Source organism: Lycium ferocissimum, chromosome 7, assembly GCF_029784015.1.
Source record: "Lycium ferocissimum isolate CSIRO_LF1 chromosome 7, AGI_CSIRO_Lferr_CH_V1, whole genome shotgun sequence".
In the NCBI taxonomy this organism is placed as follows: Eukaryota; Viridiplantae; Streptophyta; class Magnoliopsida; order Solanales; family Solanaceae; genus Lycium; species Lycium ferocissimum.
This window is the reverse complement of record NC_081348.1, coordinates 41737524-41866888: the sequence shown is the minus strand read 5'-3', so window position 1 is coordinate 41866888 and position 129365 is coordinate 41737524. Positions and strand designations below refer to the sequence as shown.

The following is a 129365-nucleotide window of genomic DNA, read 5'->3' as shown; positions in this document are numbered from 1 at the left end:
ATTACCAATCAACTTCTTTCAATTCATAAACAATATTTAACAACTAATAAATTTATAATCAATATTTAACAAAATAATAATTCATTAACAATTCATAAATAATTAACAAATTAACAATCGATAAACATATAACAAATTAACAATTCATAAACATTTAACAAATAACAATTCATAAACCAAAAAAAAAAATATTTAACAAATAAACTAAAACCAAAAAAAAAAGCCTCGAACAAAGGGCAAAGAACAAACAAAAAAAAAAATTTTTTTTTTTTTTTTTTTTTTTGGAAAATAGCAAGGATTAAATGTTAAGCATGCTTAGAATATAATGTATATAACAAAATAATAACAAAAGTTTATAGTAGAAAACCTTAATGAAGATTTTTTTGTAGAGTTTTTTTAATCGAGTTATACGCCGCTTTTTCCCAAAATTCGAACTTAATCTGCCTCGAAACTTAATATCCCCCCCCCCCCCCCCCCCCCCCCCCGAGAATCTAAAGCTTTGACGAAATTTAATAGAAAATGACGTTTTGGATGTGGGGACCACCTCATTTTTTCCTTGATAGGCGTTTTTATTTTTTTTAAACAACGAAGGGACCAGCGTGGTGGGAACTTGGGGTGGGTTTTATGTGGAAGGATATAACGTAGTATTTTCTTTGCATGCTATATAGGAAGTAGAGAATAAGTGATATAGCGTAGTAAAATACATCGCGCTTATAGGTGAGAGAATAGAATCGCTATAGCGCAAAAAACATCGTCTAGCTAAAATTTAACGAAGGAGTTACGGTTAAGTGCTTTAGCGCAGTATTTTACTGCGCTAAAGGTACTTTTGTAACATATTTTTTTGTTGGGGTATTTTGGTTCAAAATAATTTTTTTGGGGGCATTTTTGTTCCGGACTCAATCACAGAAACGTATAGACTCAACAAATTTCATTCCTCTAAGCTTATTAGATCAAAATGCTTAATAGCATGAAGTTAATAATGAAGTACTATAAGATTATACTCAACAATAACAAGTATATCATTAGAGAAATAAGTCTTAGCAGTGGCTATACCCTGAGCAAGCCTAAAAATTCCAGATCCACCAATAATTGGCAACTCTCTATATTCCTGTGATTCAGCGACCCGGCCCAATACACTTAGAGTACTACCATTATAAGGCCCATCATTAACACAAAATTGAAGTCGAAAAACAGGGCCATTTCAGTCATTGATGGAGCCCCATGGATTCCTTGGGCCCGCCCCACTTGTTTGGAATTGGGCTCCGGCCCAATAGTCAATGGGTTGTCGAACATTCTTACCATACCAAAGAATGTGGGTGATTGAGATGTAATGTTGGCTTGTGCAATTACAGGAGCTGTTTGGTTATCTCCTCCAAAAATTTCATGAAAGTAGAAGTGAAATTTGGTGGTTTTTTGCTTTGCACTGGGGAGTTTTTGAACCAATTTTCTACTGCTTTTGGGCTTTTATCTATTGATGCTGTAACCATTGTTAATAGTATTAACAAGCTTATTAATCGAATGGCTATTTGCTTCTTCATTTTTTTCTTCTTTCTGTTTGAATTGTTAGGAATTGATTGGGAAGAAAGAAAGAAAGAAATATATAGAGTGGTTGAACCGAACGTCGTTATATTTTATTTTATTTGTATTGTATAAGCAAGTTGTCAGCCTCGTGGCCTAAAATACTAATACATTTTGTACCCTAATGCGTGACTTAGTATTTTGGGTCCAATTAATAAGTACATTATATGCAAATTTTTTTTATAATTTAAAAATTCAAGTTTTCATCCCAGCGAGAAATCGTACAATATAATCGAAAACAATAAAAACATGTACCTACTGCTGACTTTTATAATGATTTTAACTTCCAATATGGGGGCAAAATAGGAATATAAATAATATATCTATAATAAATTTTTGGTTACTTAAATTTATTTATTTATTTTATTAGGTTATAGATTAAAAATTACTTTTACGACATATGTCAAACATCGAGAACAATTAGATTAAGTTCTCAATCACTTTCCGGGTCTTCTTTAAATATTTTACTAAAAACAAATTTCAACTCCCAATCTTATTTACCGCAAATAAATAATGGTCATCGTATGATGGAGAAAAACATTTTAAAGCTTCATTTGAAGAACAAATAATTAAATCTAAAGAACTTAACATTAAAATTTCTATATTATAGAAATGAGAGTTTGAGGGACGAACACTGCACTAACTGAAGGTACAAAAAGCAATTTAAATAGTACTGTATAGCTGAATCCATTTAATTGGTAATTGAAGATGGAGCGACAAACACGTGTATTGTAGCTCAATATTTCTTGTTGACTTTTGTTGACATTACTTTTTTTTTATGTGGAGAAACAACTGATTTCCTTTTCCATTCTCACTTAGATTTTTCCCATTCACTTTTGACTTATATTCCTTCCAATAATCTCTTTTTTTCCAAAAAAAAAAATGATCACATACAATCTAATGAACTTTAAAATTTTTTTTTATTGCTGAATATAGGTATCTAATATTTATTCTTTAAAAAACTCATTTATTTTGCTACGATTACATTTATTTCCTTCAAGCACTTTTACTGCACTTCATTTTAAAATATTTGAAGATCAAATATTTATTATCTTCTCATGTATAGACATAAGCACTTCAATTTTAATTCTCCTACACAAATTTATTTTTTGAACATTTTTATGTGGGTCTTCACAGAAGAACTCATTTTAGAAAGAACTAATGATATAAATGTCATAAGAGCAATATTTATTCTTTTCTCTTTGTATACACGAGAGAAAAATGTCAATTTTAATTGAGCACATATTTATTTCATATATTTTTACTTGTTCAATTTTGACTTTTCACATTTGCCGAATATTTATTTTGTTCCCCATACATGTATGGCTTAATTTTATAAAATATTTGTTTTTACTGTTTTGCAAGTTCACTTAAAGAGATTCACGTTCTTTAAAAATTAATAAATGAATACTCCCTCCGTCACATATTAAAAAAAAAAAGCTTGACACATTTCAAAGGGTGCGATAAAATCGCAAGACTCTATCATATTGCTTGGTCACATTACTATATTTGACTTTTCACGTTCTTTAAAAATTAATAAATGAAGTACTCCCTTCGTCCATATTAATAAGTACTAAAAATATATGTCTATTTTTCTATTCTATATTTTGCTTATTATATATAAAGACGTGGTATAATAAACAATTCAAGTTTTCATACAAGTAAGAAATCGTACAGTGACTAACATGAAAACTTATGAGCTTGTTATCCTTTCATTATCTTCATGCATATACTCCTCTATAATATATTAATGTTAATATAATTAGTATCTATAATAAATTGCATAGCCATGTGGTGTGAAGTTTGAAAATAAAACGTGTATAATATAATAAAATATATATTGATTATAAAGTTAAATGGGTGATATTTGAATCATTAACTTACTAAATATAAAAAGAGAACATAAGCAAAATAATACAATTTTTTTGATTTAACAACAAACGCCCAAAGTAGACGAACACAGAATAATCATAAAGAATAGGAAGAAGTTTCAGACTAACAGTACATATCAAGTGACACTACCTTTCAAATGTGTTTAATTTTAAGTCCCCACACGACCTACTGGTCCATAATTGCCCTTTCATTATCTTTTTCTTGCTGGAATACAATTGGTTAGGTAATTAAGTGTTCACGCTTTTGTCACCAGACACTAGTTTTTAAGAAATAAAGATAGAATTTTTAATATTGGTTCTAAATTAAAAATGTGTATAATCTAATAAAATATCATTTGAATTGTGATTATAGGATGCAAAATGCATTTAATAATGGTAACTTACTAAATATAAAAAATCCAGTTTAATATAACCAAAATAAGACAAATTTTGTTCTTGAGAAATTATGGGAAAAAATAAAGAAAAATAATCTAAATATAAATCGAACACATTGAAATATACAAACCATAAAAAGATAACTTATAAAGACAAAGTTGAGGCTACAGTTGTATACTGTTGGTGAACACAATGTTGAGACCAGTACTCCCTTGATCAGCTGAGACATAAATTACTTGGGCTCGGCCCAGTATTGGTGAGTTGGGCTCTGGTCCTACAGTTAGCGGTCGTCCGTTATTGCTACATATCCGAATTTAGTCGGAATGTAGCTGCAGTGTTAGTCTGGGCTATTGGCATGGCAGTTGGACTTTTCCTGCTAACTACTATATCGTGAAAATAGAAATGAAGCTTAATCAAACTATAATCCCAATCTTCTTTAAGCGATTTGATATTGTAAAAATTCGTAGATTAATCTGTATAAACGATAAATGGATGATGCTCTTATTTTGCTTTTGTCTAGGATAAATTATTGGGAAAAGGGTCAAAAATACCCCTATGTAATTAAAAAAAATAAAAAAAAAAAAATTCGGAGGATATTCTTAGCTCTTTTTTCAAAGTAGAGGTGTATTTTTTACCCTTTTCCCTAAATTGTTCTATCCCGAATTATTCTGTCTTCTTCTTCGCCCAAATGTACCCCAACTAATCATTTAAATTGGAACATTTTTTTAAAATAATAACCCATATTTTTCTATTCCCCAATTTTCAAAAAAAGTGAGGTGTTAGGGAGAACAAGAATTTTGTTATTATTTAATTTTTGGGGTTTAAATGATTTCAGAAAGCTTTTGTTTAAAAAATAGCTTTTTCCGAAAGCGATTTTTTGAAAAGTATTTTGAAAAAATACATAAAAGATTTTTAACCCAAAATAATTATGATATTTCAAAAAAATCTTTTAAATTAATTTTAAACACCTCTTTGCCTAAATTATTCAATCCCGAACTATTTTATTCTTTACAAGAAATCGTCTTTTTCTTCTTAGCTGACCAGCCCCAACTAAGACGGTGAAGCTGTGCATTATTCAACATAAGATATTAATGGCTCTATCATATTCATCTCTGGAGACAAAATCGACATTAATTTAGTAGGTGCACTTGCTATTCCTCCGTTGAATTGAAGAAATAAGAGAAATACAAAGGTGAGTATCAAAAACTTTGGTTTATAAAATAGAGCAGCTAATATAATATAAGATAATTCAACAAAATATGCTTGGAAATTAAATTTTTAGACTAATTGTAACACACTCTACACACAGACAGTGTAAAAAAAACATTAAATAAATCAAACATATGTGACAAGGGTAACATTGTAGCCAACAATAGCATCACCACTAGCATTGGCCGAATAAGTCTGAGCAATAGCGTACCCACGAGCCAACCGGAAAAGACCGGTCCCACCCACGATAGCCATTTCACGAACCGGATTCATTGCCGGGTTCAAGCTTAATAGGCTAAATGAACTCCCTTGGTAGATACCATCTGTGAACCCATAGCTCACCACCATGATAAGGCCCATATCAGTTTGACCAGCTGACCCGTATAGTCCACGGGCTCGACCAATTAGCTTTGAAGTTGGTTCTGGTCCAATAGTTAGTGCATCATCAATCATCAACAGAGCCCCAAATAAGGTATTTGAATTGTTGGTCCCATCAGCTTGTGCGATCCGAACTGCACTTGGATTGGATCCACTAAGCTTGTCATGGAAGTAGAATTGAAGAGTTGTTACTACTTCCTTGCCTGTGTCGACCCTCTTGGCCCATGATTCTTGGTCTTGTCCTTCAGCCACCCATGTTAGTATTGTCACGAACAATAATATGACAAGCACAGCAACTCTTCCCATGACGTATCTCACACGTCACGTTGTCGTCAGGAAGAAAAAAAGGATCACTTATAAGAGGAAGGCAAAAGGAAAAAAGAGGAGAGCAAGATTCAGAACTGAGCTATTGGCTTATTGCAACATTAAAATCATATATGATATGTTGAGGGATAGTGCTTTTTATAATCAGAGTTGCCGATACTAGTAGTTATAAATAACTCTTTGACATGTAGACAAATCAAGCGAACTGCACTCCCAACAACTCTGGCCCCATGTAAAAGTTAAAGATTTTGTGGAATTCTGACAGAGAAAAGAAAACCAACAGACATTGAAAGAGTTAATCCCATTTTACTAAACATTTTCCTTTATTCAATATTTTTTTGTGAGAATCTTTATTTTTAAATAAAGATTATTTTTTCTTTTCTTTCTAGAATTAAAATACAAAAATATATACGTAACTTTTATTATTGCCCCATTCACCAATTTCATTGAAAATAGTGCATAACAGCTACTTGAAAAAATCAGTTAATAAATTTCAAGATATGTGAGTATTTTTTTTTTTTTTTTTTGGACAAGAGGGACAAGATGTTGTATCCTTGCAATTATTCATTTTGATATTTGTTGTGCCTCGGAAGAAATTGTTAATCTGATGCTTTTCATTTCTTTGGTAGCCAAGAACAGCCTTCAAGATGGTGCATCCTTGCAACTAGGGACACATATGGACCGAATTGGTTCGTGTTTTTTAAATATCAAACTAAATTAATTGTGTCGGGTTTTTAGATCTACAAACCAAACCAAATCAACAAAAGTCGAGTTTTTCAATTTCGGATTTCTCGATTTTCTTGGGTTTTCCCCTAGAAACTATTCATACAAAATATATAACTTTTACTTCAAATATTTTTTTAGTCCTGATGAGATACAACTATATAATTAAGGTGTTTCTTAGGAAAATAAAACAAAATGTGAGATGAATGATGACATTATAATAAAATATTCAACAAAAAAGATAATGCGCATAAAATAAATATTGCTAATTAATAGTAAGCCATAATGAAAATGGTCATAATTTAAAAATACCAAGTCATGCTAAAATTAGTACGGCTAATAAGTATTAATTACATGATGATGAAAGAAATTATTAAGTTTTGTATTTTCACTATCTAAACCAATGCAACACTAAAAAATAGATATCAAACGTTATTATCATTCCTCGTGTTAGAATTGAATTTCTTTTGTTAGCATTACTATTGATTTGCAATTTATTTGAGTTACTAACATTTATGTGCTATAAAACATATTAGATCATTCAAAATTCTAAGTTCAGGCTTGACATAATATGTCTAAAGATAAAACCTATGAAAAAACTTAAGAAATATTTATAAATTACATAACAAATATATTTTTAAGTATAATTATTTTTAAAAAAATTGTATATATGTAATGACGGGTTAGTTTGGTTCGGTTTGACTTTTTTAAGTTAAAACCAAACCAAACCAATTATGGTCAAGTTTTTTTTCTCAATACCAAACTACCAGTCGAATTTTTTTCTCGATTTGATTCAAATTACCGGTTTGATTCGATTTGTCGGTTTTCTTTGTACACCCTTACTTGCAACTTTCTAGTTTCTCCATCATGCTTGAAAAATAAAATAAAATAAGCTGAGGTTTTAACTTGTAGTGTGAATTCATATAGAAGCACCCTCCTTTTTTTCTTACTTATTTAGACTGTATAATAGTTAAGATCTTGACCCTCTTGTCCGTCCCCACCCCACCCCGCCCACCCCAACCCAAAAAAAAAAAAAAAAATTAACCCACATAGCTTGAAATTTATTAACTTATTTTTTCAAGAAGTTGTTATGCATTATTTTCAACGGAATAGGTGAATGAGACAATAATAAGAGTTATATATTTTTGTATTTTAATTCTAGAAAGAAAAAAAAAGATATTTATTTAAAAACAAATGATTCTCACCGAAAAATATTGAATAAGGGGTTTATCGTTCTCATTCAATATGTGAGGGGTATCCTTTCCCAACCCTTAAATGTTAAGGGGGTAAAGTGGGATTAACTCAAATATTTCATAAGACCTATATATAATATAAAGTTAGGCACAGATAAGGTGATTTAACACCTCTCTATAGCCTAAAAACACAATTTTTTTTTTTTTGGCATGTTTTCTATTTTTTGCTACATTAAAACAAAAAAAACTCTCACTCATTTAACTCTCTTAATAATTGTTTTAAATGGCTATGTTAATTAGATTACTCTTTCAGTTACATAACTCTTTGTATTCCAAGCATTGATAGAAAAGCACAAAAAAAAGAACGGCCGAAGGGACATGAATGGGCAGGCTAAATCCAACTACTATATATTTTATATGTTGATTTTCCTACCTGTAGTGCAGGTAACCAAATTCACCAGTGTGCAACGATTTTGTATGTAATAGTTTGCTAATTATATCTACCATTTTCTTATTTGCATAGTGTTATATTAATTTTTTTTTTTTTGATCAACTCTTTTCCCAAGGTCTAAAGTTTTCTTTCTTTAATTCTTTGTTACCACATAAGGGCAAAGAAACCCAATGGAAAAAGGTAATTCATACCATTTTTCTTTGAAAAAAAGAAGGGGGTCGATTTGGGCTCCTTCCCTTCCACTGCGTAGCCGCGTTAGCAGGTACTATGAGCCCTCTGTCTCACTCATCTAATCACCTCGCGTGGTTCACCAGTTCCACCGAAAACTCTCCTAATTTGAAGCGGAGCATAGTGCGCTTTAGGCGCTGAGTGAGAAAGGTCTCTTCTTTCCTTTCGGTTTATTCACTGATTTGAAACTTAGCACTTGTTTTCTTATTGATTCCCGAGGCGGTGGCATTCTTAAATGAAGTCTATTCGAACCGAATTAGCACTTCTCAGATCAGGCTAGGCCTCTCCAATTGAGCAGCGCGCCCGTAGTTCTGCTAAATATATCTGCCATTTTCTTATTTGCATATTGTTATAATAAGTTATATTAAAGTTTTTGTTGATCTACTCTTTCCCGGGGCTTAAAGTTGTTTTTCATTAATTCTTTATTACGACACAAAGGCAAAGAAACCTAATGGACAAAGGTAATTCGTATCATTCACGTCAAAAGGTAGGCTTTCAAGATTTGTGATTCATTTTCATGATGATTCCAATTACTATAGATTTTTGCAACATAATATGTAAGGATTTTAACAAACTTTACACTAGCATGCACGGAGTATTTAAAGAGAGGTTGCACCACAAAGTAATAGGCTTTTGGAAGTGCTAAGAATTTTCAGGAACGAAGGAAAAAGTATGATGAATTCAAAGAACAAGGGTCAAAACACTTGATACGGCACCTCTCAATAGCCAAGAAATGTACTTATCTTTTTTCTCCTTTGTTTTAGCCTTTCCTCTAATTTTTCTATTAAAAAATGATTGTGCCTATAAATTAAATGCAATCAAACCAACGAAGTAGCAGTAACTAAAGACCGATCTTTAAGACTTAACCTTTGCAATAAAGTCATCAAGCCACGGAGCAGCTGCCTTAATAAGCCATGTAGTAGCAACCTTAATGATAAGGCCAAACCCATCGACAAACACCTGTGGTCATCCACTTCTTTCACTTGAGCACCTAAAGTGGCCCTTGTTCCATTTAGACACTTCAAGTGGGCCATTTCTATTCCACTTAGACACTTTTTGCACCGTTATCGGAAGAAACCAACACGATCGTCTCCTATGTGGATTAAGTGGCCAATTAAATTATGCCGACTTATTTAAATTGTGCCAACTCAATTAAATTATACAACTCATTTTAATTGTAAATTCACTAATTTGTAAATTGCAGTTTTGACCATTAAAATTGGAGTTTTTGGGTTGGTTGGATGTGCAATGAGGTGGCGCCCCCCGTTGGTGTTAGTTTTGCTCCGATAATGGTGCAAAAAGTGTCTAAGTGGAATAGGAATGACTCACCTAAAGTGTCTAAATGGAACAGCGGTCGCTTGCAATGAAAAGTAACGACGATCACAAGTCTGTCGATGGGTTTGGCCTAATGATAATTACCTTGATGTGCATTACACTTGCATCTTTTAGAATATGCATGAAAATTATAAATTACATTATTAATAGCTAAAAAATTTAAGGAATACCTTCAAATATTTATGATTGTAAAATAGTTCGGTTAACTTCTCAAATAATAATAAAATAATACTAATAAGTAACAACTACTCTCTCTGTTTCGATTTATGTGAATCCATTTGACTGGGCACGACATTTAAGAAAGAGTGAAATTTTTTGAAACTTGTGGTTCAAAATAAGTCTTGAATATTTGTGTGGCTGTAAATCATTTCATAAAGTGAATTTGTTTTCAAATTAGGAAAGAGGTCATTCATTTTAGCACGGATTAAAAAAAAATAGGTTCACATAAATTGAAATAAGGGAGTATTATTTTGTAAATTTACTAATGATTGCAATTCCAGCGGGAAAGTACACTAATTGAGCATAAAGTCAAGTCAAGATTCTGCTGTTCTAGAACCTTAAGTCGTCGTGCATTGATTACCATCACAAAAAATAAGGCAAAAATATCTTTCTATTCTACTTTTCAAAGTTTTAACTATATATGAGTCAAGTCTCCATCCAGTGTACTAGTTAGGAGTAGGTGGGGAAAAAATAGTACGAGCAGGTGGGAGAAAAAATGCCGAGGAAATAGGTGAACAAAGGCTATTTCCGCAGACTCACGCAAGAGATATTTTTATGATTTTTTTCTTCTACTATCTAAATTGTAACCACTAAGATTTGATTCGTTATGTTCCGTCGAATTTTTATCTTATTCCTTGTTTTCTTTTTTGTAGTATTTCCTCGTCATTTTTCATTCTGTATTGATGATGGTGCTGAGCCTGATGTCTGGACTGAAAATATGACGAAGAAGAGTTGGTGAGTGTCGGTATTTAGTTCATCAATGTTACTTGCCCCATGAGGCCATATGACTCTATATGCTAAGCGTGTGTGGATGTCAACAAAGCATCCAAAATCAGCAGCCATTGAAATGACACAGCAAACCACGAGAATCACACGTAGTTGTGAAATTGACAAAATTTTCAGAGTTCCAAAAGTTAGGACGCAAGTACATAATTTAGTTGACCAATGTGCTTAGAAAATCTAAGCCCTTTTTGTCATTAGTTGAATTGGTCAAATGCTTCTATATTCTTCCAATCCGATTTTGAACCCTACACAAGTAAATGTAACATCGAGTTGGTAAAATTAAGCTACAACTTAACCTCAAATAAAATTGTATTTTCTTTCCTTGAAAGGTCCAAATTTACCTCTATATCATAAGAAATTACTTAATTTTATCCTTTGTTATCCTTTTGATTCAATTATACCATTTTCGTTGCATGTCATCTCATATTTTTTCTTTTCATTAATAAAGCTCCAGTGTGAAATGCGTGGACTCCACATGTCTAAATATTTATAGTGAAGGAAATTCATATTTACCCCTCAACTTTTAATTCTAATCTAACTAGTCACATTTAATAGTCCATACATTTATGCAAACCTCAGTTAGTCGGGACGGTTAATATCAAATTAGAAATACATAAAGCAAAAGAAAAGAAACATACGCACATATTTTTCTACTACTACCTTTTTAGGGCAAAAAAGTTGGAGGCTTTCTAACTAGGGTTGCTTGCTCAAAGCCATAGGCGATTTCAATTAATTTAGGCTCTGAGCCTTTCAACCCGCTAAAACATATGCCAATTGGCACCCCTTTGTCATATGCAGCAGGCATACTAATTGCTGGAAATCCACCAATTGCAAGAACAGCAGCAACACCAGGGCCACCAGTCACCAATGCATCCAACTTATACTTTTGCATCAACTTTTGAAATCCATCTCTTGTTAATCTTGATAAATCCCTCAAAGCTTTCAATTCTGTTTCCCCAATTCCATTTGTTGCTTCAGCAGCCAAAAATATATCTTGACCAAATTCCTCTAGCATCTCCTGAAATAGATCAAGATAAATTAGTTGCCAAGTTGATATCATTGAATCTTGTTGATTACTTGATCATGGATAACGTACCACTTCAGGATTTTTTTGATTGAACATTATTATATCTGCTAAAGATCGAACAGGGGAACCAATTAGCTCATTTAGATAATTATTTAAGGCTATCTTGAACTCAGCCAACACTGCTGATGCTTCACCACTCAGATTAAAGTCTAAAATTGTCTCAATGTTGGCTATGTTCGCATTATCTACCAACAGTGCACCTTGTCGCCTGCAAAAAAAGGAAAATGAATGATTTTTTTGTAAGTCGTGTAGCCTGGGCATGGAGTTCGTTTCACATATGATCACCAAACTCTATCCACTATAACAGTATAGTTACAAAAGTTATGTTTGGACACTTTAAAGTAGTTGAACTACGTGTATTTTATGAAAAAATTTCGCGTAGTTCAGTTACTTTGATACAACAAAATATAATCTTGTAACGTTGCTATTTTACTGAAAGTGATCATAAGTGAAATTACCAGCCTTTAAAGACAGGCTTCCTAGTTATGAGAGTAATGAAGTCTTCAGCAACAATTATGTTACCTGAGTTTTTGGATGTGTTTCTCAAAAACTTGAGCCAGGGCAGGATTATTAGTGAAATTGAAGAAGGGGTGCCTCACTATTCCAATTCTCTTGCCCTTAATTCCATCTACTTTCAAAAATCGAGTATAACCACCTGGAGGAATGAATTTAGCTGCTGCACCAGTTGCAGCTGCATCATTGTGGTCAAAGCCTACGATGGCATCAAGAACATGAACAGCATCCGCTACTGTTCTGCCAATTGGTCTATTCAACCAAAGCATAAGACAAGTTAGTATTATTGTATTGGTATGATTCAGAAGAAGTATCAAATCAGTGGATATAGATGTAGAATGTGTTCTACCCAATAGTGTCTTGTCTAGGAGAGATTGGGATGACCCCGGCTCGACTAGTGAGTCCAACGGTTGGTTTGATGCCTACAACTGCATTGGAGCTGGCCGGGCATAAGATGGAACCACGGGTCTCTGTCCCTATTGACACAGATACCATGTTTGCTGCCACTGATATTGCTGATCCACTACTCGAGCCACAAGGGTCCGCGGACAGAACATAAGGATTCTGTCATATTGACCAAACACAAACTCTTAGTATTATAATGCTAACAAAAAAAAAAAAGTTTGGTCAAATACAAATTGTTACTATTCGAAATTATTTTTTTAAACTACATTTGACATATATAACTCACTTTTCCTTGTCCACCTCTAGGGCTCCAGCCATTGGGCGCCTTTAGCGCCCGAGACTGAGCCCACTCACTGAGGCTAGCTTTCCCGAGTACAATTGCCCCTGCTTTTCTCAGCTTTGTCACTATACCTGCGTCACGGGGCACCACTGATCCCAGTAATGAAAAGGATCCAGCAGTAGTGTTAAGCTTATCTTTTGTTGCAATATTATCCTTAAGAAGTATTGGTACACCATGCAGCACGGATAAAGAACGATTTTTTCTGTTTGCCTCGTTCCTCTCTAGGTCAGCCTTGTCAGCTTCCAAGAGTGCATCGGGATTTATCTGTTAAAGACACAATTAAGTAAATAAAAGTATACTTTGATATGAGATGATCATACAATTCAACATAATTACCTCAATGACACTTTTAAGAACTGGATTAAGCCATGAAATTTCTCCAAAATAAAACTCCACGAGGTGTCTCGACGTGAGCTGGTTTTGGCTAAAAGCAAACTGAAGATCACTAATGCTAGCTTCCCTAATCGAGAATGCATGGCAAGTATCAATATGCGACCATCCAACAAGTGATAAGGCCGCAAGAGCAAGTATCACGAACAAGGAATAAACGTTCATGGTGCTAATGATGATGTGAATCCCCTAAAAAATGGATCTAATTGCACTTCACCCTCCAAATTATTTGATGATTCAATTTATCTTTCTTAAGTGAAAATAAGGGAATTGTCTTTTTTATTGATTCCTACGAAATGGTTAAAAAAGAATTGAGGTCAGGGATGAACCAAAAGAGAATCTTAATAGACGCTAATTGTTGGACAATTAGAGCATTGTCTATGCTAAAATTGAGAAACTGGCAGGGTAGAAATGGCAAATGATCACTAAAATCAGAAGATTCTTTGCATATTTGAGTCCATATGCTCTTTAAAATCATTATTTAGTGCCAAAAATTTACTTTTGGTCAAGGTATGTGTGTGTCTGCCGGCGGCATACGGCAACTGTCTGCTTCCTATATGGAGTTTTATGGAATTTTTCAATGTAAGGTATCTTCTAGATAGACTAATTGTATCTTGTGCCTTAATCTTTCTTGGATTATTCAACAAAAGGAAAATTCAGTTGTTGGCCATACAACCTGATTAAGCTAATTAATGAGACAACTTTATAAGCGCCGGCAACATCATATAGCTAGGCTGCTACTATTCTGAAACAGGCAATGGAATCTAGTCATAATAAAGAACGGGTAAAGAAGAAAGTAAAAGAAAAAAATCCTCAATTAGGTAAGTAGAGAGTAAACAATTTAGTTCGGGTTACAGTAAGTGAGAAACAATGTCTCTGAAATTGAAAAAACAATAAGGAAACAATGTGAGCTCAAATGGTCAAAGTTGAAGAAACTACTTTGACTACAACTTAGACATTGGGCAGTAAAACAAAAAAGCACTCTTTTATGTTAGTTCAACATTGCCAATGGCCTGGTAGTCATGGTACAATGAACCATTAGCTGCACACGCAAATTCGTTACTTTCCTCATTTCCAACTGTACTCTTATTTCTCAGGGCAAACCAATATTAAACTACAGAAGGAGGTCGTCGCACTTTGCTAGATTGTTCAAAGGCATAGGCAATTTCAATCAGCTTTGGTTCAGTACCCTTTAACCCTCCAAAACAGATCCCAAAGGGCATGCCATCACTTTCATAGCCGGCTGGAACAGTTACTGCTGGATAGCCACCAATAGCAAAAACAGGGGAGGCACGTGAACCAGGCGCGACCATTGCATCAAGTTCATGGTCCTTCATCATTTTCTCAAATCCATTTTGTGACAAGTTTTTCAACTTCTCTACTACCTCCTTTTCATGCTCCCCGTATCCATTTGTCTTCTCAGCTTCTATAAAAGTATGTTGGTCATACTCTGCAAGTTTCTCCTGTAGTAAAAAGTTCATTGGATTCTCGTGTTACTTCAAAGTATGTAAAGCACAAAAACAAATGACATAATTTATATTCCACTTCCATGTGACAGGGCAGGAGAAAAGCTATTGCCTTTTTATTTTTTGATAACCGTGGTGTCCGGGCCAGCTAGCTATTGCCTTGTTTTCCCAAAAAGCTCTCAAAGGAATCACTCGGGTTAGGGTCTGTACACAGAAACTTCACGACACATTTAGCCATTTCATTTATTAAATTGTCTTCACCGTGTTTGAAATTTGCTTCAGGTGGAGGGGCTAAATCACCCACTACTATGAACTGGAGTATATCTTAACACACTGCCACAAATTTGCCAACTTATAGGCCTTCCTCATATGGACAAAGAGTTTCCTAATAGTCAAAGAACCTAGGGTTGTAATGAGACAAGGTTAGAGACCGATACGAAGAGCTTCATTCAACTGTTCTTGTTTCTTGCTATAACTTCAAGTTAGTTTTACTTCACGCCTAAAGACCTTGTATAGCAAGGTGAAATTACGTACCAGCTCAGAGTTGCGCTCATTAAAAGAAATAATGTCGGCCAATGACCTGACAGGAGAAGTGATCAGCTCTTTCAGATAAGCATTGATCGAGCTCTTGAATTCAACCATCATCACCAACAGTTCACCGCTGTGACTTGAATCCATTATCTCTTCAATATGTGGTATGCTCAGGTTGTCCACCAGAGTTGCTCCTTGTTGTCTATAATTCCAACATAAGGTCCACCAAATAATTACAAACGAACTAAAAAGGTTTTCTGAAACCAGTTAAGAAATTTTTCAAAATTACTCGAGTTTACAAAGCTTTACACCTTAACAAATCCAGGTGATGCTCAAAAGATGATTTTTCAATTGCTTCATGGATCATCTCCACAAATGGATGTCTGACAATGCCTATTCGCTTTCCTTCCAGATTATCATCCTTGAGAAACTGTTTGTAGCCACCCTCAGGAATATATTTAGCTGCTTCCATGGTAACTTCATCTCTTGGATCCGATCCAACAATCACATCAAGCATGTAAACTGCATCGCTAACATTCCTGCATATAGGCCTGAATAGCAAGGAAATGTTCATGTTTTATGAAGGTGTTATTCCCATTGCCAAAATGTTTCCAGTCTGAGGGGTTTTGTTTCGAAGTATGGAGCATATTAGAGAACCAGTAGTGCCTGCTGGCAACTTTCAGGTCCAGTTTAGTGTGAGCAAATTAGTTATTGTAATTTTAGTTTGGAAAGAGAAGACACTTGAAAGCATCATTCTGCCAAACACACTTTAACTTATGTGATGATACTGTAACAGAACACTGATCAGAATTGGATAGTCAGTCTTCTACTTCTTGTGTTTATAGTAATAGACTTCATTCAAAACAAGAAAAGAAAATACACTTACCCAACAGTGTCCCAAAGGGGCGTCATTGGTATGATTCCTGCCCGACTTGTGAGCCCAATAGTAGGTTTCAGCCCAACAACTGAATTATGATCTGCTGGACAGATGATGGAGCAGTGAGTCTCAGTCCCTAGAGAAACAGCCGCCATATTTGCAGCCACAGAAATTGCACAGCCACTACTCGACCCACATGGGGATCCAGACGGACAATAAGGATTCTACACATTTTGGAAAGGTAAATGTAATACATTCTTTGGAGGAGCTAGTAGATGATTCTACTGTTAAAAATTGGACGTCTCAGTAAGCTCGTACATGATATATACTAGTCTTCCTAGCTCTAGAAGTATGATCTATTCAATTCAATACAAGATAAAAGTATTTGAAGCATTAAAGATAATCCAAACAAAGCTTTATCACATCAACTTTATGCTACACCATCATCCATATGCTGGTAATTTGCACAATCTACCACAAAATAGTCATCTGCTTTCAGATCTATAGCTTCTCTCTGTTCCCCTTTTTCAAATTATTTTTCATTTTTTGCTTTCTTGTTTGGTTATTTGCGAGGACTATGTGACACACACGACCTAAGAGTTTAAGTTTCATGCGTTGAATGCGAAAAAGATATTTACATAGTGAATCTCTATGATAAGCATTAATTGGTAACCAGCAGGTGAATCCTGGTTGCAAACATCAACATGTAGAATGGTGTTTAGAACTTGTTTGGCATCTATTTCATACTAGGGAAATTTGATTAATTAAGCTAATCCAGGGGCAAAAATCAAGTGATGGAACTAGAACTAGGCATGATCTCTCAGCTCACTTGGTAACCTGATAAAAATTGGTAACTAACCAGAAATAATAGGTCAAACCATACAACAACAACATACTCAGTGTAACCTAAATTGATATTTTTTACACAGTCAGTGTATATACTTAAATCCGTGACAAAAACCCTGCTTGCAAACACCAACATGCAAGGTAAAATGTAGAGCAGAATGGTGTTTAGAACACCATGCGGCATCTATTTCATACTAGGGAAAGCTGATAAATCAAGCTAATCCGGGACCAAAGATCAATTGAGGGAAGTAGAACTAGGCATGATCTCTCATAACCTGATAAAAGTTGGTAACTAACCAGATATAATAGGTCAAACTATACAACAACAACATACTCAGTGTAATCCCACAAGTGGAGTCTGGGGAGATTAGAGTGTACGCAGACCTTACCCCTACCTCGTAGAGGTAGAGAGGATGTACCGACAAGACCTCAGCTCAAGTGTAGCAAAGCAAAGTAGTTATGAAAGAGAAAAATGTCAGTAAAGAGAACATGACAACTGATAAGGAAAGTAGTACAGAGCATTAAGAAGAAGAATAGTAACCGATATCAAAAAGCAAGAAACTACGTGAAAAAGGCTACTATTACGACAAGACTACCACCAAGCCTAATCGCGTCAAATTATGCTGCTCGTGTAAATAATCTTTATACAAGTAGCCTATATAACTTAAATCCATATATCAATAGCCAATAGGTCAAAGAAGTTTCTCTTTGGACCTTATAGTCAAAAGAAAGATAACGCATAACAGTAACATACCACTCCTTGTCCAGATCGAGCACACCAGCCATTAGGAACTCCACTTAGCGAACGAAACTTATACCATTCACTCATACTTGCTTTCCCCAAAACAATAGCACCTGCTTTTCTCAACTTCTCCACAACTCCAGCATCTCGTGGCACTTCAGATCCCAACAAAGCATAAGAACCAGCAGTAGTATTCAACTTATCTTTTGTCCCAAACGTGTCCTTAACAAGTACAGGTATTCCATGTAAGTCCCCTAAAAAAATTCCATCTTTATTACTATTAGCTCTCTTTCGATCAGCCTCATCAGCTAACTCCTGAGCGTCAGGGTTAACTTCAATGATGCCGCGAAGCAGAGGATTAAGGGTTTCAATTTGGTGAAGGTAAAAGTCAACGAGATTTCTTGATGTGAGTTTGTTTGTAGCAAATGCTTGGTGGATTTCTTTAATGGTGGCTTCTTCAATCTTGAAAGCATTGGAGCCTAACTCCATCTTTTTCTGATTTTGAAAAATAAAAATTGGGAGTTTTGAGATGTATGATTTACTGAAGGATCATATGAAGTATGATGGACTGTTTTGTTTTCTACTTTTTTGTTTTCTTTTTTTTCCTGGGCAAAGGTTGACATGTGCATAATTTCGTGATTCGTATGAAACTGTTGCTTGAAGCCTCAGCATAGAGCGATAGACTTGGAGATGATTATTTTAAACTTAAATCCTTTTGAACTTACACGTGACGAGGTTTTGCAGATTCACCAATTTTCATGAACACTATCTTAGGGAAAAACTTAGCACTGGTGTATTGTTAACCAGATAATAAACTAAGGCTTAAAGTCCTATTTTTAATAAAGTAAAAATTTAAAACAAGTGGCAAAATTAACAACGTCACATCGCTTAAGCTGTTGCATCATTGGATCAATTTTCTTTGCTCATTCCTTTCTAGCATTCTGCCTATTCAAGCTTTGCAACATTCTTGGAACGGGTGGGGATTTCAAATTAAGCTTATTAGGAATGAAATTGGCTTCAAATAGGTGATTCCTTATTAACTTCATGCGTAAGTCTAAGAGCACCAGGCGTTCGCAAAGAGCGTATTCAAAATCATTGGGAGAAATCCAAAAAGAAAAAAACTACTCAACCGACTCATGGGAGAACTAGTAAGTATTATGTGTCTTCATTTGATAATATACTTTTGTAATAATCTAATTAGTTTTGTTTGATTATAGTGAAATCTCAAAAGTTGATGCACCGCCAATAAAAAGTTTGTTTGAGAACAATGTATACACTTCATCAAGCAACACTGCCTATATCAAAAGATTTACAAGTTAGTTTTCTTTTATTCTTTTTTATATAAATTTCTTATCTTAAACAATTGTTCTATATTATTAATTTGTCTTGGATTTGTCTTTTTTTAATTGCTTTTGACCTGGATTTGGATGACTCAAATGTCTCATTTTTAACCTTGTTACAAGGTGTTGAGAATAAACTCTCACAACGTTAGGGGTAATATAATTATGATTAATATATTTGAATATTTTTTTATTCGAATTATTTTTATTTGTGTAGCAATCATCTGCAAGTACATGGAAATCGGACGAAACTACAATTGAACTGTCATATCTTCACGGAGAATGATGTGATACTATGATTTTGTGGTATTTGGGCTGGAGAAGCTAGTCCTTTAATTTTTAGATAGTAGTATACTTACACACATTCGTAAAAGATCCTTAATTTCTTTTGTTGGATGGTAAATTTTTTTTAGAAAACTTTTGATTGGTTCGTTGGTTAAAGCAACCAATAACATAATCAAAATTGTATTCTTGATTTCTTTTTATTGCTTGTTGAATTTGTGATGAAGATGTACCTTAAGCTTTTTATTTGAAAAAATTCTCGACTAAAATAAATTATCCTTATATCTACTAGTTGAACACAAATTTTTCATTACCGAAATCTTCTTTGTTATTGCAAATTTCTGATTATTATATTTACGTAGAGTATTTGTCATCTATCACATCCATACTCTTAACTAAGCTATTTTGTGAGGAAACTAGTTGACACGCCTTGATTATTGTAGCTAAGGTTCTAATATGTGTAAATATTTAGATATTGTTTTGTATAAGATTCAAGGAAAGATGTTATCTCCTCAATTTAAGAATCATGTATGAAGAACAACAATATTTGTTTATGTATTGTGGGTGTACCATTGAAAATACATATAGTTATGACCTTTGAGATGTAGTTAATTGCTGGCACAAAAGTGTTTGATAAGTAAAAAAAAAGTACAGTCAATTACTTATTGTTAAGAAGATAAAAGAAATAGTGTGAGAATATTTTTATATTATTAATTAAGTTTATGTGCAAAAATTTTGTTAACTAGGGTTAAGTACTAATATTTATAGTTAAATAATGTGACAAGTGTCATTTATTTATTAGTTGGGTGTATACATCCGGTGCGGGTAAGTTTTTTCCCTATACTAAGGTTACTAGGTTAGCCGGTTTGTTCTTTTCTACCTAGTACTTGACGTAATGGAGGAGTTGTACAGATAGGAAAGCAATTCAAAGTTTCGAAAAAGACAAAAAAGGTCCCTTATTTTTGGGGATAGTTTCAAATTAGTCCTTAAAGTATGCTGTGAACAGTTTTGATTCTTTAAATTTGTCAAGTATGAGCATTTTTTATTTCCGTCAAATATTTTTTATTCAGTTTAAATACCCGCTTACAGGATATTGTAGAAGGATGTGTAATTTTAGATGGATTCTTTATTTTATTGACTGAACAAACAAACATCGATTTTGAAGTCAATTGTGAGTTTACGAGCTTGATGAATATAAAAAGCATCCCGAAGAAAAAAAATGACATCAATAATATTCAATATCAATATACTAAGACGTACAGAGCAAATTTAGAAAATAGTATACGCCGAGCGTCGTATTCTTATCCATACAATTGGGAGAGCAATAACGGGCAGTATTACAAAACAGAGTATTATTATAACATTATTAGCTCAACTATTATAACATTATTAGGGAAATTAATTAAACCAGCTGAAATAATAATCATTTGCAAGGATTGAACTTGCAAGTGAATCTGCCATTTCCAGAATTAGCCCTCAAGAAACTCAAAGCTGTGTGCATAACTTGTTGAGTGGATCCCATTAATGCCCAATTCATATGTTGAATGACACCCAATGGATGATATGGGAACTGTACACTGTTATAAGAATTCAAAAGTGCAGTTGTTCCTTCTCTGAGTAAAGTTGTATAAGGCTCTCCTCTGCCTTTCATTCCTTCCCATAATGTTATATCAGTGCCATATTTTCTAGCAGCAATTAGACCAAATACAACACCTACTTTTGAATCTGGATTTATTACTTTCCAATAGCATCTGTATTCTGGCATCATCCAGTTCCTGCAGCAAAAAAATAAAAAACATTTCTATATTTAAAAATAATCTAGTTTTAACATTGTCCTCAATCAAACGGTACTACATAAATTGGAACCACAGAAATGTCTAAGACTTATTGTGATATCATCCAAGTTCCTGGAAAACAAATGTTGTCATTAGGTTACAAATTTGTATCAACTACTTTCTCTGATCTCAACACGTAAACAATGTTCCTAGCTCTGTTTGACTAGGATCCACCGACATTGGGAATATTTATTTATTGTAACAGAAGTAGTTAAAGATGTGGACAAAATAATGGTTCATATGTACAAGATCAATGAAAACAGAGGTGTATGTAGCATTATAGTTATGGGTTCAATTGAACCCATAACTTTCGATGCAGAGCATAAATTAATGTGTAAAAATTTGGTAAAATTGCATTAATTAGCAGATATGACCCCATAACTTTAAAAATATAATGGGTTCAATGCTAATAATCTTAAAATTGAACCCCAAAAGATTTAAATCCTGGATCCGCCTCTGAATGAAAACAATTCCTTTTAAAGAAATCCAGCAAGTTGAGCCGAAAGGGTAGTTAAAGACAGTAGAATGAAGCAGATTAGTTGTGTATTTACTGGTAGAGTTTAACTTCTGTAAGCTCACGCCATAAATTTTTTTAGATATCAGTGTATTTAACATGTTGTAACATGTAATCATTTTTTCATGTTATTAGTTGAACTTTTTACACTATTATCATTTAGGTTACCTAAAGTTTAACCATAGCACATTGACTGCAGTTATCAACAAAAAAGGAAATTATTAGAGTAACAAAAATACATTGACGGTGAAAAGAATTTTGCCACTGTCATTCCATGTTAACATGTTGTAGAAGGTACTTTGTCTTTTTCTTTTTACGTTACAAATTCCACTCTCTATAGATGATTACCTGGAATTATCTTGTAGGTGACTTGATAGTTCAAAAATTTTGTGCACTGTCCATATATATAAATTAAACTCTAACTTAAATTTGATGACCTTATAGTGTAAAGTTTTTGGTATACTGTCGATACATAGAAGTCAGACACATATACTGCAAGGGTACTAACTGAATAAAGATTTTGTTATGCAAGTGCCAGTTTGACGATAAGAGACTTACTGGTGTGGGCAAGCTGAAGCTTCCAAATAGGGCACAGGTGGCATTGGTGGTAAAGGAGGCAATGGGGGTAAATGAGGCAATGGTGGTAAAGTAGGCATTGGGGGTAAATGAGGCAATGGTGGTAAAGTAGGCATTGGGGGTAAATGAGGCAATGGAGGAGTAGGTGGCAATGTTGGAACTGGAAGTGTTGATGGTGGTGTAGGTGGAGAAACAGGGTTGGGATGTGGTTGTGGATATGAAAATCTTGGACAAAAAGACATAGGATCTTCAGGCTGAGAAATCAAAGGATCAACAGTGTACATTTCCATATCAAACATCCTAAACATTAATCTTGGTGACCTCCCTTGTCCTCCACCTGTCCCACACCCTCTTGTCCCTTCTTCACTACTGTTTGTAACCTGTCCAAGAATAACAATAACAACAACAACGCGTCAATCTCAAACAATCTGAGGTCAATCATGTAAATCTTTAGTAATAGTGTCGCTTCATTGAAGCTGATCATCTCATGCTAACATAATACGGTACAAGAGAGAAGTTATTTATATTAACCTGTGCAACACAACCACCCAAATCTGGCGTTCCGTCGAACCTCATTGCAAAACTTCCTAGCCAATTTGTTGTTTCTTCTCCCCATGTTGTCATTTGCCCATTGTTGTCTGGGCATGCCATTGCCACTTTTGTTCCTGCACAAAATTTGGCACTCAGAAGCTTAATTAACAATGCTAATAAGAAGCATTGATTAGAGATTCTTTTCAAGTATAATCAAGGTTCAACACTAAAAAGGAACTTTGACACAATGGAAAAAGTCTTGGTCACAGATTCAAGTCATGGAAAGAACAATGTAAGGTAAAGCTATATACAATAAACCAATGTGGTTCAACCCTTCCTCGGACCCTATGTAAAGTGTAAGCTTTGTGCACCGTACTGCCCTTATAATATAGATTCAAGGCTAATTTTTTCTGCTATAATCCAAGAATATGAATAACCAGGACAAAGCATCGGATAAGAAATACCAAAAACTAAGTGGATTACTATGTCATATGGGAACTTAATCAAAGAAACTAAAAGAAAATAGGTTTAGTTACCATTTAGAGGATAATCAAAAAGAGATACTTGGCCATCTTTGCATTGGTCACAGAAGACAGTGCCAGAGACCATAGCATAACCATGAATTCCACGAATGGATGCAGCTGTTGCAACAACTACAAAAGCTGTAAAGTAAAGCTTTTGGGACCAATCCATGATGTTTCTTTGTAAATGATCAGGATGAGGGAAGAGAAAGAGACTTAAGTAGTAGTAAAGCCAGTGATGGGTTGGTTTTGAGTTCAATCTTGAATGGTGGTAGAAGAATTTATGAAGCTTTTTTTAACACTCAACTGTCTCCATTAATGAGCTTTTGAAAAAATTGGTTCTTGAAAAAAATTACTAGTATATTGGTACGGAGATTCATTTAAGACATGGTAAATATCATTATGATCTAGCTTTCTATTAGACAAACGAGAGCAATTTATTGCAATCACCAACCTCTCATTTGCCATACTGCTATACGCCTGTATCTTGGATTTATTACAAATGGTACATATAGAGCCATCGACATACTACTTGCAAAACTACTACTAATATTCTTTTAGAAACTTGGCTCATGATCCCTTAAATGTCCTTCAAATTCATGTACGCAAGTGTTTTAGGAACCATGAATATTATTGCTTCAATTAAGGTGTCAATTTTAAGGATTTTTAATAACCCGTCAAAATATTGTACAACAACTTTTCGATCATAGACCCACAATTTAACTTTCGATAATATACCCCAAATTATCATTTGAACGAATTTGTGAACATCTATTTTACAATTATTTCAGAAGAATAATTTTAGTTTTGGTGAAATATGGCGAGACGTGTTATGTTTCATTCCGTTAGATCACACATTTCCTATATTTGTCTGTTTATTGCCCCAAAGCACGTTCTCATGTTGCTTCATAAATGACTATTATCTCTGTATAACTTTGATTAAACAACAATAATTGATTGTCTGGTAGAACAAAGATGATATCAGACCTTACATGTAAATGAATAACTTGTCTGAGATCAAACATTTTGTAGATCTTTGCATTTTTATAAGCAACAAAATCTAGACATTATTTGTTAGAATAAATAAATTCATATTAATGTTTGAGTCCATTCCGATATCTCCGTGTGGAAGTGAATTATTTTCATCAATTACTGCTCGAGTTTAACTCTCTTGGCTGAGAGACTTACCAATTTTTAATGTGCCGACTTTTCTAGTGTTCTTAATTTCTATCTCTCTTTTCCCTTGCATACAATCCTGATGACATGTTTTAGGTGCGTTAATTAAGCTTATGGAAATTAATGTTGTAAACTGTAATCATCGATTGATTCATGGTATGCATCTGCAGTTATAATTTTCTGGTCATGCACATGGCAGTGAAGAAAGTAGTTGCGATGCAAAGAGAACGTGGCAAACCTGGAAACCAAGTTTGCAGGGGACTTATTACTTAGAATATAATCCAGCATTCAGATTTGAGTTAAATTTCTATACAGTGACGCTGTATTTTTTCTTTTTTACATAATCAGATAATTTATAAGGTAATTTCGGCTAGTAACCGGATGAAAACAGTAATATTAGCCTGCTATACGGGTTAGACTATATTGAGAATGACAAAAAAAAAAAAACCTGATTTATATAAAGTTATCTACAACAACATACCCAGTGAAATCACGATGTGTAATGCAGGGGAGGAGTAAAGTGTCTGTGACTTCTCTATCTCGGAAGATAGGGAGGCTGTTTCCGAATTTATATAAAGTTATCTGATTAAACAAATTGGGCCTTTATCCTCAAATCACGATAGTATTAAGTAAATATTTTTCAGTGTACCAAAGAGAAAAGTACAAGATTTTGGGGTACAGATAGAGTATTCGAATAAGACTCCCCCTACAGACTTTAATACATCACCTTGATTAAGCATTTTTTGCAAAAACCAATTAAGAGTCATATACTCATATGTCTCATGTGACAAGAGTTGCTACATAAGAAAATGAATAAATAATACAAATGGGAAAATGAAAAAATAATACAAATGGGAAACCATAAATGGTCGCAATTACAGCTATGACTGTCAAATTGACAAAACATAAAGTGTAAATATGCAATAAGAACAGACAACATCTTGTTGAGTACATGCAGTTTGCAGTTGAGCGTTCACAAACAGAGCAAAAAGCAGCTCCACTTTTGGGTTATAAAAGGGTTGGTTGATGTGAGTGTAGTAATTATGTTTCCATCAATATTAAATAGAATAGAAACAAACCGACTTTTTATTTCATAAATTCTTTTCTATAAGTTGGCTAAAATTTGACGGTGATGGATAACATATTAGATTGCCGTCCGAGTCGTGTGGAGCAATAGCATTCATGAATAATGAATAATACCATTAGCCAAACAAAAACATAATACTAGTACACAATGATGCGGTGTCGTACCATGAAAATTTTATTATGTTTGATAGTTAGAGGTATACTTACAGTAATGTACGAATCTATCTTTGCAAATATATAAAAATACAAAAAACAAATACTACAAAGTAAATAACTATGTTATTGTGATGAAACACTTCACCCTTGTGTTGCATGTTGAAGGTATAATTAAGTAAAAAAAATTATAATTTCTCAAACAGTTACTTTTAGATGAGATGGCCACACACTTTAAAATAATCAGGGTAGACCCGGAGTCATAGAGGTCATGAATTCAAGTCTCATCACCTTTTAGTTTTACAAAAAGAATTTTTATGTACTTCCCCTCATGAAGAAGAATCAAGGATACGGAGAAATTTTTGGTTACATAAAATCAATCTACATTTTATTTGAGCTATGTTTATGCAAATATATGAGCAACTTAAATAAATCATATACTTTCGTATTTTAGTTCTAGAAAAAAAAAATATTTATTAAAAAATAAAAAGCCTCAACATAAATATTGCATACGGGGTTACCGTTCTCATTCAAGATGTTGAGGGAATATTGGTTCCCAGCCCTTAAATATTGAGAAGGTAAAGTGGAAACTCTATATATAAATACTGCCTAGAAATTAAAAAAAAAAAAAAAGGACAAATCAATATACGAATCTCTCGCTATGCACGGGGTCCAGAGAAATGCCGAAGCACAAGGATCCGGAAAGACCCTTCTAGATGTGAGAAATAAAGAGAAAATAGATACAGTGCACCCTAACGTTTAGCCGGATTATTTATAACACACTTAACCTTTACTGGGGGGCCTATTACCCCCTGGTCATATTTTTTGTGTATTTTAGACACCATTATCACGTGATGTGGCATGGAACGTGAGAACACGACCGAGGAGCACTTGATAAGTATATTGAACTGACCTCAACCTCTAGTTTTTTGCCACGTGACGCAAATAACGGTAAAAAAGTAAATCCCTTTTCATTTATCCTTTTATTGACCCGATTTGGACACCATTTTTGCTTAGAACTTCAATCAAAACCTTCAAATTAGCTACTGGATTCAAGTGGTAAGCTAATCTTTATGTAAATGTTTTCTCCTCTTTTATTTATATCTTATATTTCATTGAAATTTCTGTCTAGGGTTCTTCATGAAAGAGGTGAAATCAGAGTTGAATAAGCTCTGTACTGATAATGAAGATCCAAAAATGAAGCTTAAGGTGTAATGCCATCACGGGGTATTACTGAAAATGCAGATTTCTTGGTCTCTTAACAATCCCGGAAGAAGATTTTGGTCGTGCCCATTCTATGGTGTACGAATTTTTTATTTTTTTATTTTTTATGTTTGGTTATTTTCAAAACGCATTACAGTGAATTTGATTGGTTGAACTTTTGTTTAGGCGAACAAATGTAATTTCTTTGAGTGGAGAGATGATCCTATTGATCAAAGATCTAAGTTCATTATTCACAAATTTGTGAAGAAAATGGAAGAACAAGTTGCTTTAAAGAAGAAAATGGAAGAAGAAGTTGCTTTGAAGAAGGAAATGGAAGAAGTTGCTTTTTGGCCTTTTATTAGGCGCGTGTGTCGCACTTAAGTGGAAAAAATTCGGGGTCACTTAGTAATCACCTGATAATAATGTCTAAAATACACAAAAAATATGATCGGGGGGTTAATACGCCCCCGTAAAATTTGAATGTGTTATACATAATCCGGCCAAATATTAGAATGCACTGTAGCTATTTTTCCGAAAAATAAATAACTAACTACTTAGCCGCATATTTTAGTTGAGGTCACTAGGGAGTCAATTTGAAAAACCCAAAACGTCTCAGGTTGCTGGGATTTCGAAAACTACCGATAATGCTAATAAATCAAACCTAACCAAGTTAACTATTTGATGATTTTATGATTTGACATTTTTTAAAATCTATTAGTGGGGTTCAACTTATTATCTGAAGATCACCAAATCACAGTACAAGCCGATCAAATTGCATGTTGGACAATAAAACAACATGGACGTCTCTTAGGATCATTTGTCTTGTTTTATAAGAAAGCAAAATTTACACAAATAGCTATCTTTTAATAGTGTCTAACTAATTATAGTTATAAGTTGAAGATTTACAATTCGTAGCTGTTTTTTGTTGTATTTCAGTTGTATCTCGCATTTTTTAAATACAGTGAAATACAGCGAAACACAGAGAAATACAAAATACGTTAGAGTAAATTTAAGCTCTATTTTTTTAACATATTTTTTTTAAAAAAAATCTGAAAGAAAAAATAGGTTATATTTTTTTAACATAATATTCTTTTCCTTTTTAAATAGTAAGTCAAATTAAATCATCATATTTACACAAATCACTGAAGAGTAAAATCAGGCCCTATTTATGGAACAGTTTTTTAAAAAACAAAATTATGGGATTCAATTTAAAATTTCCCATAAATCACGCATAAGGGTTGTTCTTCCATAAAAGCTTACGATTCTCTCTCAACTTTTATCACAATCAAAACTTTTTGAATTCAAAAACCACTAAAGATCTAAAAACTTCCAAATACAGAAAAATATACACTGAAATATAATGAAATATGGTTGATTGTTTAAGAAATATAAAGTTGTAGTATGCGTATATACAATGGAATACAATGAAATATATCAGAAATTGTTTCATAAATTAGAAATACAAAATGCAGGAATACATTGAAATACAGCGAAATACAAAAGTCGTGAAAACAAAGTGTAGTAAAAATAGGCTCTATATTTGGAACATTCACTATATTTACACCCAAAAAAAAAAAAGATAAATACATTGAAATACAGCGAAATAATATACTGAAATACACTGAAATATACTGAAAATTAAATATATTGTTTGTTAATACACAGAAATATACATATACTGAAACGTTTTATCAAACACTTGGTGGGCATGAAACTCCACAACTCTCATCAATGGTGTTCTCATGGGAAAGAAGTGAGTCGTCTCAGATTGTCTTACATTTGAGGCTGGAGCTACTAGAAGGAGTGGCAGCATATCATAGCAGTCAGATTGAAAAATCTAAAAAGTCCTTGACATCTGCTCAAGCCAAGTTTTTGCAGCTTCAAATTCCAGATGAAGCTTTGTCCTTACTTTTGGGTATGGGCTACAAAGAACGAGATGCCAAGAGAGCGTTGCGTATGAACAATCAAGTAGTATAAAGTGATGTTGATTTTCAGAGATAATGAACAAAGACTTTCAATTGGACTAGTTAATAAAGCTTCACTCTGTCGTCCTTCACTGTTGTTAGAGCTCTTTTTTTCGTCGACCATGGTTGCTGCTACTACTATAGGATTCTTTTCATTTGTAAGAGAAAATGAGATCGAGCGTAGGTGATGGAACAGAGGGAAAAAGAGAGGTGAGGGAGAAAATAAATTTAATAGGTGAGAGAAAATCAATTTAAAAGACTACGAGATGGAACGGAGAGAGACAGAGGGGTGAGGGAGAAAATAGATTTGATAGGTGAGAGAAAAATATTTAAAAAAAAAAAAAAAGATTGTGGGTAAGTCGGAGAGAGTATCTTATTTTTAGGAAATACTATTTTGCGGTGACAAAAACAAGTTATAGATGGTAATTTAATAAATAATTAAGCTACCAAATATAATTTTAAAAAAAAGTAGCTATTACTAATAAATAAGTCTTAGAGGTAGTTATGTGCCGTAAATTCTCCTTATAAGAATCTTCTATTGTATCTATAATTTTTAGATTGTAAAGGAAATGTTGCCGTTAAGTTCCAACAACCTTTGTGGTGTAAAGTGAAATTGTTGCAAAGTGAAGTTATTGTTCTTGTCACAGTATTTCCTCTTTACATCTAAGAGCCTGTTTGTATTGGCTTATAAATTGCTGAAAACAGTTTTTTTGAGTGTTTGGCTGATCAGCTTAAAGTCATTTTATGCTTAAAATAAGATCAAAAAAATAATTGCACTCGTTTGGCTTTTTATCTAAAACAATTCGTAAAAATTTCGAAAACGAATTTTTATAAGCGAAAAAAATAAGTTAGGATTTTTAGCTTATAAGCTGCTTGTTTTAAGCCCATCCAAACAGGCTCTAAGGTAAATCATTCGCTTGGGGAAAACAAGTGGACATGCGCAACAACAAAGGCAATACTCAAAAGAGGAAAGCCCAAAGGAAAAATAGTTGCCAAAGACAGATTGGCCAACCAACTATTAAGCGAAAGAACATCTAATGATCATGTTGGAAGTATTGATTATTCGTCCAAAAGTTTAAGCTATAAACAACACTTATAAATATCCTGGAAAACTTGAACACACACAATGATTTATTCTAAATATGTAACCAGACTGCTTCATGTAGACTTAATTCTTACTCTTGCGCCAAGTATATACAACAACAACAACATACCCAGTATAATCCCACAAGGTGGGGTCTAGGGAGGATAGAGTGTACAGGCATCATCTTAACTTCAAAATTATTTTACGGGTAGGAGGCTATTTTTCGATAAACCCCTCGAGGAGAGATGAAAGTATCGGATAATAATAAAAAATATAAAAATAATTCCTTATTATTTTTCGAAGAAAAAAACAATCGAGTTATAGTGCTAGAGATAAGAACAAGCAATCCAAAGCCAAAATAAAAATAACAGGTAATAAGAGATATGTGAATGCTAAAATTCAAATACAAGAAAATGACGGAAATAATACTGCGATAATACGATAGGATAATAGCAAGAACGGAAGGTACTACTAATCCTACTATTAGCCTTCTACCTCAATCCTCGACCTCCGCACCTTCCTATCTACGGTCATATCCTCGATAAAACGGAAGGTACTACTAACAGACTAGTCATATCCCGCTCGATCTCTCTCCCCAATACTTCTCCTGCCTGATCTCTCTCCCTCTCTCTCTCTTCCCACTCTTCCCCTCCTTGTCAGCCTCTCACACCTCCTCATTAACGCATCTGCCTCTCACACCTCCTCATTAGCGCATCTGTGCCTCTCCTCTGGACATGTTCGAACCATCTCAACCTCGCCTCCCGCATCTTGACTGGCCAACACTCCGCCGCATATAGCATCGTCGGTCTCACTACTACTCTATAGAACTTATCTTTCAAGTCTTGATGGCACTTTCTTATCACGCAAGACACCAGATGCGAGCCTCCATCTCAACCACCCTGTTCCAATCCGATGGGTGTCATCCTCGTCAATCTCCCCACTGCCTTGGATTACCGCCCCCAGATACTTGAGCCAAGTATATAAAGAGAATTATTAGCAGGTGACAGTTAAGCTTGAACTCAAGGGGCGCTTAGTGATCGTGAATTAGTGACCAACGAAGTAGGTAGAGTTATTTGTTTGCGCTGATCATGTTAAATTGTCATAAGACACTATACTAACAGAATCCGAGACTTAGATGCATGATGAATAAGATACAGCAGACGTCAAACACTATAACTTAAGCTGAAGCAAGGAGAATCAGAGTTTCGGTTAGAACACAACAAGCCCTAAATATTATATACTAATGAACCACTTTCCGCAAAAGCTAAGAGTAAATTTTGCAAATTAAGATATATGCAATATCCCATCTAAGATCTGGACATAATAAGAATATGGAACAAGTCCAAAAGTACAAAACAATAATGATAAAAAATCTATGATCTTACAGTCTTTATGCCTTTGTGTTCCACATAAGAATGTTGCTTACGAACAAACAAATCTAAACTCTGCGTCGACCGAAAAAGAACAAACATAAATAGCAAAACGAGAATGTTGGTGCAAGTACACAAAGAACACAACCCACTACAAAATAAGCAGTTCTATCAAAATTGCCACAATGCTTCGCCTCACATGAATCTGGACTGAAGGAAACATAGCTCGTAAAACTTGTACTTCCATTGGCATCATATTTGTGGCTCTCCACCAGATTCAGCAGTTTCGCTTATAGTTTCTTCAACAGCCCCGTTTACAGTTTCTTCAGCACTGCAAAACATTTAAAATATGAGTGTCAGAAACCATGTTATTTAGGTACAGACTGGTGTACAATCTGCAAACTATGCAACTCCAAGCTGCTGCTTAAGCAAAACAGAGGAACAAGAGAAGGTAAACTATGGAGAAAGTTTCCCAGTCCAGCTCGGACAACCCTATCCAATGAGACTCCAAGTTCACCCCTTGCCAGAAAATCCACTAACCAGAAGCAAGAATCAGCAGATCAAGCAATAAAGCATTCATTCACTAATTAGTTGGAGTCAGTACAAAAATCATCTGCATCAGTACAAAAATCATCTGCATACATTTTGCATCCATTGGCACCCATCTCATACCGAAACCAAACCCCTCTTTATTACTCTAAATTAGGACGAAAGACCTCGAAAACAAAATGTTACTCTCTTTTAGCATTGCTCAACAGCACGGTTGTTTAATTAAGTCCCACTAAAAGCCGCTCGCCAATAATCATTCAGTACCAAGTAAACAGATACAAAACTATTGTTGTTCTTCCATTATTCGTCCATAACTTTATGACTACACTTGGACTATATGAATACACAACTACATCATACTCAATACTCCCCATGCTCTAGCATATACAGAGTTAGATTTAGGGAAATCCAGCAGACAATATAAGTAAGCTTAATATAACTTGTTAAATCCCTAAACTTCTTTGAGACCAAAGAGCAAAGCCCAAGAAATTTTCAAAAAGTCTATAACCCACATATCTACAACCAATTAACTATTCAAAGTAGATTTAGCTTTAACAAATAGAAAACCAATTACTCCTACTAAGTAGTTAATCAAGAAGTCAACAAAGAATTAAACATCAGTCAGCATACAACAACACTAGATAAATCCAGAATCTAACATAAAAATTCATCACTACCTCGAAGGACGAACTTCATTCAGCTGATCAGGCTTCCTCCAACTCCTCTCAGTCTTCTCCTCGCGAAAAATGGGGTTTCCATTAGGATTCCCCCAAGCTTTCTTGACAACTGGAGCACCACCATCACTTGTCTCAGAAACCTTCAAAGACTCAAGCTTTTGATCAATCTCCTTCCAATCTTTTCCCTTCTCCTTCAGTACTTCCTCTCTTGGTCTAGCTGCCCCAAATGGATTAGCCCCTTTCGGCTTCGCCACAACCACAGCCTCATTACCAGTCTGTTTCTCTTCACTCAATGGCAATGTCCTAGGTGCCAAATTCAACTTTGGCCTACCTCCACCAACACCAACACCACCACTCTCTTCCCTTTTCCTCCCCCAATTCTCCGAATCCACACCACCATTAGTCGATTCATAACCACCTCTTCGCTCTCTTAAACTATCGAACGCACCACCACCACCAGAGCTTCCAAATTCCTTCCTTTTCGTCCACTTATCCGTATCGGAATCACTCCCATTAGACCCAAAACTCCCTCTCCTATCAAACCTCCTACCCGAAGACGGTACAAACGCTTTATTCGCTGCCCAATTATCCGATTCATCAGCTTTCGACTGCGAATCGGAGAAAAAACCTCCCCTTTCACCTCTCTCCCTTCTTTCAAAACCATTACCAGACGACAACATCTTCTTGCCAGCACCCCAATCATCAGTTTCATCAGCACGAGAAGGAGCAATTTCTCTATCATTATCCCTTCTAAACCCTCCTTGCCTACGTGTATCATCCGAACCTGAACCCGAACCTCTTCCGTTTCTATCGTAACCGTACGATCTGAACCCACCACCGAGCCTGGATTGGTCAAGTTCCTCAGCTGTTCGTTCACGTGGACCAGTTGGAAGCATTAACACTTCTTCAGGTGTTAGGGTTTTGGTCTGTGATTGAGATTGAGATTTCTTAGCAGCGCTATAAGTTGAGAACTCTGATAGGGATATTGTTTGTGGTTTCTTTTTCTTTGTTTTGGTGGTGGCGGCGGCGGATAATGACGGAAAATCTGAAAGGACGGCGGTGCTAGCGGCGGCGAGTGGTGGCTGTTCGTTTTGGAGTTCGGATTCGTGTTCTTCGGAATCGAGTGCCCACGCGCCTGGTTTTGCCCACGCGCTTACGGTTGCCGCCATGTTTGGGAATTGGTGTTGCAGTTTGTGGACTGTTTTATCTGTGTGTGTTAGGTTTTTGGAGAGTATTTGCTTTCGTTTGAAGCGAAGAAATAGGTTTTATATAGACTATATAAGGGGATGTGTTGATTTGATCGGACGGTTAGTGTGTAATAAGAAGCGATTTTATCGAATAGATTCGGGTTGATTAAACGGTTGTGATTAAGTCCTTCATCTCCAAGGAAATGAACTTTGCGTTGTTTATACAGTTTTTTTTTTTTTGAAGATTCGTTTATTTTTAGTTTTTTATTTTAATTGTAGACCACAAATATTGCATTTCCATATCTTGGTATAGCTCGGAAATTACAAGTAATCCTGATCGAGGAGAAATAAAGAGGGAAAACAAGCAGAAACACTTGAAAAGATCAAAATCAAAATAAAGGAGTGTGCTGAAAAAAGAAAATTAAAAAATGAAGGTAGTTAGTTAGAGCTCGTATGCTTTATTAAAATTTCTTCAAAAAAATTAATTTTGACGAGCTTTTTCCAACATGATAGGGTGCAGCTAAGTGATTGACTAGCTCAATATTAATCGATCCTTGACAATCATTTCTTAACTTAAGTAATATTAAACCACGTTCACAAATAATATTATAGTCTAATATATACTGATAGCAATTCATTAAACGTTCTCTAATCCTAAACAATCTAACAAAAGTTACTAATTATTATTAAGTGCTACAAATATCAATTACAAGGAACATTATTACGTGCTAGAGATAGTACTATGAGAATAATGATAATCTTATTATTTTTTTTGTTTATATTTATGCGGTATTACTTTACTGAATAAATTAGTAGATATTAGCACATCTTTATCCAAAATAGGTTGGGCTTGGGCTCCCCTTTATGCTATACCTTACATTTTCACAAATGAGTTATTCTGAAGCCACTTCTTCAATTTCATCTTCCCTTACATCTACAAAAGAACAATTCATCAAACACTTTTAAATGCAAAATTTAGTTCACTTGGGCTACCATGGGACAGAATTTAAGGAGTGGCATAAATAAAGGTCATAAGGTGCAAATATAATCATTAATACGGGTTTATGCATAACGTTAAGTTCAAAATGATTCACTTCGCCGCAATATCCGATTTCGAATTCATAAACTCCAGAAATTACATAATCTGTCATTGTCCAAACCAAATGCTCGTAAGCTGCCTTAAAAAAAAAAATGCCAATCTAACTTACTGCTGCAACCTTCTTTACACTACAAAACAATGAATTCTATGTTACACCAATGCGGTGGCTCAATAAATTACAACATGAATCAACTAAGATACTCTAAACAACAAACTGAACGAAAAGACACCGCCATGTATGCACAGACCTCAATTTGAATAGCAACTCTGCAAGAAACCATGTCCAAAATGTATCCACATGTTGTCAAGGCTAAAATTGAAGCCGTAACTCGAACCCTTTCCCAAAATTGTGCTCGTGGGAGAACTCACCTCCCAGTTGTAAAGCTCACATTGCTGAGCTTAAACAATAATTCTCATTACACAAAAACACAAATCAAGCATCAGCTACCGATACAGCTTCAACTTTTGCTATAGACATTCACGAGATCAAATCAGTGGAAATAGTTTGAATCATTCAACATTATGTAATGTCCATCCTCCATAACTTTTATATCTTCTCCATCATACCACGGTACATTTCCTGCATAAATGAATGTATTATAAGCACAAATATGCAGTAAAATTTGAGTAGTAAAACGATACCAAGGCCTCAATTTGGAGTTCCAAGTCTAGCTTCTAGAGAAGCATATCTAAAAACTAAAAGTAAACTCTAGACCTGAACTTTTACTAAAGATACTATAACATCAAAATTAATATAATGACAGAAGGTACTTAAAATTTCCTGCCAAACGCTAGCTCAAGGGAGTCATCAGTCCCAATGCCAATGAAAGGATGCCTATGTGTCACGTGATGGAAACACGTGCTCTTTTGAGATGTATAACCATGGCACCAAGTACTCAAATTAGAAGAGCATTTGAACCTGTGCACCAATTGAGCAAAATCGGAGCAGCTAATCTCACTATTTCACATACGCTGCATGGTAAAAATGTGTGCTCCCTTTGAGGTCTAGCCCCATATCGGAAAAGAATAATCATTGTCAAAGGTCGAGTAAAATCAGGCGGAGTACTAGGTTCGATTTTTATTTGTGTTTCCTTACCATCTTCATTGAAATCAGAAAAGCACAAAGCAACCAAATTTAGAAGTTTCTTTCGAAATAAGTAATCAAATTGACCTAAAGTAGGATAATTACACCTAAGTCACTATGCTTTTAAGTGTTGCAGACAGAAAGATCCACTGCCATACTTTTTTAGAAGATTTTAGATTGCATGATACCAAGGATATACATACATCAAGATGAGAGGCATACAACTTATATAGCTGGGTAGTGGGTACGTGCTTCAACTTCAGTTTTTTACCTGGTGGATTTGCTGGTTCTTGTTCTCTAGTCACATGGAGTACAATTGTTCCTGAAAGCACTGTGATAAATCCACAGAGCTCAGATACTATGCTGCTAGCATCTTGTCCAGCCCAGTCCTGCAAATCAATATGACAAAGCAAATATTGGATTCACATCCTTTACTCTGTCCACATAGTGATAGAGGACCACAACAAAGAATAGCTTCAGTCAACAACATACCTTGAACATTATTGCGCTTGCAATGATAGTCAAAGTGGTGAACATTACATAATATATTGGAGAAACAATTGCAGCATTGAATGTATCCAGTGCCTATCCAAATGATGCATAAATGTTAGAAAATGCTTAGACACCCCAAAATATTGCAATGTGAATGATCCTGAAGTAACATGCATATTGCTAAACTGCATAAACAAAAATTAGGCTTAATAGCTTGCACTCCTCATTAACTACACTTTGTAATGGTCAGGCAGCAGCTCAAGGTTCATGTAATAAGGAAAATCTTAATATGAAGTCATGGTAGAAAATTACATTTTCTAGATTCCCAACCAGAGCACTAGTTTCAGAAATTAAAACAGCTCACATATCAAGCATGCAAGAAAGACCAACAAATTTATTGCCAAATCACAAAAGTTGAAAACAGAAAGAGAATGTAAAGACTTTAGGAGAGTATTGGCATAGTAGGTCTGAAGTATCAATTCGTGTCATTAACAGAAATACCCTGTGCTGGCTGTGCAATAATTGATATCATTATTACATGGAGAGTGTACAGCCAAATAACTACTATAATAGTTAAGTTCAGAGGAATTGACATCAGATATACACATGATTATACTCTGAGCTAGTCCTGGATTCTAACGTGAAGGATAGGCATGTTACTGTTTTAGAGAATTGGGAATTCATGCTAGTAAAGGTGATGCAAATGAATGATCAGAAGGATTACTGCAGATCTCAGTCAAGTTGGGAAAGTACCATACAGACATTACCTTGTTTAGATAATTCAACTGCATGATGACACAGATTACTGCAACAGCTAGAAAAAACCAAGTTTGTGGATAAGCAATCTGACTAATTCCTTCCAGCGTAAGTTTTATTGCAATTCCAATAGCCTTTATGCTTACAACCTGCAAATAAAATAAATTTTTTTAACAAGAAAACTACAGAAACATCTTGACGGGCTACCAAAGTCTTCACATGTGCAAAACTGCATCATGTCTGACAAGAATGTAGTGTACAAATTCCAGCGAAGAGAAAAAAGAGATGACTCGAAGTAGCATGGAAAAAAACATAATTACCGTAAGTGCACCCATTAAAGAACATATTCCCAAATATACCAGCACATTCGTCTGCCCATAACGAGGCTCGAAATGCAACATCAAAGCTACTACTATGGATATTGTTGCGGCTGCATAAATCACAAATGCTGCTGACAAAAGCAGAAAGGAGAAATTAGTAATAGTTCTGCAAGAGGTAGAAAAATCTTATAACCTATAACAAGATAAACAGGAGGGGGGGGGGGGGACCCCAAAGTCCAGACCTGGTTGAATTGCCAAAATCCAGATTTCTTGTACAGAAGTTGGCATATGTTCCTGAGGTGCATGTATAACAATTACCACGGATCCTACAATGCACAATATGCATCCCACCACACCTAACCGTTGTAAACGTTCCCTCAACATAAAGTGTGCCAAGACAGCACTATACAGATTTACCAAGGTCAGTTACGGAAGCATCACAGGAGTTCCTTGTCAGAGTTCTAAACAGCTCATAAGACTTCAAAATCTCACCTGATAATTATACTCAACGCACCAAGGGGGGTCACAAGAACTGCTGGAGCATAAATATAGGCCACAAAATTGGAAACTTCCCCAACAATCACTGCATATCAAAATCCAAATGACATTAAAAACACAACAATGCTAACGCATTCCTATCCTGGAATGAGGTTTACTCATGGAGACAGCTCATGATCCACTTACTTGTGATCATGCCTACCCACCAAAGGGGCTCAAGCAAATAAGTATAGCCTCCACCTCCTGCGGTGATGATTACAATATTCAATAACTGCTTAACCAGGTGAATTGAAGTTAACAGATCATCCAATGAGGATATTAAACAAGGTGTTTAATGTTCTCCCGCCAATCAAATTACTGAACAGATAATTGGCACGGTAGACTGCAGTCTGAAAAGCAAAACTATATAAACTTTCAAGCAAAATATGCTCAGCTAGAGATATAGTCATAGATTACTACATGTGAACTCGTAAGTACTTCACGGATGAAAGCTTCATATCTCACCACAATGTCCAACATGAAATGGTTCTTCTCATATTATGTATGGGTTGGCAAGATCATGAATAAGAATAGAAGCTATTGGCATATACACGCTGTGCTTGCAATAATTTAGTCAGCAAGAAAACTATTATTTATCTATCTTCTTACTGGTGGTTTAAATTAAAGAAAATGACAACAGGAAGAAGAGAGCCTGAATATCAAGAACCTAATTCAACAATTCCCAACTTGTAATTATTAACAGAAGAAGACTGAACCAAATGGAGATAGAAACATTGTCAACAGACTCAGCACGAAAACATTACGATGCATTATTTGCCTTAAGACCTCATATTTGTCAATTCAGCATTTCCCTGTCCATATCTAAATTATGGATTTCTAGATTTTCTCCTCTTTTCATGTGCCCATCCCCACTTCGTTTATGTTTCCAACACATGCCTGAACAGTGTAACACCTGACCGAAAGTGATCCTGAATGATGATGAATCCACCACCGAAATGAGTAAAATTCTAGTTACTTAGCTCTAATGGTATGTCAATAGCACATAGTTTACCAGATGGAGTCTACCAACTCAATTAAAAAACAAAGTATTACACACCCTAAAAAAGGTTTTCTTGATCAATCAAACAAGAACCAATTTAAATACAACAAATTGAACAGAACAATGTCCCATTACTTATATGCAATATCATAACATGCTTAGGTATTAAGTACTATATAGAATAGCAATATTTACCAAAGAACGAATTATAAATGCACTATATTCTTTCAGTAATATAATTTTGCCTGTATGAGTTTCACAAAGCACAGCTGGTCCTAAACCATGATAAAGGAGAAGGAATGGCCAATGTGAAATAACCTACTATAGCGAATCTTTCGAATATCGAACAGGCCTCAATAGAGAGGAATGGATCCTGAGGTTCATAAACCCAAAAATTCGCAGTTGATTGATCTATTTGTTCACTTATATCACACATAAAGCAGTTTCAATTTAACTCCACCCTTAATCTCTGGAATTTGTGCATCCACACAATTAATGCAACATTAAGCCAGTTGCAATTAAATATACACACCAATTATGGAGATAGTCTGATGATTAGAATTAAGAGTTAATGGTCAAAAACACACCTAAACTATCAATTTTTTGCGAGTTTCACACCCCAACTATCGGTTGTTCTCTTTTCCTACCTGAACTATCACCATCTATGTATTAACACACAGCTCGAAGCTTACTAGGCCAACTACCAGTTATTCCCTTTTCCTACCTGAACTATCACCATCTACTCAACTAGGTGTTTTCTAATACATAGATGGTAATAGTAGAAAAAGGGTGTTTGATAGTTGGGGTGTGACACTCGTGAAAAAGTAATAGTTGGAGTGTGTTTTTGACCATTATAGCTAGAATTAACTGAGAAATTAAACAAATAATTAACTGAGAAATTAAACAAGCTAAGGAAATTAACTGAAGTAAAATTTGAGACCTGCTCGAGTACCAGCAGCAGCAGCACGCTTGAGACCTTTCTTCTTTAAGATAAAACTCGTTCCAATGAACAAACTGGAAACCATTGCTAGAACTAAACCCCTTGTGTTCTCCGAATACCCCATCTTCTTACTTCTTCAATATATATATATATATATACACAATGAAATAATCAATCTGGAAGAATAATTGCTTCACTTTACCCTTCCTACTTCTTCTGTATATATATACACGGGGTCAAAAAATGTAAAATAAATACAAAATCTAAAAGAATGTTTGTTCCACAAAAGACCTTCGCAAAATCAGAGCAAATTAAGACAACTGGTTGTTGAAATTTTGGGAGAGGGAGATTTCTGTAAAAAACAATTGATATATGAGCAAAAAATTATAGTTTGGGAGAATTATGTTGTCTCTTCTCCATCCCCTAACGCAAAGTTGTCTTTCGCTAGAAGCTTCCGTAGTATGTTCAAAGTTGGCTGTGACGCGGGGACTATTTTATTACATGTGAAACAGGGAGTAATATTAATGTTTTTTTTTTTAATTATTTTTTTTTTTATTAAAGATTTAGGTCGTCAGCCGTTATTGGCCCTTGAAAAAAAATGTTTAAATGCAAATGCTTGAGATTAACGGTAACGACTCTAACGACTAGGAAGGCTACGGCAGTCGACAACTAAAAAGCGTGTGAGCTGTGACCCCAACTCCAAAGTCTGGCCTCCCCCCGGTCAAACTTTTTTTTTTTTACTTTAACCCAACTCCTATATAAACCTCTCTCCATTTTCAATTTTAATCCACACCAATTCAATCTCTCAAATTCTCTCAATCGACTTTGCAACAATTAACCACTTTAAATTTCTCCATTAAATATTATAAAGTTTTATTCTAGTTTCAATTATTAATTTTGCAATTTATATTTTGATGATTTTGCAACAATCAGTAGCTCCAAAGCTTTTGGTGGATTTGCAGAATTTAGCCGTTTTCACTTGTTAAATTAGTCCGGCAATTTGGTACCTTCATTCCAACTCTATCTTTATTTTTCGCTATTTAATTTACGTAATTTAATTCTAGCAATCTAATTTGTTGCAATTTATTTTTTGTGATTTATTCGAGTGTGATTTAAATTAATTATATTTTTGGCGAAGAGATTTTTTTTATTGTTAGGGTGGGTTTAAAGAAACATTTGTGAACGAAACACCTATTTAGGTATTGATATTGGTGGAAATAATTCACTTTAGATCACGAGGTATTGCAACATTATCCGACAATTTTAATGAAATTGATGCAAAAATGATGAAACACAAGCCCCCAAAAATCCCATAAGAGATTGCCCCCCCCAACCCCCCCAGCTAAAATTTGAAACCTTTTTTTTTACACTTTAACCCATCCCCCGCCCCTATATAAACCCTTTCTCCATTTCCAATTTCAAATCCATACCGGGTAAAAATTTTCACTCTAGCTAAAATGGTTGCTTTTGCTCAATCATAGGGTTTTGCAACAATTAGCCAACTTGTTATAAATCCACTTTAAGTTATTTCTCTCAATTAAATATTATAAAAAATATAGATTTTATTCTAGTATTTAATTCTTTAAATTATTAATTTTGCAATAGCCTTAATAAGTTAGATTTTTTTTTGCTATTACATGTCATTGGAGTTACCCTCGAAAAAATTTTAGTTGATTTTGCAAAATACGAAGTATAGCGTTCTAAGTAAAGAATGCTTTATGACCTTGGATTTCAAAGACATTCTAGAAAGCCTTCACTTTGCAATGTATGGAAATTGGAAAGGATCCGCGAGTAACGAGTTAGTGATGACTTAATCGTTCTAACTCTATCTTTATTTTTCGCTATTTGGAGAATTTAGATCATTTAATTCTGTAATCTAATTTGTTGCATAATGTTATTTATTTTTTTGTGATTTATTTGATGTGTGATTTAAATTAATTATATTTAATAGATGCCTTGGGTTCTTTTACTTCATTTATCATCTTTACAAGTATTGAGAGCTCAAACCCTCTCTAAGCACATTTCACTCAAGTCCAAAAGAACACAAGGATCAAAAGGCTAAAAATCAAGTGTTTATGTGTTAGAAAGGTGGTTTTAATGAGGTGAAAGGTTTTGAATGAGGTGTTTGCACCCGAGGTTCAACTACACTAATCTAAGGTAATATGATATTTCGATGTTGGAAATAATCCACTTTGGATTAGATATAGAAACGAGGTAATGCAACAACATTATACATTATGATTATAATTTTAATGAAATTGATAATGATGATATGAATATGGATGATAAAACACAAGCCCCCAAAAATCTGCTATTAATGATGTTTGGGAGCCGATATATGATATACGAGATGCCGCCAATTTTCTCTAAGTTCAAGCCACGCACAATCACATACTAACGGAAGACAAACCGTGATAGAATAGAACGGAAAGGTCCTAAGGCCAACCTTCTTAAAATTTGAAAATTTTTACGAGCCTACGATATTCTCCGATGAATAAGCTTATGAAGACAAATAGCTAAATACGACGTAATTTAGATGTGATGAAACGAAGAATTTAAACTTTTATGTGCAATGTATACATTTATTATGAAAAACTTATAGTCGGGTAGAATATAGTGAATATGGATATACTAGATGATGACGCGCGCGCACACGCATTGGTACGGATAACCCCGAGCCTTGGTCATGTATGACACCGTAAGGCTGTGTATGTGAAACACCGAACCATGCTATATAAATGGACATCAATATGATTACGAATGCTAATGTATATTGGGATGATATGCAATGTAAATGATATGAATATGAGTATGAATGGAAATATTCGAAAATGAATACGAAAGGTAAACTCACGAATCGGTAAAAAATTTTGCTATGTACACGAGTGTAGAAATAGTTAAAAATGGTGAAAACTTTTGATGCTCGTTATCCCCCATTATGCTATTTCCATATGGGCCTCATTATGCTTTCATATTGATGGTTTGTTACTTATATTCAACGTTTTTATAATCGCGTCATTTGAGAGGCTTCATTATTCGGGGACTACAAGTACATTGTAGAGCGGATGTTATAGATTTGTATAAAAAATATAGATTTTATTTGCACTATGTATTTATATTCTTTAAATTATAGTGTTTCTACATTTATATGGGCTGCCGATTTGGGTCTTAAGCATGATTTAACAAGTTATGTGATTTTTTTGCTATTACATGTCATTGGGTTGATAATAATTGGGTGATGCAAAAAAGAATTATAGGTTTTTTATATGATGAAGGGAAAACTCGTCACGATGGAAAAAATTTAGCAAATTCAATGTCTATTATTATGAGATTTTTTAACATCTATAGAAAAACACTTTGTATTGCTTTAGATAATGCTTCTAATAATACAAAGGCGATTGGTCTTTTAAAAAGGAAATTAAACCCTCCGCTAAAAAATATTTTTCGTGTGAGATGTAGTTGTCACATTTTAAACTTGATTGTTAAAGATGGTCTTGAGTGTTTTGAAGATTCTATTCAAAAAGTTAGAAATGCGGTTGCGTTTCTTTTTGTAATGCTAATAGGCAAACCGAGAGATTTTAAGAATTCTTGTGTGGAAAATGACCTTAGACCTAGGAAAATTCAAGTACAAGTTGACACTAGGTGGAACTACACTTACATTATGTTACAACAAGCATATGATTATAGGATTTCCATACAACAAGTTCACAACCATTTTAATTCGGCTACTGATGATTGATTAAATATTACCGATTGGGAAGATGTTAAGGAATGTGTTGAACTTTTACAAAAAATTTATAATGCAACTCTTGTTTTTTCTAGATAATTTTATCCCACGGTAACCTAAATTTTAGCCTACTTAGCGAAAATAGCTAAAGTTTTACAAGAGTATAAAAATAAATCCGGTTATCAAGCGGCTATTTTTAACATGACAACAAAATTTAAGAAGTATTTTTTTCCATCCAACTTTATTTATATTGGGTTCTCTTTTAAATCCTTGTTTAAAAATGTCTTATACTAGAGCATTGGTTGGTCAAATTTATACCTTTTTAGAAATTGAAGAGGAAGTTGAACCATCTTTAATTGAAGTCGAGCTCGCAATTGATGCCGAGTTTAGAAAAGTTTTTAGTCATTATTCTAATTTGGAAGAAAATGCTACACCTGCTGTTTCACGCCCTACTACTTCTCAAAGTAGCAAAAAGGGCTTATCGGGTTTGTTGCACTTAAAAATTTTACATTCACATCCAACTCCTTCTCATAATGCAAACTTTGATGAATATCACTTTTATTTGATGCGGCCTAAATGTGGATATCAACCAACTAGATGATTTGGACGTCTTAGCATGGTGGAAGAAATACAAGGCGAGTCATCCGATACTTTCAAGAATGACTCGAGATATCCTTACGGTTCAAATATCAACCGTAGCTTCGGAGAGTGCATTTAGCCAAGGAAGACAACAAATTGGAGACCATAGACACTCATTATCCTGATTTAGCTTGCAAGTACTAGTGTGCATTCGCGATTGGATTAGATCGGAGCGATGCAACCAAAACTTAGAAGCGGTGGAAGGCGAAGAGAAAGAGATTGAAGATTTGATAGCAAGTGGAGTGGACCAAATGGAAGACTTTGAAGATATCTCCATGACCGAATATGATATGCCGGATATTAGCCAAATGATTGACATTTTTTTATTTTATTATTCTACTATTTCTTTGCAACTCATGTATTATTTGCAAGTTAAAAAAAATTACAACTTGCAAATAAATGTTATCCATGAATGAATAAAATATATGGTTCATTGAGCTTTATTCTATTTACTTGTGTTCATATTTTTACTTATATTAAATTAGGAATATACCTAAAATATATTAAGAATCTACTTATAATATACATCTACTTAAATTAAAAACTAGAAAGTTATATACTTGAAAAATAACTAAAATATACTAAGAATATGCTTGTAATATAAATATACTTAATTTATAAAATAGGAATTTATAAACTTAGAAAAAACTTAAGTTATAAAGTTATAATACATATAACTTAAACATATATAAGTATATATAGTATACATATAACTTAAAAGTATATATAGTATATATATATATATAACTATATATAGTATATATATTATAACATATATATATATATATAAGTTATATAACCTAAGTATATTGATATATATAAGTATATTCTTAGTATATTTTAGGTATATGTAGTATAACTTAAGCATATAACTTAATATATATATACGTATATGCTGTTAGTTAGTAAATATATAAATTTTACTTATAAACTTATATAACATATATAAATATACCTACAATATACTAATAAATACTAAAATATATATTTATACTATACAAAAAAAAAGGGTATTCTAATGTTTTGGACCGGTCCGGTTCCGATTTTCATGTTTGAAAGCGGTAAACCGGAGCCGGTGGCCAATTCCAATTTTTAGACCGGAAATCGGCCGGTTTTATAACCGGTTACCGGTCCGGATCCGATTGAACCGGTTAACAGGCTTACCTACAACTGACCTTAATCATATTTCCTTTCTTCTCTATAAATTATTATGCTATTTTCACTATTTGTCTTAATCAAAGTAATTCTTACTTCGTACATACATATTCAAATACTGGAGTAACAATCTAAACGAATAGCTTAAGGACCCATTTGGCCATGAGACTTATTCACTTTTTTCAAGAATTTTTTTATTTTTTTCACTCTATGGTGTTTGGCCATAAAAATTTCAAATGAAACTTGAAGTTGCATTTGGAATTTGAAAAAACAATCAAAACCTTGTTTTTCACTTTTTTCATTTTTGTTTTGGACCTTTATTTTTGTTTTTCTCTTTTCAATTTTTACCCCAAAAGTTTTTATGTTGCTCAATTTTTACCCTAAAAATTCATACAACTATTTTCACTGGTCAGAGGCAACTTATGTTACTCAGTTGCTCTCCACTCCAACAAATATTGACATCATGTGCTGAAAAGCCTTTAAAAGAAAAGAAGCATGTGGGAATTTTGCAACAAAGTCATATTTAGACTTTAGAGATGTTATATTTTAAAAGAAACCATGTCTGGAAAGCCTCCAAACCGCCGGTGTAAGTTTATATTTTCTACCGATTATGTTTATTAATTGCTTTGTGGTCTTGATAGAAATTGTGGGAGAAAGAAACCATCAAATATTATCTTACCAAACACACTCCATCCAACTCCAACTTAAAAAATTCAAAAAAAGTGATTTTTTTTTGCTATATTTCTAGCCAAACGCCTACGATTATGTTTATTAATTGCTTTCAGTAGGACTCCCTCGGACATTATGGTCTTTCTAGTTTTTAAAAATTGTGGGGGTACAAATCATTTTATGTTTTTTTAGAAAAAGTACATTTCAACGATCAAATATTATTTGCAAAAACTATGGCCAAACACAACTCCAAATCCAACTCCAACTTCAAAAATTTCAGAAAAAGTGATTTTTTTTTTTTTGGTTTCTATAGACAAACGCCTACTTAGTTCATAATTTTTTATTTTTTTTTTTCAAAAAAAAAAACGAATAGCTTTAGTTGTGCAAGCTGTCGACAAATCACTAGGACTCCCTCGTGACATTATGGTTCAAGATTCACATAATCGTTATTTGTTATTGTGTCTCAATTCGCTTTCACGATAACTAATTAGTACTGGACTTCATAACGACAAGTCTCGAAAATATTATAAGGCCCTTTATTATTACATCGACTCTTAAAGATCCTCCATCCTTGGGTCATCGGAAAGTCATTATTGACAAACGAAAGCTATAATGAAGTTCAAGTCTGTTTCTTTTGTTAAGGAGCTCACAAACAAAACAATTAAACGAGCATACACATGCAAGTGATGCAAAAAAAAAAAAAAAAAAGAGAGAGAGAGAGAGAGAGAATAAGAGCACCTTGTGAAATGAGTGTAGATCAATGATGTTTAATACTTAAGAACGAATGGTACTCAAGCCTACACACATCATACCCCCCACCGAAGCCCAATCCAATTGAATAGCTTAGCTTGATATCTCGATTTTTCCATTATTATTTATAAAATACTAAAAAATACTAATAGCTCTCGACACCAATAAGTAAATACTTACCTCTTGTTCTTTAATCTGAAATTATCCCTTTAATAACGAGCGGCTAAGATTTCCTTTACAAGGCACATGACTTTCTTAGAAAAAAACTCCTAATTATTATACTACTTCTGGAAATTCTATCTACTAGTTACATGATTGTTATATCTTTTTAACCTAAATCCAAAATAATTTTCCCTTTTGAGTCTACTTTCTGAACACCTGCAACTCCAAATCATTTTTTTTGTGCGGATTGCCCGTCAAAAGCACTGGTCTTTTATTTTGCCTCTTGAATTGGTGGTTTTTAATTTTTTCCCTTCGCCTAATACCTCAAGATTCTGGGTTCGAACCCCAGCTCAGTTAAAAAATAAAATAAAATCGCAAGGCAGAGGTTTGGATTCGTAAGAAAGAGTTTTGCATGCAAAACTCTACCTCATGCAGAATTTTGAATGCAAAACTCTGCATGTACCTACATGCAGAGTTTTGCCCTGCACGCAGAGTTTGCATAACTCTACCTCACATGCAAAACTCTGCCTACAGGTAGAGTTTTGTATTCAGATATAAGGCAAAACTCTACCTTGAGGTAAAGTTTGCCTCAAAACCCTAACTGATCAGGCAGAGTTTGACGTTCTTAAGGTAGAGTTTCAAACTCTGCCTGAAGGAGGCAGAGTTTTGCAAGCAAATTTCTGTCACTACGAATACAAACTCTACTTTGAGTTTTTTTTTTTTTTTTTTTTAAAAAAATTTTTTTTTGACTGAGCGGGGATTCGAACCCGAAACCAGGGGGGTAACGGAGGACAAAAATTAAAGACCACCAATTTAATGGATAAAAATTAAAGACCACCCCCAAAATAAGGGCATTCCTGCGAATTGCCCACTCCAAATCGCATTATTGGATGTTTCTTATGATAGACAAATTTACCTATTGAGCCATAAACTTTAAAGAAGTAATTGCACGGTTTGTCCTTCAAATGGATTGGTCTTTAATTTTTGTCCTTCAAAATCGAATTTATGTCTAGCAAGACATAAGTTATTTAAGAGCGCGGGCATAACTTGTTGATGTTATGATCTGTAACTTATGCATAAGTTCGACTTTGAAGGGAAAAAATTAGAGACCAGCCCATTTAAAGGACAAAAATTAAAGACCAACACAACATAGAGACAAAAGTGCAAATGACCCAACTTTAAACAGCGGCATAAAAAGGGTATTTCCGAAGCCCGTAATGGATGGATAATATCCATAAGATGTCTTAGTTGAATCATATGGACTAAGCCCATTATGGACTGTACATTTTCATTTACGCGTTCGATCCCCTCTCCCTCGCATAGCGGGAGCTTCGAACAGTGGGTTGTACCTTTGACTGATCATAAGATCATTATATTTTGTAAATTAGTACCATCTCTATCCTAATTCAGATATTCCATTTGGTTTGAATACATCTATCTTTTCATATAAAACATAAAGTTTTAGTATACACTAATGAAAATGGGCAACACGTTGATTAGTCCACAAACACTAACTCTAATACTTAAGATTCCCCATTTAGACATTCTAGTAAATAAATATTATAGTCCAATGTAAACTTAAGATTCCCTATTTAGACATTCTAGTATATATTATAGTCCAATGTACTATCATTATTACTGTTTATATCTGCTGATTAGATATAATTGGCCATGATTATTAGAAGAAGATAAGTTAAAACTGTACTATAGATGTTAATGGTAATGTGAATGAAATAGTTTCCGTTAAACTTCAAAGATTTGGACATTGTTTAGAGTAAAAGTTATCTCATTTATTAATATTAGTGTTGATGTTGTTGTTGTTCTTGCTCCGTAAGCAATGGAATTTCAGAAGGGCCGTTGTGAATAAATGAGTTACACCTTTCAAATTACAAATAAAAATAAAAATAATAATAATAATAATAATAATAATAATAATAATAATAATAATAATAATAATAATGACTTCGAAAGTTAACGAAGTGTATGCTTTTGTTTTCTTCAAATTGTTCGAAGTGCAAAAAGTATTTCTCCGACAAATCTTGTTAGAAAAGTTGTGAATAATATTTTAAAAGAAAATGTCCCTAGTTGATTAGGCAACTAAACTTAAGAGCTTAACAACTCGTTTCAATTGTTTTTTTTCACGTGGCAAAAAAAAAAAAAAATAATAATTTGAAAAATAAAAAAATGAGCTCATATATATATATTATTATAAATTAAAAAATAAAATAAAAATTATACAATTAAAAAATAAAATAAACATTATACAATTAAAAATAAAAATTCACCATTTTTTGATTTTTTGATTTTGATTTTGATTTTAATTTTCTTTTAAAAATAAAGTTATGGAAGAAATGAGTTTGCTAATAATGGTGGTGGAAGAAATGGGTTTGCTAGAAAGATGGATTTTGATTTTCTTTCAAAAATAAAGTTATGAAAAAATCGGTTCGAAGGTAAAATGGTGGTGGTTGAGAGATTTTGATTTTCTTTCAAAATAAAGTTATGGAAGAAATGAGTTTGCTAATAATGGTGCGTAGAAGAAATAGAAATGGTAGTGGTTGTGGATGTGGGTTAAAGCATGATTTTTTTTTTTCTTTTAAGGAATTTGATGAAATTTAAGATGACAATATATAATGAATTTTTTTTTAGCCAGATTTGAGGACAATATACAATGGTGGTTGATAAAAGTAGGGTGAGGATGAGGAGAAAGAAGAAGAAAGAGAAAGAAAAATAATAATAAAAGGAAAAACAAAAAATGATGTGTTGGTAATTTTTATGATGTATTCAAGCAATGTATATTAAAAATATATATACACACAGTGAATACACCTCCCATTGTGAGAGTGGTATTATTTTTTTGGCAAACAATTGAAACGTAAGTTGTTAAAAAATAAATAGAAGTTAAGTTTAGTTCTTAAAGTGAGTTTTCGAGAGTTGGTTAAAACATGTCTTTTCTCTATTTTAAAAGAAAATGTCCCTAGTTGATTAGGAAGAGCTCTCTTTTTCACTTTATAATGAGTTATATTTGTTGTGTTTGTAAAGAGTTAGTAAAAGAGATGGATTTGCGCAAGTGAAAAATCGGTTTGAAGGTAAAATTGAGAGATTTGTCCACCCCACTTCCTACCTGCGACATATACGTGAGTAGGTTGCATATTTGTCAGATTTAAGGACAATATATAAATAGCCAGATTTGAGGACAATATACAAATTATATTGCTTCTTCCGTCTATTTTTACTTGTCGTGTATATTAAAAATATGTTAGTGGTTGAAAACAAAAACATAAGTATATTTGATTGATTTTAACCATTAGATGATGTTTCGGTAATAATTATTGAGTTGGGTGTTAGTGGTTGAACAACTAAAAGTATATTTGATTGATTTTAACCATTAGATGACTTAGTAATAATTAGGGGGTGAGTAAAATTATCACTCTATTTATGGCTCCTTAAGGAGATGTCAAGTCAATTCAAGATAAGTAAAAATGGACGGAGGGAGTAAAACTTATGCGCACTCCTATTAAATTGAGGTGAGAATGTCCATCAATTAATTATCGATTCAATAATAACAGACTTATCCAGACACATGTTATTTATTCATTGGATTGGTTAAATACTACCTTGATTACTCACACATGTAAGATCCGACAAATGATTAGACTCTAAACATAGTTAAACATGTCTGGTGCACAACCACCCTAGAATAGAAATAAAGAATATGACTGTTAAAAGTTTTAGTGGAGCCAATAATGTTCTCCAAGGTCAAAGACCACCAGTTTCCGCCAAAGATTGTAGCAAGTTTTAGAAGTTTACAACCATTATTCTCAACTCAAATTTCGCATCAATGAATGTGGTCGAGAAAATAAATTCCTTCACCTCCTCGAGAATCGAGATAGGCGTGGAGCTAGAAGGTATATACGAGTTGACCGAATTCAGTAGCTCTTATTTAAATTCTGTATCTGAATTTTATTAAGAAATTTACATAAAAAAATTAAATTTAGATATCAATTATAAACACCTAATATAACTATTCTAAAATTTAAAATTCAATTTTTGATTTTCTCGTGCTCAGATACTCTTTTTAAGGAAAAAGGCAAAGCTGTCCACTTCCTAGTTGCGAGTGAATTCTCTTTTCATCCTTTTGAAACAGAGAATCCAATCATTTCAGATTCTGAAATAATGCTAGGACACATGGCCACACGTTCTTGGTCATAAAAAATAATAATAAAAAGACCTCTAAAACCTCAAGAATAATTAAATCCCCTAAATGCAAATTAAACTTCAACAAAGCGATTCCAGAAGAAGAAAAGAAAGTTATTCCAAATATAATAACAATAACAAAATAAATATAGGTACAATAGCCTTGACTATTTCTATCACAAGGTCCAGCACATCAATATTTGGCTACTTTCAAAATTAAGGCTAAAAAACTCATATTATGATTTTAAATCTCAAATTCTCCTAAAAGATATGATTTGAGATTCTAAATCATGGTTCAAATTTTTTTAAATGTACAACTTGACCCATGAATTTATATTTTGTAAAAAAAATTCATAAGTTGGTAGATATATTTACCAACCATTTATAACAAATATTAAAAGATGAGCAAGTTGGTAGTATATTTATAACAAATTTACTGTTAAGGAATTATATTAAAGAGTAGTTACACTACAATTCATGATTAATTTTTTTTTTATTGATTAAAGTTCAATCAATTATTGTTGTGCTTTTTTAGAAATGCCTTCCAATATCGTATTAATTTTGATAGGAATTATGATTTGCTCATTGGTAAGATAGAATTGGAAATGTTTTGATGATTTTCACAAATTGTGAGGGTTTTATGTCTATGAGAAAAAATACAATTTAAGAAATCGAAATTGCATGTCCAAACAAAACTTCAATTTTAAATTATCATGATTTCAAATCACTAATTTTAAATCATGTCCAAACGGCTCCAAGAGAAGTAGAACAAATTTGCCATTTATTAAAGAGGTGTCTCGCTTCTATCCCTCTGTTATTAAAATGGCTGGATTTTGTCCTTATGGGTTAGCGGCTTTAGCTAATGGGCAACTTTAGATCATTTACGAATGGTTTAAATTTGCTTCCCCCCCCCGCCCCCGCCCCCCCGCGGGGGAGCTACTGCCTATGGCGTACAGAAAGAAAATCAAGCGAATTTGACAACGCTAGGGGAAGGAATAAAATACTTTTTAACAGATTATAAAATTATTTCATTTCGCATAATCTAGCAATTTTGACCATTTGCGGAAATATTAAATTCTACATCAATCAAAACGAAAGCTGGTTAAAGATGTTATTTGGGAAAAATAATCAAGCATGGTTCAAGAAACAAAATCATTACCGGCTGTAACTGCCCAAGGAAGGCCAAAAATCTTCTCAGCCATAAAATGTGATGTCTAATGTGTTATTTCCTTTATTTCATTTTGTGTGATACACTTTTTTTTTAGAACAACTTTACATATTATCTTTAAGGAAAGTATTTACAGCCACACACATATTTATGGCTTGTTTTAGATCACTAGTTTTCAAAAGTTTATCGTTCTTTTTTAAATTCCGTGCCTAGTCAAAATTATATCACATAAATTGAGACGGAAGAAGTATTAGATAGTAATATCTTCTTCTTTATTTGACAACATGATCAAGTCTAATAGAATCTCTCTTTTCTAGAAAGGTTCAAAACAATAGCACGGTGCACAATCATTCTTAAGTGAGCTCTAGCTCCTAAATGACCCATTATTATAAACGTATAATGGAGCTTTACGTTGTTTAGAATTTTGATTGGCACATAATTTAGGAATAAAAAAGAATTTTAGCACGGAGCTCAACGAAGCAAAAGACTTTAGCACAAATTTGCGGTCTTGGATATAATATTATATTTCTATGTTTATTAACATGTTATTATTCAGAGTAAAATAAAAAATGGTTAAAAAATTTCAAAAAGTGCCACATAGAATAACAAAGATTACAAGGTACAAGCTCTTTGGCAAATCTTCGTTTAACAAAAATTAATGAATGTTCTCTCCGTCAACAATCAATTAGGAGTATGTCTTATGGTTGAAAGTTGAAACAAGAACTAAAATACTTTTCGATATAGCAACATGTAATCTTTTTTAAACAAGCATCTTAAAAATTACTCTCTCTCCCAATTTATGTGATATTTTTCATTTTTCAAGAGTCAAGCAAGAAATCTTTGACCGCGATTTATTCGTATGCTCTTTAAATATTTTAAATTGTTAATTATTATGACTTGTAATGCTTTTTATGTAGTTTCTAAATATGGAAATTATTTTTAAAAAATTGTATATCTAAATTCACGGTCAAAAAATAAAAATAAAATTGACTCTCAAAATCTGAACTGTATCACTTAAATTGAACAGAAAAAATAATAACTTATGTGCTAGCTTTTTTTAGAAGTACCACCATTTTGTATTAGTATTCGAAGGGAGTGCTTTGAAAACAAAGCATAACCGAGAAAATTTCAATAATGTACAACGTAGTCATATTTTTAAATTACACTTCGCATAGCCACTTTCACAATATGCAACATTATATAGCAATATACAACTATATACATCTGGAGTAGACAATGTATCAACCTTGTATAAAAGTGTATAATAATGTATAAGAGGTGTTTATATTCAAGAAAATTCAATTGTGTACAACAATATACAACATTTTTTAAAATTATAGTGAGGGTACAGATAGACAACAGGCTTTTGAACTGAGGGTAAAAATTGGGCCAGTTTGGATAATTTTACAAACATAGGTTCGAATAATTATTTTTCCTAAATAGTCATAGAGGGTTATTTTCCCATTAAAATAAGCTCCTCCTGCTATGCTAATTAAGGATTAGATCTAGGGCAATATATATATATATAAAAGCAGGACTTAAGCTCGATGACATGGACTTAGGGTTATCATGAACATGGTTAGAACCTTACCGTTTCGCCCCTCTTCCTCTTCCATTACAACGCTTACCAGCCACGTCTTCCTCTTCTATCTCTCAGTCACCCAAGGTAAATCTCTCTTTTCCCTTTTCCAGAATTTTAGGTTTTGCTTTATGATTCTCTTTTTGAGATTTTAATGGTTTTAGTTAGACTTGCTTATCAAGTTTATTTCTAGAAAAGTTAGTGATATTTCTTAGAAGTTTTCATAAAAAGTTCTAACTGCTAACTTACATAATTAATTACTTTTGCATGGATTATTTGTTGTGAGCTGTCTATTCTTGTATTTGATGCACGCCGCTTGTATACATGATGTTTAGATTATGCATTTATTGAACGAGTTTTTAGAGTATTTTTAAACTCTCTTGCTATTAGAAGTCACTTGGGCAATTCATTATGCAAGTTCAAAAAGTTATAATTGCTTAATAACTTTGGAGTTCATTAGGACAGATCAAATTAGCCTTTGATCCGAGGGTTTTGCTTTAATAAAATTTTGGTAGTTCTTTTATGAATCTATAGTTGCTTTGCTCATATCTGTCCCAATCTTGACTCAGGAATCCTTCGATATGCATATTGATGTAAACCCCAATTAGTTCATTTGTTGAAAACGTGTACCTACAAGCTCTAATTGAAAGAAAAGGGTAAGATATTTTGCTCCTCCCTTTTTACTATTTGAAAAAGAAAAAAAAAACAATCAATTATAAACTTCATCACGTGTCTAGAATCAAAGGCTAATCTAACAAAAAAAAGGGACTTTATAGAACCACAATTTACCACCAAGTTCATACCTATGACTTATCCATACACCTAAATGGAACTTGTTTAGGTAGGTGTAAATCAACAAAAGCTTGACGACCCAAAAAATGCCAATGCGGCAGTTCTAATTAGGGCTGGGCATAAATACCAAAAAGTGAAAAATTGGGCCAAATCGAATTAATTCGATTTTTTTGGTTCGGTTTCGGTTTATTCAGAAACTTCGGTGTTTGGTTTTTAGAGTTCGATTCTTCGGTGTTTCAGTTTAAACCGAAATTTAATACATTACTCAAAAATATTAAAATAGTCCAGGCCCATTAAATTTAAGCCCCAAAAAAACCCAATTGTAACAAGCCCAAAAAAAACCCAATTGTAATATCCTTAACAAAGGAAGGTTACTAGGATGTGTCTTTAGGATTAATGTATGTCCTTTATGTGTTTTTTTAATTATTCTTACTGTATGTATATAACACATAGTAATCCTATATCATGATTATGATTTTCTTTTCTTATGTATCGTGTTTGTTTGATTTTGATTTCAATTTATTAATTTTATGTTTTATTGCTTTTGAGAATACGAATTAGTGAGAATATGAATTCGTGTAAATGGAATCGCTTCTAATATCATATCAAAAACCGACTTGAAAAAATCAAAACCGAACCGAACCAAACTTCAAAAAACCGAAACCGAAAGAACCGAACCGAACTAATTTGGTTCGGTGTCCACCTTCAAAAAGCCGAAACCGAAATAGCCGAACCGAAGTTTAAAACAACCGAACCAAATAACCGAACGCCCACCCCTAGTTCTAATGCTTCAGGATACAACACACACTTAATGAGGGGCACACTTCTTTACAAGCTGGTACACTATTGTAGCCGTTCACTGTAGATGAAAAACAACTAGGGCCGGTTTTTTTTTTTTTTTTTTTTTGGATTCATGGTTGCTATTATCCGAGATTATTCTGATTATTCAACGGTAGGAGAAATCATTATTAGCCTTCGTCGCACACAAGGTACCTTGATATAGGATACAAAATTATCAAGAACAATGGTTACATGTTGGTGATCTAGATATTCAGATTTTTCCTTGCTCTCTCACATGAGATTGAAGATTTTAACTACACCATCTCTTTATCATTATTTCTTTTGTTTTATGTTTTCATTCGATATTTAACCTTCTTTAGTATTTTAACTATTCGAGTGTAATTTCTTTGTTAATAAAATTATGTATAACAAAAATGGGAGACTGTATCATGGTTGTTTGTTTAGTGTATGCGATCTATTTATTTCCTTTGTGTTTCTTCATTAGCCACTGAACTGACTCTAAGATTCCAATGAGGCCTGAAGGTCGAAGATTGTTGGAAGTACATTGTGCTCGACATTTTTCAATCCTGATTATCAGACTTAATATTCACTTTTTAATATTGTTTATTAAAGGCTCCAGTTATTTAAAGTAACAGAAAAGGTCCAAAAATACCCCTAACGTATGGGAAATTGCTCACAAATACCCTCCATCCACCTATTGGTCCAAAAATACCCCTCCATCCACCTATTTGGTCCAAAAATACCCCAACCTATTTTTTTGGCTTAAGAATACCCCTGAAACTAACACCTTAATTTTGATGGAATTTTTTCAATTTTAAAATGCCGCGTGGCTTGTTTTGATTGGCCACATATATTATTTAATTTAAAAATTAAACCCCACCCACATTGAAACCCAAATCCGTTGACCCATTTTTTTAAACCCACATTTTATTCGAAGAACATAAATGAGACAATTCTTGGATGAAACTTCTTGTTTTCATTGGATAAGCGGAGATGGTACTATTACCTTCCTTTCATTTTCTTATTATATGACACAATTGCCTCACAGTTTGTAGACCTACAAGACAAACTTGAGATAGATTTCTATTTGAAAAGATAACCTTCATCTCTTCTATTCTTGGTCAATAAACAACTCATAGAGTTACATATATTTCAGATGCCATTTTCCAGAATATGGATGTCATTTTTGTTGGCTACTATTTTTCTCTCTATTTTTGTGTTTTCAATCAAAGTATTTAAAGAAGAGTGGATGATATTTTTACAACCAGGAATATCATATGCAACAGATTTCTGTCCAAAATAATCAAATAACATGCAGAAAAATATAAGGAAAAAAAGTCATCCCATGCTAAAGAAAGAGTTACAAGACCCAATTTCCAACTGTAGAAACCAGTTTTGAATAAGTATTCAAGATTCAAACTTGAAAACAAAAATAAAGATTACAAAAATTACAGGACAACCAAAAACACATAGCTAATTCGATAGTGATGATTAACGGATATGAAAAGACGACGTGGGAAAGACAGATTGGGGGTTAGGGTGCAAAGACTGCTTCTTTTGCCTAAAACTCCTTGGATATATGCTGGAGGAGTTCAGGAAATTGCATAGCGACATGTTACTTTCACATTAATTACAAAGATGTATGAAAAGAGACAGACCATTCTTCATGTAGCGGAGAAAATGCAGCACCTAACAATCCAATCCACAAAAAGGCATTGAAATCAATTAAACGATTCAAGTTCTCAAAAGAAATTCTAGGAAAAAAAAATAGTGATTGAAAGATGGAGGAAAATAGAAGAAAAAAAGACGCTAGAGAAAGAAGAACTCAATATTGAATTTCGCTATGAGTAATAAATCGCAAAAGAACTTGACAGGAAGAAATACAACATTCTTTTTGAAGAAGGAAGAAGCTCGCATGAGAAGTCCTCGACCTGAATACTCCTAGAATAAAAAAGTAATGAGTGGGTTTAATTTTTAAATTGAATAATATATGTGGCCAATCAAAACAAGTCACATGGCATTCTAAAATTGGAAAAATACCATCATAATTAAGGTGTTAGTTTGAGGGGTATTCTTGAACAAAAAAAAATAGGTTGGGGGTATTTTTGAACCAAATAGGTGGATGGAGGGGTTTTTTTTGGACCAATAGGTGAATGGAGGGTATTTATGAATGGAGGGTATTTATGAGTCAAGTGTATTTTTGGACCTTTACCATTAAAGTAATAGCCGTTGATCTTAATACTGATGATTAAATGGATATAATTTACTTCTAGGTAGACTATTTCATGAAAGATCATTCAATATTGAGAAGGAAAAAATGTTACAATTGAAAATATGTAGATAAAATTGAACAAAGCGGAAGACGTTTACATCATTATAATTCTTGAGATACATGATAATGTCAAATCTTCTATTTTACGTTGGAATATTAACTTTAATACGGATCTATATTTTCTTTATCTTTCATATTCAGATATTAGAAAGAATCATTCGAAAGTTTAATGACGCCATTCATTACTTTTTATCAAATAAACTTGAAAGCGTAAGAATGAGGCAAATTACATAGTTTATTTAGTACTACTACACGCCGGTGGTGCGCCTCATCCTGCAATTGTGGACCCTCACAATACTCACCACTCATTTTGATCCATAAATATCGCTCCTAAAAGTGGGACCCACAACTCTGATAAAGCTTATGCAAAAGACAGACAAAATCAATTCACGCGAACCATCTCGGTCAAAAGTCGGTCGCATCTTTATCGGCCAAAAGAAAACAACAAAATAATGACGTTTGGATAAATTATTTTTTATTGTGTTCGGATAAAAATAAAAAAAATTAAACACTTATTTTTCAGCAAAATAACACAAAATAAATCTGGTTAAAATTCTTATGCTTAAAAAGTCATAGTTTTAGATCAAAAACAAAAAGAAGAACATTCAACCGAAATATGAGATTAGCAGGAAATCTATAACCTTATTTAATTGTAGTCATAAGATTCAACATGAACTGGTGGAAGCAAAACCACCACCAATTACATCACAACCCTAGACCTCGACGCGACCCAAACAAAGCAGTAACGATAGATTAAAATTAAAAACGACAAAGACTGATAATAATAAACTAGATCATCATCAACGTTTCATAACATGATCAACGTTCAGATCTAGGAAAGTTGACCACAGTCAGCAACAACAACAGGCTTGGAGCACCTTCCAGAGCTAGATCCAACACCTTCAGCCTTCTTAATCACATCAAATCCTTCAACAACTTGACCAAACACAACATGTTTCCCATCAAGCCATTCAGTCTTAGCAGTACAGATAAAAAACTGACTACCATTAGTTCCAGGTCCAGCATTAGCCATAGAGAGCACACCAGGTCCAGTATGCTTTCTTACAAAGTTCTCATCAGCAAATTTAGCACCATAGATTGACTCACCACCTGTACCGTTTCCAGCAGTAAAGTCTCCACCCTGACACATGAAACCTGGAATCACACGGTGGAAAGTTGACCCCTTGTAGTGCAAAGGTTTCCCCATCTTTCCAACACCTTTCTCACCGGTGCAAAGTGCACGGAAATTCTCAGCTGTCTTGGGAACTGTGTCGGCGTAGAGTTCCATCACAACACGACCAGCAGGGGCCCCACCGATGGTTAGGTCAAAGAAAACCTTTGGATTTGCCATACTAGATATTTTTTTCAACTCAAGATTTACAATAAGGTTTTTTTTTGTGCTTAGGGTTTAAGCGAGGGGGATGGTTATATAGGAAGATGTGAAAGGGGATTATTTATGGAAGAATATTTGTGGCCGTTGGATGGGACAGGTGTCAGGATCTTGGAGAGTTTGATTAAGAAAAGATTTGGGTTAAAAGTGACTGTGGTTGGTGAAAAGTTTACCATGGTTAGTTAGGGATATGGCTAGTCACGTGATATACTCTTCAGTCGGTCAGTGGTGCAATGATGCTACGAAAGGTCACATAAAGGAAAAATATACAGGCCCAGGCCCAAATCCTTTTTGCATGATGAATCCAAACGGGATCATTTGCACTTTTATCCTTATTTTTTGCTTGTCTTTATTTTTTGGTCCCTCAAGCCAAATAACTTTTTTCGCGGACTATAAATTTTCTAATTTTTCACATATAATGTTTCCCAAGTTATGTATCGCGCCCTTAAAGAACTTATGGTACGCATAAGTTCGATGGAACAGGTGTCAGGATGTTGGAGAGTCTGATAGAGAAAGGACTTGGGTTAAAGGTTACCGTGGTTGGTGAAAAGTTTACCGTAGTTAGTTAGAGATATAACTAATCACGTGATAAATGCGTCAGGGATGCTAATGGGCCCATTTTAAAGAAGGTTAATATCTATAAAGCCCATTTACAAAGCCCAAGACCTTTTTGCATGATGAACCCAAACGTTTTATTGGGTTTTCAGTGTGTGCAGGGAATCCAAATGTTGCATTGTTGATCACTTCGATTCTGGTAAATTTTTTACTTTTTCTGTTTTATTAATTTGTGCTAGAAGAGTATTCACATAATTATAAACTGTTTGCGATCCTTTTTGCTCTTCTAATTATCACTTTAAATCATGTGCGCAATTTCTCAAACGAAAGCAACAAAAAAAATTAATAATAGTAATAAGTTAAAAGTCCCGTGGAGAACTTACGATCAAGTGTTATGAAAAATTAGAACTTAAATACTTATAATTAAGACTGGCATTGGTATAAAAGGTACTCCTAGGAAGTTTGATATTACAGCTCGACAAATTGAATGATATTGATTAGAAGTAGTACCCAAAGCTAATGAATTATTCTATGTTAATTGCTTAATCATTGCTAATCATAGGAAGTTTGCTATTTTAGCTAAACAAGTAGAGGTACGCACGCATTTAACGGAAAATGTCAGTAGCCGTGGAAGTTGCTATAGTAGTAATTAATTTGACTCTTTATAGCAACCGAAAATGAGCATTTAAGCCAACAATGATTATGATAAAGATTGATAGAAACTACAGAGGTGTCATCTCTATCAATCGACAATGATCACTGAATATTAATACTACTATGGATTATTATGCTCTAATAAGTATACTAATATTGACACTATTAACTTTGGAGCATTAGAATGGGCTAGGATTATTATAGTTTTCAGATTAAAAGGAGAAGTCTTTGTAGTTCACCCATTGCTTGTCCAGCAGAAGAAGAAGAAGAAGAAGAGGACTAGTACAAGTTTCCATGAATAACAAAGACCAATAATATATTAAGAAAGGACCAGTTACAAGTTTACGTGAATGACAAAAGCCAACAGTATATTAAAAAAGAGATCACTAGTACAAGTTTCCATGAATGACTAAAAACCAATAACATAACAAGAAAGTAAAAAGATCCGTTCTTGAACGCTTACACTACTAGCATACCACGATTATTCACCGGACCATGATTCACTTGAAGATATACAAACATTAATTTGCATGAAAACTCAACTAAACAAACCACCCCATGAACTTCCCTATTTCTCTGATGTTTTCCTTTCACATTCTCAAGCATTATATCTCTTGAATGTTTCTTCTTTTAATCTTATTTCATAAATTGCAAATAATTTTCAAAGGCTGCACGAAAAAAGATACAGCCCTACATGCACCCAAAGGAAATCTTCAATTTAATGTTTTGGTCTATGGGTGAGGAACTTTAGGAGGAAGTGGTGGGAAGAATGGATGGTGGAATGGAGGAACTTTAGGGAAAGGTGGAAGTGGTGGGCATGGCTTTTTGTAGAATGGTGGCTTGTAAATTGGAACAGGTGGTGGTAGAGGTTTTACTACTGGTGGCTCGTAAACTGGAACTGGTGGTGGAAGTGGCTTCACTACTGGTGGCTTGTAAACTGGAACTGGTGGAGGAAGTGGCTTCACTACTGGTGGCTTGTAAACTGGAACTGGAGGAGGAAGTGGTTTTACTACTGGTGGCTCTGGTTTGGGCTTGGGTTTGTAAGTGGGCGCTTTAGGGGGGCATGGCTTTTTAACTGGAGGAGGCTTTGGTTTTGGCATTTTAGGGGGGCATGGCTTCTTAACTGGAGGCTCTGGTTTGGGCTTGTAGACGGGAACTGGAGGAGGCTTTGGTTTTGGTTTGTAGGTAGGAACTGGTGGAGGCTTAGGCTTCTCTACTGGTGGCTTCGGTTTGGGCTTGTAAACAGGAACCGGAGGTGGCATTGGTTTTGGTTTGTAAACGGGAACAGGAGGAGGCATTGGTTTTGGTGTGTAAACGGGAGCAGGAGGAGGCATTGGTTTTGGTGTTGGTGTGTAAACGGGAGCAGGAGGAGGCATTGGTTTTGGTGTTGGTGTGTAAACGGGAACAGGAGGAGGCATTGGTTTTGGTGTTGGTGTGTAAACGGGAACAGGAGGAGGCATTGGTTTTGGTGTGTAAACGGGAACTGGAGGGGGAAGTGGCTTTACTACTGGTGGCTCTGGTGTGGGCTTTGGTGTTGGGTTGTAAACTGGAACGGCCGGAGGGGGACATGGTTTTTTAAAAATGGGAGGAAGAGGGGGAAGAGGAAAAGGGTGGCCCCAGTGTTTCAATGGTGGCAGTGGGGGCAATGGTGGCAAATTAGGGAATTTCTTCTTCCAAGGATGGTCTTTTGGGAAAGGTGGCAACGTTGGCAATGGTGGGTACTTGAAGTGAGGCCACAAGAAAGCTGAAGTGCACAAGGGTGTTGAGAACTTAAGATTTCCAGCTGGTTTCAATGCGTGTTCTCCATCTGTTTTGATGGTCACGATCTTGGAGGATTCAATGCCATTGTGTGCTGGACATGGTGCAGCTGATGCACTGTGTAATTGGGCATAGCATTCTTCTTTTAGCTTGCCATCTTTCATCATCTCCTTAGGAAGTGCTACTTCAAACTTGCCATCTCTGTCAAGCTGTCCTTCACCCCTCGTTTTGATCTCTCCATTTTCAAGCTTGCAGTCAATGCTTACATGAAGCCCTGAAACCAATAATATAACATTGTTATGGAAATCTACTAAGAAATTTTTAGACACATTAAGTCAAAAGCTAGCTCAATAAGTGAGGATCTTTAAAAACCATATAAAAAGACTAGCAATTGTCAACCAATGAGTGACACGTTATACTCCTGCATGCTCAAGACCAGAACTCTGCAGCATGGACAAGAAAATGTGTGATCCAATGTTGGAGAATACAATAACCAGGATGAGCCTTATTCTAATACCATGTTTGGAAAATGGACATTGGGCTTAACTCAACTCTACCATATCAAGAGACAATAGTTCATTCCGTCACCCGTTCATTGTGAGACAGTTTCTTTTAATTTTTTGATTAAGTAACAAATTTAATTAAAGAAAGGGCAAAAATTTGCCCGTATACATAGTAAAACAGTTGACATGCACTCATATTAAATTATAGAGAGTACCTGAGAGTGCATGAATGGTGTTTATGTTACTCTCTTTGCAATCAGCGCATTCTCCAAAACCAACCACCTTTATTGGCTTGTCATCAGCAATGCAGAAACTACAGAGTAGTAAAGACAGGAATAGTCCTAGAAAGACTCTGCCACAAAGGGACTGAAGCCCCATCTTGTACATAACAAAAAAATGTAAGTTATGAATTCTTGGGTGTGTTTGTCTCAACTGACGAAAGGGTATATTTATAGTACTTATTACTTCCCTAGATGTAAAGAAAGTCTGGTTTTTGTGACTCTCTCACCGGCACGTAATTAAGGTCCTCACATGGTCCCATGGTCTTGATTTTTAATGAATGACAGAAAGACTGAAAAATCTGAAAGGTGATTTTTGTAAAATTAAAATAGATTTTGAGCAATGGGTGGTCACAGGCATAAAACGCCATTATCATCATTTAATGAGGTCTCCAACTGTACACCAAATCTCTTTTCTATCTGTAAACCTACTTTCTTGGCTCTCATTTATGTCACTTATTTTACTCAAAATCCTCAGTTATATGTGAAACTTTGACTACTTTTTGAATAAACTGGTGTAATGATATGATTGCCAGTCTTTCTAATACTTTACATCTTGTGTTTTTGGTTAGTTTTAAATTGAATAGGAGTAGGTAAATGTTGGCATTTATAATGAGTAACAAAAACATGTTCTTCTCTCAATCTTCACGTGAATTGATTGACATTTGTCAACCAACTTCTACTGCCAAAAAATTATAGAACAAAATTATTGTACTAATCATGAAGAAGGGAAATGCATGATTATTTTATGTATTATTGCATCCTACAGTACTTCTACCATAGCTGCATCCGACTATAGATCAATAAGAGTGAATATTGCAGCTTTTGCATTGCCTAGATGCAATGGCTGGGCCACATTGGTGCAAAGTGGTCAATGAATCTTCTTTACCGGAAATTTACATTGTGCACCGGTATATCTTTTTTTTTTTTTTTTTTTTTGAGGAATTGTTGAACTAATATAAGGAAAGCTTTCAGTGCATTAGCGAAGGGTTCAAAAAATACATTCCGTCTTGAGTTCGACTCTAATTCCGTTGACTTCAATCTTGACTCTGCCTGCCTGAGTGTGTTCGGTGTGCGAACAAAGTCCGATATATGTAGTTGAAAAGATTGAGAAGTTACTTGTAAGGTATAAATATTAGTACTAATGATGAGATATTCTTGGAAAAACAATGCCGATTTACACCAAAATGAAAAATAATACACCATGTTAGTTTAGCGGCTTTAGCCCAACAAGGTCTGCTATAAAATGGAAGTACATATATACCAAAAGACTTCATGCGTTCTGTATTCTGTTTATCCACAATTTATATGAAATTTCATTTACAGAAGTTCAATAATCTGGATTAATTATAACGTAAGCTCTTCTTTTGTTAATTTACTATGATTACCCCCACCTGTAAAAATGCACATTGTTTTATCCTTGTATGGGAAACAAAAGTCTGACATTTTGAGAAGTTCATGAAAAGAAGCTGTTGACAAATGAATTGGCAAAGAGCTGCAAAAAATTGTTTATCTTGTTTTCCCTTAAAAGGAATACTTGAATTAAAAAATTTTAAAAAAGGAAGATGACGGTCCTTTGCATATCCACCATGACCCTACAAATTAAATCCCACCTTGGCCTCGTTGGCGGCTTCTTCCCCTGTCTATTTCTGACACAACCACCGTAGAAAACGTTTGCTCATAAATTTGACTTTTCAGTTCATTTTTGTCTTCTTTATCTGATTATTATAACACTAATGAAATTTGTCTTTAAACTGTCTAATTATATGACTTTCATTTCTACGATTTCAAGGGACAGCCGACTGGTTAACATATATTTGTCTTCAAGCCATATTGCACGAATTTGAATGCCAATAGCTTGATGGCACCATCCAGGGTCGGACGGATAGGATTACGTACCCTTAATCGAAAATTTCGGGTTTGAGCTCCAAATATAGAAAATATCTTGTTAGGAAGCGTTTTCCCTTTTAATAGAACTTAAAATTATATAGGACCCAATGCGTGTATTGAATGCCGATGAGAAGCTTTCTTTGAACCGAGGGTGAAAGCCAAGCAAATGACCAACTAATTAAGCATGCTTTCACTTGAATATGATCACCCACAGGCCACATGCAGCATTGTACTAGCCAAAGTACAAAATTGGTAAGTCACGTTAGGAGGTTTCTACTTATGTTGTCAATATTTAATTATAATGTACGAAGCGCAATGTGAACGTGTGCGGGGGTAAAAGAAAGGCAGCAGTACTAAAGGTGTCAACCGGTTCCGGTTAATCAGTATAATTGTTTAATGGGTCCGGTTCCAATATTTTAGAACGTTAACTGTTAAACTGGTGAAAATTTAAAAAAAAAAAAAAAAAAAAAAAAGTACATATATATAGTATATATATTAAGTTATACACATATTTAGTATATATATATAGTATATATAGTATATATAGTATATATGTATATATATTAAGTTATACCTATATTTAGTATATATATTAAGTTATATATATATATAGTATATATATTAAGTTATACATATATATAAGTATATATATATATATATTAAGTTATACATATATATAAGTATATGTAAGTTATACATATATATGTATAACTTCATATATATATAGTATATATATTAAGTTATACATATATTTAGTATATATATTAAGTATATATAGTATATATAGTATATATGTATATATAGTATATATATTAAGTTATACATATATTTAGTATATATATTAAGTTATACATATATATAGTATATATATTAAGTTATACATATATATAAGTATATATACTATATATATTAAGTTATACATATATATAAGTATATGTAAGTTATACATATATATGTATACGAAAAACACTATTCTGTATTGCTGACTTATATACTATATATATTAAGTTATACATATATATAAGTATATGTAAGTTATACATATATATGTATACGAAAAACACTATTCGTATATTACTTCGTTTGTTAAAATGTCGAGTAAATATTTAAACTTTAATTATAAAGTTGTATAACATATGTAAATATACCTACAATATACAAATAAATACTATAATATATATATATAATACAAAAAAACAAAAAAAATATATTTTAAACACTCCAAACCGGACCGGTTCCGGTTTGGAGTTTAAAACCGTAAACCGGAACCGGTTAAGCGGTTCGGTTTTTTAACCGGAACCGGCCGGTTCCTTAACCGGTTCCATAACCGGTTCCGGTTGGAACCGGTTGACACCTTTAGGCAGCACCGAGCATTTCCCCTTGGAAATAAGTGAACAATTAGTTTTTCCTTTCTATATTTTCCTTTTAACCATAATTTACTATAGAAAATATACGAGTTAGCAGTTTTATTCTCCTTGTGTATCAAAAAAAAGGAAACTTCTTCAATTAGTTTCCCCCTCCAAACAAAAAGGGGAAAGAAAATGATGCCTCACGGTTAGCAGTTAGTTTTGTGAGGCTCCACATTGAGGCTCCACATTTACTCTTTATAGTGAATGGTGGCTTTATGTATTTTCTGTAGCACGTGATGGTTAATTGCTTTTACTATTTAGAGCAACAAATATGGATACTAGGCATCCAGCGATGCCAGCAAATAAAAGATCTCTAATGAAATCTTTTGCAACTTCTCCAACAACTAAATGCCATATTAATGAAGCAGGGCTTGGTGATCTGTATATTGATGTGATCTGCTTCCACATTTCATCTAATATAAGTTAGGTGTTCACATTTCCATGGTCCCACCTATCGCTGTTTCTGCTAAATTTTACCACATTAAAATGTTCAAACCTTCCAAGCCGACAATCAGATTAAAGATGACAGAGCAGAAGTATCTAACTCAAAGAAACAAAAGCCACAAGAACCTAAGAGCAAAGGTAAATTTGATTAAAGGGAAAAATGAGAGTCGATTGACAAAATTGTTTCTTTGCATCCTCGATACCCAGTTAGTTCCTTGGCAGTAAAAATTGGAGGCTAATAAGTTATACCTCGTGCTACAACAGTGAAGCAGGCCTAAAAATTCTAATTTAAAACCCTCACATTTTGGACATCTCGTAAAATCCAAGCTGAACTCAGGAATTTAGACTCATCAGACTGCTTCATACAGCTAAAACTAGCAGTTCAAGACATTCACTTCTTCTTCTTCAACTTGTTGGCCTGCGACTGAGTATATGCAGTTCCCTTGACAAACAGAACAGGAAAAGTTAGTCAGCAAATTCTTCCCATCCAAGTTCAAACGTAGCTATAAGCATTAGTAATTTGAAATCTAGATTTAAACATTTGCGGATACTCCTAACAATATACTCCCTCCGTCCCAATTTATGTGATATAGTTTGACTGGGCACGGAGTTTAAGAAATCAATAAAGACTTTTGAATCTTGTGGTCTAAAATAAGCCAAAGATATTTGTGTGGTTATAGATCATCTCGTTAAGCGTAAAAGGTAAAATTTAAAGTTATATTGTTGTCAAATAAAGAAATGTATCATTCTTTTTTGGGACAGACTAACGAAGAAAGTGTATCGCATAAATTGGGACAGAGGGAGTAATAAACTACAAACCTGCAACCATTCATCCGTAGATGCATCAGTTGTTGCAGTTCCAACTTCAACCTTTGCCTTTGGTGCTCTCTTAGTTTTCTACACACATCCAGAAAAGAAAAGAGAATGGTTTAGAAGGGAAACAAGACCACAAAATACATACACGCTTAAATGAAAAATCCTTCAAGTTTTATTGCTGACAGAACTACTTTTTTTTTTAAACTGGTAACTTATTGCTGACACAATCTTTTAAAGATAATTTATCCAGAAGGTGCACTAAGTTGCATCAAAAGGCAGGTATTTTTCTGAAATCCAGCTCAGCAGATCAGTTTGTTTTCATATGATAACGCCTCTGTATGTCTAAAAAACGCTCTCATTGTCAGCAGCACATCAGCTCTCAATCACTTCTAGAAGCAGATTTCAGAGTCTGTTGATATTAGACATGTCAAGAGGATAGTGGTGCAAAATCTAAAAACAATAACCCCAGATACTAAATGCTTGTGGCCCCTCATACATGCCCTACAGGCATTTTACGATATAACCGAGTTTTTTGAAGCAACTTTTTAACGTCTTGCAAGGAACATAGGTAAGTATAAGCACCTTTGAGAGATTTTGTATCTGACCACGTATCCAGAACCCAAGAAGGCCAAGGAGGGCAACACCAAGACAAAACAAGAAAACAGACTCAACACTGAGAAGACCACCAGGTTCAGTCACTTCAATAGTTCCATTATAGAACACGTTTTGGTAAGCGTTCTGGTCTATCTCGTAAATAATTGTGCCAACAAGATCAAAACTTCCAGGCTGCAACATGATGAACAGAGCCATCAGTTCGGAGAAGAAACTGCCCGAATTAAGTGAAAGCAAATTATATGAAAATAAGATGAGAGCAAATGGTTACAATGCTGTAAACAAACCTGCATAAATTTGCTGACAGCAAATATATAAGGAAAGGTAGCCTGAGCTGAAGGAGGAACTGTTGCGTTGTTAAAAGCCTAGTAAATGAATGAACATAAACAATTAGCCAATTCTCAAATCCAAATCACAGTAAACAAAGCATGAAATATCGAACAGATGTTTGAACAAACACATACAATACACAACAATAACGACAACGACAACAACAATAATAAAAGTAACACTAATAATAATTGTGGGAAACACAACTTAGAGTTGGAGGTTACCATCACTGGTTCATCGCATCTAAAATAGAAACCATTCGTCTGACCAAATGGAAATCTTTTAGTTTACATGAATACATGTTTAAGAGTGAAAGATCATCAAATAGTTCTCATGCTACTTAGCATATTTAGGCACTGACTGCCATTGTACTAAATTAACAGTTCAAGTTTACTTTTTAGGCCATCAATTTTGTTACTCCTTAAAATCATCTGTTTCACACACATAAATCATAATTAATACCCACCCCAGCTTTGTTTGGAATGACATAGTTGATTGATCACAATACTTTAAAACTTTTTTAAATACCAGAATCTATCTCATCTTTGGACCTGATATTTGAAAACCTTGTGAAGATTATCACTCAAAATAAACACTACTCCCAAATGGAACAATATGATTACAAGTTCAAAGCCTGAGGTAGATCAGTTTTTTAGACCTTGTGAAGAAAAATTCAGCTAACAAGGCAATGCATCCTGTAAATGATGCTTGGGATGGGGGTGGGGATGGGGGACCACCAAGCCTGAGCTTATAGGTACTCTGCTAATTGGAAGCATAAACGGCTCAATTTCTTCCCCCTTTTTTTCATGGGACAGGTCACAACTGGCTCACCATAAAATTAACAATCATTGAGTGATTATTACTAATAAAACTGATAAATACACAGGCTTAACGGAAGGGCTCACGTTCTTAGCAACTATCGACTCGACTCCAACTCTCTATTGAGTAGAGAAGAAAAGCGGAGAACCCAAATGAATGACAACTCATCTCAGTCCAACTTGAGAAAACAGGCAACATAACACAGATCTTACAACCTATGAAATGCAGTCCGTGAAATACTAAGGTATAAGAAAAATGAGAATTCTAATTTTAGAGCTCAAAGGAATAATTTAACAAAGTTTCATTTTCGAAGCTTCTCAAATTTTATCATTTTATGATGTGCATAAAAATAAGCTGTTTGCAGATGGTTTTGTTTTTTCATAACCGTGGTATCCGACTGTCCTCGACAGATTCCACGGGGTACCTGCTACCTCCAACCAACACAGGTACCGGGTCACTCTATCCAATAAGGCGAAGCTTTTTGCAGCTTTTAGTGACTGTATGTCTTAAAACCCGTTTTTAGCATTTTAAACCAATTAAAATGCTTCAGTTTAAGGAGTTTTCTGTAAATCTCCCAGGAATACAGAACCTTGCAGAAGCATTAGGTATTAATGATAGAGTTTAACACAGTTTATTGTTTTTGGGTTAATGTTGAAGTTTATGGTATGCTCAATTTCTTTACAAGTCAAAGGAATGTTAGCACATTTGTTAGTTGATTTTGGTATCTCCTTCAGAATAGAATTCATTTTGGAGCTTTCCGAATTGCCAAAATAGTTTGATTGCATCATAATAGAATACAGTGAAGTTTCGTGCAAAAACTGGAATGTTTTTTGTTCTTTGAAAGAATAATGCTAAAGCAATTTCATATCTGTTAAGAGTGATCTTCTCTTCCCCATTTTCATGATCAATTGCGGATGTCCAGTAACTTTAAAAAACAAAACAATTAAAAAACAAAACAAGGACCTTATTAATTCAAGAAATCTTATATTTGATCAAATATTTCTAAACAACAAATTTACGAGAGAGAACATAAATATTTAGAAAAACTATCCTGTTTTTCAGTTCAAGTTTCACTGCATTTGCTCCTAACAAACTACATTTCACAAGTGCAAACATGATCCATATCATGGAATATCTTCAGGCAACATTAAAAAATATTATCAACAAAATTTAAAACTAGGTAAATATAACAATACCTAAGCCCTGGCTCAAAGAAACTAACAACTAAAGATACAAGAGACAGAAAAAGCCTTTCAGACCACAAAAAATTGAGAAAAGGTAAATATGAAAACACAAGATGCAAACTTAGAGAACCAAATAAAAGCTAAATAATCTAAGAGAGAACAAAGCTATTGGTTCAGTTCAGTCAACATATTTCGCGTAAAATCTTAGGGAACAAGCAGCATCAAGCGTGATTAATAGGAAAGGATGTAAGCCAACAATTACCTGAACAGAAAGATTTTGAACCAAATAACGATGATCAAAAGGAAGGTGAACACTGGCTTGGATGGCAATGATATTCAGATTTGATTCCCCTGTTTTCAGCATCCAAAGTAGTAAATAAATCCATTAGAGCAGATAAAGAAATAGATGCTATCAGATCATTACTACTGAAAATCAAACACTAAATGGGAAAAAGAGAAGGAAAATAAAGAATTACCATCATTTTTCATTCCAACTAACAGCTCACTCTCCTCGCCAGCTGCCACTACTGCATAGACAACGAAAAACACGATTTAAGAGACGCAAACCATTAATATATTAGGTAAAGATAATAAATACACAGAGTAGAACACCGAATTTAAACTTACCTTTAGTAGGGTTTTTAGGGAAAACACAAACTGTTTCAACCCCAGCTGCAGGAGTATAACTGTCACTACTAAAATCTTGGACATCCTCACCAACAATTCCAAGATCCCCTCCTTCCTCAGTACCCTCAACCACTTCTTCGGATTGACCTCTAGCAACTAAAAAGAAAAAACCAACACCAAAAGAAACCATAATGAACTTTACAAAATACAACTACTATGCCTCGATCCAAAACCATTTAAGGCCATCTATACGAATCAGCAACATACATTTTGCTCAAAATAACACGTTAAAGCGTGAAAGCAAATTCTCACATTCAATCTTCATAAACATATAAGAAGGTGCAAAAATTGTGACAATAAAGATGTAACTAAATCAAAAGAGCGAACAATTCTATCAGGGAACAGGCAATGCATGCATCAACAGTTCTTTTCCAAGCCATTAAATGACAATAAGTTATTGTCAACTTAAAGACAATTAGTTTGAAGTCTTTGAATAACCAAAACTAGCAAAAATTTCCATAATCAGAAGTCAACTTTCAACTCTAATGCTTACCATTTCCAAATGGAGAAGATGTCAAGCATAATATTTAATATTCCAGATTTACTTAAGCAATCAAAATCATATCCAGCCCCGAAGTCAATAGGACAATAACAAATTATTCTAACATTAAATATAGTCAAACCTCGATTACATCGAAGAGAATCTCAACTCCGAAGATCAAAGAAACAGAGTATTAATTACAAAATTATTCTAACGTAATAGTAATTATTAATGAAATAGAGCATGAGAATGCAAATGGAAAGTATCAAATTAACATGGAAAAATGAAGGAAAAAGTATCAAATTAACATGCAAAAATGAAGGATTTGATTAAGGAAATGAAGAAGCAAAGGGAGATCTACGATCTGAGAGGGCAAACCTTGAAGAAATGATGAAGAGAAGAGGAGAAGACCCAACACAAAGAAAACCCTAATTTCCATTTTTGTGCTTTAGATTAGATTAGAGAAATATTTAGATTAGATTAGAGAGAATAAGGCGGAAAATACGAATAAAGACCAAAGATGAGAGTTCAACAGAAAAATCAAGAGCTCGGGTCAGAGAAGAAGAACACCCAGTTGATTACGTGGACACATCTACTACTACGTGGCAGACAAACTTTGTATGCGACTCCACTCATACTTTGCCACCTGGATTTTTGTGTCACTCTTTTAGAAAGACGGGGGACCTTGCCCTATTTCTCTCTCTATATCTCCCCTTTTATTTATTTATTTTTGGTTCATTTGCTTTTACAAATTTTGCTACTTCCTTACCTTAATATGGAATCAATATTTCTTGTCTAACTCTTCCTATTTTCAATATTCTAACACAATAACTTTAATTCGTTCTCTTATTCATCTCTAGCAATTTCATAATTTTTCAAAAGCACTCAAATCCATCAAATAATCTACAACAAAAAAAAAAAAAAAATGGAGTTTAGGAATAAATCTACCATGTGTTCGGTTGAGGATCTTAGCTAAAATCAAGATAAATTTTATACACAATCACAGAATTTTCGTCCCGTGTAAAAGGTGGAATAAATCATTTTTAGTTATAAGCCCAAGATAACATGATTTTGAACCAAACAACTCCTTCAGGTTATATTCCGAAGGAATTTGAGTTATATCTTGTGGGGGCCTAAGACTTTTCTAACCCAAAAATAAATTTTTGGAACTAAACTAACCTGTTAAAAAAAAAAAAAAAAAAAAAAACCAAAGTAGGCTTCACGCATAGAATCTGTGCGTGAAATCCCCCCCCCCCACCCCCCACCCCCGGCACCCCAGCCTTTATTCTTTGGAAATCAAACTCAAAATTAAGCTTTTTTCCATACTTTGCCCGAAAATTAGTCACGTTTCAAAACACCGAAATATAAATATTTTATATAGAACTTAATATTTTTTTTTTAGTGTACAATAATATCGACTCATTACATCAAGTATACATATACATTTAGATCGTCGTTTTAGGGGTTGTAAAGTGCTCCGAAGTAAGTTTGAAAACTTGTTTAAAAAGTTGTTATACATATACATTTAGATCGTCGTTATAGAGTTCTAATTAATATAGGACGTCGCACGACTTATTATTAATCGACAATAAATATTAAAATAACTAATTATCATTAAAAAAAATAATACCCAAAAATATATATAATATTAACATAAAATGAACATTTTATTTACAAATACACAATCTCCTAAGGCCTAAGGATCCTCCAAACCCCACCACCCTCATTATCATCAAGATCATCTCTCCTCCTCTTAATGACAGGATGATTTATGCCATGATCATCCTTTCTTCCCTTCTCCCCTTCTTCAGGCCCTGGGTGAAAATATGCTTCCTGTGGGAGACGGCGGCAGTCTCCACCTGAGTAGCCTCATTAGATGCCTTAGGAGATGACTCAATCGAAGGAGACTGGACCACGGAGAGTAAGAATGAACCTGAAATAACATATAAACAATTTAATGTTTCCTAAACTAAACATGAAATAACATATAAACAATTATTTAATAAATTATTTCTTTGTAAAAAAACAAACCTGTGTGTTGACGGCCTCCTGAGATGGCTGGTCATTGGGCTCCTTAGCTGGCTCCTCAACGGTCTCCTAAGTGCTACCCGGAGCTGTAGCTGGAGGTGGAGACGGGTCAATCTGAACAAGAGGAGACGGGTCCACAAGCGCAGAAGAATGAACCTATAATACATGTAAATAATTTAGTTTAGATTAGTAAAATAATTAATTAATACATTATTTTATTGTAAAAAAAATAAATATGTGTGTCGATGGGCTCCTGAGATGGCATGTGAGAGGGCTCCTGAGCGGCCCGCGGAGCCGGAGATGCAGATGGTACCGTAGGCCTGTTTGTAGAACGAAGAAAGTAGTCATTGAAAATAATATCCAAGTTTATGTCCTCATCCCCGTCTCCCATATGTAGATCACTAACTGGCACCTGTGGAAATGATGACCAAGGATCATAATGTGGGAACATCTCTGGCGTATATCCAGGTCTTTGTGAAGTCGACGGGATATCTGTAGCCGACGGAGCCTGACGGGCTATATCGTCAGGCTCATCTACTAGACCTCTGCCAGCCCGACCACCTCTGCCAGCCCGACCACCTCTATCAGCCCTACCACCCTCTGGAACACCCTCTGGTACAGGCTCTGGAGCAGGCTCTGGAACATCCTCATCGACACGATGCCACTCCTGTGCCCGTGTCATACCAGTGTCGGTAAGCTGAACTATCCGTGCTGCATATACCGCTATCCCGGGGTCGGTAGACTCCGTATGGGGAATGCACTCATGGCGTATCATCAGAGTCATCCGTAGCTACATATGTTTGCAAATTTTAAGAATTGAATAAATTCGTAAAGTGATACATAATAAGACGATGGATTAAGTTTAAGACTAATAAAACTTACCAACGCCTCATACGTTCCTCAAAGTGATGCATATCCTCGGCCATCAGGACGAGGCGTCGTGGGGTTAGCAATCAAAGAGTGAGTGATATGCATGTACCACGTCAAGTACTCATGGACCGGAGTGTCATGTTTGACCGCCGCTAGAGTCGTCATCCTCGCGTTCCATGCATCGACTTCCTAGTGCATACGCGCCCGCCATGTCGCATTGTCGATTGAACGCTCGTCCCTGGTATAGTGCGTGTGCTCCTAACGTGTAGCCGCGGGTATGTTCTGTACATGCCCAAACTACCGTAACACGCGGTAGGGCGCGTGATGCTTAACGATGTCCATATGGATCAATGGACACCGTGCCATCCACATGTGCTCACCAGCCCTACAAAACGCCCGCAGCTGACCCAAAATCTGATCATACGGCGTTCATATAAAAGCCTATAAAAAGAATTCAACTAGTTAACAATAAAAGACTAACAAAAATAACAAACTAATGTTAAATCAAAAAAACTTACCTCGGGCGCTGTGATGCAGTCTAACTGATCCCTAAACGGGAGAATGACATGGTGCGTCTCCACACCTCTGGTACGGCATTGCGACCATCTCCGCGCGGATGGCATATCCTCAACAGCATAGTCATCGGGAGGGTGAGCAACTATGGGCTGAAAAGGTCTCAAACTAGTCTACACCCATGTCTGTTATAGTCATCAAAAAAATTATTTATCAGTCGTCGTTTCATAAAAATATATTTAGTGTTTTATTACACAAATTTAAATATATTACCTGAAGAAGAGGGCTAAATGCAGCGACCTCAAGCCTCTCGCCCATAGAGGCTCGATCAAATCCTCTGTACATGTAAGCGAGACGGCGGCGCCCCAATCGTAACATCCCGGCCGGTCTAGATCCTCAATAAAGAGGCATACCTCATGCTCATATCCGCACCCGACGTGTTCGGGAACATGATGCCCCCGAATATGATGAGAAAAGATAAGCGAGCACGTCGGTCAACATCAACCTGAGGCGTCGTCTCGCCAATCGGATGTTGCAGATGTACGAGGCGCAAGTGATCATGGAGGGAGGACCGCAACAACCAACTCTGTCCATGCATATCCCTCTGATGAGGCGCGAAACCAATGAGCCTAGTCAACTCCTGGGGATACGACAGTTGCGGAGGCTCCACTCTATACAATGTCTGTCCATCAATATGTAGACCATAAATCACCTCGACATCCTGCAGGATGATGGTAGCCTCGCCAGTGCGGAGATGAAATGTATGGGTCTCCAGTCGCCAACGCTCAATCATGGCCTTCACTAGAGCCCTATCGTGCACAAGCCGACCAATCTCGATGCACCGATAGATACCGTCCCGACGTAGTATATCTATGACACGAGGATGTGGGGGAATAGCCTCTAGAATATCCCATGCTGACTCCCCCGAGCGGGTACGACCCACTCTACTAGAGGATACCGGTGAATCCCGTACATACTGGGACCTATGCTCATGCTGTAGATAAAGTACCCCTCTGTCATCGAAGGGCCGGCCTCCCCGTGGAGGTGTCCTATCTATTTTAGGCATTTTAAATTAATCATTAATACATGAAGTAAGGATTAAGGCGGTATATTTTTACTCATTTTAAATTAATCATTATTTTTTTAATTAATACGTAATACGTAGTATTAGTTATGTAATCTTTTACCGAGAAATTATACAAAGGATTGAATCCTAAACTAAGGATTTTCAATTTCTAATTAGCAAATAAATAAATCAACAATTAAAGATATAAAGATTAATAATTAACAAATCAAAAAATTAACAATTAGCTAGCAAACAATTAGCATATAATTAATAAATAAACAATTAACTAACTAATCAAACAATTAATAAATTATTAGCATATAATTAATAAATAAAAAATTAACTAACTAATCAAATAATTAACAAATTATTAGCATATAATTAATAAATAAACAATTAACTAACTAATCAAATAATTAACAAATTATTAACAAATAAACAATTGGTTTAACAAAAACTAAATAAATAATTAGCTAGTCTAACAATTGAAATAACTAACCTAACAATTAACAAATACTAAATAAACAAATTAACAACAAATAAACAAATTTAAAAAAAAAAAAAAAGGGCAGAACAGCCCATTTTGCGCACAAAAAAAGTGCGTAAAAGTTTTTTTTTTTTGTCCATATCCGCAAATAATACACAATAGTAATGCTTAGGTTAATAATGTAATAGAAAAATCGTAGTAAAATACCTAGATTGAAGCTTTGATTTTGAGTTTTTGAATTGAATTATACGCCGCTTTATTGCGAAGCAACTTGTTCTGACTTCAATACACCAAAAATATTGACTTTTGGGTTGAAAATCAACAAGAAAACGATGTTTTTTTTTCTTTTGATCGTGGGGGACCAGTGGTGGGGAAGATGGAGCGCGTATTATTTAAGAGCTTTTACGCACAAAATCTGTGCGTAAAAGGACTTAAGTGTAAAACTATACTTTGGTCCTTTTACACGGATTCTCGCGCGTAAAGCTATTTCGCTTTTTTTTTTTTTTTTTTTTTCAATGGGTTATTGATTTTAAAATTTTATTTTTGGGTTACAAAAGTCTTGGGCTCATCTTGTGGAGTACTACTCCACTTAATTACCTCAAGGAAGAACATTACACTTTGCAAGTACGTACCCTTGGTAAAATTACATTAAGCTTCTCGATGTAAACTAGAACAGTCACGAGCTTCTGTACAAAATTAGATTATTAGCTTTACATGCTAAAAGGTAAAATCTTAGTAGTGACACATCTTTGTTAAATTGTTTTTCCTTTATAAAGTCACATTAACAATTAGCATGCTAAGATCGTGAAGGGTAAAAATACAAGTTGACATTCAGAACACCAAATGCGCTGCGCTTTCAGATTGTATATTATCTGCAATTTTCTGCTTTATTACGCCCACTCACCTAGCAAGTGGTATCAACAAATAAAAATGCAGCGAACAGACAACTGAAAGTGGACTTGTAGTGCGCAAGTTGCCAACCTGCTAATAACTAAATAAAAAGTTCAACAGGGATCTTCTACGTAAACTGGAAAACAACATAGAAGAAGAAATACAAATATTAAAACAAATATCGGTACACTGATCATCTAGAATAAGAGCTCTTAATGCAAAAGGATAATATATCGGGTGAAGAAGAAATACAGTAGCAATCCCTTTGTTCTTACACAAGCATCATACAAAATAAAAACTATAGATTAAGCCCTTTGTCTTTAGCATGTCAAATGATGGTGGAAAATGGCAATCTCATTGGTGATGAAGACGAAATCAGCTTTACAATTACACTTAATCCCCGTGGATGGTATATCGTTCCCACTTCTTTGTAGGGTCATAGATCTGCAACAAGAAGACAGCAAAGGCATATTATTTAGAAGAAAATAGTGATGCAATACAATAATACAGTTTCTTAATGGAAGCGGTGGAAGGCTGTACTGAGTGCAAATACAATAGTAGTTGCAGTAAGGTATCATAGCAGCATTAATATACTCAAAATACATGTGTTAAAGTGAGAAGTTACAAGACGTGACCTATATAATTGTCAATCAAGTCCATCGCCAGCCAGTGAAGAATAGAAACACAGAGACGGAGAGAAATAAAGAAAGAGATTTTACCTCCCACCGAGAAGCTGGAAATATGTGCTTGTTCTTTTCATACCAATGCCTCTCTACAACTTTTCCAGCATGTGACTGCATAGCAATCGTAACACAAGTAAGTTAAGCAAATTCAAAGTTCAGTTGTAATGGGCAACTGACTTGGACAAACCTATCAAGTATCAGCTAATTTATAGTTCTCTACATAAGGAGAGAAAAGTGTATTGATAGATCATGAGCACCAAAGTGCAGAAACTAACATTTATGGGATCTCTCCTTCCCTCTCTTGCATACACACGCACACAGCTTCTACGTTCTCTGGGATGTTATTGTTTCCAAGGACATTATACTACATATTTGCTATTTAGGATAATTTCGGAGGAACAGTAAAGAGGAAGAAAAACTAAAAAGAGAACCTTCAATTTCTATTACTTAAAGAAGACAATGCTACACCGGCATCCCAAAATTATAACTTCTATTTTTTTAAGGTAAAAAGTAAAACTTATTGTACTAAGCATTCAATACGATATATCATGGAGAAGAGTATTCGAACCCAACACAGTCAAAAGTAACATGGAGAAAATGAATCTGCAAATAGGAAATCATACCTCATCCTTCTCTATAGTAGCATCAGCAATGGTCCGCACATCTTCATGGACATCAAAGTGAAAAAGCTGTCAAGAATAGTAAAGATAATTCTGAGTAATCTGCCACAGGATATAACAACCATGGAAACAATACTAGAAATCAGGTACTTGACATCGCACAACATGACATAACTCGTAAGGCTTTATGCAAAGACCAAGACGCAGACTTACAGATACATAGTTATACATCTTTTATAATCACTATTGTTGGACATTATTTTGTAATTACACACGTGAAAGGACGTGTTTGTGCCCCTTTACTTATAAAATAAGCTTAATTGAAAATCAAATTCTGTTGACTATGCAGAAACTAAAGCAAAAAATAGCAAATACAAGTTTGATATGGAAAAAAAAGAAACCAAATTTCAGAACAGAAACATTATTAATAGCGTTGTCCGTTATGACTGACTTCATAAACAGTTATGTGTAATAGTCACATACAATAGATGTAAAATGGAAACTGTAGGTATTTTTCGAATTTCAATCATTATGTTTACCAAAAAGTAGTTATCAGGAAAGGAAAAGAAAAAAGATAACCAAAGAGCACATTACAGATCCAACTCTCCTTATAGTATCCCTTTTTCTTTCAAATGCTATTATTGAAAAGTAGACAGAGTTCAATTGAAGAAAAAATGCACTCAGTACAGTATAGAGATTCTACTTTCTTTGACTGATTAATGTGAAGATATTGGAAACAGGTATCTTACAGTTCATTTAAGACACTAACTAGTACTCTTCTTTTCTTAGACAAACAAAAAGCAACGTGATGCATCAAATTCACCAGAATATAGGTCAGGATTGAACATTACCGGTCCACTCTTTCCCCTGGCTTTGTTTATAATCAGCTCATAGAAACTGTGTTGCTGAATGTTCACCAACATAGTTAGCCAGTATTCAGCAAATTAGAAGGTAAGAAGACATGAATCACAAGAGTAAGAAGGATCTTACATGAGGAATGATTAGATCTTCTTTCACATAAAGAAGATTCTCCACTGAAGTAGTTCGAACCTCTCGAAACTCGGGCGCAAGCTGCTGCTGAACTGCCCGAAGAAACTCCCCTATGCTATCACCCTTTCGCACCTGGAAATGGAAGTAGTACAAGTGAATTCAAAAGTTCGGACAACCTTTTGGGCTCTTTATGTCTAGTAGTTACTGACCTGGATCGCCCGTCTATGGCCTGTTCCGTCCCAATAACTGTAAGTGATCTGTAGAGGCTCATCTAGAAATGTCGCAAGAGAAACAATCAGAAGCTAAACTACTTCAAAGGCTTCAGAATTCTAGGAAGCTGTCTCCATAGACAGGGTAAGGGGAGACTGAAAAATGTTTAAGTAGGAATCATATACTTACTTTTGATTAGCTCCTGCTCCCGCATCCACTGTTTCCGGAGTCTCTCACGTTCGGCTTGTTCCTCTGCCTCTCTCTCACTGAAAAAGTGCGCTTCGAATTCCAAATTATATTACATGAGTGAAAAGGCCCAAAGAGAACAGGATAAGTAAAAAAGAAGTAGAAAGGGGTTTATTTTGGGGGAGGCAGATTGTAGGAATGCCCAACCTGTCCGGTAAGAAGCTGGTCTCTACTGTAGGATCTTTCCCAAATTTTCTCCACACACGTTTGTCAGATTCTTCATTCTCTATATAGTAGATGAAAAGTGAAAAATGAACTATAAGTACCATGCCATCACAATCTGAACCCAACATATATCCTCAACTACATCGGAAAGATTAGCTAAAATAATTGTTTAGAGACGCCCGTGTCGTGGATGGCTCTGCACATATGCACATAATATACTCGTGCATATCTGATGACACTTGATAGTGCCATAGTGTCCGCACCACAGCAAACATACTTATTTGATAGAAAAATTAGAGCAAGAAAGAGATGATATATGCTACAAGATTTTCATTAAACAAGACATGACCTATAGGGTATCTACTTTCAGAAACTCGTGAATCCTAAGAGCATTTCCTTCAAAGCTGAAATATGTGATCGAACTGACCAAGCAGAAAGTTTTCTCACTTTTAATACTGGGACAACTCATGCCATATGCATGTCAGAGTTCCAAAACAAGATGTCACAAGCCATGTAGCAATATCCACCAAAATCCCATCTCGATGAAACTAAAATATTGAAAGCATACAACAACCATCCCCCACCCCCCAGTAAAGGTGAGAGAGAAGCATCACATTCTAAGATAGATAAGCCAAGTGACACTGAATAATGCGTTCTGTAACATGGCAGAAACAAATTAAGATTAAGAACCGACAAGACTGCTAGTCAGCTTGTTTGAAGCTTATATTGAATGTGCCATCAAGAAAGCTACCCAATCGTCACATACAGAATGAGAATTTCATACATAATTTCATGGTTTTCATAAATTTCACTCCAAAAAGAAGCATGTGAAGGAAATAGTCCCGATTGCTCTGAAAGACTTCAAATCTCAAAGAATAGATAAAAATTATATTTCTTACTATTTTCCTCATCTTCATCTTCGTCTTCATTGCCATTATCCAAATCATCACAAAAAGAGAGCCGAGGGTCAGCCTTTATCTTCCTCTTTTTAAGCTTTTGTAACTGGAGCTCCTCCTCCCTGTGGCAGAAGAATCAGTCAAAAAAATTTACATAACATCACAACAAAATTCATACATATTACACTATTTCAGCTTTGAAAGAATGCCATAGAAGAAGGAAATACACTCACTCCTGTTGCAACTTCTGAAGCTTCTCCTTTTCTTCCTCTTCAAGCTTGGTTTTGATAGTGACCCTCTACCGCACATGAACCGAAATACAAGAGCAGTTAATTTAACCAAAGATGAAATTAAAAGAGAAAGCAACGCTCTTAGGCAAACAATCAGCTCACCTTCTCAACATATTGCTCCCTTGTAACAAGTCCCACAGTTTCCTTTTTAAACGCAGTCTCAAGAATCTAAAAAAAAAAAAAAAAACATATCTCAATAATGAGAATTAAGCAAAACAGCAATTTCTAAAAAAACACATCCACTTGTCTATCCAGTGAGTCAACAACTAAAGCAAAACATAATTACAACTCTTCCTTACAACAAGAGAAACAGCATGTCTAATTCGCTATGAGCAAAAGACTGAATAAGCTCATGTGTCATAAAAATCAAATCTTGTGAGTTACATTTCAATACATAACAATTACTCCTCAACTAGGCCTTAATCCCAAACTAGTTGAGGTCCACTATATGAATTATTTATAGCCATTCTGCTCTACTGGCTCAACTTCAGACCAAATTTTTACTTCTCCACTCTATTTGGACCCATTATATGCAAAACTATATACGTTTACATATCAATTAAAAACAAATGAAATAAAAGACCAAGCTTTGTATGCAAGTGCAACCGAAATCTCAGATGTGCAAAGGCTAAAATAAATTCAGGTGTAACAGAAGTCCCAGAAATCTTGTAAGTTAATTTCAATATATAACAATTGATCAACTACACCTTAATCCCAAACTACTAGTTGAGGTCAACTAAATGAATCATTTATATCCATTCTTCTATATTCGCGCAATTTCATAACAAGTTACTTCTCTATATCAAAACTAGTTACGTTTGCATATCAGTTAAAAAGTAAATTAAATAAAAGATCAAGCTTTGTATGCAAGTGTAATGTGTGACAGAAGTCCCAAAAATCTTGTAAGTTAATTCTATATAACAATTGATCAACTACACCTCAATCCCAAACTACTAGAGTTGAGGTCGACTAAATGAATCATTTATATAAATGCAAATAACAAGTTATTCTATATCAAAACTAGTTACGTTTGCATATCAGTTAAAAAGTAAATTAAATAAAAGATCAAGCTTTGTATGCAAGTGTAATGTGTGACAGAAGTCCCAAAAATCTTGTAAGTTAATTCTATATAACAATTGATCAACTACACCTCAATCCCAAACTACTAGAGTTGAGGTCGACTAAATGAATCATTTATATCCATTCTGCTCTATTCACGCAATTTCATACCAAATTAGTTATCTATACCAAAACTAGTTACGTCTGCATATCAGTTAAAAGTCAAAACTCGCGAGTTACAACATTTCAATAGATAACAATATTCAACTAGGCTTTAACCCCAAAATACTAGTTGAGGTCGAGTATATGAATCATTTATATCCATACTGATCTATTGGCTCAATTTCATACCAAATTAGTATTACTTCCCCACTCTATTAGTTCTCTATATCAAAATTAGTTACTGTCTGCATATCAGTTAAAACTCACATTAAATAAAAGAACGAGCAATAGTGTAATGCAAACCTCGGATGTACTTGACCCGAATTGAAGAAGACCGGGTTGACCTTTAGATGAAGCCGTCTTATTCTTTAGCTCCTGAATTTTACGCCTCTCTGCTTCTCTCTGCTTTTCTAGCCGTCTGATTCTAACGGCGTCTTGGGCCGTGCCCACGTAACCATCTCCCATACCCGACATTTTTCCCTAAATTTCTTATTCTAGGGCACAAAACAATTTGAACTTGTGCAATGGAAGGAAGATGATTTTGTTAATTATCAAACGCTGTGGAGGGGGGAAATTGGGGCGTGAGTCGGTTCAAGTTGTAAACCCACCGCAACAAAATAGCAAAGGCGTAAGTATTGGTTAATTACAGAGACCTACCTCCTGGAAGTTTCTCTTAATAACGGTTTCTTCACCTTAAGTTTTAAATGTTACGTAAATCTCTCTCGTTTTAAGTTTTATTTTACCAAACTCTTTTCTTTTTCTTTTTTTCTTTTTCACGTGAATTCACAAACTTTCAATTTAACTTTGATGATAATGTATTGCAATAGTGGTGAAGTTGAGTGCAAAAAGTTAATGTTGAGGGATTGCAAATTCTCAAGCTTCTTTAGTTACATCCTCCATAGTATATGTTTTTCATTTTAACCACAAAATATTATCATAAGATTGAGTATTTTCATTTAAATTTTTCTTTAAGTGGTGGAATGATCATAGGTAGGGGTGTACATGGACCGGATTGATTCGGATTTTTTAAACACCAAACCAAACCAATTGTATCGGGTTTTTAAATTTATATATCAAACCAAACCAATAAAATTCGGGTTTTTCAACCTCAGGTTTTTTCGGATTTTTCGTTTTTTTTTTTTCCGGAATAGTCTTGATACAAAACATATAACTTTTACTTCAAATATTTCTTTAGTCCTAGTAAGATACAACTATATAATTAAGGTGTTTCATAAGAAAATAACAAAAAATGTGAGAAGAGTGATGACATTATATTAAATATTCAACAAAAGATATAAAATCGGTTGAAATAAATATTGCTAATTAATAAGCCATAAAAAAATGATCATAATCTAAAAATACCAAGTCATGCTAAAATAAGTACTGATGATGAGTATTAGTTACATGACAAGAAAAAAAAACTTAAGTTATGTATTTTCACTCTCTAAACCAATTATTATGCAAAACTAGTTTAGAGAGTGATTTTTTTTTTAAGTCACGTGGCATTTTTTTAATTAAAAAATAATCTAAATGATTTTTTCTTAAAATCATATCAAATCGGCGAAAGTCAGATATTTGCATCATTTTTGTAACAAGAAAAAAGATATTTGCACCATTTTGTAACAACAAGGTTATATATACACCACTTTTATAACGAGTGGTATATCTGCTCTAAATCGCAAAGTTGAGGAATATATTTGCACATTTGCCCAAGTTTTATTTCCACGTGATTTCACAAGCTTTTCATTTAATTAGGTGATAATGTATTGCAAGAGAGGTGAAGTTGAGTGCAAAAAGTTAACGTTAGAGGGATGGCAAATTCTCTAAGTTTTAAGTTACATCCTCGTGTTTTTCAGTTTAACTACAAAAAATTTATTTTTTAAAGTTTTTTTTTTAAATAGCGTAAATCGAAAGGGTAAAAAACGGAATAGGTTTTACTTATTAATTTTTAATAACAATCCAACCAACATAGTTATGCGGAAAAAGTTCCTACAGAGTGAGTCAACTTGTCATTTAGAAATTTAAGAGTATTTTGACGATTTTAAATTATCATAAGAAGTGTGTCAAACATACAACTCTATTGAAGTGAGAATTAAATATTTTATTTATTTTTGTTGTATGTCAATATAATGTCCACTATATTAATAGCATTTTTTTTAATTTCCCATTCGGTCCCCAGTACCATTTCATTGTATCCTATAAGCCTTCTTTTTCACAATTATTCTATTGTTAATAATGAAAAAATTACAAGCCTCACATCTGTTTTCTTGTTCAGATGTTAAATAAGTTTATGTCTCAACTACTATTTAAGTTTTGTCTAAATCTACTTGACATTTCACTCAAATGGAAGAGAGAATCAAAAAGGTGAAAACAAAACATCCAAGTCAAATTCGAGCATTCCAAAGATCTTATACCCAAAAACATTGTTTGGCGAAACTGAGTGACAAATTTTATATTTTAAGTTAGCCAGTAAGTTGGCTCTCAACTTGTCATTTATCCCTTCTTATTGACATAAATTTTGAACTTTAAAATAATTTTGATCAATCATTAAAATGAGCTTAATATAAATATTTTAAGTAAGTTAGAATTTAACATATATTTTTTGTCACAAAATTATTCCAATTGTGTAACAACATACCATATAATTTCACAAGTGGAGTTCGGAGAGGGTGGTGTGTACACAGCCTTAGCCTTACCTTGTAGAGGTAGATAGGCGTTTTTTGATAGACACTCTGCTCATATCAAATCAAGTATGAAAAATGAAATACAATGGTGAAGCCATGTTGAAAATAATTGAGGAAATAATTATAGCAACAACAAATAATAAATTAACCAAAGCAAGGAAACAACGTGTAATAATAAAATCGAAGAATTAGATAATAACAGAGTAACAATAACTGATAAGGAAAATTAGACAACGCTCGACTTCGAACCTAATCCTCGACCTCTATATCCTCTTATCTAGGGTCATGTCCTCAATAAGCTATATGAGTTCCATGTGTCGTTTAATCACCCCTCCCAATACTTCCAATTGTATTGTCAAAAAATAAAAATAAATATAAAAACAAAAACATGTATTCCAAAAGATTTCCACGAACAAATAATAAATAAATTTTAAAATTAAATCTTATTTTAAGTTTTGTCTAAATCCAATTTGGACATTACTTTTAAATTGATGAGAGAATCAAGAAGGTTAAACAAACAAAGAATCCAAGTCAAATGCAAATATACTCCACCGGTTATTGTTTTGTATGCAAAGATGCTATTGGAAGAAAGTTGAGTGGGAGATTTTATATTTTCAAGAAAGAAGTTGAAAACGAAAGGGAAAATATAAAAATAAAAAAAATAAAAAATAAAAAAAAGAGTAAATTGAAGGAAAGAGATAACGGATAACGTGAAGGTGGAATCCCGCATCGGAAACCACTGCGAAATAAATCATCAGTGCATAAATTTCTGTTCATCGAACTTCAAAACCCTAAATTCCCAATTCAATTCGGGTCGGTAATAAACTGGAGAAAATGGATCAATTAAACCACGGCGGGCTCTATCAAGCGAATCAACTTCCTAATCATTGTTTAACAGAGTTAAATCAGCTTCCTAATGACGTTTCCTTGCCTCCTAATGGCTTGCATTCTGAATCCAGGTTAGAAAATAAAAATTATAAGTATGTTTTTTCCAAAATTCCATGTGTTTCCAGCTTACGTTTCGCATTTTAGTATGTTTGATGATGTATATGAGATTATGTACATATTTATGCAATTGCGTTTTAGCCGTGCTACTTCAATTAGCAATTTTAATTTCAGTTTTGAAATTAATAAAGTGAATGGAGAACCAAATAAATCAATTGAGATTCTAATTGATTTGCAAAGATCTGTATCTTCTAAAGGTTTTTTCTCACATTTATTAGTAATTTTTTATAAGTTCAAATTTAGTAAAATGAATGGAGAAAGTTGAATACAGAACCAAATTAATCGAGATTCTAATTGATTGCAAAGATCTGTATCTTTTAAAGGTTTTTTGCTCACATTTGCTGGTAGAGGAAGTTGCAGCAGTAGCTATGCCATGCTAAGATGGTGAACTCCTTAGGTTTGCGTGGTATTATCAAGGTGTGCTTGTGCTTTGGTAGGATTTGCGTTAAAATACTTATTTTGAAGTTCCTTTTGGGGATATTTGAGAACATAGAAAAAGCAGAAAACTTCTTAAACTGAAAAACATAACTTCGAGAACATAACTACTTTTCATCATATTTGTTCCTTCCGGGACATTCGATAAACTGGGATGACAAAGAGAAGATCAACATGGCCCCTGCGGATGATGACATGCACAGATCAAGAAATGGTCCAAATTTTTACCTTATTTTTTGTCAAAAAACATAACTTCGAGAAAATGTGAACGTAAACAGATCATGACTCATTTCAGTTCAGTCCTCCATCTTTCCTGCTTACTTTTGTGAAACTTCCGTCAATTAAATTCATCATTCTGAGGTGCAATGTGAAAGTGGGCAGCTCAGAATTTTGATTCACATGGAAGTATATTGGGCAATTCTTAGGCACAGTAGGTGCTGCCAAACTTAACTGTTTTACAAGCATCTAGTTAGCTACATTTAACGAAAAAAACTAACTGAATTCTGGACAAGCATCTAATTAGCTACACGTGCAACTGGGGAATTTCTTATATTTCCTTTTCCTTAGTCATATTACACAGAGATATAAATGTTGTTTGAATATGCGTTCATTGGAATTCTCGTGAACTAACCTAATTCTTTTTCATGCACAGTAGTAAGCAAAATCCTGAAGCAGAACTCAAAGACTCTATTGCTGCAAGAAAAGTGCAGAAGGCAGATCGAGAAAAATTAAGGAGGGAACGCTTAAACGAGCAGTTCATTGAATTAGGAAAGACTCTTGGTAAATCAGCACATCTTTGTTTGATAAAATTAAATACTAAGTTCTTGCTACGCTTTGTTTTCTCCGAGCCCGTCGGCACATTTGACACTGCATGTTATTTTACCTCATTGAGGCATGATATACTTTCATGTTGCAGCTGCACATTGCCCTTTAATGTTCTTCTTATTTTTGTATTTTGTTATGTTTTAAGTTTTACATTTACAATTGGAATATTGCAACTGAATTACCAGAAATTATACATCTTTCAAGATCAACTCACAAATTGTATTTGATTTTGCTCATGGTGTTTTATTCTGCAAATAGGTTTATCATATCCTGAACTTTGAGAGGCAATGCTTTTTTATTAATTGTACTTGTAGGGTTCATTTTGTACACTGATAACAAAATATGGTTCTGAATTCTAATACGAGATTTGAATAATACATGAATTATAAAATGGGAAATACTAGAATTATAGTCGAGTTTTTGGTTGATCGTGCAAAATGTGGTTCCAATACTATGTTTAGTTTGCAATTTTATTACCTTATTCTTGTCTCAAATTTAGCCTTAAATTTCTATCTCTCACATTGTAAGAGGATTAAAGTCATTTGAAGGCCTCATATGGCATATTGACAGCATCACCTGTTCATTGGTATGATGTTTTGCTAATACGCTAATTGTTATAATACAGAGTGCCAAAGGGTATACCAAACACCAGAATAGATGCTTACAAAATTTGTACTTCTGGTCTTAAAGTAGTCTCCTAGTGAATCTGAATCAGTATATGGATTTCTGAGATTTGTTAGGAAGGAGAGCGTGGTAGTCTGCCTTCTTAGACTTGTCGGGAAGGAGAGCATATTAGGCTGCCTGCTTTTTTCTTTGTATTTTTGCTCTTTTCTGTACCTTCTTGGTACTGTTTTATAAACTTTTATCTTATCAAACAAAAACAAAAAAACACCAGAATATCTAATACAGTGTCCAACACAACTTTTAAATGAGTACCAAATGACCAGTTAGTTTTTGTGCACAATCTATGTATACATTCTTTCAGTATAAAACAGTTAGGCCTTTAAGAGAAAAATAGGTTCAAGCATGAATTCTTATTCAGCCAAAAATTTAATATGCAGATCCTGATAGGCCTAAAAATGACAAAGCATCCATTCTTTGTGATACCGTTCAAATGCTGAGGGATTTGACTTCTCAGGTCAGCAAGCTAAAATCTGAGTATGCTGCACTCACTGATGAAAGCCGTGAGGTGATCTCTTGATACATTCTGAAAGTAATGTTCTACTCTCTCATTTCATAGCCATAGAAGTGCTTATTCTTTGTTTTGTTCTCAAGCAGTTGACCCAGGAGAAGAATGATCTCAGAGAAGAGAAGGCATCTCTTAAATCTGATATTGAGAGCCTTAATGCCCAATATCAACAAAGAGTGAGGACTATGTATCCATGGGCCGGGATGGATCCTTCTATGGTCATGCATCCACCTTCTTATTCGTATCCGATGCCTGTTCCGGTTCCAACTGGACCAGTTCCAATGCATCCATCTATGCAGCCCTATCCTTTCTTCAGCAATCAAAATCATGCAGTTGTACCAAACCCCTGTTCATCTTTTGTTCAATACATGACTCCCAATAGGTTGATGGAACAGCAACCGACTCAGTATATGTCTCCAATAATACAACCAGGTAGTATGACCAGACAAGAATCCAGAAACAAGTCATCAGATCAAGGAGATAGCCGAATTGAGAAAAGTGAAGATTCCAATGAAGTGGCCACAAATTTAGAGCTTAAGACACCTGGATCTACATCTGAGCAGGTTAGTTAGTACTGCTGAGTTACTTGGCCTACTTTCCCCCTTAGGATATCCGAATAACCGGTTTCTTAAATAACCAAATCTCTGATCTCCAATCATTCAAATTAATATTCAACTACACTTTTTTTCCTTTGTCAATAAGATAATATTTTATAACTTGTGTAACTTGCACCAAGTAGCTGCTGAAATCTATCAAGCTATTCAACTACTCTTACTTTACTCTAGCATTGCCTCAATTTCACTTCTATAAAACTACTTCACTTTTATATATTTCAACCAGCATATTATTCAACTACTCTTATTTTACTCTAGCATTGCCTCAATTTCACTTCTATAAAACTACTTCAGTTTTATATATTTCCACTAGTATATTAAGCATAGATTTACTTGCACCATTATTATGATTCCTGTCACCCTTCAAGTTGTATTCTTTTCTTGATCTATTGCTGGTGAAAGAGCATTCAACAAAATAGGATACCAGAGTATCTGTATCCTCAAGGAACTTTGGCAAATTACATATACCATCATGACACACTAGCAAATCTTGCAGGACCTTTCATCTGGACAAAAGAAATGCAAAAAGTTGTCAAAGAAGGATAACACCCTCACAGATGGAAGTTCGTCAAGTAGATGTTCGTCATCCCATAGTGTACAGGCTGTGTCTTCAAATAGTGTAGTTAAGGGAACAAAGACAGATGATTGACATTGGGAACAGAATAGGAACCAGGTTATTACCCTTTTTTTATTACTTCTCCTTTAGTCTGCTCTATCTGTTGTATAAAAAGGTTTGCAGTAAAGAGTCAGGGACAATGGGTTCTGAATTTGGATCTTTCTCTTTGTATTTCCCTAGCAGCTCCAAGGGGGTTGTGACTTGTGACATGGAGGCTAGTGCTATTGTTCCTGTAAGAATAATATTGAATACAAGGGAAATCTAGCTCTCTATACCATGAATGTAATGGTGACATAATGCCATACCATTCACCATCATTAATCTCCTGGTATATCTAATTTCTACACATCCCTACAAACTCTTATCCTTTTTGCGTGTGAATGTGATTAAATTCGGAAGTTTTGGTGAACATTTGGTGTTACACTACTTGAATCTTCGACTGAGATAAGTCTGGAAACTGGAATTAGTACCTCTCATCAAGACCTGTCCAGTTGTCTGGAATTTCAGTTAACCGCATATTTCAAGACCACAATGCACGATAGAGGTATAAAAGAGGTTTTCCATTATGACCTGTATGGAAGATTCCTAGTTTCCTGCAAATGTAAAGGATTCATCATTGAGTTTATCAGCAGTGCCATTAGATTCTATGGGATCTTTCACAATTTCCGGCAGCTCTTCTGCTATGGGAAAACTGAAATACGCCTTGCTAACACCTTTTATATTATTCAATAGCTAATTGGGCGGTAGAGTATTAGAAATCTAAGCTGGTTCTTAGGGTTAACAACTTATTGAACTTGATTAGCTGATCACTTAAAGTGAGCAATTTTTTTCTTCTTCTTTTTATTCTAGTTATTTTGAGCATTTTCTTGTAGAAGCATCATTTATAAATTGGTATTGGACGTTGGTGCGTATGGGCTGATCAACGAACCAGAGAGGGGATAGATAAGAGGTCTTTTCTTTGCTAGGTTGCTACCACATAGACTGTAACACGTGGCAATAGTGGAGGAAGCGTGGAATTATCCCAACCTTTGTAAATAATTATCCTTGAGAAAAGAAAAAAAACAAAAAAGAAGTTAATGACTTGTCACGGAGAAGCCGGCCATCAGTTGGTACAATGGCTGGGCATAGACAACGACGTCTTTTCATTTTTATCCTCCGCCAGCACGAGTGTGTTGTTTGATCACATGAAAATATCATTTATTCACATGATTCGTAATACGTGAACTATAATCGAATGCTTGGTTCTTTGTAAAATAGGATAAGTAATACGTGAACCATAGGAGAATTGACATGTGAAATTTAATCAGATGGTAAGACGCTTCTATTATTGTTGTTGATGATTTTAGGAGGACAGGTGAAGGGAAAAAGGATTATACTTAATCATTGCGTTCATTGACTAAAATATAAGATGTACAAACTATACAAGTGACTGGATACATTTGTTGTGCGATTAGATGCACTTATTTTCCAATCCAGTGTTATCTTTTGAAATTATGCCATGTAAGGCAATGAAGTAAATGTGTACACGAGATGAGTTAAAATTGTATAACAATTATATAAAAGTACAATGTGTTCTTAATAACTACATATTGTGAATACGAAGTGCTAAATGAAGCATCAAATACCAGACTATTTAATAAAGTGTCTAATAAGCATCGAACATAGACGGAAAGAAGCTCAAAGTTTGTCATTTTGAACTTATATACTCTCACATAAAATGCAAATCGAGTACTATTGTAAATTGTAATGACAAAAGTAAATAAGAACTCATCAGGAGTTGTTTGGTATATGGATAAAGATAATAATTCCAGAATAGAAGTTAAAATTAACTTTATCTCATGTTTGATTTGACGCATTAGTTAATCCCAAAATTTATAATGAGAATATGTATAGAAGGCGAGATAGCTAATTCCATAAATATTCAACAAAAGGCCCGTTAGATCCTCACCAACCCTAATACCAGAAAAGAAACGAAAAAGGGCAAAAAAAAAAAAAAAAAAAGTTCACCAACCCTTAATTATTACTGGTGTGGAAATTATGGTGTTTGTTTAAGCAATCGTGTGTTCGACGCTCCTAAACAAAAGCGTGAAGCAACATAAATAGATATTGGGAACACCGGCACTTTGTTCTCAGGCGCAGAAGAAGCTAGCTAATCAGTTGGTGTTGTAGTCCAAAAAAAGATCTTTCTAAAATGGCGGTAGCATCAACATCTCTAGTTTCTCAAATGTCTGGCCCAACTTCTCACTTCTCTGGCCTCCGTAAATCATCTTTCTCCAAGCTTGATACCATCTCTACTTCTCAGGCTTTGTTCCACAACGTCGATTCTCACCTCCGCCTTTCTTCCTCCCGAAAAGCTTGTAGAGCCGTCGTCACCATGGCCGGCTCTGGAAAGGTCATTTTTTTTTTTTTTACCTTTTTTACTTACCTACTACTTCCTTCATAGCGAGTTCCGAGTACAATGGTCATTTTATCTACTCTCTCCGTCCCATTTATGTGGCACAGTTGTAATTTCGAGAGTCAATCCAGTGTTTCTTTGACCGGAATTTCTATATATGTCTTTTAAATATAGTATTAAGTTGTTAATTGTTGTGATTTATAGTTGTACTATTTTTAGGTAGTTTTTAAATATATAAATTTTATTTCAGAAAACTTTAATGCTTCTATGTCTGAATTCAAGGTCAAAGTTTAGAAGTTTGAATCTTGATATTCCAACTCTGCCACATAAATATAAATTGAGACAGAGGGAGTATATTTTAGTGACATCATTTCCTTTTTGTAAAGAAATTATACATGTTTTAATTAAAATTTTATTGAGAAATAGTGATCGATGAAAAAACTAGTATTTGATATTTCTCGTAGTAGTATTGTTCTTTCTCAGGATCGAGGATGTACATTTTTAGATCTGTTGTTGTTTGTTAACTCTTTTGGATTTTACACGCTCTGATTTGTTCCTCAAGTTGGAGGAAGAAAAAAAATGGCCTTGCGGTTTTTGTTCTAAACTTCTAATGCTAAGTTGAAGAGTTTGAACTGTTTAGATCACTGTTCTTTAGACTCCTATGTAATTATGTAACCTCTCAAGAGTATTATAGTATGCCTTGTGAGTGAGTCAACTAATAGTCTACGTGAACAAATTTGATACTCGGAGCAAAAATTAATCATCTGAACTTAGTTGGAGCTACACTATTTACCCGTTAAGCATAAACTGATTAAAGAAAAAAAAGATCTTTGTACTTATCAAAAGAAGAGAAGAAAACCTTTCTTTTCCCCGGGCTCCCCTTTTTTCCTGACTGTAAGCAATGAAAGTTGGAAATATAGCTACAGTACCCTGGGATGGATCACCAGCATGACATTGGCTTGCATTCCTTTCACTGACTGGATTAAGGCCAGTATCATTTTCAGTCATTGATGAGCATCTGATACAACGTCTACACTAAGTTTGCCATTAGACACTAGAATTTTCCCACATTATGCATGATCATATGCTTTCACCTTCTCTCTCAATGAGAATTCTGAAATAGCTGCTTAAGCTGATTCATCCTTTTCTGTGAATGGAAACTCATTTTGTTTTGGTCACGAGACATTGTGATACTTTTTTATATCCTAGGTTACTCCTCTAACCAATAGCTATTATAAATGTTAATAATTATTAGAGATATTGCTTCTTAAGTGTTCTTAAATCATTGGCAAATGAATTAATCGCACTACTTAGAGTTTTAGTGTGAAAAGTTAAGTGCTTGAATTTATTCATATTTCCCTCCATAGCACTTATACTGAATTTTTGATTTCATCTTGACCATTGGTCCGAAAGGACTGCCAAACATCATCTTGAAGTTGGTGATAATTGACCAGTTGCTAACCCATGGAAGATTGAATCCCCCAAGACTAATAGATACATCTAAGTATGGCATAAGAAGATTACTTCTTACTGGTTGATCTGAAATGCTTAAAGTATTACTCCATAAAAGGAAATCCATCTCATTAACCAGGCAGAAAAAATTTGAAAAACAACGAGAATTTGCGGACAAAAGCTGAGCGATGGCCTAATTGGATTTTGAGAATTGGTATCTTAAAAGAGGAAGTATTGAAACTTCTAAATTAGAAGAAGGGAAAGATGAAATTAGCTGCAAATGAATCAGTTCCCAATAAGGCTCCTATTAGCCCTTTTTTTACATGTTTAAATTGTTCCCCTTTTCCAATTGGGTTTCTGATCTTGTCTTCATACTTGCTTGCAGTTCTTTGTTGGTGGAAACTGGAAATGTGTAAGTATCACTTCTTTGTTCCCTACTGGATTTATTTAGGTGATAGATTATGATATTTTATGAATGGCTGGTTGGATGGACTTTCATATATCCTCCACGTTACTTTCATCAATGTTTCTACCAGAATGGAACAAAGGACTCCATAAGCAAGCTTGTCTCTGATCTGAATAGTGCTCAGCTCGAGTCTGATGTTGGTGAGTTCTTCTGCATTGCTATCATATCACCTATGAAAATATATTTGTATATGTCAACATTTCTAGGAAGTTGGGTGTGTGCCAGCGGGTGTTGCAATTTATGTGGCAACATTTCCTTTTTAGTCTGTTTCAAAAAGAATGAAAACATCTAACATATCTCTTACATCAGATGTTAATGCAAGAATCTGCTTTTGTAAAATTTCCAGATGTGGTTGTAGCACCTCCCTTTGTGTACATTGATCAAGTAAAGAATTCACTCACCGACAGGATTGAGGTTTCTGCCCAGAATTGTTGGACTGGAAAAGGAGGAGCTTTCACGGGTGAAATCAGGTAGAATTCCATTTCCCCAAGCTTAAGACTAAATTGATTCTGATCTAATGGCTGGATTGATTAACACTTTTGGTATGTGATATTATTACGATAATATGAGAAAACTCATAAAAAAACTTATGCTAATTTGAGAAGGTTGGTTTATAATTTCTATAGATTCTTAAACTAATAAAGTTGCAGTCTTCCCAACTCCTGAAAGCTCAGACTATAATGTTCTTGGATAAATAATTTACATTTGACAGTGTCTCTTGTTAAAAGGGCTCATTACTGTGCGATGACAACATACGAGCTCAGTAGCTTATTACAGGCAGTTAGTTTAGTGATTTTACCACAGTAACAGAAGTGACAAGATTGCGGTCCACAAGCTTACTTGCTTCACCTGATTCCCAGTTAAGTTTTAATTGGTTTGCTTTCCTTGTTGCATCAACCGTCTGTTTCTCTTGTCTGTTTATATCCGAGAGTGTTACAAGGATAGGTTTCAGAATTGTTTGCCTGTGTAGCATCCTAAGTGGATATAACCTTTTTTAGATTCCATGTTGTGTGTTGTAAAATCAACATATTATGGCTTTGTATTTTGTTGCCATAAAATTCCTGTCGTTGCTGAAGTAAAGGGTCACAGACGGCATCCAAGGGTGTGGCCTAGTTGTCAATAAAGGGGGAGGAGACCCACGAGGTCTCATGTTCAAATCCAGATAGAGGCAAAAAACACTAGGTGATTTTTTCCAATCTGCCTAAGCCATGATGTGCAGAGTCACCCGGTATCTGTGCTAGTGAGATGTAGCAGGTACCTAGTGAAATAGTCTAGGTGCGCAAGCTGGCCTGGACACCACCGTCATTAAAAAAAGTGAAGGGTTATAAAAGCCATTATTTCTTTGTTGTTTACCGTGTTTGCCTGCAAAACCATTGTTATGAATCTACTTTGAGTTTACAATTGTTATCCTGGTTGTGTTGTTCTCCACTCTATGATATTTATCCTTCCATTTGCAGTGTAGAACAGGTGAAAGATCTTGGCTGTAAGTGGGTCATTCTTGGTCATTCGGAGAGGAGACACGTAATTGGAGAAAATGATGAAGTAAGAGTTATCTGGAATTTTTGATTTGTTAATATGAACACTTGGAATTTTGATCACAAGTCGAAGAAAGAAAGCATTTGCAATGTCTTGATGATACCTGATTGTGAGTTAGAGCTGCTTACTAAGGACTTGACTGTACCATTCTCATGCAGTTTATTGGCAAGAAGGCTGCTTATGCTTTGAGCCAAGGTGTTGGCGTTATAGCCTGTATTGGAGAGCTGTTACAAGATAGAGAAGCGGGGAAAACTTTTGATGTCTGTTTCCAGCAATTGAAGGCTTATGCAGGCAGGTTTTGCTGATTAATATTGTCTCCTTTCTCTCTTAAAACATTTTTCTATATACACACAATGCTAGTAGATATGATTGATGCTTTACAGAAATAAAAAGTATTTGCTGGGGGCAGAGATGTGTTATCCATTTTATAGTAACCTGATTTAATGAGTTTTGCTGATAAGATAAACACATTACACTTAAGAACTTTACCCCTTCACATCTTTTTAATTGTTTTTTTAAATGCGCAGATGCTTTACCAAGCTGGGATAATGTTGTCATTGCATATGAACCTGTCTGGGCTATTGGAACTGGTAAAGTTGCCACGCCTGAGCAGGCCCAGGAGGTACATGCAGCTCTTCGCGACTGGCTTACTAAGAATGTTTCAGCAGAAGTTGCTTCTAAAACACGCATTATATATGGAGGTATTTAGTTAATATTATTTAGTTAATATATAGTATCTTCTTCCATCTTTTATTACAGGATTGTATGAGTTGCTAAGGTTGAATTGCATCTATATGTCAATTAGACATTGTAAAGGTTCCCCTATTCACTTGGGTGAGATGGAACCTCTTTGTTAGAAGTTCAAAAAGAAATCCATTTCCCTTGCTGAAATCAATGGCAAAGTTGTGCTACAGCCGAGGATTTCCATTTTTCTGTTTCTTTTAGTTGTTTATCTTTTGAGTTCAGATCATCATCGTGCTTTGTTAAATCTGTAGAACCTGTGTTTTCTACTAGAAGGGCTTTGGTTGTGCTTATTACTCTGTTCATCACGTCAAATGACGATACACCACATTTCAGTGTCAATGACTCTGGTTACTATGTTTCCTAAAAAATTGAATTGTTGCTGGCAGGCTCCGTGAACGGAAGCAACTCTTCTGACCTTGCAAAGAAAGAAGACATTGATGGTTTTCTAGTCGGAGGTGCTTCCTTAAAGGTAATTTGATTATTGCTAATATGTCTGTCTTACTAGTCTAAGCTACAGTTCTTCAAATACTTGGTCTCTACTTAACATCATCAGTTTTTTCCACATATGTTGAGGAGTTTTTCGTGGACCAAGATGTTCTAGTAGATCGATGCATTATACCCGTCCATGTGTGAATTAGTTATTTTGACTTTAAGGGAGAACAGGGAATCAGCCATAGTCAGAAATGTTATGCTTTTTATGGCTATGGTTAACAAGAGTGACAACATCTGGATGCCCGATAGACCGTCTTATTTAGGTGATAATGTTTAGCGCATAAATAGCTGTCTGGAGATGCTGAGCTGGTTCTGAACCGGAGTAGTATATGAGTCATGTTTGGAGATTCTTTCCCTTGTAGTTGTATTTGCTTCCTGATATGCAAAAATCAAGAATTTGATAGTTGATAGAACCTGTGAGGTTGATTAGGTAGGGAGTCCTTCGGTGGAGACAGAGGAAGAGATTGGGTAAGTAAAATATATTGCTAAGTTTGTTATGTGTCGCTGACCTGATGTCAATTATATAACTGATCCTTATGGAGCAAGAAATATGGCTGGCAAGGTGTTCATTTGATAAATGTTGTAGGGAAATGACATGGAAAATACTAGGTTGCTATGCTTGTGTTGATGGCATGAAGTGACAAAACTGGCCTGCCAAAATTGATTGTATCTTATATTTCTGAATGGAGATGATCAATATATGCGTGTGTGTTGTGTAAAACTTCCTCAAAAACCTCAGCTGGTTGTACCAAGAATGATGCTTGATATTCCACATTGCAGGGTCCGGAGTTCGCGACCATTGTTAATTCTGTGACTTCGAAGAAGGTGTCTGCTTGATGATTTGTCATGGGTTTTCATCATGGAGAAATAAACATCATAGAGAAACACTAGACAATAAACTAATGGTTCAGTTTTGCCAACTCTTCCGGCCTTGTAACATGCTTTCCATCCATCTCTTTGATTAAAAAGCTGTACTAGCAAAATCATGAGCTTTATTGTTTAGGCTGCTTGTATTGCGGGGTTTGTACTGCGCTCTACTTGATGCTTTGAAATTATACCATAGTCGGTCCTCTCCAATAGTCTCCTTACCCAAAATGCGGGGAAAGAGACATTGGAATTTGTGCAAGTTAACAAGGTTTAAAAAAAAAGTTTTACCCAACCATGAGATCCGAATTAAGGTTTCTGAAAATAATTAGGCACATAAGTACGTGGTGTTCTCTGAAAATACCTCTCCCCAGTTATGTGAAGCTGTTTAGACAACAAGGTTCAAACTCGTGACCTGTAATATAGATTGAATATTTTGTTCTATTCCAAATTCACCGTTGAATGATTGAGGGCCAATTTTTGTTTGCCCAAGAACGAAGCCCTCGAATCAAGCTTTTCTTGAAGATCAACTCAAAGGATTCACTTCTTTTTTTGAAGTTTCCAGAGATTATGTTCTGTAAATATTAAATTTGCCATTTATTCTTCCTTTATTGCATCTGATTTTATGTTAGAACAAATTTAGCCTCACCCCAAAGAAAAAAATCCAAACTCACGAAGGAAGATGGTAAAAGTTTATCCGCATTGTATGTTTATATCAAACTAATAGACGCATATTATGTGTTTGCATTTAAATTTCTATCAGTTAACCATGAATAACTAATATATATTCTTACTTCATTTAGTAATTTAACCATAGTAAGTTAACATGATTTGGTATAAACATCGGATGTGAGTAATTACTTACTCTTTTTCCCTTCAATTGATAACTAGGGACTGTGCAAGCAAGCAAAGTCAAGGATTTCAGACTACTATGGAAGACATACTTAATTATAGTCTTTTATCCATTGAAGGAGTCAAAACCAACATAAGACTGAAGTGGCTTAAAGTAGTATGGAGTGAGTGAAGTACCTGTGCCGTAGCTTTGGCCAACCCATCATATGATAATTTCATAATGAGCAGTGTATTCCACTACTCGGCTTAATTTACGGGACCACCACAGAGTGCAAAGAATGTACGCTCAAAGTCAGTAGCAAGTAGTAACATGGTATATAAAATTACAAGGGGTGTCTTTCATTTGCTGGGTATTTAAGTTAAAATTGTCTTTTTCGTCCGAATCATAGTTGATTCCGGCTTCGCCAATGAAACCATTTCCTGCTACTTTTCTTTAGGTTTATTCTTAGATCGCTGATGTATGTAACTATGGAAAACGATACAGTCTAATCTCAATTTTATTTATCAAAACAATACAGTACAATATAATATGACACGATATATATGAACCTATATGTAACAACCGTCCAAACAAGTTGTTCGTCTGTGTCAACGTCAGGAGAGTCTCAACGGCAAGGCTACTAAACGTTTGCTTTAGGCACCCAATTTTTTTTTTTTTTTTTTTGTATAAAATTTACATAAATGGGAACAAAGAAAAACAACCTACTTTATAAAAAATATATTTTAGAACTACATTAAACACTCAATTTTTCATAATAAAAAATATTTGTTTACAACAACATCCAAGGTAATGTATTGCAAACACGTGGCTAATATCTTACTAACTTGAATTAATTCCTTACTATTATAAGTAATAATAGTATTATGTAAAGTTAAAGACTTTATGTTTTTTCAAAATACTACAAAAAAATAATAAGTATGAAAAAAAAAAAAAGCAACACTAATTTGTGTGTGTGTTATTTAAGGTCTCTTATTAAAATTTGACTTTAGTCACTACTTTATTGAGATTAATATGAAAATCAGATTGATCTGACCATTAATGTAATGACTATTAGTATCATACACTGAGGAGGCTAGCAAGAGAAAGTGAAAACGACTTGATAAAAATTGATATTAGCCTGAATCCAACTACGCAAATCGAACTACCAATACTAATGCAGAATAAACGTAATGAAAAATATATATACATCAAAGAAAAAAGAAAAAAAGAAAAAAAAAACTAGAAACAAGTGAGAACCATAAAAATGTCAAACTACTCCAATTAGCTACTAAGAATTCCATGCTCGATTTTGTATAGGTGTTCTCATTCCTTCATGAATTGGTGTTGCAAAATAATCTCTTGTTAGAGTCATCCATGGACGAAGTGGAGTTCTTGCACAATACATAGGAGTCTCACCCCCTAGACCATGACGTTCTTCCATGCAAATATAATTATGCACTTCCACATTCTCATAAGCTCGATTGCGATCAACATAAACAAACTTCATTTGAGCCTCCAATTTTATCCGAATTTTATTCCCTTTAACTAACACAACTTTTCCAGCCATCCTGTAATAAGGTCCTTGATGTATTCTGATTCGAGCATCTAGCACGGGGTCATGCCTTTCTAGCACGGGGTCACGCCTTACTCTTCCAAATTTGTATCCTTTCTTAGCAGGTGAAGATCTGAAGTTGGTTATTGATACTAATCTTACATAACCATTTCTACTTTTATTGTTTTTATAATGAATTATATTGTTTAGGCTGCTTGTATTGAGGGGTTTGAGTGCTTTGCTTGATAATTTGAAATTATACCCATAGTGAGGTTACTCAGTCCTCTCCCTTGATCTCCTTATCCAAAATGAGGAAAAAGGACACTCAAATATGTGCAAGTTAATAAGGTTTTAAAATTTTTTTTTACTCAATCATGAGATTCAAACTAAGTTTTCTAAAAATAATTAGCACATTATAAGTATGTATCGTTCTTTGAAAATATATGTCTCCACTTAAATATCAAATTGTTTAGTTAGCAACAAGGTTCAAGTTTGTGACTTGTAATATAGATTGAATACTTTGTTCTGATCCAAATTCGCTGTTGAAAGATCGAGGAGTAGTTTTTGTTTGCCCAAGAAAAAGCCATGGTATCAAACTTTTCTTGAAGATCAACTCAACGATTCACTTCTTTTATTTGAAGTTTCTAAGGATTATAGTATGTAAATAATAAATTTGCTGTTTATTCTCCCTTTGTTGCATCTAATTTTATATAAATTTACCCTCACTGAAAGAAAAAAAAAATCAACTCACGAACGTAGGGTATAGAAAATGGTAAAAAAAAAATTGCATCCGGCGTTTATATCTATATATAATATAAAAGTGCTAGGGGGCGAGTGATGTAAGCACCTCACCCATGGCGCCTAATACCATTTATCTTTTTTTTCTTTTTGAAATTTTTCCTACACTTTCATTTACTTCTTGCTTTTTATTTCCTCTCGTGCTTTACATTCAATTAGCCTAAATGTTGTATTAAACTAAATTATACAACACTTACCGTTTGGAAGCCGAAAGAAACAACCGTTCGGCATTCGAAAAGTCTTTACCAAAAGTTTAAAAAGACCCTGTTTGTAGATCAAACCCAAAAAAGAAAATGCATGAAATGTTAGAGTTCAATCTATGCAATTTGTATTCTTTGCAGCACTTCAACCTGTTTCTGGTAAGTCGATTTCCAAGGGTATCTATGCATTTTGTATAAATTAATCTCATCCGAGTTCAAGGAATTTGACAATATCAAACCGGTGCAATAGTACAATTTCCTCCATTAAGATTATAAGGAACTTGTGTTTTGAATAAGCATTGTTAGATAGTGTGCTATGGTTTTGCTGGCTACCGTTGCTAGCAATTGCGGAACCTGGGTAGTGAAATCAATTTGGGTTCAGATGGTGTTCAAGGAATTGAAATTGACACTGCAAAAATAGAGCCTTGCATATATGTGAAATCAAATCTTCAAAAGGTTTATCATCTTTATTCATAAATACCTATTATTTATCGTCTTTTAACATGCAGATTCATCTTCATTACATTGTTTTACCTTAATCTTATTGTTAATTACTACTTAGTTCCGTATGTCTTTTTAAATTTTTGTTCCTCTACTTATTTTGAGAAGATTGTCCTTGACTCATTCCTTATTGAAGGGACGTAATGTTGGATTGGGAAGGGAAACTTTTATCTTATTTCAAGTCCTAAACTTCACCATGTAATTAAGTTATTTGTTATTGGATTTTCCTCTCATCTTAATATGCATATGAGTTATTACTACAACATCAAACAAAACCTCAATTACATAAATCGGCTAATATGTAAACTTGACATATGAGATACTATTATTGACCTGTGAATTTTTATTCTTGAGAATATTTAGTCTATAATACTCAAAATACCCCCGTTTGACCAAAATCCCAACTACACACATCGTTGGTAATATGGACAAATTTTTTCGGTATTAAAATGAGTGTGGACAAGAGCGTGAATACCTTTTGCTCGGTGGCGCGTTATAGCCTTTAAAAAACAACAACGTCACATAGATGCCACATAGGTAAATTTAAATTCCCTCTATTTTTAGGCTACTTCATCTTCTTCTTCACCTATTTAATACGTCTCCATTTTTTTTGTCAAAATAATACCTTTATAAATTTAGAGCTAGGATAGTGATTATTCTTATAATCACTGTTTTCCCAAATCAAATTCAAAAAAAAAAAAAAACAAATCTGAAAAAAAAAAAAAAAAACGAAAATAAGGAAAAAAAAAAAACGAAAATCTAATCTTGTTAAAGAAAATACGATTGGAAGTTGCTTGTTTGGAGTTGCTACTTGTTGCTTGGTTGGAGTTGTTTAAGCACTAATTCTTTGAGTTGATTTGGGGAGAAAATTAAACTCCATTGCTAGGAATTTTGGAGAAAGTTATGTAAAACACCAAGTGAGTTTCTTTAAATTCTTGATTGTTTGATCAAATTAATGGATGAACTTTGTTCTACTTGGTGTTAGGAAGCTTCCTTTCACATTTGGGTTTTTTTGGATTAGATTTGAGGAAGTTGGTGTGATTTTTTTCAACTCCTAATGAAGAAGAAGAAGATGATGATGATGTTGATGAAGATGATGATGAAGATGAAGGAGAATTGGGTATGGGTTTTCGGATCCTATACTAAAAATGGAGTATGGAAAATTGAAAGATTTTTTTTTTTTTTTTTTTTTGAAGAAGAAGAGTAGATGGATGGAGGAAGGGGAGAAATTAATAAAAAATGGGGGGAAATTAAAGATGTGTCACGTCGCGTGTGGACTTAATAAGTATTTCGTCAATCGAAAAGGGGCGTGAAAAAAATTTGTCCGGGGGGTAATAGGACCAACGCAAAGGTTAGGTGTGTAGTTGGGATTTTGGTCAAACGTTGGGGGGTATTTTGAGTATTATCTCATCGGTTTCATAATGTATATAAATTCCCTGTTTGTGTTATTCTCATTTTTTGCTTTTTCCCTTTAGTTTCAAGTACTATATTATTTTAAAGAAAATTAACTCACTAATGCATTGAACATCTTTTGTTACGTACCCACTTTTATTATGCATCAGATTTCTTAGGTTACATTTTTAGGATACCAAAGTCGTTTTGGTTTTGAACCTTTGTTTTTGGTAAGATAAACAAAGAAAAAAAAATACAGATTTGATATTTATATATATATATATATATATATATATATATATATATATATATATATATAAAGCTAAGCATTAAGGAGACAATGTGGCACCTCTCATTGGCCAAGGATCCTATTTATACTTTTTCTTAATTTTTTGGCAATTTCCTACATTTCTATTTACTTATTATTCAAAAATAAATGTGTCAATTACTACTACTCTATTCATTTTTATTCTTAAATGTCTCAAAATTTACTACCCCACTAATTCCTATTCTTTATTAAAAAAAAAGTCTCAATATTTACTACTCCAACCTTTCAAAACATTATGAGCACTAATGCATTAAACTTTATTATACACGTCCTTTCCTACACCCACGTTCCTTTCCTTCATAACCAATACTCCCTCCAGATAAAAAAAAAGAGTTCACTTAGCCATTTGCACACCCCTTAAGAAAATACTAATTCCTAGACAAAAATAGGTAATTTGACTAAACTACCCCTAATTAAATAGACATTGGGATTTGATCATATAACACTTAATAGGGGACAAATATGAAAAAACAAAGTTAATTCTTTCTTGATTTGCTAAGTGAACTCTTTTGTTTGATCCAAGAAAAAAGGCTAAGTGGACTCTTTTTTTTATCCGGAGGGAGTAACTTATAACATAAATACAATTGATGGCACCATAAATATAATTGAATGAAAATCATGCATTCTCGTGGGGTTGCTTTTTTCCTTTTACATTAATTCAGCAGCTCTAAGTGAATTCCCACACTAGCGGACATGCACACTCTCAGAATATCACAAGCACTCTCACACGAATTCGCCAGCATACCCATTCCAATGGAGAGTAGTGTTGTTGACGGGTGATTTCTGATCTCAAGAAAGGTTCATTATATTGGTAATTCTTAGATACTATAATGATGTTTGATGTAGCATACTAGCATGGATTTGCTTTCTGATTTTGTTTCGGTTTTGATAGAATCAACAATACTCCTACTTTCAACTTTCAGATTTTGCATATTTTCAATTTCTGCAGAGAAAGTAATGGGTGTATTGGGATGACAAGAGGAGCTAATCAAGGAGAACTTTTTGGGTTTATTGAACTTACGAGAAGAAGAATGAGTATTTTGTAGAAGATTTAAAGGAGAAAGAATTGATATTTGATCGGCGTGAAGATATGTGTAATGTAAGATGAGGAGAGATATGGCCGGATGAGTTTGCTTAACACAATATTTAGCGGTTCCCTTTTGCGTAAATATAATAATTTGTCCCAAACTCACATAGCAAGAAAATGATAAGTGCCTTAAGTAAATTAGGAATCGAAATCTTGATTTGTCTTTATATAGAAAAATAATTCATTCACCATTCAAAAAATCTTGATCTTTTTGAAGATGTATATCATATCATTTGCTAAATCATTTTCATAACGAGCAAATATCGATTAGTTTAATGAATTAAACCTTATATAAAATAAGCATTGATTGGATGAAATGATCCAAATTTAAAAACCTTTAGATCATAAAAAAAATAATAAGAATAACTTGTGGATTATCCCTTCTATGTCAATAAGAAAATGTAACAATATTTAACAAGAAGTTGAATAAAGAACGACAACAGAAAAAAGGAAAAAAGAAACGTGTACGAAAGAAAGCAAAAGAAAGTTAAAAACTATATAGCGTACAGTAGGAAATTTTCTATTCACATTACTTCATTTATTCTTTTCAGCTTGATTAATTTCTTTATCTTTTATTTTAGTTTAACAAGGGAAGAAATTTATTGTAAAATAATAAGTTGACTCTCTAATAAAGGAAAGAAACCAAACAGACATTAAGTCTGTAAATGAAAAACATAATTTATTCTAGAGATATTTGTCTAATTTATTTGTATCAACCTTTTTTCTTTTTTTTTTAGTTTTCTCATTTATTTTCTTTTAAGGACATGTTAAAATAGGAGAAAGCTATAGAAGTACAAATTCCTAAATATTTTTAAGGGAAAATATCAAATATTTAGGGACTTTTATACACTTAAAAATCAAAGAGTTAAGTGTGTGATAAAAATGTAATATTCATAAAATAGAGACGGAGCTCCAAAAATTATGAAAGAAGATATATGAATTATTGTAAATAATTTTTGAAAAAAAAAAGTCCGGTAAATCTACAACTAAAGATCTCAAAATGATTTTTGTTAAAATATATTTTAAATATACAATTATAAAGGAAATGGAACGATCAGAAGATGTGAATACTACTTATTTATGGTTATTCTTAATATTCAATATTAGATAAAAATATTTCATGAATTTAATCAGATGTTTTATAATCGCGCGAAGCGCGATCAAGTTCACTAGTATATATATAAAGCAGGGATATAGGCCCGGTGACGTAGCGCTTTCTTAAGCCAGCATTTGCAATTATCATTTTTGTCAAATTTTTGCTTTTTCTCCTGTTTTAAAATGTTGAAAAAAGATTTTAATTTCCACTAAAAAAGCCATCCGCCCCTTCGTTTTCCCCGGAACGTCACTTCTTAATTATAAACCTCTGTCATAGACATACCAGACTCAAAAGGTGCTATTCATGCTACATATATCCGACAGACAAGCAATGACCATGTCAAATACCTGTAACAGAAACGAACAGGACTACAAAGAAACAATATTTTTTTCAACGGATATCATACTATATAAAAATCCTGCTGAATTAATATGGAGTCTTCAACAAAAACTTGGTTGATGTGATATTCACAGACAAGTCGCTGGCGGGTATAGAGGACGCAGGGCAGACGGAAGTTTCAACCTTATGGTGTTCCTAATACCTTTATTGGTGCTCTTTGTACGTTTTCTTCTCTTTCAATATTGTTTAAGAGTACTGTTAAATATCTTTATTCTGGTTATAGAGTCAATCAAAAAATTAAACTTAAGAACATTAATCCTCTTAAGGATGTAAAGAAATATTTTGACGTTGTTGGCAAGGGTGACGTTGTGGTTTCACTACCTTTTATGGCCATTGTGGATGAAATGGTTGTTTCCGGTGGCAAATACATATTCCCAGTAGAGTCAGTAGTTCCAAATTGCAGAAAATTGTACAAATGCCGCATGAGTCTACTTTGAGATACAAGTTGCACCTTTTAAGTATATATATATATATATATATATATATATATATATAAAGCTACCATACAAGATATTTATAGCTAACTAAATAATTAACCTCGAAGTACTAGTGAAAATTTGTATCACTTAATCATGGTTAAATGTTAAAAAGTGTATATGCTAGACATATATCCGATATTCATTGCCTTAGTGTAAACACCGGGTAAACTTTTTATTGTCGTTAATATGTATTTTTTTTTGTGAATTACATTTACATATTTCGAATATGCATGAGACTAAAATAAATAACAATCTTAATATCTTAAAATTTAAAAGAATACTTCAAGAAATTACAATTATAGAAGAATTTGTTTAACTTCTCAAATAATAATAAACTAATAAAACTGTTATTTTTTAATTTATTAATAATTTCGCGCGGGAAACAGGGGCGGATGCAGTAAGAGGCTAGGGTGTTTACGTGTATATTTAGGGTAAATTTTACGTGTTATATATATTAACTTTTGAACACCTTTTGAACATATATTACGGTGTAAATTTAGGTCCATTATTTTTAAATTAGTGAAAATGATCCCGCCAGCGCGGGAAAGTATACTAGTTAAATTATAAATGCATGTTATGTATTTGCATTCAAATTTCTATCACTTAATCATAATTAATTAATATACATTTTTACTTCATTTAGTTATATCATTTAGCTATTTAACCATAATAAATTAACATAATTTGCTATAAACATCAGGTGCTAATAAATAGCAGTACTTATTATTTTCCCTTTCAATTGATAACTAGAAATTGTGCAAGCAAGCAAAATCAAAGATTTCCCATGAAAGATATAAGCATATAATAGTCTTCCGCCACACGCTATACTACATTTCTTGAACCCCATGCCTTTATCCATTGAAGGAGTCAAAACCAAAAATAAGACTGAAATGGCTTAAAGTAGCATGGAGTGAAGTACCTGTGCCATAACTTTGGACGACCTCATCATATATTATAATCTGATAATGAACAGTGTATCCCACTACTCAGCTAAATTTCAGGGGACCACCACCAGATGCAAAGAATGTAAGCTTTTAAAGTCAGTAGCAACATCTAAAAATACTAGTACTAAGGTGTGCCGACTTTCCGGCGACACGAAAGAGATTTAATTTGGTAATTTGAAAAATTAAGTTAAATAAAATTTCTTCTCCAAATAAATTTATGAGCATGTTTGGATGGGCTTAAAAAAAAAAAAAAAAAATGTAAGCCACAAAAGCTATGGTCGCCCTAACTTATTTTTTTGGAGCATAAATTTGTTTTAAATAAAATTTCTTTAGATAAAATTTAAAAGCCAAACGGTACCCTAATTATTTTTTAGACTTATTTTAAGCTAAAATGGGCATATATTGGCCGATCAACGATCAAAAAAAAATTTGAAAAAATTTATATAAGGTTTTTTTATTTCAATCGTCAATCCAAGCAGACTCCAAAGTCAGGTAGCTTGCGAATGATTTAAGAATTTTATTTCATCTCATTAGCTGGACATAGCATAGGGATTTTAAGTTTCATGCACGGACGGCGCAAAAATATTTACAAAATCAAGTCATTTATTAGCTAATTACAAGTATAAATTGTCAATTAAAATGGTAACTAACATGCCATAATAGGTGCAAAGAGATTTATAAACTACACTTTATCAGTGTATGTAATTTAAATATGTGTGTTAATAACAAGAAAATAAGAATCTAAACAAGAGTTTCGTTTTCATTTTTCTTTTTGCCACTTTTGGGCACCATTAATTAAGATCCGTAATTGCGAGTTTCCAGGGTTTATGTCCTACGCACTATACTTTGTCTGTTTACCTATGTTTTTGCCTATTGACACCAAAGTGGTTGAAGGAACAATAATAATATTAATAAAGAATCAAATCGTCGACGCTCAATTATCGGATTGATATCAAACCTCAAAAGTCATTCTCAGGCCAAATAGGGTCTTTGGCACCAATAATTGCATTCGACGATTTCATATCCTTCATGATTTCGATAATTCTAATCCGCAATATATCAATCTAGAAGCCAATTATGGTCCAATAGGATTCATTTCAGATTTGACAACAAAGAAAACAGGGGATATTTTGGGAAACATGATTAAAGCGTAAAACCTAAGAAATGACAACACTAACTGAATCCATTTTTCACTTTAATTACCCGCTGATTATTTAGTGGATATACGTTTATTGGTAGATGTTTGATTTATTGGACTAAAAATAGGATATACAAGGTATAATATAAAACTGTTTTTGATTGATAAAGCGGGATAAAATTTTAGTCTCAATTTTAACCTTAAATTTCTTAAAGGGCTTTGGAAGAAGATTATAATTCCTTATCCTTCAGAAACATTGAGGTCTTTTATGAAATATTAACCGATTTATTTCTGGAGAAGAGAATGGCGATTGGCGTGACTCAACTACTCATCAATTTTTACTTAAAATTTGAATCGAGTGACAATTTTACTTTTTGTGCTAGTAGTTCATAAATCCTTAATAAATATAAAGCTTAAAGAGACTTCACGAAATAAAGGAGAAGTAACCACCACAAGTAATACTCTCTATATTGTGGGGTTTTAATCGTAATATACCAATCTTTCTATCTTTTAGCTCTACCCTACCGTCATGATTGATGGCCCATTCTAAACACTAACAAACCAATCAAGTGATAAATGAAAAAATTAGGGTAATCAACCTTACCTTTACCTTTAGTACACTCCACCAAATTACAATCAACCTATAGTTCTAGCACATTCCACCAAATTACAATCAACATTTAGTTCGAGCACATTCCACCAAATGACTTCATTTATAATTTTTCTTAGGAACTCAGAACGTACTTGGTCCTATATTGAAGGTCATTTTTTATAAAATGTTTTAGTTGAAGAGTGAAAAACTATAAAATGGTTATAATATTAAGAAACTAGAGTGTTAGTCTAGAATAATGATATTAGCATGTTAGTCTAGAATAATGATATTAGCAAACCAGATTGAGGTATGGGGTTCGACCCCTAAAAAAAGAATTTCTATTAAGGAGCACTTTCCTTTAAATACACCTTATGCACTAAAATATGAAGTCAAACTATAGTGGATTCTGAATATGGAATTGTTAAATAAAAATATAGTAGTATTAAAAATTGATAATAACATCTAAAAAATTGGTTAAAACATAAAATAAAGTTGAGAGTTGAAATAATAGTAAGGGAAAATGAAGGGAAGTCATTGTCATCCGAAAATGACTTATTTTTTGACAAATATTTTTCATCTTACCAAACACACCCTCAAATTACTGAATTATTCTTGATCCATGAATATCACTATAGTGGACTGAATCTTGATCTGATCCAAACGAAATTAAGGTCAATTCTATTTTTTCTTAGTGGAAGCTGGATTACAATCAGTAGTTACATATATATAGATACTTAATTAACAAGACCTTAAATACAAAATTCCTCTAGTAATAATAATAACAACTACCTATAAGAACCACATACCAAGAAAATGACTTACTACTATTTGTTTGACAAACATTTTTCATCTTTACCAAACACCCCCTCAAGTTACTGAATTATTCTTGATCCATGAAAATCACTTTAGTGGACTGAATCTTGATCTGATGCAAACGAAAATATGGTTCAACATATTTCTACTTTTCCTCGTAGAAGTTGAATTACAATCAGTAGCTACATATATACACACTTAATCAACACATAAATATTAGTAATTCCTCATGTAATAATAAAAACAACTACTCTATATAAACCACATATCAAGAAAAGTAGACTGATACTGCAACAAAACTAGTAACAATACAATCAAAGCAGCCACTCCCCAAGGTGAGCTTCCTTCAGATGGCATTTGATACATCCTCCGTCGTCGATCCCACGGTGACCCGCCGGAAAACCACTCCGGTGTGTCCATGGTGGACAACCATCGGACGACAAATAAAAGGACAAGTGGCACAGCCAAAAGTATCCAACCAAAACTTTCTTCAGTAGCTTCCATCACTTCTTCATATGAAACAAACCATTGTATACCAAGAAATAAGAAAATTACAGCTAGAATTAATAAGACTGGATATGGTAAAGGATTTAGCGAAAAACCCTCCATGATTGAGGAGGCTGTGTTTCTTCTTTGGTAGTACATGAATATCTTTTAGTTAAGGGGATATATTTTTTTTTTTTTTTGGTTGAAATTTAGAATTTGGACAAGTTCAAGAGAGTGGTTGATTATGAGAGTGTAAGGCTCACCTAATTTATAGCAAAGGCTAAATCTAAAAGCTACGTGGGTGATACTTGTCACTCACTGATTTGAAGATGTATTGATAGCCGTTGGATACTCACTTGTTTTGACTATTTCACGAAAATGACTTTTTTTATTTGGTTTTTTCATCTTTAGTTTGATCATTATTAGTTGAGACTCTATTTTCGGGATTCAAACTCGAGACTGCTGATTAAAGATATAAAAAGGTATTTCACTATCTCACAATAACCTTTAGATTTTAGCCGTTGGATTCTCACTCTATTTGACTATTTTACAAAAATGATACTACTTTTTTTGGTTTTTCATGTGGGGTGTTTGATATTCGATTTGGGGTTTGAGTAATACTGACTCGATCCAGAAAATCCACTTTGAAGATAAAAAACTTCCCATTTGAGGAACTTTGAGACTATTTTGAGAGCTCGAATTCGAAACCTTTAATTAAAGATGAAAATATACTTATTATCCTATGGTTAAAAAATGACATTATCTTTAGAGCCCGTTTGGATTAGCTGAAAAAAAAGTGACTGTTTTTATCCAAACATGTAACTGTTTTATGCTTAAAATGCTTAAAGTACTTTTTAAGTGCTTAAAATTATTTTATAAATAAATAGTTATATGTTTGGATAAAAGTGCTTAAAGGATTTTTAGAAGTAAGACTAGTATTAAAATTAATAGAAAATATAAGCGATAAAAGAGTAAAATTGTTGGTCAAACTAAAATGACTTTTAAGTCAAAAAAAAGTTAGGGTTCAGCAACTTCTTAATTTTGATTTATTTTAAATACTTTTTAATTTAATTTAAATTATTTTTTATTTTATCAAACATTCAAATAAATTAAAAATAATTTATAAACTAGTTTGACCAAACGGGCTCTTAGTTACATCTGACAAGTGAAAACTTCGTCAACTTTCAGGAAATTTCGTATAACTTCTACTTTAAGAGATGCCAAATGTTTTGCAAAGGACATTGCTTTTTACTCTCTCTCTCTCTCTTATTTTGTAACAAACTTCAGCTTTGATATCTACAAATGATCCAGCTACTGCAGCTGAAAAGCAAAGTTCTATAGCAATAGAATAAAAAATATTTTCATTTTCCCCATTTTAGGAACCACATATGTCTTTTTTTTTTTTTTTTACCACATATGTCTTTACATTTGAGTTCTTTTTTTTTTTTCCTACGGACAATATTTTCCGTAGAAAGTCGCAACTGGCACGAGCCTCTGACCAACAACCAAGTGCGATGATCAATTGTGAAAACACTAATCAAGAACAAATGTCGGTTGCTCAAGAATATCACATGTCATCCTAATAAATTAAGCAATTAAATGAGAAATCGGCTAGTCATATTTTGAACCAAAGTGCAAAGAGCAAATATGCTTTCTAGATGCTCTAATTTCAGTAAGCACAAGTGATATCCATAAAGTTAATGAGAATAATATCTCAATCATTGGAGGAGACAACCATTGTGAACTTTAGCTACTTTACTTCAAAATTTGGGGAAAGCAGCAAAACTTGAGAAGCAATTTAAGAAAACAGAGAGAATGTGTGTAAGAGTTTACGAATCTATGTGAGGATTAAGTTTTTATCCAATTGTTCAAGTTTTGAATAGTAAAAGCCGATGAAAAAAGATACAAAAGAACCCAATACTATGATATCATCTCAAACATGATAAAAGTGATACCAGAACCCAATACTAACACGGGTCATTTGCACGATTGTCCTTCAAAGGCACTGGTCTTTAATTTTTGGCCCTCAAATTGTTGGTCTTTAATTTTTACCCTTCGCCTAATACCCCGAGGTTTTGAGTTCGAATTCCGGCTCAGTAAAAAAAAAAAATCCCAAGGCAAAGGTTTGTAACAAAATTAAGCTTATTCGGGTAAAAGTTAGGCTTTAAGGCAAAGGCCTATTCGGATAAAAATTAGGCCTTAAGGCAGACTTTTACCCAAACTATGCCTTCTAAGGTTCAAACTCTACCTTTTGAATCCATAACTCTGCCTGGCGAGTCCAAAACTCTGTCTTGCGAATTTATTTTTAATCTTTGACTGAGCAAAGTTCGAACCCGAAACTCATGAATTTTAGGCGAAGGATAAAAATTAAAGATAAACAATTTGAGGGACAAAAATTAAAGACCAATGCCTTTGAAGGTCATTCCGCACAAAAAAAATGGGGCAATTGGCGCGAATGCCCTTCAAATGCTACTGGTCTTTAATTTTTTTGCCCTCGTAATGCGTGGTCTTTAATATTTGCCCTTCTAAGCGAAAAGATAATAAGAAAAAGACTTTACTATCCCTATCCATAACATATAAAAATCTAAAAGTCCGTAATGAACCCCAAACATCCAATTAAACCTATCCATCATTTCAACAACAAACCTTTCAATCGTTCCATCGTTCCAACATTTCACGGAGAAATCTCCATTGATTTTTGCTACAACATCGAAAAAAGATAAAATATATAATATATAGCGTTTCAATTGAATGTAATTCAACTCAATTTCATGCTTTATTAAGTTTAGATTTGTTAATATTTGAAAATAACAACAAATCATCTTCTATGAACTAAACAACCGATATGCGGTTGAGATTCAACATTCGCGAATCATAATTTTACTCAACAACATAGAATTGATTAAATTTATTGCTTTGTTACGATTTTTATTAGTTTATACGTTCCATTTGATTAGTATACAATGCTCAATGACTTAGACTTGAAATTATAGTAACTTCAGTTGACAAAAAATAATCGTGCAAAGTTACGAACAAGTATGTCGGAGGAGCGCAGTTTACTTTACAAAAGAACAAAGTATCTTGTTAGAGGCAAATTTCATTTTTATAAGCAAAATAAAAAAAAAATACACAAGTATTAAGAATTAGACAAGTATGCGGAGGAGGCGAAGTTTACGTTAGAAAAGAACAAAGTATCTTGTTGTGGCAAACTTTCATTTTTATGAGCAAAACAAAAATTTACGCAAGTGTTAAGAACTAGAAAAAGTATGTCGGAGGAGGCGAAGTTCACTTTTACAAAAGAACAAAGTATCTTTGTTATAGGCAACTTTCATTTTCATAAGCAAAATAAAAAATTACACAAGTTTTAAGAATTAGACAAGTATTAAGAATTTCACTTTACAAAAGAACAAAGTATCTTTGTTAGGCAAACTTTCATTTTCATGAGCAAAACAAAAATTTACGCAAGTGTTAAGAACTAGAAAAGTATGCCGAGGAGAGCGAGAAGTTCACTTTACAAAAGAACAAAGTATGCTGTTAGAGGCAACTTTCATTTTCATAAGCAAAATAAAAAAGTACACAAGTGTTAAGAATTAGACAAGTCTGCCGGAGGGCGAAGTTCTTTTTACAAAAGAACAAAGTATCTTTGTTAGCGGCAAACTTTCATTTTCATAAGCAAAATAAAAAAATACAAGTGTTAAGAATTAGACAAGCCTGTGTGGAGGGGGCGAAGTTCACTTTAAAAAATTACAAAATATGCCGTGAGAGGCAAACTTTCATTTTTCATAACCAAAACAAAAAAATACACAAGTGTTAAGAATTAGACAAGTCACGGAGGAGAAGTTCACTTTAAAAAATTACAAAGTATCGGTGAGAGGCAAACTTTCATTTTTCATAACCAAAACAAAAAAATACACAAGTGTTAAGAATTAGACAAAGTACGGAGGAGGGCGAAGTTCACTTTAAAAAATTACAAAGTATGCCGTGAGAGGCAAACTTTCATTTTTCATAACCAAAACAAAAAAATACACAAGTGTTAAGAATTAGACAAGTACGGGAGGGGCGAGAAGTTCACTTTAAAAAATTACAAAGTATGCCATGAGAGGCAAACTTTCATTTTTCATAACCAAAACAAAACATTATTAACAAAACAACACCAAAAACACATAAGATTGCATAAAAATCAAAATTATTAACAAGAAAACGCCATAAAACTAAGCACACATAAATTAACTTAATTCATGAAGTTATCTGATAACTTTATTAGTCTAAGATAACCGATTTCAAAAATCAATAACTATGCATATGTTGCCTCAAACAAACACATTCTTCAAAACGATTATTAAATAAAAACAGCTGAAAGAACAACATAAAACGGTTGAGGCAAAACTTCAATGATTCAACAAAGAGAAAACTAAAACGCATATCAAAATCAACTAAAACATATTACGACATTCATAATACGACATTCAAAAAACTAAAATATATACATGGAATGAAACTAAAGTTCAAAAAATCATACGGACACTATAACAAGACATTATCATTTTAAATAAAAAAGGATCAATTAAATATAAAAAACGATGAAGACAAAGATATTAATTCAACAAATAACAATTTAACATAAAAACAAATATTGAAACGAGCAAAAGATCTAAATTCGTACCTACGTTTTAGAACATATAGAAAACACAAAAAAGAGGAGGAAAGAAGAAAAAAAAAAAAAAAAAAAAGGGGCAAATGACGAAATAAAAAGAATTTTAATGGGGTAAGGATAATTTCGTCAAAAAACTTTCATTAAATTGCGCTAAAGCAAGAAAATTTAAAGAAGACATAAATGCAAAATATAAGCAAATTAAAAGAACTCAGCCGCAAAAAAAAAGAAAAAAATGTACTAACACAAAGACTCTAAGGCCCAAACTGTGGCACCTCACTCCAAGGTGGTACATTCAGTTCTTTTCAATTTTTCTAGGAATACATGTATCTTAAGATTAATAGAGTACATTAATTCATAATTTAATATAATTAATGTATCACAAAAATTAAAAAGTCTTTTTCCTCTTCCAACACAAGGTTCAATTTTGCAAAAACGATTAATGCTTTGACTTTCTTTTTTAATTAATGCTTTGACTCAAACTACCTAATAACCTCCTTCCACCCCCCACCCCAAATTCGTTTTTATTTGATCCATATTGACTTGACACTTTCTTGAAGAAAGCACTCTATTTATTAAGGGTTTATTTTGGTAAACTAACCTTATTTATTATTTTTTGGAAATCTAAGTTTGACTACTAGTCCTCTATGTAGTTAGTTAACTTAATGATTGGGGTAATAGTGAAAGGAAATACTAATAAATGTCTGAACAAGTTAAAAGGAAATCCATAGTTAGTACTCTTTTCAGATAAAAAAGAATGTCCACTTAGCCATTTGCACACCCCTTAAGAAAATATTAACTCCTAGACAAAAATAGGTAATTTGACTAAACTGCTCCTAATTAAATATGTATTGAGAATTGAGCACATAACACTTAATAGGGGTAAATTTGAAAAAATAAGGATAATTATTTTTTGATTTTATAAGTGGACACTCTTTTTTACACAAGAAAAAAGGCTAAGTGGAAACTTTTTTGGGCAATTTGCAGGATTGTCCTTCGCTGGTGGTGGTCTTTAATTTTTGCCCCACAAATTAGAGGTCTTTAATTTTCTCCCTCTGAAAATTCTGCCTTAAGACAGAATTTCGCAAGACAGAATTCTGCCCATGCAAATTCTGTCTTAAGGCCTGAAAGGCAAAACTTAAAGACCACCAATTTGAAGGACAAAAATTAAAGACCACCCCAAATGAAGGCCAATCCGACAAAAAAAAAAAAAAAAAAAAAAAAATTTATCCGAAGGGAGTGTAACAGACAAGTATAAAGGAACAGAAAGAGATAGGGAGTACAGTCAAACCTCTCTATAATTGTCATTCGTTATAACAACATTTCACTATAACGGCCTGATTTTCTTCGGAACTGATTTTTAATGTTATATGTTACTTCTCTATAACAGAATTATACCTATAACAGCAATGACATTCATTATAGCGGTACACTCTTTATAAAATTACCTTTCTATAACAACCATACTCAAATATTATGTAATAATATTTCGTAATTATGTATAAAAATAAAAAAGCTAATAAGAGTCAATTGTTACTTCGAGTCGCATTAGAAGACAATCGTTAAGTTCTTGCAGCCTTTAAAGTTATTGAATTCTCTTTTGTTGAAAGTTTGGACAAAATTCTTTGTCAATTCAAGCGTTTTTTTATCACTAAGGGACTGGAATTTACGAAACTACCTACAATTGTAGAATTCTTACGTCAAACTTGAAATATTTAAATTCTCAAATAAGTTTAAGTGCATATGTTCCTTAGATTTTAATTCTTTATTGGTATTGGTACAACTAGTTATGAATTTATTAGTCTTTTCAATTTTTAATTAATGAGATATGAAAATCAATTGAGATTCTAAATTACAAGTATATTGCTTTCGTTTATATGTAATATAAAATGTGCAAAAAAAAATAAAAAATTGTTTGCGTAGTTTTGTTTATAACAGCTAAATGAGATCTAAACATCAAATGCCAATATACATACATAAATCACCTCACTATAACAGCCATGAAATTTTCGAATAAACGCTGTTATTATAGAGAGATTTGACTGTAGTTGAAGCATCCTTCGGGATTTATTGTACACTAAATATCATTGGATTTACTAACTTAATCGTGGATCCTTCAATGATCAAAGCAGTCTTGGATAATCAAACATGAACTGAGAAACCCTTCACATGGCTCCAGGCAGAACAATATATAGTATAGTAACCAATAATGCAAGCAACAGAACAATATGTTTCTTAATTTTGGGAGGATGGAAATTAGTAGCTCTATATGTCATGTACTGATCTGCTCGAGTGGGGAACACAAGATCCAAAGGGTGATTGATAATTTGAAAAGAGAATCCTCAAAGTAACAAAGTGGCTATTTCTGTTGTTTTCTTTATGTACATGACCCCCTACCAGAATATGTAAGACCAATAAAGAACCATATTTGTTTTGTAGCCCCTGAACAATATTGTACGTTGAAAGATTTTAGTACTTACTACCTTTTTGAACCTACCAAATAGTAGTGTAACTACATCTCTAGACCTCTAGTTAGGTAAACTGATTGGTAGATTTGTGTTTGAGGAGCAATGTTATTCCAAATTATATTGCTGACTCTTAAAAAATATCGACAGATTGTGCTGGATTCTCCAAAAGCTATGCCTTTTTTAAGAATCTGACATTGATGCGACAATAATTTGAAAGATCCGAGCAACATAGATTCCAAGAGTCTAAAGGCAAAACAGTCACCTGCTAGTTTTGTTGTCTTTGTGCATTCAACAATGCAGCATAAAGGTCAATCTGTACATGGTAATTAGAATCTTAATAGAGACAAAAAAAAAAAAAAGGTATTTAATTTTTTTTTTATCGGTTTTAGGTTTTTGATGGTGAATGGATATATATATATATATATATATATATATATGGATATATATATATATATCCTGATAGAATAGGCCTGGTGAAGTAATCTAGCACGGGAAACTATTATTAGAAAACTAATTTATCTTTGTGCCCCTTTTAAGTTTTTTAAAATAAGATGATGAACCTATGACAATGAATTTTTCATAGATGTTGCTACTTACGAGTTAAATAATTGGATTATCATACTGTAAAAAGTATATATGTGGATGGGAACGAGAAGAGGCCCCTCCGAAAGAGTCCAAGTAATCCAAATAGATGTTCTAATGTGTGAGTAAACATAGGAGTAAAAATCCCTAGTCCCTATATTGTTTACTTGAAAAGTAATCCCAGATTTGGTTAATAGATACCATTTCCTTCTTTTGGAATTTTTTCTATTTGATTGGTCTATAACATTTTTCGAACTTTTGTACTCTTCAAAGATATACCTCTATGTCCCAATGTATGTGAATGTGTTCGAAGTAATTTTGACTATACGTTTGGATATAAATTCTTTACTTTTTTAAAAAATAAATTTTATTTCAAAATTATACAAAAGTACTACAAGTCAACATAGTCAATGAATATTTCTTTTTTTTTTTTTTTTTAGAAAAAGTCGTAGTCAAAGAAAAAAATATTTGATTCCCCAAATAATCAAATAATAACACCTTCACATAAAATGGGTCAGAGAAAGTATGAATAGGTGTTGACAAACTCATCTCTTTTAGACTTATCAAGTTGAAAAAAATTTAAATACATTAATATATGTCCATTATTGAGTGACTTCTTGATTACAGAAAATAGTTTTGTATTTTTTGTTATACTTAATTAAAGTTGAGTAGTAATATTTTCATTATAAAGTGTAAATTTGCATGACGAAAACCAACCCATTAATACACATTAGAAATATTAAACACCAAATAAGTAATTAACACGCGGTGGTCGAAACGAAATGAAAAATCCAAATGCCAAGAAATGAATGGTTGATGGGTTTATAGATATTGGCACTTCACGTACTCTCCGTGACTGTGTGTGACAGCTATTGTTACGTACACAATTGCAAATGAAGTAGTAGCACAATACCCACACCAACGAACCAATCCAAAATCCATTGATATGTGAGTAACCTGCTACCTTCTCATTCATCACACACACACACACACACCAATCACTAATGTGTTAGTAATTGCAAATGCCCGTTCATGAACATAAGTCTAATTTTTTGTGTGATTTCTTCGTCAAAATGGGCTCAAATAGAACGTAATGGATAGTCGATAATAATTTATATGATCGACCCGAACTAGTTGTTGTTGTTTTGTCTTCTTCGTTAGTTTGCTTTCTTATTGTTAGTACATGCATGCATTGGATTGGGCTCCGTTTGAAATTTTTATATAGGTTATTGACATTCGTCATGATTTATCGATTTTTATACATAGGATATGATAATTCCCCCTGTTTGGTTCCAAAGAAGAACGAATAAAATTTACAGGAGATTTGAAAAATTAAAGAGAGAAATTGTGATTGTTGAATCTAAGCTAGCCTTTTGCCATAGGTTTGTTGAAACTTGAAAACATGAGTTTATTATGAAGTTGTGTTGAAAAATAGTTTTTGGAACATGAAGTTGTGTTTGGACATGCATTTTACTTGGAAATTTTTTTTGAAGTTTTGGGCCAGTTTTTGGAACTTGAAAATATTTTGAAGATAGATTTTCAAAAATTGATCAAATTTCATGAACAAACAATGTTTTCAATTTTTTTTTTTTTTTGAAAATCTATGGCCAAACAGGAGCTAAGGTGCACTTGTTTGTGGTTTAGTTAATTGGGTTAACGCCTCTACTGCAATTCTTGTTGTTGCTTGTGGCCAAAGAAAAAAATGTATAAACTGCTTTTCTAGGCTCGTTTAGTCTCTTTCAAGCTTTTATCAGTATGAATGTTGCTGAGTTCTCATTTTAATGCAGATTGTTGAGCCTCTGAATAGCTTATAAATCCTTAGAGGCTTCAAGAATGTCGACACATATGGGGGATGTATCTAACAATGGTAGTAGTCTAAGAAATATTGACTCATTTAGTAGTGTAGCTGAATTGGAAGACATTGATTTCTCGAGGTTACCTAAGCCAAGACACTTGAACATTGAGAGGCAGGGCTCATATGATGAGAGGTCCCTTACTGAAACTCAACTAGGTTTCTCTCCCCATCCCCCTTCTAGAGCTGAAAATTTCTTCCGCGCTTTGGAACATTTTGATGGTGTGTTTTCGCCATCAAAAAGATCGGGGTTCACTACTCCCAGGTCACCTTTTGGGCAAGGGCCACATCCTATGGTTGCTGAGGCTTGGGAAGCTTTGAGGCGAACGTTGGTGCACTTTCGTGGGCAGCCTGTTGGGACAATTGCTGCACTAGATAATTCAGATGAAAAGCTTAACTATGATCAGGTAAAACCTTTTATGTTGTACTAATTGTTGCAAGGTCAATGGTGTGTGCATTTTTGTTTTGACTAGTTAACTTTGTTGCGATCAGAGGAAGAATTTTATGTTTGCTTAGTGTGAATCATTAAATTGATAATTTGACATTTACCATTTCCTTATTAAGAGTTATCTGTAGTTGATTCGATTGAATACTTTTGCGCTATGTAACAGTAGAAAACAGCTTATACTTGTGCATGGGATAATTGTATTATGTAGTATAGTTAATCAGGCCAGATTAGTTTTAACGTTGGGAACCATGTACTATCACTCTCTTATGCTGTTTGGTCCAAATACGAAGTGCCTTTTTATAACAATCTACTGCAAGACAATGAATTTGTTGGTCAACAATGTTAGGCTCTTGATAAATTATGGTAATTGCAAGAAGATCCACTATTCAAAGGGGAGTAGAGATGCCATCTTATTCCTCTAAGCTTGTTTTGTAGGCTTTCAGTTAATGAGTTATAGTTTCTTTTATCCTTTCATAATGATGAAAGTTTCCTTTGTTCAATTGAAAGGGTTTATATCTGGATATAATTGAATGCCAATTATGTGTTTTGGGGCACTGTTTTCCCAGACTCGAAATTCATGGTTTACTGGGATCTCCACTTTAGCTATCTTCTAGATACACTAATTTCAGGACAGAATAATTTCCTATATGCTGTTAAAAGACTTGAAATGAAGTCTGGTCCACTGAGAAATTGAGTTGTATTCTTACAAAGTTCATTGGTCTATACACTTGTCTGGAATATCTCTTGTAATTGATAAATGTTTCTTAAGATGTATGAGAAAGGTATTCATTTTGTTGTTATTCATGATCAAGATGTTTGTTAATAGTCATCTTTAACTTCAGGTGTTTGTTAGAGACTTTGTTCCAAGTGCGCTGGCTTTTCTAATGAACAGGGAACCCGAAATAGTAAAGAATTTCATCTTGAAAACTCTTCGTCTTCAATCATGGGAGAAAAAGATAGATCGATTCCAATTGGGAGAGGGTGTAATGCCAGCTAGCTTCAAGGTACTTCATGATCCGGTTAGAAATACCGAGACATTAATTGCAGATTTTGGTGAGAGTGCGATAGGAAGAGTGGCTCCTATTGATTCTGGATTTTGGTGGATTATATTACTTCGTGCATACACAAAGTCTACAGGGGACACCTCCCTGTCTGAGATGCCAGAATGCCAGAAGGGTATGCGCCTGATACTTAGTTTATGTCTTTCAGAGGGGTTTGACACATTTCCAACTCTTCTTTGTGCTGACGGCTGCTCTATGATTGATCGTAGAATGGTGAGTTTCCTTCTTATTTATGCTTGTTCTTACTGTTCTTAAATGATATACATACTCAGTATGTCTCCATATGTTTGATATAGTGAAATCCTCATCAACAAAAAAAAAAAAAAAAAAAAAATTGATATACTCAAATTTTATGGAGGTTGTAAATTCAAATTACTCTAGTTTCCCTTCGGATAGGGTTGTCATATTCTCGCAAACTTATAATCGTAAGTCTTGTATCATCATTGTTCATAGATATGCTGCTTGTATATTGTGGAGTTCTTAGCTGAATTGGATGTTCATTCTGAATTCTACCAACTACAATTATCCAACTATATGCTCTTTTGCCTTGATAAAAAATTTTCACCAACTAGAGATAGGAAGATTATTGAACTCTTATTTTAGTAGAAAGATAGGACTCTCGTAGCTGTAGAACATCTCTACATGTTGCACGAGGTGTTGAGATTAGGTGGAAAAGTTTTCAAGAATTAAATACGGAGTATTACTTTTTGTGGTCATAAAATCCATGAATGACATCATTTTCATTGTATACCTGCACATATATCTCGGGCCAAACTACCCATTCCCTAAAATGTCTATGAATTTTTCAAAAAGAGACAAACATCATCTGTAATTTGTTTGAATAATTATCTCACCCCTAACTCATGTTTGTGTCGCGTGAAAAGGTGATGTCGAATGTCCATGGAATAATACCATGTGGAAAGTTGTTTGAGAATACTATCTGCTTCTAGAATTTAATATTGATGCCTAATCGGAGAAACTGAATACTCAGATCATCACTTGCATGTTAGTATTTTATCAAAATAGTCGGAAGTTTAATTTCCACGTTAATTTTTTTTTTTTTGGCCTCAGAGGTGTTAGCTTTCTTCCAAACTTAAACTGCTAATTCAATTAGGAATACACTTCCGCAAAAGATTATTTACCAATAATTACGTTCAGTTCTACTGACTGACCAACATTGATAATGTCCCTAGAACACTTCTGCATAGCACACATATAAACATCAATTTTCTGATTGCCTCTTAATCTAGTCATATTGTAGATACAAGTGGTATCTTTTCCTGGATCTTCCTAAACATTTCCTTGTATACAGATCTCCCTTTATCTCTCTCCCTTTTTCATATCAACCTTTATATCTGCATAGCTTAATCTGCAAATGTTTGCTGCAACTAAAGAAACTTGCCCTTCTTTATATTTTCTGAAATATGCACTTACATCCAGCAGTTTCACTGACTACTTTGTGGTAAACAAACATATCAGGGTGTGTATGGGTACCCAATAGAAATACAGGCGCTATTCTTCATGGCTTTAAGATGTGCTCTTCTTTTGCTCAAGCATGATGCTGAAGGGAAGGAGTTCATAGAACGCATTGTGAAGAGACTGCATGCGTTGAGTTACCACATGAGAAATTACTTTTGGCTTGATTTAAAGCAACTTAACGACATATACCGATATAAAACTGAAGAATATTCCCACACAGCAGTCAACAAGTTTAATGTCATGCCTGATTCTCTTCCAGAATGGGTTTTTGATTTCATGCCCGTTTCTGGTGGCTATTTCCTTGGAAATGTTGGTCCATCAAACATGGATTTCCGTTGGTTCTGCTTGGGCAACTGTATTGCAATTTTATCAAGCTTAGCAACCCCCGAACAGGCAACCAAGATCATGGATCTTATTGAGTCACGTTGGCACGAATTGGTTGGAGAGATGCCTTTGAAGGTTTGTTATCCGGCTATAGAGGGACATGAGTGGCGGATTGTAACAGGATGTGACCCAAAAAACACTAGATGGAGCTACCACAATGGGGGATCGTGGCCAGGTACCTGTTTACCTTGTGGTGTCCCTTAGTCTTAACTTTGAATAAAATAGTGTGATGATCATCTCAGTGAATAGAAAAATGTTTTTAGTTGTTATTTGAAGGTTATTTTAATTATATTTGAAGGTCTGTATAATTTGGTTGGGATATTGAATTGCTCTTTTAGTTCCTCACAAAAGAAGCCCAAGCACTTCTGTAATTGCCTAAAACTGGGTCTTCAATTTTGTAGAAACAGTTATTGACAAAAAGGTCATTGTCATTGATGTGCCGCTCAGCTCATGTATAGTATTTTCTCATTGTGTTTTTCCTTGTATGGCCTATCTTGAGCATTTCACTGACAAAAACAAGCAGTCCTCTTGTCAAAAAGTTGCTGCAATTTACAATTCAGATTCAGCTTAGATGGTCTTCATGACGGTCAAATGCTTAAATATTAGAAAGAGATCTCAGACTTGCCATATGAATTCTTTTGTAATCTTATATCTTCTCTAAGATTGTGTAGGGTCCTCTCATATTTGATTCTGTCTCTGGCTACAGTGCTTCTATGGCTCCTCACAGCAGCATGTATCAAGACGGGGAGGCCTCAGATTGCAAGGCGTGCCATTGAACTTGCTGAACAACGGTTGTCCAAGGATGGGTGGCCTGAATATTATGATGGAAAACTTGGCCGATTCATTGGCAAGCAAGCTCGTAAATACCAAACATGGTCAATTGCTGGTTATTTGGTGGCAAAGATGATGCTTGAAGACCCATCCCATTTGGGAATGATTTCACTCGAGGAGGACAAACAGCTGAAACCTGTCTTGAAACGATCAGCTTCGTTTTGATTGATACATTTCTAGCCTAATATGTTGTCATATATCCCAGAATGTGGGAGAATACAATTGAAACTCCCAGGTCAAGCGAGAGAGAGGTTAAAAAAACAAAAGGAGTAGAACTAACAAGTCCTTGTAAGAATTAGTATAGGTAGTCAGATTTGGTTAGTCTGATTCTTTCCTGTTTACCTGGAATTCTTCCATTCTTGCTATTTGTCTGTTTACCAGACTTGCTAATCTTGTTTCTTGAACTCAGTTTTAGCGGCATTTTCATTATGTTTAGTTTACCTTTTGAGTTATGACATGATTTTGCAATTGCCTGTTGACATAACTCTTCAGAACGTATAAAGACATGACCTCTTACATGTGAAATACCCTCTGCCTTTTCCAGAAGTGCTCAAGAGGAAGGTTAGTTTTATGGTTTAATTTTCACTTAAGCAATATTGAATTTTAGAGAAAAGCAAAAGTGTACAATAGTTTTATATAAAAAGAAGAAAAGAGAAACAAAGAATGTCTATTTTGTAGTTCAAGTTAACTGAAGAAAACTGAGACATAGGAATTTGAAAAGGGATATTAATGTTCCAAAAACATAATACTCACTTTGATAATGACGGTTAAACATACTTTCAAAATTAAAAAGTTCTAAGAATTTGTATAAGATTGGGAAATACAAATTGTATAAGTAGAAGACACTAACGATCTATATATATATTCTATCGAACAAAATACTTGTTTTTTTTCCCAAGTACTTTTAATGCTTGTAAGAAATGTTGTGTAAGTTTATGAAATAAAATATATAGTATCACTTTTTCGTTAGATGCATGGAATTGGCTAAACATTTTATTCAAAAATATAGAGCTGGAATGGATGCTTTTGTGTCTATTAGTAATTCCTCCTAAGTTGAGACTTGAGACTGATCATCAGATAGATGGGATAAACTAATGAGCTTAGATATTGTTAAGGGAAAACTACGTATATATACATTTTAAGGAGAAATATTTACGAAACATGCGATTGTTTTTCTTATTTACAAAATAAAACGATATTTTACGAAACATGACGAATTTTCATATATTTTTCATTTATTTTATTTTATTTTTAGATTTAAAAAAAAAAAATTATTTTAAACTTAAAAAAAACAATTTTATATTTTTTTAAATTTTTTTTTTTGCTCAAGGGCTTAAAAATTACCTCATATTTTTGTGTATGAAAGCTGTATGAAAAATGTATGAAATGTGTATGTGTAGGCAAAATTTTTAATATAGTTTTTCATACACAAAATGTGAATGAAATTCTAAGTCTTGAGCGACATATACACATTTCATACCATTCTCATACATAAAATTTTGAGCATAATGTTTAAGCCTTGATCGAGATATACACATTTCATACACAAAATTTGAGCGAACTTTTTAAGTCTTGAGCAAGATATACACATTTCATACACAAAAATTTGAGTGATTATTTTAAGTCTTGAATGTTGTATCAAAGTTGTATACAATATTGTTGTAGTTGTATTAATTTTAGAGAAATCTAACATGAACTTTATACACGAAAATGTGAGCGAAATTCTAAGCCTTGAGCGAGAGACAAATTTCATACTGTTTTCATACATAAATATTTGAGGTGATTTTTTTAAGCCTTAAACGAGATATATACATTTCATACAGTTTTCATACACTAAATTTTGAGCGAACTTTTTAAGCCTTGAGCGAGATATACACATTTCATACATAAAATTTTGAGCGAAAAAAACAAAAAATAAAAAAATATTTTTTTAATTTTTTTTTAAAATAAGTATGTTTGTGATAGGGTTTGTAATGTTACGTTTTGTAAATAGAAAACTATCGTTACGTTTCGTAAATATTTCTCCTTAATATGTATATATATGTAATTTACCCGTTAAGTTAAAGAATCTCATATTTCCTTACATTTTTTTGCACGAATTGCCCTTCAAAGGGGCTGGTCTTTAATTTTTTCCCTTCGCTTAAAAAAATGGCTGAAAATATTCGAATTTCTGGGTTCGAATTCCCGCTCAGTAAAAAAAAAAAATCGCAAGGCAAGGCTTCGCGAAACTTCTGCCTTAAGAAGGTAGAGGTCTACCTTGCGAAATTTTTGCAAGGAAGATTTTTTTTTTTTTTTTAAACTCTGCTGGAAATTGGAATTCTACAAAAGTTAGGCCTCGCCGAATAGGCCTAATTTTCTTTACGAAATTCTGCCTTGCAAATTCATTTTTTTGCGCGGATTGCCCTTCTTTAGGGGTGGTTTTTTGTCCCTCAAATTGCTGGTCTTTAAGTTTTGTCCTTCGCTTGAAAAGGTAGCCAAAAATACCGTGAGGTTCTGGGTTAGAACCTCCGCTCAGTCGAAAAAAAAAATCACAAGGCAAGGCTTGCAAAAAGTTCTGCCTTATGCGGCAGACTTTGCGTTAAGGCATAACTAAAAGTTTGCCTTATAAGGCAAAGTTCTGCCCTCTTCGGCTGACTTTTAGTTATACCTTAAGGCAAAGTCTGCCGCATAAGGCATAACTTTTTGCAAAGCCTTGTCTTGCGATTTTTTTTCATTTTTATAACTAAGCCGGGTTTTGAACCCACAACCTCAAGTATTTTAGGCGAAGGACAAAAATTAAAGACCAGCAATTTGAAGGGCAAATACTAAAGACCACCCCCAACGAAGGGACATCGTGCAAATTGCCCTTGCCATTTTTTCTTCTTAACTGAGTCGGGATTCAAACACAAAACCTCGGAGTATTTTAAGCGAAGGGCAAAAATTAAAGACCAGCAATTTGAGGGGCAACAATAAAAATCATGCAAATTGCCCATTTCCTTGTGCTTATTATTTGGCCCTTTTAATTAATTAATTTTTATTATTTTCTTGTATGGTGATATTAGGAGTGCAGTAAGAGCCTGTTTGGATGGGCTTAAAAAAAAATTATAAGTCGTTAGGATAGATGCTAAGCCAAACGGCCCAATTAATTTTCTGAGCTTATTTTAAGCACAAAATGGCTTATAAGCTGGTCAGCCAAATGTTGACACCCAATTTTGTCCCTTCTTTCGTTCCAATTTACTTCCTCGGGTTTCTAAATTTATTGACGAGCTAAGTATTTTTATTTTCACTACTATTTTTTACTGCTATTAATATTATTACTTTCATCTTCACTATTTTCTATCAACATTACTTTCGTTACTTTATCACAAATTTTAAATGATTCGTCATCGTTTCATTTTCGGATTTTGTACTCGTTAAATTAATTATACTTTATTAAATCTTTACTTTCTACATACTAATTATTATTTGTTTTCATTGTACTAATTGTTAAATTAGAAACCCAAAAGGAATTAAATTGAAGGAGAAAAGGGCACAAGATTTCAGCCAAACAAATGGCCCAATTTTCGGCCAATTTTAGTAGCCCAAATAATTACATCCCTCCCCTCAACAGACCAGCCCAACAATTCAACTCTTCAGCCCAATACCCGGTCCATTGTCCACTCACCCGACCCGGCCCACTTCTTTTAAAACCTAAAATATCTCTCTTTCTTCCACAACTCAGCCGTATACGCTCCCTTATCTCTTCTTTCTCTCTCACTTCTTTCCTCTTCCAAACAAGAAACAAATTACCTTTCAACAATGGCAGACTTCATCTTTCCCACTTTGAGCAAAACTCCAAACTCTTCTCAGCCATGGCAGATTTTGCCATGCCACTTCTATACACATTTCGCCTCTCTCCTATTTTCAACGATTGAGTCAACACGAGAAGACAAAACACTTTTTCTCCATCTGAAAATCCATTGATACGAAATAGATTTGTTCAAAAATTCAAATGGCTATCTCACTTAAAATCCCGCCCAAAAAAGAGGTGACAAACCCTAGTTTCGTCCATTATAAATACGTCTCTAGTTCCTAGCCGAAGGGGGAGGTTTTTTTCGGAGAAAAAGGGGAGCTTACTTTAAAGTTTCATACCAGTTAACTATTATTTGGCTGTTCTAAAAACATTTCTCACACGAAGACTTTTCGATTCTGTTTCGATCTAGTTTTGAATTTGTTCGGGTGGATTCGAGACCTCATCGCCCTGGTTCGCTGCGCCCGAAGAAGGTAATAATCTTCCCCTTAGGTCATTTTTGTTATTTCCCATCAGGTCTTTATGTGCGTTTGTCTGATTCGGGCAGTATGATCTTATGGATTAGTTTTAGTTTAGTTTTCACTCATTGTGTGTTTGGAGTGTTTTAGTTTGTTGGTACAACATTGTTAGTAATTTAGCATTATAAATTTATCTTTCGATTGATATGGGGTTAATCTGTGTAGGTTTGTTTCTGTCCATAGTATGATTTTTGTGGTAGCTTTGGGTTTAGCCGTTATGTTATTAGGTAGATTAGGACATTAGTTTAGTAAA

General features: G+C 33.9%; 14 protein-coding genes, 1 non-coding gene and 1 pseudogene across 26 annotated transcripts; 4 read left to right on the top strand and 12 right to left on the bottom strand.

Annotated features, from left to right (window-relative positions):
* Positions 1-907: 907 nt before the first annotated feature.
* LOC132062860 (dirigent protein 1-like) lies at positions 908-1554 on the bottom strand (annotated as a pseudogene).
* Positions 1555-5041: 3487 nt separating this feature from the next.
* LOC132062858 (dirigent protein 23-like) lies at positions 5042-5872 on the bottom strand. The gene has a single exon (XM_059455336.1). The coding sequence runs from the start codon at positions 5736-5738 to the stop codon at positions 5181-5183; it is 558 nt and encodes a 185-aa protein (XP_059311319.1). The 5' UTR covers positions 5739-5872; the 3' UTR covers positions 5042-5180.
* Positions 5873-11230: 5358 nt separating this feature from the next.
* LOC132065124 (probable amidase At4g34880) lies at positions 11231-14754 on the bottom strand. Its single transcript, XM_059458376.1, has 7 exons — positions 14613-14754; positions 13370-13712; positions 12980-13297; positions 12638-12852; positions 12298-12540; positions 11785-11983; positions 11231-11706 (listed from the first exon to the last, which is right to left on the bottom strand). The coding sequence occupies exons 2-7, from the start codon at positions 13586-13588 to the stop codon at positions 11353-11355; spliced, it is 1548 nt and encodes a 515-aa protein (XP_059314359.1). The 5' UTR covers positions 13589-13712; positions 14613-14754; the 3' UTR covers positions 11231-11352.
* On the bottom strand, positions 14221-18407 carry LOC132065125 (probable amidase At4g34880). Its single transcript, XM_059458377.1, has 5 exons — positions 17898-18407; positions 16307-16521; positions 15732-15971; positions 15424-15622; positions 14221-14886 (listed from the first exon to the last, which is right to left on the bottom strand). The coding sequence occupies exons 1-5, from the start codon at positions 18372-18374 to the stop codon at positions 14533-14535; spliced, it is 1485 nt and encodes a 494-aa protein (XP_059314360.1). The 5' UTR covers positions 18375-18407; the 3' UTR covers positions 14221-14532.
* Positions 18408-20719: 2312 nt separating this feature from the next.
* LOC132065123 (protodermal factor 1) lies at positions 20720-23751 on the bottom strand. Of its 2 annotated transcripts, XM_059458375.1 has the most exons (5): positions 23500-23751; positions 22964-23097; positions 22572-22812; positions 22415-22535; positions 20720-21282 (listed from the first exon to the last, which is right to left on the bottom strand). In XM_059458375.1, the coding sequence occupies exons 1-5, from the start codon at positions 23654-23656 to the stop codon at positions 20931-20933; spliced, it is 1005 nt and encodes a 334-aa protein (XP_059314358.1). In that variant the 5' UTR covers positions 23657-23751; the 3' UTR covers positions 20720-20930. The 2 variants fall into 2 exon arrangements, with proteins under 2 accessions (XP_059314358.1, XP_059314357.1); XM_059458374.1 differs by having other exon boundaries at positions 22415-22812; positions 23500-23749.
* Positions 23752-31451: 7700 nt separating this feature from the next.
* Positions 31452-34004, bottom strand: LOC132065122 (eukaryotic translation initiation factor 4B3). Its single transcript, XM_059458373.1, has 2 exons — positions 32747-34004; positions 31452-31851 (listed from the first exon to the last, which is right to left on the bottom strand). Exons 1-2 carry the CDS (start codon positions 33913-33915, stop codon positions 31773-31775), a joined length of 1248 nt encoding a protein of 415 aa, XP_059314356.1. The 5' UTR covers positions 33916-34004; the 3' UTR covers positions 31452-31772.
* A 1023-nt stretch (positions 34005-35027) lies between these two features.
* LOC132065120 (probable magnesium transporter NIPA6) lies at positions 35028-40513 on the bottom strand. 8 transcript variants are annotated; one of them, XM_059458366.1, is made up of 9 exons: positions 40162-40507; positions 38369-38425; positions 38177-38267; positions 37927-38087; positions 37685-37815; positions 37376-37513; positions 36609-36701; positions 36388-36505; positions 35028-35612 (listed from the first exon to the last, which is right to left on the bottom strand). In XM_059458366.1, exons 1-9 carry the CDS (start codon positions 40283-40285, stop codon positions 35524-35526), a joined length of 1002 nt encoding a protein of 333 aa, XP_059314349.1. In that variant the 5' UTR covers positions 40286-40507; the 3' UTR covers positions 35028-35523. The 8 variants fall into 8 exon arrangements, with proteins under 8 accessions (XP_059314349.1, XP_059314350.1, XP_059314351.1 ...); XM_059458367.1 differs by having other exon boundaries at positions 37685-37812; XM_059458368.1 differs by lacking the exon at positions 35028-35612 and adding an exon at positions 35619-36037.
* Positions 40514-58751: 18238 nt separating this feature from the next.
* Positions 58752-59542, bottom strand: LOC132065119 (peptidyl-prolyl cis-trans isomerase-like). The gene has a single exon (XM_059458363.1). The coding sequence runs from the start codon at positions 59478-59480 to the stop codon at positions 58962-58964; it is 519 nt and encodes a 172-aa protein (XP_059314346.1). The 5' UTR covers positions 59481-59542; the 3' UTR covers positions 58752-58961.
* A 1481-nt stretch (positions 59543-61023) lies between these two features.
* Positions 61024-63415, bottom strand: LOC132065118 (proline-rich protein 4). Its single transcript, XM_059458362.1, has 2 exons — positions 63205-63415; positions 61024-62760 (listed from the first exon to the last, which is right to left on the bottom strand). Exons 1-2 carry the CDS (start codon positions 63374-63376, stop codon positions 61460-61462), a joined length of 1473 nt encoding a protein of 490 aa, XP_059314345.1. The 5' UTR covers positions 63377-63415; the 3' UTR covers positions 61024-61459.
* A 3722-nt stretch (positions 63416-67137) lies between these two features.
* Positions 67138-72447, bottom strand: LOC132065117 (translocon-associated protein subunit alpha-like). The gene is made up of 8 exons (XM_059458361.1): positions 72318-72447; positions 71399-71554; positions 71248-71298; positions 71034-71122; positions 68726-68803; positions 68409-68612; positions 67830-67907; positions 67138-67452 (listed from the first exon to the last, which is right to left on the bottom strand). Exons 1-8 carry the CDS (start codon positions 72376-72378, stop codon positions 67402-67404), a joined length of 768 nt encoding a protein of 255 aa, XP_059314344.1. The 5' UTR covers positions 72379-72447; the 3' UTR covers positions 67138-67401.
* Positions 72448-77943: 5496 nt separating this feature from the next.
* On the bottom strand, positions 77944-83716 carry LOC132065116 (protein XAP5 CIRCADIAN TIMEKEEPER). The gene is made up of 12 exons (XM_059458360.1): positions 83419-83716; positions 81997-82062; positions 81838-81902; positions 81608-81726; positions 80691-80769; positions 80487-80563; positions 80297-80358; positions 80088-80219; positions 79949-80002; positions 79101-79166; positions 78514-78588; positions 77944-78238 (listed from the first exon to the last, which is right to left on the bottom strand). The coding sequence occupies exons 1-12, from the start codon at positions 83587-83589 to the stop codon at positions 78188-78190; spliced, it is 1017 nt and encodes a 338-aa protein (XP_059314343.1). The 5' UTR covers positions 83590-83716; the 3' UTR covers positions 77944-78187.
* Positions 83717-86352: 2636 nt separating this feature from the next.
* On the top strand, positions 86353-90804 carry LOC132065115 (transcription factor bHLH121). 2 transcript variants are annotated; one of them, XM_059458359.1, is made up of 5 exons: positions 86353-86758; positions 87895-88019; positions 89126-89253; positions 89343-89816; positions 90364-90804. In XM_059458359.1, the coding sequence occupies exons 1-5, from the start codon at positions 86634-86636 to the stop codon at positions 90514-90516; spliced, it is 1005 nt and encodes a 334-aa protein (XP_059314342.1). In that variant the 5' UTR covers positions 86353-86633; the 3' UTR covers positions 90517-90804. The 2 variants fall into 2 exon arrangements, with proteins under 2 accessions (XP_059314342.1, XP_059314341.1); XM_059458358.1 differs by having other exon boundaries at positions 86358-86758; positions 87892-88019.
* On the top strand, positions 87365-87465 carry LOC132065844 (U6 spliceosomal RNA). Its single transcript, XR_009416817.1, has one exon. It is a non-coding gene; the product is annotated as a U6 spliceosomal RNA (small nuclear RNA).
* Positions 90805-92581: 1777 nt separating the features above from the next.
* Positions 92582-98591, top strand: LOC132065114 (triosephosphate isomerase, chloroplastic-like). Its single transcript, XM_059458357.1, has 9 exons — positions 92582-92875; positions 94716-94742; positions 94867-94936; positions 95143-95266; positions 96254-96338; positions 96491-96623; positions 96860-97033; positions 97463-97545; positions 98349-98591. Exons 1-9 carry the CDS (start codon positions 92675-92677, stop codon positions 98403-98405), a joined length of 954 nt encoding a protein of 317 aa, XP_059314340.1. The 5' UTR covers positions 92582-92674; the 3' UTR covers positions 98406-98591.
* Positions 98592-110696: 12105 nt separating this feature from the next.
* Positions 110697-111320, bottom strand: LOC132062857 (uncharacterized). Its single transcript, XM_059455335.1, has one exon. It carries the CDS (start codon positions 111226-111228, stop codon positions 110836-110838), a length of 393 nt encoding a protein of 130 aa, XP_059311318.1. The 5' UTR covers positions 111229-111320; the 3' UTR covers positions 110697-110835.
* Positions 111321-119580: 8260 nt separating this feature from the next.
* LOC132065113 (probable alkaline/neutral invertase B) lies at positions 119581-125091 on the top strand. Of its 3 annotated transcripts, none has more exons than XM_059458356.1 (5): positions 119581-119718; positions 120558-121029; positions 121913-122344; positions 123611-124169; positions 124701-125091. In XM_059458356.1, exons 2-5 carry the CDS (start codon positions 120604-120606, stop codon positions 124988-124990), a joined length of 1707 nt encoding a protein of 568 aa, XP_059314339.1. In that variant the 5' UTR covers positions 119581-119718; positions 120558-120603; the 3' UTR covers positions 124991-125091. The 3 variants fall into 3 exon arrangements, with proteins under 3 accessions (XP_059314339.1, XP_059314338.1, XP_059314337.1); XM_059458355.1 differs by having other exon boundaries at positions 119702-119778; XM_059458354.1 differs by lacking the exon at positions 119581-119718 and having other exon boundaries at positions 119796-121029.
* The last annotated feature ends 4274 nt before the right edge of the window (positions 125092-129365 follow it).

Coding starts and splice junctions, on each gene's coding strand:
- LOC132062858 (XM_059455336.1), bottom strand. CDS start 5,738: ATGGGAAGAGTTGCTGTGCTTGTCATATTATTGTTCGTGACAATACTA.
- LOC132065124 (XM_059458376.1), bottom strand. CDS start 13,588: ATGAACGTTTATTCCTTGTTCGTGATACTTGCTCTTGCGGCCTTATCA. Junction 12,853..12,979: donor CTAGAGGTGGACAAGGAAAA/GTGAGTTATATA, acceptor TCAATATGACAG/AATCCTTATGTTCTGTCCGC. Junction 11,984..12,297: donor AAACACATCCAAAAACTCAG/GTAACATAATTG, acceptor CTTTTTTTGCAG/GCGACAAGGTGCACTGTTGG.
- LOC132065125 (XM_059458377.1), bottom strand. CDS start 18,374: ATGGAGTTAGGCTCCAATGCTTTCAAGATTGAAGAAGCCACCATTAAA. Junction 16,522..17,897: donor CTCGATCTGGACAAGGAGTG/GTATGTTACTGT, acceptor CAAAATGTGTAG/AATCCTTATTGTCCGTCTGG. Junction 14,887..15,423: donor ATGAGCGCAACTCTGAGCTG/GTACGTAATTTC, acceptor TTTTTACTACAG/GAGAAACTTGCAGAGTATGA.
- LOC132065123 (XM_059458374.1), bottom strand. CDS start 23,656: ATGGATTGGTCCCAAAAGCTTTACTTTACAGCTTTTGTAGTTGTTGCA. Junction 22,813..22,963: donor TGGGTGGTTGTGTTGCACAG/GTTAATATAAAT, acceptor ATTCTTGGACAG/GTTACAAACAGTAGTGAAGA. Junction 21,283..22,414: donor GCTTCAGCTTGCCCACACCA/GTAAGTCTCTTA, acceptor TTTTTGCTGCAG/GAACTGGATGATGCCAGAAT.
- LOC132065122 (XM_059458373.1), bottom strand. CDS start 33,915: ATGGCGGCAACCGTAAGCGCGTGGGCAAAACCAGGCGCGTGGGCACTC. Junction 31,852..32,746: donor AATGAAGTTCGTCCTTCGAG/GTAGTGATGAAT, acceptor AATGTTTTGCAG/TGCTGAAGAAACTGTAAACG.
- LOC132065120 (XM_059458364.1), bottom strand. CDS start 40,285: ATGGGGTATTCGGAGAACACAAGGGGTTTAGTTCTAGCAATGGTTTCC. Junction 37,816..37,926: donor GATTTTGGCAATTCAACCAG/GTCTGGACTTTG, acceptor TGCTTTTGTCAG/CAGCATTTGTGATTTATGCA. Junction 37,514..37,684: donor CTTTAATGGGTGCACTTACG/GTAATTATGTTT, acceptor TTTTATTTGCAG/GTTGTAAGCATAAAGGCTAT.
- LOC132065119 (XM_059458363.1), bottom strand. CDS start 59,480: ATGGCAAATCCAAAGGTTTTCTTTGACCTAACCATCGGTGGGGCCCCT.
- LOC132065118 (XM_059458362.1), bottom strand. CDS start 63,376: ATGTACAAGATGGGGCTTCAGTCCCTTTGTGGCAGAGTCTTTCTAGGA. Junction 62,761..63,204: donor CACCATTCATGCACTCTCAG/GTACTCTCTATA, acceptor TATTGGTTTCAG/GGCTTCATGTAAGCATTGAC.
- LOC132065117 (XM_059458361.1), bottom strand. CDS start 72,378: ATGGAAATTAGGGTTTTCTTTGTGTTGGGTCTTCTCCTCTTCTCTTCA. Junction 71,123..71,247: donor AGTTGGAATGAAAAATGATG/GTAATTCTTTAT, acceptor TGCTGAAAACAG/GGGAATCAAATCTGAATATC. Junction 67,453..67,829: donor CTACGGATGAATGGTTGCAG/GTTTGTAGTTTA, acceptor CTGTTTGTCAAG/GGAACTGCATATACTCAGTC.
- LOC132065116 (XM_059458360.1), bottom strand. CDS start 83,589: ATGTCGGGTATGGGAGATGGTTACGTGGGCACGGCCCAAGACGCCGTT. Junction 80,564..80,690: donor ACCAGCTTCTTACCGGACAG/GTTGGGCATTCC, acceptor GCACTTTTTCAG/TGAGAGAGAGGCAGAGGAAC. Junction 80,003..80,087: donor AAGATCTAATCATTCCTCAT/GTAAGATCCTTC, acceptor GTGAACATTCAG/CAACACAGTTTCTATGAGCT.
- LOC132065115 (XM_059458358.1), top strand. CDS start 86,634: ATGGATCAATTAAACCACGGCGGGCTCTATCAAGCGAATCAACTTCCT. Junction 88,020..89,125: donor TGAATTAGGAAAGACTCTTG/GTAAATCAGCAC, acceptor TTTAATATGCAG/ATCCTGATAGGCCTAAAAAT. Junction 89,817..90,363: donor CTGGATCTACATCTGAGCAG/GTTAGTTAGTAC, acceptor CAAATCTTGCAG/GACCTTTCATCTGGACAAAA.
- LOC132065114 (XM_059458357.1), top strand. CDS start 92,675: ATGGCGGTAGCATCAACATCTCTAGTTTCTCAAATGTCTGGCCCAACT. Junction 94,743..94,866: donor TTGGTGGAAACTGGAAATGT/GTAAGTATCACT, acceptor TGTTTCTACCAG/AATGGAACAAAGGACTCCAT. Junction 97,546..98,348: donor TCGGAGGTGCTTCCTTAAAG/GTAATTTGATTA, acceptor TCCACATTGCAG/GGTCCGGAGTTCGCGACCAT.
- LOC132062857 (XM_059455335.1), bottom strand. CDS start 111,228: ATGTACTACCAAAGAAGAAACACAGCCTCCTCAATCATGGAGGGTTTT.
- LOC132065113 (XM_059458356.1), top strand. CDS start 120,604: ATGTCGACACATATGGGGGATGTATCTAACAATGGTAGTAGTCTAAGA. Junction 121,030..121,912: donor AAAAGCTTAACTATGATCAG/GTAAAACCTTTT, acceptor CTTTAACTTCAG/GTGTTTGTTAGAGACTTTGT. Junction 124,170..124,700: donor CAATGGGGGATCGTGGCCAG/GTACCTGTTTAC, acceptor CTCTGGCTACAG/TGCTTCTATGGCTCCTCACA.